Genomic DNA, 144,179 nt, shown 5'->3' with positions numbered 1-144,179 from the left:
AACACAACATTGTAAAGCAATTATAACACAATAAAGTTATTTTTTTTAAAAAAAGGTGAAGAAAAGGATTCTTCCCTAAAACCTTGACATGGAACACACCTTGTTGACACCTTGAATTTTAAAACCTCTGACCTCCAAACCTGTAAGATAAATTTGTGTTGTTTTAAGCTGCTAAATTTGTAGTGATTTGTATAGCAGAAATAGGAACCTAACACAGAATCTAAAGTGGATTATGAAGAGGTTAATTTGCACATTTAATGGATTTCAGCCCTAGACAATGGGAATATGGGCACTATTAATATAGAGCTGGGCTCTGACCACCACCATTCCCCGGCCCAACCGTAGTCTTCCACAACTCTATGCCATGTGCTCATTCTGTTCCCTCGCCCTACTATTCACTTTTGTCCTTTTTCCACTTGTCATATTCCCACTCATCCTTTAAAGCAATTCCAATATTACCACTTTGTTTATAATGGCTTCTTGCATGCCTCCAGGAAGACTTAAGATTTCTGCCTTTGTTCCTATTGGAACTTTGTTTGTACCTCTGCTTTGCCCCTTAGTATAGTCTCTCATTAAATCTATATCTATGCCACCCCTACCTCATCCTCTGCCTTTGTCTTAGTCTTTAAGGGGGTAAATATTAATCCAATCCCCAATTGATAGGCTATCAGGCAATTTGTTGGCAAAAGATCTTCTGTTATTTTTTACAAATATCACTTGCAAATCATTAGTACCACACTGTTCTGATTACTGTAGTTTTGTAATAAGCTTTGAAATCAGGGAGTGTAAGCCCTCTAAATTTGTTCTTTTTTGGTATGGTTTTGGCTATTCAGGGTCCCTTGAGATTCTAGAAACACAATTGATTTTTGTATGTTTATCTTTTATCTGTGATCTTGCTGAACTCACTAGTTCTATGAAGTTTTTGTTGGGTTTTTGGTGTGTGTGTGTGTGTGTGTGTGTGTTTATGTGTCTGTGTGCATACATACCTTTTTTTTTATTCAATCATCTGTTGATGGACACTTAGATTGCTTCCATATCTTGGCTATTGTACGTAATGCTGCAATGAACATAGAGGTACATACATCTTTCAAATTAGTGATTTCATTTTCTTCAGATAAATATCCAGAAATAGAACTGCTGGATCATATGGTATTTCTGATTTTATTTTTTTGAAGAACCTCCATATTGTTTTCCATAGTGACTGGACCAATTTACATTCCCACCAACAGTAGACGAGGGTTCCTTTTCTCCACATCTTTACTAACAGTTGTTGTTACTTTTCTTTCAAATAATAGCCATTCTTACAGGTGTGAGATATCTTGTGAGTTTCTGTTTACATGTCCTTGATGATTATTGAGGTTGAATGCCTTTTCATGTGCCTGTCAGCCATCTGTATATCTTCTTTGGAAAAATGTCTATTCAGATGTTCTGCCCATTTTGTGTTACGTTGGGTTTTTTTTTAATATTGAGTTGTATGAGTTCTTTATATAATTAAAATATAAATCTCTTCTTGGATATATGGTTTACAAATATCTTCTCCCCTTCAGGAGGTTCCCTTTTTACTTTATTGGTGGTCTCCTTCATTGTACAAAAGGGTTTTGGTTTTTTTGTTTGTTTGTTTGTTTGTTTTGGTTTTATATAGTCCCATTTGTTTATTTTTGCTTTTGTTTCCCTTGCCTGAGAAGACATATCTTTAAAAAAAAAATTGCTAAGATTAATGTCACATAGCATACTACCTATTGGACCAAGTAAGAAAGTGTCCAATTTCATTCTTTTGCATGTAGCTGTCTATTTTCTCCACACCATTTATTGAAGAGACTGTTTTTTCCCCACTGCATATTCTTGCTCCTTTGTTGTAAATTAAGTGACCATGTAAGCATGAGTGTATTTCTTGGCTCTCTATTCTGTTTCACTGATCTGTTTTTGTGCCAGTACCATACTGTTTTGAATACTGTAGATTTGTGGTATAGTTTCAAGTCTGTAAACATGAAACCTCCAGCTTTGTTCTTCTTTGTCAAGATTGCTTTGGCTACTCGGGGTCTTCCATGGTTCCATACAAATTTTAGGATTATTTGTTCTAGTTATGTTTAAAATGCCACTGGTGTTTTGATAGAGATTGCATTGAATCTGTAGATCACTTTGGGGAGTATGGACATTTTAACAATATTATTCTTCCATTCTACAAGCACAGTATATCCTTCTATTTATTTGTGTCATCTTCATTTTTTTCTTCAATGTCTTCTAGTTTTCAGAGTACATGTCTTTCACCACATTGGTTAAATTTATTCCAGGGTATTGTATTCTTTTTGATGCAATTGTAAATGGGATTGTTTTCTTCATTTTAATTTCTGATAGTTCTTAATTAGTGTCTAGAAATACAACAGATTTCTACATATTAATTTTGTATCCTGAAACTTTGCTAAATTACTTGATTAATTCTAATACTTTTTTGGTGGCCTCTTTAAGGTTTTTCTATATATAGTATCATGTCATCTGCAAATAGTAACAGTTTTATTTGGATGCCTTTTATTTCTTTTTCTTGTCTGATTTCTGTGGATAAGACTTAAAATACTATGTTTTGTTCCCTTCATCACTTTAAATATATCACGTAACTCCCTTCTGGCCTGCAAAGTTTCTCCTGAAAAATCAGCTGATAGCCTTATGGGGGTTCCCTTGGGTGTGACTCTGTTTTTCTCTTGCTTCTTTTAATATTCTGTCTTCGTCCTTTTGCCATTTTAATTATGATATGTCTTGGTGTAGATGTCTTTGGGTTCATCTTATCTGGGACTTTCTGTGCTTCCTATACTTGTATGTCTGTTACCTTCCCCAGGTTAAGGAAATTTTCAGCCATTATTTCTTTAAATATGTTTTCTGTCCCATCATCTCTCTCTTCTCTTTCTGGGACCCCTATAATGCAAGCGTTAGTATACTTGATGTTGTCCCTGAGGTCCCTTAAGCTCTCCTTAATTTTTAAAATTATTTCTTCTTTTTGCTCTTCTGACTGGGTGATTTTCACTATTCTATCTTCCATCATTTATCTGCTTTTCTGCATCATCTAATCTGCTGTTGATTCCCTCTAGTGTATTTTTCATTTCAGTTATTGTATTCTTCAGCTCTGATTGGTTCTTTCTTATATACTCTAAGTCTTTGGTGAAGTTCTCACCGAGTTCTTCCATTCTTCTTCCAAGTTCAGCGAGCATCCTTATGACCATTTCTTTGAACACTTTAACAGGTAAATACTTTTCTTCATTTTGTTAGGGTTTTTCTTCTGGAGTTTTATTTTGTTTTTTCATTTAGAACATACTCCTGTCACCTCATTTTGTTTGACATTTGGTGTTTGTTTCTATGAATTAAACAATATAGCTACCTCTCCTAGTCTTGAAGGAGTGGGCTTGTGTGGGAGCATCCTCTGTGTAGACTGCTTGAGCCCAGCAGCTTTGGCAGGATGGCTTCAGCTGGAGTGGGCGCAGGTCAAGGATAATCCTAGGGTGTGTGATGCCACAGCTGCCTTGGCAAGGCAGCTGGAGCTGGAGCAGGCATATGCCAGTGTCAGTCCCCAGAAAGAGCCACAGTGAGGTTGCCTTGGTGGGGTGACTGGAGGTGGAGTGGATCCAGGACTGAAGCAATCCCTGGGAACCAAGACACCAAGGCTTCCTTGGCAGGACAGCTGCAGCTGAAGCAGGCACAGGCCAGGGGTAGTCTTGGGGAGGGCCACATTGAGGCCACCTTGGTGGGACAGTTGGCAGTGGAACAGGCACCGGCCTGGGGCAGTCCGAGGGAGCACTACATCAAGGCTGCCTTGGCAGGACAGCTGGAGCTAGAGTGGACACAGGCCAGGAGGAGTCCTGGAGGGATTCAAACAATGGTGTTCTCAGGTACCTCCAACCCCAGAGAGGACTCCAGCAGTTCCCCACTTGTTTGGCAGAAGCTCTAAGTTTAGTAAATGGATTTCTTTTCTGTATGGTCTAGGTTTCCTTTAAACTGCTGGGTTTTTGCTGTGTCCCAGGGCTCCGGTCCCTCAGTAATATCCATCTCTATTGTGGGTCACCACTTCAGGAGTGGGGTTCCATGGACGCTGTTTCTCCATCTTTCCTACCCATTTTTATATGGTCCTTCTATGTAAAGAAGCAGTTCAATAAGCCCTCAGGTCTCCTTCAGGAGGAATTGCTCCATATGTGTAGGTGTAGATTCAGTGTTGTCTGTAGGAGGAGGTGAGCTCAGGGTCTTCCTAAGCTACCATCTTGGACCCTTTCCTGAGTCACTTTTTATATCTTTAACATCTTTGCTTAACAAGTTTGATCTTTCCTCTGGCTTTTTAAGTGTATGAAATATAGTTATAACAACTATTTTAATAGTCACCTACTAATTCTATAGTGTCATTTGGGGATCAGTTTTGATTGATTAAATATCCTCCTCATTATGGCATATATTTTCTTTTCATTACTGGTAATTTTTTATTGGAAGCCAGATATTATGAATTTTACACTGTAATGTACTGGATATTTTGTATTCCTATAAATATTCATGAACTTTGTTCTGGGATGTAATTCAGCTATTTGGAAATAAAGTGATCTTCTTGAGACAATTTTTAAAACTTTTGTTAGGTGAAACCAGAACTGCATTTATTCTAGAGTTACTTTTCCACCCACTGAGGTGAGACTCTTCTTTGAACTCTGACTGATGCCCTGCAGGGTGTGAAACACTCTCACTTTGGCTTTTGGGAACAGACACTATCTCCATCCCTTTGTGAACTTCAAGCATTATTGCCTCTATTACTTTTAGGTTGTTATTTGCTCAGACTTGGGTGGTTTTCTAACAAGTATGTGATGATCAGTACTTAAGTGAAGTCTTGAGTAGACTTTCTGCAGATTTCTGGTGTTCTCTCTCTGTGTAACCCTCTTCTCCGATAACCTGTCCTGTGAACTCTGGTTGTCCTGACCTCCCCAGATTTCCAGCTTTGTCTCCTAAACTCAGGGCTACATCTGGCCTCTGAATGAATCCTGTGCCTTGGCCTAGAAACTTTATCTAGGCAGTAAGATGGCAGCAATATTAGATCTCACCACGTTTGTTTTCTGTTTCTTTTTGGGATCATGGTTTGTTTGCTTGTTTGTTTTTCTGATATCCAATGTCTTGAGAGTTGTTTCATTCATTTGTCCTGCTTTTTAGTTGCCAAGGCAATAGGGTAAATCCAGTCCTTGTTACTTCATCTTGGTTGGAGGTAGAAGTTCTCCTGTGCCACTTTATGCAAAGGTTTTATAAATATTTCCTGGAAAAAGCTTATTTTGTTTAGCAGCTTGCTCTACACAGATTTCTGATAAGCATTTAATACTTTTGTGGATGCATATGACTCCATTTCCATTCATTGTCTTATAGGTTTTCCTGGCATCCAAAGCCCTGGATGGGTTTGTGCAAGTAAGAGTGATTCTTTGAAGGAAGAGAAAACTGAGGCCTAGAGAGTCGAACTGACTCACTCCAATATTTACAATAACTTTAAGAATTGAGACTAGAACCTAGAAATCCAGAATCAGATTCCTGTCATCTTTGTACTACATCAGCCTGCTGTACTGATGTTTGAAGAACATCAGTTTGCAGGTTATTTAGGGAATTTTTTAAATTTCATTCTTTACTTCTTTAGAATATAAAACTTCTGTAGGTGAGATTGAATCCTTAAGTGGGGTCACTTGGTCCTATTCTATGGAGTCATTCGCTTCAGTCTATTCTATTCAGTCATTCATTCATTTACTCAAGAAATATATATGAAGCACGCATCATATGCAAAGATTTGAGAAACTGACAAGCCTGACACAATTTGGAGAAAAATTTATGTCTGTTTATACATCCTGTTTTTCTCTCCCTATTGTCACATTGATGTCTAGAAATAGTTGAAATTTGGGTCTTAGCTAAGACTCCTTTGAAATAATTTTATGCCTTCTTTTTTTTTTTTTAATGTAAGGAAATGAACTTCTGTCTGGCATAAGGAAAGATATGACACCTTAAAAATACTCCTATGGAGCCTATGGAAAAAGTATGAGGATGATTTAGCTTCTACCTTCCCTTGAAGGGATGTAAAGCAGAAGGACAAACAAGTCCTTCTGACACCTTAGGTTCTATTTCTGTCCACTTTGTAATCTATTTTTATGGCTACAATCCAGTTTTGTCTCCCTAGGTTGTATTTAATAGTATCTTGGCTTTGAGTCAGGCAGGATAGAAGAGCCTTGCTGTAGGGTGAGTTAACCTGGCCAAGCACAGACCCCTATGCCACTTAAGAGGCTGTAACAAAGGGCTATCTCACTCTGGTACTGAATATGTTGGGTGCACACATACACACACACACACAGAGTAAATTCTATCTCCAATTGGAGCTCTGGGGCATGTAAACAGCCATAAGAGAATCTCCTAGGCTTACAGGGTGGGGAGAGCTACCCCTCTCCTACGTATTAGCGGAAGTGGCAGATGGCAGCCTTCTTGCCTAATAATCACCAGATGGCATGTAGCTATGCCCTGTGGTACAGCAAGGAAGAAACTGGGTTGATCATGTATTTTCTACACTTAAGCTCTTCTTACTTGATTGAAATTTGCTTATGCTATTAGTCATATGGCTATGTAAGAAGAACTTAAAGAATGTGACCAGAACTTTACTGTGGCTGCAGAAAGCCCTTATCTTAATTTCATGAAGTTTTAGCATATTATACCAGCTAATAATTTTCTAGTCTGCTAAGCAGCTCATAGATTTCTGTTCACTTGTATTCTGAGTCATGATATCTGTTTGTACCATGCTGTGATCCATTTTAAAACCTTTTGCCCAGATGTTTTCAGGAATGATAAAATGTCTAGAGAACTTGTTTAATATTTTGACTAGCAGAATTTTTATTGTAAAATTTCAAAATAAATGTTTCTAAAAACTTTATACACACAACACACATACACATACTCGATTTTATGGAATGGTACACTAAACATAAATTAACTTTTCCTGTTAAAGACATCAGTTATGGTACAAGTACAGTTGATGTGGAAACATATGAGACTAAAAGCAGAATGAACTTTAATCCTAGAGACAATCCTAGAATAAAAGTTCATGACAATTTTAAAAAGAAGCTGTAATAGATATCCTTTTAATTAACAGATTGTAATGACTCAATGGGAATGAAGATCCTAGTATTATAATCAAAACCAAATTATAACAACATTAATCTAACATGTTTCAGTGGGTTCCTTAAATTATTGGGGTCCTGAATGGTAATTAGATATTAAGATGCATATTTTCTTCTCTGCATTTGGCTGTTAGGTTTATCTTTCTTGAATTAGGTATACAGTACCTTTAATGTATAGAGGTGATATATGGCATATTGAGAAGCTTCTCTGTCACTGGCAATAGATTCTAAATTGCTTTTCTGTAGAAACTGACCTTTTATTTTGTGGTTCCATTTACTGCTTTTGCCTCACAGGCTGACCTCAGCCTTTTCTTCTGGATTTTAATGCATAAAGTTTTTTAACATCTTTACTGGAGTATAATTGCTTTACAGTGGTATGTTAGTTTCTGCTGTATAACAAACTGAATCAGCTAGATGTGTACATATATCCCCATATCCCCTCCCTCTGCATCGCCCTCCCATCCTCCCTATCCCACCCTTCTAGGTGGTCACAAAGCACCGAGCTGATCTCCCCGTCCTATGCGGCTGCTTCCCACTGACTATCTATTTCACATTTGGTAGTGTATACATGTCCATGCTACTCTCTCACTTCATCCCAACTTACCCTTCCCCCTCCCTGTGTCCTCAAGTCCGTTCTCTACATCTGTGTCTTTATTCCTGTCCTGCCCCTAGGTTCTTCAGAACCTCTTAGATTCCATATATATGTGTTAGCATACGGTATTTGTTTTTCTCTTTCTGACTTACTTCACTCTGTATGACAGATACTAGGTCCATCCACCTCACTACAAATAACTCAATTTCATTTCTTTTTATGGCTGAGTAATATTCCATTGTATATATGTGCCACATCTTCTTTATCCATTCATCTGTCAATGGACACTTAGGTTGCTTCCATGTCCTGGCTATTGTAAATAGTGCTGCAATGAACATTGTGGTACATGACTCTTTTTGAATTATGGTTTTCTCAGGGTATATGCCCAGTAGTGAGATTGCTGGGTCATATGGTAGTTCTATTTTTCATTTTTTAAGGAACTGCCATACTGTTCTCCATAGTGGCTGTATCAATTTACATTCCCACCAACAGTTTAAGAGGGTTCCCTTTTCTCCACACCCTCTCCAGCATTTATTGTTTGTAGATTTTTTGATGATGGCCAGAGAAAGCATATTTTAGAAATGTGATAGATATTAACAGTTTGTCTTTCAAAAAGGTTGTATCATTTTCTATAATGCATTTCATTACACCCTTGTCAGCCCTGTATATTTTCAACAGTTTTGAGCTTTGCCAGTATGATAGATGAAAAATAGTCTGACAGATTTTGGTTACTTCATTTCTCATAACTTAGAAGAAGCAATAGGAGGATTTGTTACTCTGGACTTGATTCTGATCAACAAGGAAAAACTGGTTAAAACTGGCAGGAATATTGTGAGAAAATAACCCTCCAACCTTGGGATTTATGATGATAAAGAAATGAGACATTAGGTACAGTCAAGCATGTGCCCCAGGTTTTAGGAACAAAATTTCAAGAGGGTTCAAAGAAAAATCCTGGATGTCCTACAAGAAACTCTAAAATAAATGGGTGGTGAATGGGTTCCATTTCATACTCTAATGCCAATCAATTGTCTGCCTGGAGCCCAGTAATGAGAGGGACTATGAGGGAGCATACAGCTCAGTGATTTAAAAAAAAATAAAGACCAACTAGTGATGCCTGCAGTGACTACCATATGGGAGAGTGGTAGTGCTGAAACCATGTAACTCAGATTGGGACTTGAACCCATGGTCTTTTAATTGACATCACGCACCTGGTCTCAGGACTTAATGAAGCTCAGGTTCATGGTGTCTCATGGCAGGAAGAATTCAGTGAGAGACAAAGTGATAGGTAAGAAGTGGATTTATTTAGAGAGAAACACACTCGACAGAGTGTGGGCCGTCTCAAAGGCTAGAGGCCCCAAAATTTGGTGTGGTTAGTTTTTATGGGCTGGGTAATTTCATAGGCTAATGAGTGGGAGGATTATTACAATTATGTGGGGGAAGGGGTGGGGATTTCCAGGAAGTGGGTCACCACCCACTTTTTAACCTTTTATGGTTGGCCTGAGAACTGTCATGGCACTGGTGGGTGTGTCATTTAGATGCTAATGTATTACAATGAGTGTATAATGAGGATCAACGTCTACTGGAAGTGGAATCTTCCACCATCTTTGATCTAGTTAATTCTAACCAGTTTTTGTCATATCCTATGGCTATGTTATTCTTTTAAAAGTTGTGCCCTGCCCCTTTCCCTCCTGTTTCAGTATGTGTACCCCATCTCTTCCATCCTAACTAAAAACAGGCACTGCCATTTTTAAGGATGAAGCAATACTCTAGGAAGTAAAACTCTAACTATTTAATTGTGGAGTAGAAACAAATATTCAGTGCATCTACACTTGGGTTCAGGTTTTGGATTTTTGTTTTTGTTTTGTAACATTTATAGCAGTGGTTTTCAACAGGGAGAAATCTTACCCCCCAGGAGACATTTGGCAATGTTCTGGAGACATTATCGGTTATCACAGGCGTTGCTGCTGGCATCTATTGAATAAAGGCCATAGATGCTGCTAAACATCCTATAATGCATAGGACAGCTGCTACAACAAAGAATTATCTGGCTCAAATGTCAATTGTGTCACTGTGGAGAAACCCTCGTCTATAAAAGGAAGAAGAGGTACTTAATTAGGGAATAAGTTAGAGCCACACACTTGGAAAAATAGTGTCAGCAAAACTGGCCAAGAATCAGATGGGGCTTGTGAACAGTGCTTTAAAAAAAAGTTTTTTGAGTTTTGTTGTTTGGGGTTTTTTTTCCTTAGTTGCCGATGAGAAACTAAGCGAGGATGGAGTAGAATCACTAATTAGGGAAGATGATTCAAAACAGAGAGAACCATGCAATTGAATTCTTATTTTGCAAACCATCTCACCAGGGAGAACGATTTCCAAACTAGAAAGGAGAAAACAAATATTGAGTGGGAAGAACTAAGTCCAACATTAAAGAGAATTAATGTTCTGCCCAGCTATGTAAATGAATCCAACCGCTCAAATCCAGATGAATTACCTTCAGGGCATCTAAAGTGCTTATACCATCAATGATTTGAGAAGTCATGAAGAATGAAAAAGGCTCCTGAAGGTGAGAGAGAGGAAATGTTGTACCAGTTTTCCAAGAGGGACAGGCACAAGGGGAGAGAAAATTTTGGTTTCCAGAAATTATAGACCAGCAAATTTGGTGTCATTGTTTAGCAAATATTCATTTAGAAATTAAAGACTGCATAAGACACCACAACTGGTCATTTATTCATTTAGTCAGTCAGTCATTCATTCATTTACTTAGCAAACACTTTTTTAATGCCTACAAATCACAATGCACTTCTAGGTCCCATATTATTGCAAATCAACATTACTTCCTTTGCTATACAGGCCATAGTTCATCAATATACATCCATCTTTAGAAGGAGAAATATGGATAAAATAGGTAAGGGAGATTCACTGCCAGTTGAAGCTATGGATTACTGTCAAATTAGAACAATCGTTCCCAGTATTGTTGCTGATCAAAATCACAACCCTAGGAAGTGCTTTAAAGATGCATGATTCATGAAAACAGAGTACTTGAAAACAGAATGTCCAAAATCGGGCCTAGGAATTATTTATTTTTAAGTTTCCCAGATATCACTGATATAGCTGATGCAAAGATGTGCATTCATGAAACAGTGCTCTGAAATACAGCGCTTAGTGGTATGTTCCAGGGCTCAGTTGGTGGCCCTCTCTAAGAGTTTATTAGCAGCATGGATGAAGACACAGAAATCATAATTATTATGTCTGCCAATGGCACCAAGTCGACAGTGTTAGTCTATATACTGGAAAGCAAAATCAGGGTTCAGAAAGATGGACCCTGGAAAAATAGGGAATAACAAACAAGGTGAAACTTAAACAGCCAAACTTAAGGTTCTACATCTTGGTTCAAAAAAATTTTTTTGAAAAATATAGGTAACATGTACCTTGAAGTAATTAATGAAGGAGGGGGAAACTACCTCCAAGGAGTTGAGGTAATGAGTGGTTCCATATAAGTCAACAGTATGACATGAATGAATGCTAAAAGCCAGTGAAGTATTTGGTTGCATTTATAACCATCCTTGTTTCTTGCCAAAGATAGATAGTAGTCACATTGTGGTTTTCTGCTCAGGCTTCACAGGGAGTATATATCCAGACAGAGCAAGGTTTCTCAGCTGGCACTATTGACTTTTGGGGCTGGATACTTCTGCATTATAGGGCGCTGGCTTGTGCACTCTAGGATGTTTACCAGCATCCCTTGTCTTTACTCACTAGATGCCCCAAGTATCTGCCCCCAGTCATGACAACCAGAAATGCCTGCAAACATTGCCAATTGTCCCCAGAGAGGCAAAACTGCCCCCAGTTGAGAAGCACTGAGTTACAGGTGCCTCAGCAGACAGCTGCCCTCACTTTCAAAGGGTATTTGGGTATAGTGGCTTAGAGTGTGGAGTAAAGAACTTAAATTCATTCCTAACTCTGACAATTATCTGTGTGGACCTCTGTATGTTGATCTCCTCATCTATAAAGTAGGGATTTTAAAATATCAGAAGAACTTAACTTACTGGATTGTTAAAAGTATTTAATGAGTTAACATATGTGCTAGCACATGGTTGATGTTATAGAATCATTAGCTATTACTATTAATGGAGTTAATCAGTCCACCAGCTTCCTGATGGGAGCCTCAGAAGACATCCCCCAATCCTCCCTTTCCTTTTCCCACCCCCTCACCCTCTCCAGACCAGCACCGTCCCTCCTTAGAATCCTGACTGCCAGCCCAAACAGCAAAGGAAGGAGAGAGGAGCAGACAGAGAAGGAAAAAAGGGAGAAGACAGGGAGGAAAATAAACAATGAAAGCCAATCCTCAGCTTCCCTCAGACCCTGGAAGGAGAGATTTTGGATTAAGAAAAGTGAAATGTTTCAGAACAAAAATAAAACTGTCACACTGAGCTTTAGAATACCTTCATGTAATTTAATAGGTGTAGCACAACCTGGAAAAAGATGTCAAAATTGGAGGGAAACAGCCAGAAGTTCTGGCTGAAGTTGTTGGCCAACTTTGGCTGTGAACCAGTTTATGCCATAGTGCAGTTCCCCATTGTCTCCTGGGCCTGGCATGGGGCCCAGCATGTAATAGGCATTCAAAAATCACTTGATGGATAAATGAATGAATGGTTTATGAGAACTGTCACACAACTACTCTGTTGAGAGAATGGGGGTTGGAGGTGACCTACCTATTCATAGATCTGGCCATTAATACCAGTGAAGGAAGACCTTTAAAACATTTTTTTCCTTAGGTTCCCCAAACAAATCTCTACATAATTTTTGCAAGGGTTCCAACAAAGTGTTGAAAGGTATAACTGAGTCAACTTGCTGTACAGCAGAAATTAACACAATGTTGTAAATCAACTATACTTCAAAAAAATTTAAAATAAAAAGACAGAGGACCTTTTCATGAAGTCTGTTTTGTTCTCCAATTACTCAACAGCATTTGGGGACTGATCTAGGCTTTTCTGGGTATTTCTCACAAATCATGGTTATAACCCCAAAGAATCTTTTCCTCCCAATTTTAACCTTCCTTCTCTTCTCTTTCCCTCAAGTTTTTGTCCCTTCTTATGCCAATCTAAGTGACAAAATATACCTGTGAAGTGGTAAAGTCATTTGTGTTCCTTGGAGGTGAGTAGGAAGGGTGGTAGCTGGGTGGAGAAAGTGGGGTACAGGAAGGCATCGTGCCACCTTATGTCAGTGCAGTGTTTCAGGGGAGAAATTTCAGGCATCACTAAAATGTGGGGGAGAGGGGAGTGGTTAGACCAGAAAGTCTCTATAAACCTTTCAGTCCTCACATTCAGTAAACCTGAGCAAGAGATGTAACAATATTGTAATAAGATTTTTTCCTTGGGCTTGAAACTGTTTCTATGTGCTAGACATGAATATATGTGTCCTCACCCCACGTGCCGCTTCCAGCTGTCAGCTCCTGCAGGGTCTGCTTCAGTTGCAAAGAGCCTCCTTGCCCAAGGTCATGCCACTCTGGGGACAGCCTGCTTCCAGTGACTGAGCAAGGAGGAGTATAAAGTCACAGTCATTGTGGCCTGAAGCAAAACCCTAACAAGCAAGTCTTGCCCCATAGCTGTCTGCCCCAGGTCAGTCAAGTCTTTTTCAGGCCTGCATCACAGTTTAATTTCTCCCTCTACCCAATCCTGCTTTTCCCCATCCCTTCACAGGAGTTGAGCTCTAATAAACATCTGTCACCTCAAACTCTGCTGAAAGTGTCTGCTTCTGGGGAACCCAACCTACGGCATTTTAGATGATGATCCCGAAGAATGAATTCCTAAATTATTTGGAATAAGTAAATGGCCTCCCAAGAGGACTTTCTGAAGAAAAAACAAATGCTCACTGGGAGAGGTAAACCCCATTATGTCAGTTTGGGGTTGGGGGGGGGGGGAATTGCTCCAATACTTTATGCATTTTCATTTTTTAAGAAAGTGATCATGATTCTTTGTTAGGGCAAAGGACAGACTTTGCTGCAGAAAAGGAATTTGTGATTCAGAGATTTAACAAGCTAAACTTGCCCAGAGTTTTTTGTCTTTTTGATGCTGGAAAACAATGGTACGTGGTAGGAGTAAAGAATGAGACAAGTCAATGCAAATCAGTTGACTCATGCAAATTGAAGATGGATCTGCCTGAATCTTGTCAAGAATCAAGGTGAAGCTGCCATTGCTGCCATTGAGATGGCAGCTCAAGGAAATGGAAAGGCTGTTTCCAAGGCAATATATAAGAGCCCGTGAGTGGTCTTTACTGTCTCTTTTCTACAGGAAAATCCACAATGAGAATAGGACAACAAAACAGAAATTACTGAATTCGTTTCCCAAAATCCACCAAGTTGTCCTAGGTCCCAGCCCCGAAAAATTCTCCTCAGAGAGAACCCCTTATAAATATCATGACCTTAATGACAGTGAATTCTGATTTGTTGAAGTAGAAATAAAGCAGAAATTAAAGAGAACTTTGTATTGCACATAATGATAAGCCTCATCTGAAATACACATTTATGTGGTTATTTGGTTATTTTAAATACCCGTTAGAAAGTTTTATTAAGTATAGATGGAGCAATTGTTTATGGTTGATTAATAACAGTATTTATGGCTGTTTTTCTAAAATGATGGCTAGGAAAGTAATTCCATTCTAAACCAGAGTTATAATTTGTAGCAGACAGTGTCAGACCCTCACCTACACTTGCAGAGAACCAAGTGCCTCAGAATTTACTTTCCCTGGGAGCAGCTCTTGAGAGTTACTGACAAATGTTGAGGATAAAAGTCCAGCTCCCTTGCCTGGGAGTGGGAGTGAAAGCTGGTGACCCTCCCACCTGCAGGATGAACTTAACCTCCAGAGTTCCCCTGCAGGATCAGGCTGAAACTTCCCCCTGTGGCACTCTACCTGAAACTGTTCCCTTAATTGCCTCTTGTCCCTTCCTTATCCTTTTTTCCCCCACTCCATATATTTGAGAAAACATGAATAATAAAGGAAACAGAACTAAGAAAAATGCTGTAATATTAAATCTAATTACAAACATGGATATGAACTCATGACTTTTAAAAATATATTCCTATCTCTGTCCACTGAAAAGAGTCAAAAAGCATTCATAGTTCAGTAGGAATGAAGATATCTAGCCCCTAGATCTTGGCTTCTAATTTTCCACTAGTACATATACTGGGGTTCTTTGGGAAAATCAGCTGATTTTAGGTCTTGGGAAGGAAATGTACAAGATTAGCCTAGGGCATCTCATTATGTTAAAAAGCAAGGAAGCACTCGAAGACTAAGAGACCCAGAGCCAGCTTGAAGGGGCTTCCACTGGCCTTTGAAACAAATGTGAGCATCTAAAAGAATAATGACCATAATGAATATAATGTACTGAGTAAACAGCCATCCATGAACCATAATGAAACTCAAGAAAGAGAGCAAAAAAAGGGGAGAAAAAAAAGTTCTTATTTCATAATAAATGTAAAAGTAATAATGGAGATTGGAAAATCACCACATTGCTACCCCTACCTTAAAAATTGATTTAGGCAAGGATCCTCAATGGACAGTAAAACCACTGAGTGAAAAAATGTCCCATGGTACAAAGTCTCTCCCCATAGATTACTTGCAAATTGCAAATCAAAATATATATATACCTTTACAATAGAGCATAAGTAGTTACCTTAACCAAATAGCCAACCTTGAGTTTCTAACAGCAGGACAACCTAACCTTGCATGTGTCATGTGATGCAATTAAAAATATACAATACATGTGAAATATTCTTTCCAAAACGGTTTAACTTGAATCTAATCAAGCCTCCAGACCTACCTTACAATTTACAGACAGTATAGGAAATAGCAGTACAAGTTCAATCACATCATAAACAAGCAATCAAAAAAATCCAAAATTTGGGACATTTTACATGACAACTGGCCTGGACTCTTCATAAATCAATGCCACCAAAACAACAACAACAACAAGAGGGCAGGGGGATGTTCTCAATTAAGAGATCCTAAATATCCATAACAACCAAATGCAATGTGTGAATCTTGATTACATCCTCATTCAAAATATAAAGATTTAAATGACATTCTTGGGACAATTGGAGAAATTGGACTGGATACTAAATATTGGACAGGACATCAAATATTATAGAATAGAGTATTATAGGATGTGGACTGGATATAAACATTATAAAACTATTTTTAATTTAGATAACAGTATTGTGTATATGCAGGAGAATAATCCTATTATTAAAGTGATGCATGCTAATGTATACAGGAGCAAGTTATATCTGCTTCTCACTTTCAAATGGTTCTACCAAAACTTAGATATAGAAAGGGATAAAGAAAATATGGTAAAATGTTAACAATTGTTGAATATAGGTGTATGGTATATAGATATTAACTCTACTCTTCTTTAAACTTTTCTGGTGCTTAAAATTTTTCAGTGGAAAAGAACACATAGGGCTCCATGACAGTAATGAGTCCTTGTCAAGAAGTAATATCAACAATTTCCAGTTGGCCATTTTCCTCCCTTTAGTTTTTATAGAGGTATGCTATACCATTGATAACTAAAAGAATTTACATTTGTAAGGATGCATGCTTTAGGCTTAAGTGTGAAGATTTTAGAAAACCTTTATTTTCTCAAGTGGTCCCCAAAGTCATATCATTCAATAAACATATGGCTTCCTTTAAACTTGAGCCATTTTCAGATATTCCTTTATTCACTGAATTGGCTTAAGCATGTGTTAAAGTTTGAGGCATAACTTGCCTCTTACTAGTATCAAATGAGGTATTGGATTACATGTCTGAGCAATCTGCAGTTTCTATAAATACTTGATAAGATCTACTTTCTCTATTTAAAATGGAAAATCATTTGGACTCTGCTATAAGAGAAAATATTATGTTCAAGTGAGAAACATCTTCCCTGCTTATTCAGTTGTCTGTATTCTACTATTCTTAACATTAAATAAATTCATATAAAGCAAAAGACCCTGAGTATTCCAACTTCACATCTTACCCATAAAAACACAGACTTGCAGAGCTTATATGATTTATACAGGGTCATATAGTCATTAACTAGTGGTAAATCAGAACTGGATCCAAGGTTTTTGACTACTAGTTAAAATATAAACATTCCTACACAATATTGCTCTACTGCTTATTTACTGTGTGATTTTGGGCAAGTTGCTTAACCTCTTGGGGGAGGGATAAAAATGACAGAGTAGAAGATCCTGAGCTCACCTCCTCCCATGGATACACCAAAACTACAACTCTAATATGCTGTTGATTCCTTCTAGTGTATCTTTCATTTAAGTTATTGTATTCTTCAGCCCTGATCTATTCTTCTTATATCTTCTCTCTCTTTGTTGAAGTCTCACTGTGTTCCTACATTCTTCTCTAAATATGGTGAACATATTTATGACCATTCCTTTGAACTCTTTATCAGGCAAATACTTATCTCCATTTCACTAGGGTATTGTGTGTGTGTGTGTGTGTGTGTGTGTGTGTGTGAGAGAGAGAGAGAGTTTTTAATCTTGTTCTTTCATTTGGAACATATTCTGCTGTCTCCTCCTTTTGTTTGACTTTCTGTGCTTGTTTCTATGAATTAGCCAAAACAGTTATTTTTCCCATTCCCATTCCCTGAGAAAAACTTGAAGACTTGCAGAAAAGTTCTTCTACAGTTAAGGATATAAAGAAAAAACAACATTGACATAGGTAGGAGAGGCAGAGGCACAACTGAGTCAGAACCCACACATCTAGCACAGTAACCCATAAGCAGGAGGGGATATCACACATTCAGAGGTCCTCTCTAAGGAGCAAGGGGTTCAAGCCATACATCAGGCACTCCAGCCCTGGAAACCAGCATTGTGAAGATGGGCCCCCATAATATCTGGTTTTGAAAACCAGCAGGACTTATGTCCCAGAGAGCAGGAGAGTTTCAGGAAACTGAGACTCCACTCTTAAAGGACTCATGCACAGACTCACTCACTCTGAGTCCCAGAACAGAGGTAGCAGTTAAAAGTAAATGGCACTCTAGCCAACCTGCCTTGGCTGCTGCAATATGCCCCTAGCATACACCCACTCCAGCTTCAGCCACTCTGCCAAGGTGACCCAGCTCAGTCTAGTATAACCTGGAACACCACCCCCCCAGGCCACATCCACTCCAGCTCCAGCCACACTACCAAGGTGGCCCCAGCCTGGCATGCCCCAGGACACCCCAGCCTATGCCCACTCCAGCCCCTGCCTGCCTGCCAAAGCCACCCAGCAATCACAGTGTACATAGGGGACACACTTACACAAGGCCATAACTTCAAGAATGAGAAAAATAACTGTTTTATCTAATTCATAGAAACAAACACAGAAAGAAACAAAAGCAGGAGACAGCAGAATATGTTCCAAATGAAAGAACAAGATTAAAAACTCATACACACACATACACACACACACACCAAAAAAAAAAAAATCCTAGTGAAATGGAGATAAGTATTTGCCTGATAAAGAGTTCAAAGGAATGGTCATAAATATGCTCACCAAACATGGAGAAGAATGTAGGAACACAGTGAGACTTTAACAAAGAGAAAAAATAGAAGAAGAACCAATCAGGGCTGAAGAATACAATAACTTAAATGAAAAATACACTAGAAGGAATCAACATCATATTAGACAATACAGAAAAACACATAAGTTATCTGGAAGACAAAATAGTGGAAATCACCTAATCAGAACAGCAGAACCAAAAAAAAAAAAACTAAAGAAAATGAGCATAATTTAAGGGACCTCTGGGACAACATCAAGCACAATAACGTTTTCTTAATAGGGGTCCCAGGAGGAGAAGAGAGAGAGAAAAGGGAAGAAAACTTATCTGAATAAATAATGGCTGGAAACTGCCCTAACCTGGGGAAGGAAATAGATATCCAGGAAAAAAAGTACAGGAAGTCCCAAACAAGATGAACCCAAAGGGATACACACCAAGATATATCATAAGTAAAATGGCAAAGGTTAAAGATAAAGACAGAACTTTAAAGGCAGCAAGAGAAAAACGATTAGTCACATACATGGGAACTTCTATAAGGCTATCACATGATTTTTCAGCAGAAACTTTGCAGGCCAGAGAGGGAGGCATGATATATTTAAAGTGCTGAAAGGAAAAAACTTCAAACCAAGAATACTCTAGGGCTTCCCTGGTGACGCAGTGGTTGAGAATCTGCCTGCCAATGCAGGGGACACGGGTTTGAGCCCTGGTCTGGGAAGATCCCACATGCCGCGGAGCAAATAGGCCCGTGAGCCACAATTACTGAGCCTGCGCATCTGGAGCCTGTGCTCCGCAACAAGAGAGGCCGCGATAGTGAGAGGCCTGCGCACCACGATGAAGAGTGGCCCCCGCTTGCCACAACTAGAGAAGGCCCTCGCACAGAAATGAAGACCCAACACGCCATAAATAATAAAAATTTTTTAAATTAAAAAAAAAAAAAGAATACTCTACCTGGCAAGAATATCATTCGGAATTGAAGGAGATATAAAAAGCTTCCCAGATAAGCAAAAACTAAAAGTGTTCATCACCACTAAACCAACCTTACAAGAAATGTTAAAGGGTCTTCTTTAAGCAGAAAAGAAAATCCCATAACTAGAAATAAGAAAATACATGAAAGAAAAAATTTCACTGGTAAAGGCAAATATATAATAAAGGCAGAGGATTAGCTTCTTAAAAGGCTAACATGAAGGTTAAAAGACAAAAGTCATAAAATCAACTATATAACTACAATAAGTATTTAGGGACTACACAAAGAAGAAAGCTATATCCAAAAAATATGTAAAATATGACATCAAAAACATAAAATGTGTGGTGGTGGGGGACAAAGTAAAACTGCTTTTAGAATGTGTTTGAATATAAGCAAATATCAGATTAATATAAACTACTATATATATCAATAGCTATGAACTTCATGATTACTGCAAACTAAAAACCTATAATGGATACACAGAAAATAAAAAGAAACTCAAAGATAACGCTAAAAAATATTATCAAGCCACAAGAAAAGAGACTAAAAGTGGACAAAAGGAACAGAGAAGAACTACAAAAACAACCAGAAAACAATTAATAAAATGGCAATAAGTATATATCTATCAATCATCACTTTAAATGTAAATGTACTAAATGCTCTAATCAAAACACACAGGATGGCTGAATGGACTAAAAACAAAAATGACTTATATATGCTGCCTGCAAGAGACTCACTGCAGAACTGACACACAGAGACTGAAAGTAAAAGATATGGAAAAAAATATTCCATGTAAATAGAAATGGAAAGAAAGCTGGGGTATCAATACTCATATCTGACAAAGTAGACTTTGAGACAAAGACTACAACAAAAAATGAAGAAAGGCATTACATAATGATAGAGGTCAATCAAACAAGATAATACAACATTTGTAAACATTTATGCACCCAACATAGGAGCACCTAATAATATAAAGCAAATATTAACAGAAACAGAAGGAGAAATAGACAGCAATACAATAATAGTAAGGGATGTAATACCTCACTTATACCAGTGGATATATTCATTAAGACAGGAAACCAGTAAGGAAACTCTGGCCTTAAACAACACATTACACCAGATAAACTTAATACATATATACAGAACATTACACCCAATGGCAAAAGAATGAACATTATTTTCAAGTGCACGTGGAACATTCTCCATGGTAGATCACATATTAGGCCACAAAACAAGTCTCAATAAATTTAAGAAGACTGAAATCATATCAAGCATCTTTTCCAACCACAACAGTACAAAACTAGAAATCAGCTACAAGAAAAAAAAAACACAAACAGGTGGATACCAAAAAACATGCTATTAAACAATCAGTGGGTCAATGAAGAAATCAAAGAGAAAATCAAAAACTGCTGTGAAAATGAAAATGGAAAAACAACTCCCCAAAATCTATGAAATGCAGCAAAAGCAGTTTTAAGAAGGAAATTCATAGCAATACATACTGACCTCATGAAACAAGAAAAACCTAAAAGAAATAACCTGTGCATTTAAAGGAACTAGAAAAAGAAGAACAAGCAATGCCCAAAGTTAGTAGAATGAAAGAAATGATAAAAATCTGAGTAGAAATAAATGAAATAGAGACTAAAAAAAAAAAAATAGAAAAGATCAATGGAAATGAGTTAGTTCCATGAAAAGATAGACAAAACTGACAAACCTTTAGCCAAACGTACCAAGAAAAAAGAGAGCCCACATAAATAAAATCAGAAATGAAAGAGGACAAATTACAGTCAATATCACAGAAATACAAAGGATCATAAGAGAATACAATGAACAATTATATGCCAACAAATCTGACAATCTAGAAGAAATGGATAAATTCCTAGAAACATACAATCTCACAAGACAGAATCAAGAAGAAATATACAATATGAACAGACCAATTACTGGTATTGCAATTGGTCATTAATTTTTAAAACTCCCATTAAACAAAAGCCAGGACCAGACAGCTACACAGAGGAATTCTACACAACATTTAATGAAGAGTTAATGCCTATCCTTCTCAAACTATTTCAAAAAACTGAAGAGGAAGGAATGCTTTCAAACTGATTCTACAAGGTCAGCATCACCCTGGTACCAAAACCAGACAACAACAATATTTTAAAAAAAGAAAATTACACGCCAACATCCCTGATGAATACAGTTGTAAAAATCCTCAACAAAATATTAGCAAACTGAATTCAACAGTACATTAAAAGGATCATACACCAGGACCAAGTGGGATTTATCTCAGGAATGCAAGGATGGTTCAATACCTGCAAATCAGTCAATGTGATATATCACATTAACAAACTGAAGAATAAAAATCATATAACTTAGGGACCCAGTATGCAATGGCTGCAGACAGCAGCCTCCTCAGTAATGTATGCAGCCTGTTGCTTGAATGGGTGGCCCTAAGGGACCTTGGAGATAGCTCTTTCCAATTGACATTTAGTCTGACATGATTTCCCCAATCTAACCTCCAGACAAGTATGCTGGGTGCCTTTGAAAAGCCCCATGAAAAGTGGCCAAGGTCCCCACTGGCCAAGTCATCATGTTCATCCACATTAAGCTACAGAACAAGGAGCATAAGATTGAGGCCCTATGCACGACTAAGTTCAAGCTCCTTGCCACCAAAAGATCCACATCTCTAAGAAGTGGACATTTACTAAATTTAATGTGGATGTATTTGAAAACATGGTGGCAGAAAAGTGGATCAGCCCAGATGGCTGTGGGGTCAAATACATCTCTAATCATGAGCCCCTCGACAAATGGTGGGACCTGCATTCATGAGTACCTTGGCACTGTCCCCTCTTTACTCGTGCCCACCAATAAATCCTACTTTCCTGTAAAAAAAAAAAAAAAAAATATATATATATATATATATATATATATATATATATATATATATATATATAAAATCATCTCAATTGATGCAGAAAAAAAGCTTTTGACAAAATCCTACATCCATTTATGATAAAAACTCTCCAGAAAGTGGGTATAGAGGAAACATACCTCAACATAAAAAAGGCCATATACGACAACCTACAGCCAACATCATACTCAACAGTGAAAAGCTGAAAGAATTTCCTCTAAGATCAGGAACAAGACAAGGGTGTTCGTTCTTGTCACTTTTATTTAACATAATATTGAAAGTCCTAGCCACAGCAATCAGACAAGAAAAAGAGATCAAAGAAATCAAATTGGAAAGGAAGAAGTAAAACTGTCAATGTTTTCAGATGACATGATACACTATATAGAAAATCCTAAAGACAACTTCAAAAACCTATTAGAACTAATAAATTAACTTAGTAAAGTTGCAGGATAGAAAATTAATATATAGAAATCTTCTGTGTTTTTGCACACTGGCAACAAACAACCAGGAAGAGAAATTTTAAAAAAAATACTATTTACAATGGCATCAAAAAGAATAAAATACCTAGGAATAAATCTAACCAAGGGGGCAAAATACCTGTACTTGGAAAACTATAAGACACTGATGAAAGAAATTGAAGGAAAAACAAACAAATGGAAAGATATATCATGGTCATGGATTGGAAGAAGGAATATTGTTAAAATGACCATACTACCCAAGGCAATCTACAGATTCAATGAATTCCACATTAAAATACCAATGGCGTTTTTCACAGAACTAAAACAAATAACTCTAAAATTTGTATGGAAATACAAAAGATACCAAATAGCCAAAACAGTCTTGAGAAAGAAGAACAAAAATGGAAGAAACACACTCCCTGATTTCAAACTATATTCTAAAGCTACAGTAATCAAAACAGTATGGTACTGGCACAAAACAAGCATATATATCATGGGAACATAATAGAGAGCCCAGAAATGAACACACACTTACATGGTCAATTAAACTATGACAAAGGAGGCAAGAATATACAATGGGGAAAAGACAGCCTCATATATAAATGGTGTTGGGAAAACTGGACAGCTACATGTAAAAGAATCAAATGGGACTACTCTCACATCATCTATAAAAATTAACTCAAAATGTATTAAAGACTTACATGTAAGACCTAAAACCATAAAAATCCTAGAATAACACATAAGCAGTACACTCTTTGACACTGGTCTTAGCAACGTACTTTTTTTTTTTTTTTTTTTTGCTTCTGTCTCCTCAGGCAAGGAAAACAAAAGCAAAAATAAGCAAATGGGACTAAATCAAACTAAAAAGTTTTTGCATAGTGAAGGAAACTATCAACAAAATGAAAAGGAGACCTACTGAATTGAAGAAGATATTGGCAAATGATACATCTGATATGGGGTTAATATCCAAAATATACAAAGAACTCACACAATTTAACATCAAAAATACAAAAAATCAATACAAAATTGGCAGAGGACCTGAACAGATATTTTTCCAAAGAAGACATACAGATAGCCAACTGGCACATAAAAAGGTGTTCAACATCACTAATTATTAGAGAAATGCAAATCAAAATCACAATGAGATATCACCTTACACCTGTCAGAATGGCTATTACCCAAAAGTCAACAAATAACAAATGTTGGTGAGGATGTGGAAAAAAGGGAGCCCTTGTTCACTAGGAATGTAAATGGTGTAGCCACTACAGAAAACAGTTTGGAAGTTCCTCATGAAATTAAAAAGTAGAACTACCATATTCCACTACTGGATATTTTTCCAAAGAAAACAAAAACACTAATTTGAAAAGATATATGCATCCCTATGTACACAATAGCCAAGATATAGAAGTAACCTAGTAGATAAAGAAGATGTGGTATATATGTACAATGGAATATTACTCAGCCATAAAAAAGAATGAAATCTTGCCATTTGTGACAACATAGATGGACCTAGAGGGTATTATGCTGAGTGAAACAAGTCTGACAAAGAAAGATATGTACCATATGAGTTCACTCATATATGGAATCTAAAAAACAAAAATGAACAAATATAACAAAACAGAAACAGAGCCATAGATACAGAGAACAAACAGGTTGTTGCCAGAGGGGAGGGGAGGGGGGAGGGGGGAGTGAAAAGGTGAGGGAGATTAAGAGGTACAAACTTCCAGGTACAAAATAAATGAGTCATGGGGATGAAATGTACAGCACAGAGAATATAGTCAATAATAATATATTTGTGTGGTGACAGATGGTAACTAGACTTATTGTGTGATCAATTTGTAATGAATAGAAATATCAAATCACTATATTGTACACCAGGAACTAACATAGTGTTGTAGGTCAATTATACTTCAAAAAACAAACAAACTCAGAAAAAAAGACATCAGATTTGTGGTTACAAGAGGTGACAGGTGGCAGGAAGGAGAATTGGATGAAGGTGGTCAAAAGGTACAAACTTCCAGTTATAAGGCTAATAAATACTAGGGATGCAATGTACAGCATGATTAATATAATTAACACTGCTGTATGTTATATGTGAATGTTGTTAAGAGAATAAATCCTAGGCATTCTCATCACAAGGAAAAAAGTTTTGTTCTTTTTCTTTTATTTTGTATCTATATGAGATCATGAATGCTCACTAAGTTTATTATGGTAATCATTTCATGATGTATGTAAGTCAAATCATTATGCTGTACACCTTAAACTTGTATATTGCTATATGCCAATTACAGTCTCAATAAAACTGGAAGAAGAAATTATGGTAAGTACCAAAAACCACTGAATTGTGCACTTTGAATGGTTGAACTGTATGATATGTGAATTATATATCAAGAAAGCCATTTTTTTAAAAAAGAAAGAAACTCTGCACCTTGACCATCTCCTATTTTACTCTTCACTTCTAGTTTTCTCTATACATACTGTGAAGGGAAAAATAGACGATTTTCACATGTATCAAGAGAGAAAGTGATGGGCAGGAGACCAGCATATATGTCCATAACTGAATCATATTTAACACCTTTCTATGATGCTTTTCTCCAAAATTCCCTCCTACCATAAGAAAAAAAGTTGAAACACTGCTATTTTTCCAGAAAGCTGGGCTCTGGAATGCTATTTCAATTTGCACAATTTTAAGCAAGAAGTTATAGAATTGTATGCCAGTACATTTCCACAACAATAAAAAATAGTTCTAGTGGCTGAGATCTATTGGCAAAGGGGAAAGAGAAAGAGGTTTCAGATACTGTATTTATTCAGACTCAGGAATACAAAGTTGACAGAAAGATGAGAAAAGTTTCATAGGTGACAAAAAATAAATGGGAATGTTTAGGATCCTTAAATCTCTGACTTTTGTAGATTTAATTATTTTCAGAGAGACAGAGAGGAGTCCTAACATAGGCAGTCGAATACATCTCCTTTCCTACTCCTGTTGTCACACAGCGGGCTAGGTAGGATGAAAGCATATTAATTAATTCACTTACAAGTCCTCTTCATAATCAAGTGAGAGGCTGAAAAGAATGGACGGGGTGATACTGGGAATTCAGACAGTGTTGTTTATCAGAATAATACAATGAGAGCCCTTGTATCTGACATAATTGAGAGCAATTAGTAAATGAATAAAATAACAGTAGGGAGAGAGAATTATATAAAGTGATGCACTCATTTAAATTTTTGTTTTAACATATAAATCCATTTTCATTCATCAATCTTTTTACGTAGGACCAAAGCCTTTGCTTTTATTATGATAGAAACTACAATGATCTGATCACAATATTTATTAGTGGCTTGCCTTTAGCAAGTCTTTCCAAAACATTCAGTTGAGCTTTCAGAGAAACAATTCTCTTTTCACACTTTGGTTTATATAATATTTAACTAAATTACATAATTACAATATCAAGTACAACTGGTACAAAGAGCTTTGGGAACAAACACAAGTGACTTGTGGGAAGCATGTAACTCAGCTGACATGGCAAGAGCAGAGCATGCAGAGTTGTTTTTGAAACATTAATAGATATCGAAATTTATCAAAAGCTTGTACTGCATTCATCAAGATAACCATGAAAGAGTTCTTGTTTAGACAATTAAGACAGTGAATTGGGATTTCTGAAGTTAAACCATCCTTTTACTTGATCTGATATTTGTCATACACCAATAGACTTAGTTACATAGATTATTTAGGATTTCCACATGCCTTTCTTAAGCAGACCTATAATTATCTTTCCTTGTGCCGTCTTTATTTGGCTTAAGGTCATACTAGCCTAAAAAATGAGTTGGGAGGTTTTCCTCTTTATTTCTAAAATATATATAAAACATTGATTTTCTTTCCTTGAAAATTTGGTAGAACTCTCCCATAAAGCCATCTTTGTCTAGAGCTTTTGGGGATGAGGGTAGGGGTGAGGGTCTTTGATTATTACTTCAAATTCAAATGTTCTCTTTCTTCTGACACCAACTTTGTAATTTCATATTTTTCAAGAAACCTAGCTCATCTAATTTTTCAAAACATTTTTTGAAACAGTTTTCTAAATCACTTTTGTGAGGGGCTTCCCTGGTGGCACAGTGGTTATGAATCCTCCTGCCAATGCAGGACACATGGGTTCGAGCCTTGGTCTGGGAAGATCCCACATGGTGCGGAGCAACTAAGCCCGTGTGCCACAGCTACTGAGCCTTCACTCTAGAGCCCACAAGCCACAACTACTGAGCCCACGTGCTGCAATTACTGAAGCCCACACGCCCTAGAGCCCATGCTCTGCAACAAGAGAAGCCACCGCAATGAGAAGTCTGCGCACCACAACGAAGACTAGCCCCCGCTCACTGCAATTAGAGAAAGCCTGCGCGCAGCAACGAAGACTCAACACAGCCAAAAATAAATTAAATAAATAAATTTAAATCACTTTTGTGAAAGAAGACTCTAGGTTGTGGTCTCCTGGGAAATTCTGATATTATAGTCTGTAACCCTCTAAACACTAACCTTCAAGACCTTCATTCTAGCATACAGTTCTCAAAGTGGAGAAGGGTGCTGAGGAGGAGAGAAGGCTTGAAGACCAGTAGGTCTGCCTGCACCTACTGTAAACTCCCACTGCCCCAACCAGACTCACCTCCATGCTGTTAGATAGCTGTCAGGATGGCTACTGTTTTCCTACTTCATGGTAGCAATGCAGCCAACCACGAGCCACTCAAGTAAAAACCAGGGCAAGGAATCTTACCTAAAGATTCACACCTAAAATCCTCTCCCACCCTGTCTACTGCCTGTAGTGTGCCCATTTATTTTACATTCAACCATTGTGATTGAGCTTGTAGTCATGGCAGGCTCTGTCCAAGGTACCAGGAAACTCAGTAGTGAACAACATATAAAGGAGTCTGCCCTTTTGGAGTTATAGTCTAGTGCAACCCTGTCCAATAGAAATCTAATGCAGCCACATGTGGAATTTTAGATTTTCTAGTAGCCACATTTTTGAAAAATAAAAAGAAACAGGTGAATTTAATTTTAATAATGTTATAGGCTGAATTAGCACCCACCCAGCAATTCATATGTTGAAATCCTAACCTCCAGTACTTCAGAAAGTGGCTGTATTTGGAGTTAGGGCCTTTAAAGAGGTCTTAAATTCAGTTAAAATGAGGTCACTGGAATGGGCCCTACTTCAGTGAGACTGGTGTCCTTATAAAAAGAGGCGATTAGGACACAGAAACACACAGAGGGATGACAATTTGAAGATACAGGGAGAAGACAGCCATCTAAAAGCCAACAAGGAAGGCCTCAGAAGAAACCAACTCTGCTGACACCTAGACCCTGGATTTCTAGCCTCCAGATCTGTGAGAAAATAAATTTCTGTTGTTTAAGCTACCCAATCTATAGTATTGTACTTTGTTACAGCAGCCCTAAAAAACTAATACATATATTTTATTTAGTCCAGTATATCCAAAACATTATCATCGCAACATGTAAGCAACATAAAAATGAATTAGTGACATATTTTACCTTCCCTTTTTTATACTAAGTCTTCAAAATCTGGTGGAGGGTGGGGGAATGAGGTATTTTACACTTGCAGCTCATCTCAATTCAGACTGGCTCCATTGTAAGTGCCCCATAGCCACCTGAGGCTAGTGGCTACCCTATTGGGTAGTAGCAGTCTGGTCCAACCCTCTTCCAAACATGCTGCCATTTCCCACACTCTGTAACCCAGACATGATCTTTGCCTCAGTGTTCCTTAGAGTTTGTTTGTCTGTTTTTATTAGTTTATCAGACCCACTGACTTCCCTCTGGCTTTTGCAATGTTTTAATGTTGGTTACAGAAAGGGAGCCAGGAACCCAGCCTGGGTGAATCATATTATCAGAAGTCAGAAGTTTCCAAACAGGACTGAAAGTAGGGTTTGAACACACACTGTTCCTGGCTAGTCAGTATTCAAATCAAAGAGCATGGTAATGGCTCAGTCATATCCCTGCTCAGCCTTACACAAGTTTGTCCTCTCTAGATAGTTAGGGTTTTCCACAGCTTCGAAAGTGAAGAAATTGAGTAGAATATTCAAAGTTTTCAAATGTGCCCTCAGTGCTATGAGAAGAAATTGTGTAGAACCCCTCCACTTCCAGAGTCCCCGTAGCAAAGCCCCACTTCTGTGAAAGATCCTCCTGAGAGACAGACAAAAGAGATAATCCTTGACCAAGGACAGCTTTATTCCCATCTACTAAAAGGAAGAGCCACTTAGTGCTACACTTCAAACATTCCTTTCCCCTTCATGTTGAACACTGAAGTTTCAGCTTTCAAATTCACTTCTAAAGTTCTGATTCACTAACATCCTTATAAAAATTTATGATAGTTTTTTAAGTAGATGTAAGCCGGATATCAACTGGTGTTGACCTATTTCTTAATATCTAGATAAAGATAGATTAAAATCTCCACGTTATCAATTGTAGAAAAATGCAGTGGCATCCTTGGGATTTCTGCTCATTTCTGTGGCTTAGGAGTAGGGGGGCCCTCTAATGGTTGCCTCTGCCCCTGTGTCTGTTGACTGAATACTGAGATCAGCAATTCTCTCACCATCCACTCCCATCTGGCTCAACCCTGCTCTGCCCTCAGGTGTTCTTGTCCTTAATTTCAACCCGATGCACGCTCCAATCAAGGCATTTTGAGTAAAGAGAAGATATTATTGAAGGTTTTGGAAAGAAAAATCTACATTACTGCAGCAGAAATAATTTAAAATTCAATAATAGATATTTGTATTGCTAAAGGTCGCTTGGCTATTTCCTTGACTTGGGCACCAGCCAGCCTCCATATTGTTGCTTCTCTCTCTCCTCCTTGCCCCTTCTCTTTTGTCTCCCCCTCTACCTTCAGCCCCCTCTAAATCTCTGTTCATTTCTAAGGCACACCGCTTCAGCTATCATGAGTTTGCCTCGGCTCCTGCAGATCCCCATGCCCTACCCTATGATCACATCTTTGCTTCAAGTAGCTTATCAAGGTATTTTTGCTCTTCTAAATGTATCTATCACTATATCTCAAAAGGTCCCAATTGGATCAGTTTCAAGATTTGGATATATATCTCTGTGAAATTAAATAATATCTTTTTTTCTCTTTCCTTCTTCCTTCCCACCACCTTGTACTCTTTCTATTCATTACCTCTCCACTTAGAGTCCTAGATTCCTTTCCTGCCAGCATCCCATTTTAAAAATAAAAATATGATATAATCTTCTGTGTTCTATTTTTGTAGTTCCTTGTTTGCACTCTCTCTGGCTAATAGACAAATGTGAGTTGATACTGCGTTAAAGTGTTTCCTTTTTCACTGGGGTATTTGCATCCTGGTAGAAGAGCTAGGACCTTGCCAAGCTGACCAAAGCAAGGAAAAATAAAGGTGTCCTAATCTTGAGCACAAAACACAGTTATCTAAAACCAAGAGTAATCTCTTTGCCTTCTAGCCTTTGGTGGCCAACATTGGGCATGAGCAGATGGTTAGTCTTTTTATAAAGAAGAAACATGATTTAGAGGAGTCTAAAGCCAGAAGGGAAAGTGGACAGATGATGTAACTTGTTTTTGTCTCTATTACAACCTCAGCATCTTAACCAAAGGACACCTTAATTAGGTGCACACACAACTATCTCGTAACCGAGGAGAATGGTCAATTCAGGAAAGGGCCTGGGGGGAAAGGCTTTGCCCTGAGGTGTCAGAGTGTATGAGTTACCCCCTAGGAAGTGGGGAGTGCTCTTCATAGCACCTCCTCCCCAGCAGGCAGCTATCTTCCCTTCCTCTGAACTCACCCAGCAGGTCTTCATCTATCCCTCCCTTACATCATTTACCTGTTCCACCTTCTGTTACATGAGTTTACCTTTACACCTTTTTTCCTTATTAGAAATGAATTCCCTGAGGGCCTTGGTACTTGTTCTTCCCTCAGATAAATATATCTCTGATCAAATGTCATTTTATCGGAGATGCCTTCCCAAACCAACCTATCCCCCATCACCTCTCTCTTCATTCTCTGCTTCATTTTTATTTATAGGTCTGACTACTACTTGGCATATATTTTTTGTCTGTCTCTCAAATACACACCCAGGAATACAACTCACTGACAAAAGAGATTTCATTTCTAGCTTGCAAAATAGAGCCTGGTACAGAGTAGGCACACAGTAAATATTCATTAAATGGATGAACAAATCAATCATAAAACTTTTTCACTTATCTATATATCTTTGTATCCCCCACAGAACTCAGTACAAGGCTTAGCATTTCTTGAGAACCTAGTAATTATTTGTTGAAGGGAGGAAAGGGAAAAAAAGGGTGGAAGGGAATGAAAGAGGAAAGAAAGGATGGTTGAAAGGAAGGGAGAGGGGAAGGAGGGAAGAAAGAAGCGTTAAATGGCTAAATGAATGAATAAATGAACAGGTTATACATAAGTAACCTGTCACCTTGGGAAATTGTGGGAAAGACTGAAAGTGTCATTAAAACCAACCACCTCAAGGAAGGAGGCCCAGATAGTGGCTCATTTCCTTGGTAGAGACATTTAAGACAGAGAGTCAAGATGCAAGGAAAGTTACCATAGGAGAACTCCATCCTATAGGCTGGCCAAGTGATATATGAGATGAATTCAGGCATTAGCACTGCTTGGCCAAGAGCCACAGAGCTAATTGTTACCTGTTGTTTGAGTCTCTGAAGATGGCACCATTAAAACTTGCACTTTTAATATAATGAATAAATGTCTGTGAGCCCCATAATTAGAGGATGGTCTAGCAAATTAGGGAAATTACTTTTTTAAAAAGAGGAAATTAAGACTTGGAATCAGTCCAAGAAATTATTCAACTGCCTCCATATAAGACCAGTTCATATTTTCTCTCTGCCTCTTTAAATGTCTGTTGGCCATAAAACCACACATCTTCAGCTTCATCTGACTCTTGTCAACCAAATCATGCTGACCATCTTTCATGTTTCAGCTACTCAGCCATTTGGCACAGATGAGCAACAGAAGAGCACGGAAGGTGTCCATGAGAGAGTAAAGCACAGTGACTAAGAGTCTGGGATCAGAAGTCAGTTTTCTGGATCTGTCTTTTAACTGCTGTGTGACAGCTTGGGAAAGCTTTTTAACCTCTTAAGTCTCCATTTTTATCAGCAAAATGTGTGATAATAATAACACATACTTCATAGTATTGTAACAAATATGATGCATGCAAAAATATGGTATACTGTAGGTAGAGTTCCTAGCAAATAATGTTTCTAGTGAATGTTCATTCTTTTCTGTCTTGTTTGTATTTGTCTTTTTTTTTCCTTTGACAGGATAAATTCCTTAAAGGAAGAAACCCTGTTTCTCTTTCCTTGATAATGATTCATTTTAACTAATAAAAATATTCACCAAAAAAGGGTGTACTCACTATTGGTGATTCCATCCATCCCCAATTAGTAATCTTCACTTACATTTTCCTAAAGATAGCATCCAGTTGTGAAGCCATTAGAAAGATGTCATGGGTTTGCAGGTTGTTAATACGCACCTGCATGTTATTTTCAGGTAATATTCTGAGCCCTATTGCTTCTTTTTCTATTTTTCTCTTTCTCTCAATCTTCCAGTTATCTTCTACCTCAATCCCCTATTCCAAAAAGTTACACTGGATATTTGCAATCAAACTCTTGCCACTGGTTTGTTGTATAGTTGTCTAAAACCCAAATCACATTTCTCCATAAAACACAAATGCCTAACTGATGAAGTATAATTTAATTTCCCCAAGGTTGGGGCTGCAGTCGCTCTCCCCTCCTCTACTTCCAGAAGAGTCAAAATGCTGCTCTCCTTATCAGAAGGAATGGAAATAAGCATGGCAGACACCATGCTCTAGAATACTGAAGCCAGAAGGTGAGACAACAGTGCTGACATCTTGACACTGGTCTGCAGTCCTGCTGAGTGACCTTGCCAAGCCAAAGATTCTATCTTACCCCTGTTGAAGCTATAAGAAATCATTCTAATCGCTCCATGAAATTCAGCTCATTAATTTGTCCTGCCTTCATGCCCCAGATCCATCACTAGAGGGATCACACTGCTGTAGCAAGAAAGGATCTACCAGGACTTCCCTGGTGGTGCAGTGGTTAAGAATCCACCTGCCAATGCAGGGGACACAGTTTCAGTCCTGGTCTGGGAAGATCCCACATGCTGCAGAGCAACAAAGCCCACGCACCACAACTACTGAGCCTGCGTGCCCCAACTACTGAAGCCCACGCACCTAGAGCCCATGCTCTACAACAAGAGAAGCCACCACAATGAGAACCCCGCACACCCCAATGAAGAATAGCCCCCGCTCGCTGCAACTAGAGAAAGCCTGCGCTCAGCAACAAAGACCCAACGCAGCCAAAAATTAATTAATTAATTAATTAATTTTTTTTTTTTTAAAAAAAGGAAGGAAGGATCTCCCACTCACCACAGTACCACAGTGCCTATTGGCACTATGACAATTCAGGGACTTCCTGTAGGAGGAGAATCAAGAAAGTTTTTTAAAGGAGAAGAAAGGCTAATGGAAGCCTGCACATGTCCAAAAAATGTTCCTACATCATAGTTTGACAAACACAATACTTTGAAAAAATTATAAATTTGAGGATTCGGAAAAATAAGGGAATAGTTACTTCCTAAAGAATGAAGTCACATTTGGTGATTACTGGGATAATTCCAGTTTCAGTGTATTCTCTGTGGAGGAAAAATCTGGGTTCTTCAAATAGAAATGCTCCCTACATCTAAAGTATGTAAAAACTTGGGTTTGCTTGAACTTTTAAGTTTACTATCTGCCAAAATTTTAAGCCTGTTTTCTCACATAATCAAAACCTGGGTTACAGCTGGTATTAATAATACATCTAGGTTGCCTAAGTGCTGGTGTGGTGATTGACTCAGAACAATCTGAGCTGGAGTGCTGAACAAGGGACCCTCTCCAATTCAGCACACCCCCTCAAAGCCTCCCAGTGGACCTGTGGTGCATATTTTAATCAGTCACTTGAATGAAGACATAGGATGGCAGTGGATGAACAGGCTAACAGTCGTAATGACAAACAGGAATGGTGCTTTTGATCAAATGAAACCAGTCATGTCACTGGCAGGATCTTTGTGCTCTGGCTGGGTGTCAGGCCTGTGCCTCTGAGGTGGGAGAGCCAAGCTCAGGACACTGGTACAGCAGAGAGATCCCAACTCCATGTAATATCAAACAGTGAAAGCCCTCCCAGAGATCTCCATCTCAATGCTAAGACCCAGCTCCACTCAATGACCAGCAAGCTACAGTGCTGGACATCCTATGCCAAACAACTAGCAAGACAGGAACACAACCCCACTCATTAGCAGAGAGGCTGCCTAAAATCATAATAAGGTCAAAGACACCCCAAAACACACCACCGGAGGCAGTCCTGCCCACCAGAAAGAAAAGATCCAGCCTCATCCATCAGAACACAGGCACCAGTCCCCTCCACCAGGAAGCCTACACAAGGCAATGAACCAATCTTAGCCACTAGGGGCAGACACCAAAAACAACGGGAACTACGAACCTGCAACCTGCGAAAAGTAGACCCCAAACACAGTAAGTTAAGCAAAATGAGAAGACAGAGAAACACACAGCAGATGAAGGAGCAAGGCAAAAACTCACCAGACCTAACAAATGAAGAGGAAATAGGCAGTCTACCTGAAAAAGAATTCAGAATAATGATAGTAAAGATGATCCAAAATCTTGGAAATAGAATGAAGAAAATACAAGAAACGTTTAACAAGGACCTAGAAGAACTAAAGAGCAAACAAACAATGATGAACAACACAATAAATGATATTTAAAATTCTCTAGAAGGAATCAACAGCAGAATATCTGAGAAAGAAGAACAGATAAGTGACCTGGAAAATAAAATAGTGGAAATAACTACCACAGAGCAGAATAAAGAAAAAAGAATGAAAAGAATTGAGGAGAGTCTCAGAGACCTCTGGGACAACATTAAATGCAACAACATTCAAATTATAACGGGTCCCAGAAGAAGAAGAGAAAAATAAAGGGACTGAGAAAATATTTGAAGACATTATACTTGAAAACTTCCCTAATATGGGAAAGGAAATAATCAAGTCCAGGAAGCACAGAGAGTCCCATACAAGATAAATCCAAGGAGAAACACACCTAGACACATATTAATCAAACTATCAAAAATTAAATACAAACAAAAAGTATTAAAAGCAGCAAGGGAAAAACAACAAATAACATACAATGGAATCCCCATAAGGTTAACAGCTGATCTTTCAGCAAAAACTCTGCAAGCCAGAAGGGAGTGGCAGGACATAGTTAAAGTAATGAAAGGGAAAAAACTACAACTGAGATTACTCTACCCAGCAAGGATCTCATTCAGATTCAACGGAGAAATTAAAAACTTTACAGACAAGCAAAAGCTATGAGAATTCAGCACCACAAAACCAGCTTTACAACAGATGCTAAAGGACCTTCTCTAGGCAGGAAACATAAGAGAAGGAAAAGACCTACAATAACAAACCCAACACAGTTAAGAAAATGGTAATAGGAACATACATATCGAAAATTACCTTTAATGTAAATGGATTAAATGCTCCAACCAAAAGACATAGACTGGCTGAATGCATACAAAAACAAGACCCATACATATGCTGTCTACAAGAGACCGACTTCAGACCTAGGGACACATACAGACTGAAAGTGAGGGGATGGAAAAAGATATTCCATGCAAATGGAAATCAAAAGAAAGCTGGAGTAGCAATTCTCATATCAGACAAAATACACTTTAAAACAAAGACTATTACAAGAGACAAAGAAGGACACTACATAATGATCAAGGGATCAATCCAAGAAGAAGATATAACAATTGTAAATATTTATGCACCCAACATAGGAGCACCTCAATACACAGGCAAATGCTAACAGCCATATAAGGGGAAATCGACAGTAACACAATCATAGTAGGGGACTTTAACACCCCATTTTCACCAATGGACAGATGATCCAAAATGAAAATAAATAAGGAAACACAAGATTTAAATGATACATTAAACAAGATGGACTTAATTGATATTTATAGGAAATTCCATCCAAAAACAACAGAATACATTTTCTTCTCAATTGCTCATGGAACATTCTCCAGGATAGATCATATCTTGGGTCACAAATGAAGCCTTGGTAAATTTAAGAAAATTGAAATCATATCAAGTATCTTTTCTGAACACAACGCAATGAGACCAGATATCAATTACCGGGAAAACTCTGTAAGAAATACAAACACATGGAGGCTAAACAATACACTCTTAATAACCAAGAGATCACTGAAGAAATCAAACAGGAAATCAAAAAATACCTAGAAACAAATGACAGTGAAAACACGACAACCCAAAACCTGTGGGATGCAGCAAAAGCAGTTCTAAGAGGGAAGTTTATAACAATACAATCCTACCTCAAGAAACAAGAAACATCTCAAATAAACAACCTAACCTTAAACCTAAAGCAATTAGAGACAGAAGAACAAAAAAACCCCAAAGTTAGCAGAAAGAAAGAAATCATAAAGATCAGATCAGAAATAAATGGAAAAGAAATGAAGGAAACAATAGCAAAGATCAATAAAACTAAAAGATAGTTTTTTGAGAAGATGAACAAAATCGATAAACCATTAGCCAGACTCATCAAGAAAAAAAGGGAGAAGACACAAATCAACAGAATTAGAAATGAAAAAGTAGAATTAACAACTGACACTTCAGAAATACAATGGATCATGAGAGATTGCTACAAGCAACTCTATGCCAATAAAATGGACAACCTGGAAGAAATGGACAGATTCTTAGAAATGCACAAACTGCCGAGACTGAACCAGGAAGAAATAGAAAATAAAAAGAGACCAATCACAAGCACTGAAATTGAGACTGTGATTAAAAATCTTCCAACCAACAAAAATCCAGGACCAGATGGCTTCACAGGTGACTTCTATCAAACATTTAGAGAAGGGCTAACACCTATCCTTCTCAAACTCTTCCAAAATATAGCAGACGGAGGACCACTCCCAAACTCATTCTATGAGGCCACCATCATCCTGATACCAAAACCAGACAAAGATGTCACAAAGAAAGAAAACTGCAGGCCAATATCACTGATGAATATAGATGCAAAAATCCTCAACAAAATACTAGCAAACAGAATCCAACAGCACATTAAAAGGATCATATACCATGATCAAGTGGGGTTTATCCCAGGAATGCAAGGACTTTTCAATATACACAAATCAATCAATGTGATACACCATATTAACAAATTGAAGAATAAAAACCATATGATCATGTCAATAGATGTAGGAAAAGCTTTTGACAAAATTCAACTCCCATTTATGATAAAAACCCTCCAGAAAGTAGGCATAGAGGGAACTTACCTCAACATAATAAAGGCCATATATGACAAACTCACAACCAACATCGTTCTCAATGGTGAAAAACTGAAAGCATTTCCTCTAAGATCAGGAACAAGACAAGGTTGTCCACTCTCACCACTATTATTCAACACAGTCTTGGAAGTTTTAGCCACGGCAATCAGAGAAGAAAAAGAAATAAAAGGAATCCAAATCGGAAAAGAAGAAGTAAAGCTGTCACTGTTTGCAGGTGATATGATACTATAAACAGAGAATCCTAAAGATGCTACCAGAAAACTACTAGAGCTAATCAATGAATTTGGTAAAGTAGCAGGATACAAAATTAATGCACAGAAATCTCTTGCATTCCTATACACTAATGATGAAAAATCTGAAAGAGAAATTAAGGAAACACCCCCATTTACCATTGCAACAAAAAGAATAAAATATCTAGGAATAAACCTACCTAAGGAGACAAAAGACCTGTATGCAGAAAACTATAAGACACTGATGAAAGAAATTAAAGATGATACAAACAGATGGAGAGATATACCATGTTCTTGGATTGGAAGAATCAACATTGTGAAAATGACTCTACTACCCAAAGCAATCTACAGATTCAATATAATCCCTATCAAACTACCAGTGGCATTTTTCACAGTACTAGAACAAAAAATCTCACAATTTGTATGGAATCACAAAAGACCCGGAATAGCCAAAGCAATCTTGAGAAAGAAAAATGGAGCTGGAGGAATCAGCCTCCCTGACTTCAGACTATACTACAAAGCTACAGTAATCAAGACAGTATGGTACTGGCACAAAAACAGAAATATAGATCAACGGAACAGGATAGAAAGCCCAGAGAGAAACCCACGCACATATGGTCACCCTATTTTTGATAAAGGAGGCAAGAATATACAATGGAGAAAAGAGAGCCTCTTCAATAAGTGGTGCTGGAAAAACTGGACAGCTACATGTAAAAGAATGAAATTAGAACACTCCCTAACACCATATACAAAAATAGACTCAGAATGGATTAAAGACCTAAATGAAAGACCAGACACTATCAAACTCTTAGAGGAAAACATAGACAGAACACTCTATGACATAAATCACAGCAAGATCCTTTTTGACCCACCTCCTAGAGAAATGGAAATAAAAACAAAAATAAACCAATGGGACCTAATGAAACTTAAAATCTTTTGCACAGCAAAGGAAAACTTAAACAAGATGAAAAGACAACCCTCAGAATGGGAGAAAATATTTGCAAATGAAGCAACTGACAAAGGATTAATCTCCAAAATTTACAAGCAGTTCATGCAACTCAATATCAAAAAAAAAACAAACAACCCAATCCAAAAATGGGCAGAAGACCTAAATAGACATTTCTCCAAAGAAGATATACAGATTGCCAACAAACACATGAAAGAATGCTCAGCATCACTAATCATTAGAGAAATGCAAATCAAAACTACAATGAGGTATCACCTCACACTGGTCAGAATGGTCATCATCAAAAAATCTACAAACAATAAATGCTGGAGAGGGTGTGGAGAAAATGGAACCCTCTTGCACTGTTGGTGGGAATGTAAATTGAAACAGCCACTATGGAGAACAGTATGGAGGTTCTTTAAAAAACTAAAAATAGAACTACCCTATGACCCAGCAATCCCACTACTGGGCATATACCCTGAGAAAACCATAATTCAAAAAGAGTCATGTACCACAATATTCATTGCAGCTCTATTTACAATAGCCTGGACATGGAAGCAACCTAAGCGTACATTGACAGATGAATGGATAAAGAAGATGTGGCACATATATACAATGGAATATTACTCAGCCATAAAAGGAAATGAAATTGAGTTATTTGTAGTGAGGTGGATGGACCTAGAGTCTGTCATACAGAGTGAAGTAAGTCAGAAAGAGAAAAACAAATACCGTATGCTAACACATATATATGGAATCTAAGAAGAAAAAAAAAAAAGGTCATGAAGAACCTAGGGGTAAGATGGGAATAAGGACACAGACCTGCTAGAGAATGGACTTGAGGACACAGGGAGGGGGAAGGGTAAGCTGTGACAAAGTGAGAGAGTGGCATGGACATATATACACTACCAAACGTAAAATAGATAGCTAGTGGGAAGCAGCCGCATAGCACAGGGAGATCAGCTCGGTGGTTTGTGACCACCTAGAGTGGTGGGATGAGGAGGGTGGGAGGGAGGGAGACGCAAGAGGGAAGAGATATGGGAACATATGTATATGTATAACCGATTCACTATGTTGTAAAGCAGAAACTAACACACCATTGTAAAGCAATTATACTCCAATAAAGATGTTAAAAAAAAAAAAGATGTGGCACATATATACAATGGAATATCACTCAGCCATAAAAAGAAACGAAATTGAGTTATTTGTAGTGAGGTGGATGGACCTAGAGACTGTCATACAGAGTGAAGTAAATCAGAAAGGGAGAAATAAATATCATATGTTAACACATATATATGGAATCTAAAAAAAAAAAAAAAAAACGTTTGAAGAACCTAGGGGCAGGACAGGAAAAAAGACGCAGACGTAGAGAATGGACTTGAGGACACGGGGAGGGGGAAGGGCAAGCTGGGACGAAGTTAGAGAGTGGCATGGACATATATATACCACCAAATGTAAAATAGATAGCTAGTGGGAAGCAGCTACATAGCACAGGGATATCAGCTCCGTGCTTTGTGACCACCTAGAAGGGTGGGATAGGGAGAGTGGGAGGGAGATGCAAGAGGGAGGAGATATGGGGATATATTTGTACATATAACTGATTCACTTTGTTTTAAAGCAGAAACTAACACACAATTGTAAAGCAATTATACTCAAAGATGTTGAAAAAAAGATTATTTGCTAAAAAATAATAATAATAATAATACATCTATATTACCAATAATTGCTTCAGGTTTCATTTTGGCATTTTAAGGATAATCATAATCCTTTGAAAAGTCCATTGTTTATTCTGTTTAAAGCTACTGTTAGAGTTAATGCACTTTCATTTTCCTACCTTCCATTCAATTAATCTGAAATCAAATATACATTTCTTTTATTTGTGTCAACTTTTAGCTTTCATTTCATATACCAAAGTAGTATGTTTGAGTGTCTAGCAGATAGGAATACATTTATGTATTTTGGTTACCAAATCCTATAAAAATCCTTAAAATATGCACAATAGTATCACATTTATGCAAAGGTCATATGTAAAATGCCTTCAGCCATCTGGATGGAATCTAAGAACCCACATGTAATTGAAGGTCAACGTCTCTAGCACAAATAGTAGAGGTTGCTTGTTGCTACTGTAGCTGCCCAGCGGTCTCCTACTGCTCCTTTACTGCCAACAGTACTGTCACAGCTGCAACCAGCCAAAGTCTGACACACTCTGCCAGAGGGTAGGGGGTCACCACTGCCAGTACTCCAGAAAGACATGCAACTTTCAGATATCTTCTCACACTACTAGTCTCACATATTTCACTATCATTCTGCCACTCATGACTTCCTGAGAAATGGTGAGAGCTCCTCAAAAGGACTTCTCTGTTCCCACCTTTAGCAGAAGAACTCTTGGCTCTACTCATTTCTGATTGCACTGAAAGGCACCTCTCCCAAGCCTTCAGGAGAAGGAAGACGCCAAACAATGAAGTTATTAGCGTTACTGCCCACACACGACATACTCTTACAAAAATGCCAATGAATGATCCCAACCTCCTCTCCTCCTCCCAGTGTTCAGCTTTCTTAATAGAAGGACTGTTGTCAACTCCATCTAGACTGAAGGTCTCACTTCCAAAACCAAAGCATTTGTCATGTCCTCCAAATCGTCTAAGCTTCTACCAGGAGGGAAATCACTTCTGTTTGATTCCTGTAATCAGCATCCCTCTACCTCTGTCCTACAACTACTCCCCTCAGTGTCCCAGCCTCCCCATGGAATAGGAAGATGGCTTGAGGCCACTGAGCCTGATAGACTCATGTTTTGACTGGGTCAACTCCCCTCCTAGGTCTCTAAACACAACACCTTGCTAAGCGGCTCCAGCACACTGCGTTACCCTGCTTATCCCAACCACACACATCCTAAGACACAAGTCTTGTCGTGGGCCTACTGCATGCAGGGCAACATCCCTCCCATACCATCTATAAACACTAACATCTGCAGCATCCATGGCTGAGACAGGCTGAGGGACCCTGTTGGTAATGCAGCTGGGGGATGCCTCAGGCTTCCCTGTTTCACAGCCAAAGACTAAGGTCACAACAGGCTTTCTATGGCCACCTTTCTACTATGTAGGCCAGACCACACATCAGACTCTGACACAACTGGCACCAGTGGTTATTAGTAAAAATGTGCATCCAAAATAGAATTCTACTGAGAATGAGAATTCAGACTTTAATAGATTACACCACATCTCGATCATACGTAATCCATAGAGTGAGGTCCCCTTTGTGTATCAATCTAACCAACAATGATTTGATTGCCTATAGAATACAGCACTCTGTGAAGTGCAATTAGGGATGTCTTTGAAAATTCATTATAAAACAACCTGTATTAAGGCATTTATTGCTAGAGAGTTGCAACATGTTAGATTTTCAGAGGAAAGTGAAGATGTGCTTTAGAAATGGGGGAAATTTATGAAGATTCCTAAGCTTAATACTACTTTACTCCCTTTACCCATTTCTTACTATCTCAGGAGAAAAGAACAATTTATCTTTCCTTGACTCTCTATATTCGTTTAATGTTGCATAAATTATCTTTCTTAAAATTATTTCACTGGTACACTCTGAGGTAAATTCTCAAAAACAAACAAATCTTACTCTACATTTCTAATTTGCTTTCCCCCGTTCTCCTTCCTTCTTCCTGCTGTTTCCTCTGGGGGTCAAATTTACCGTTTCTTAACCTTCTCTTTTATGTATATTCTCGACATCTTTTCCAGCTGGCGCGCCCTAACCAATACACCTGCCACTAGTTTCACGTGAGTAAATTACCTTATAACCATCCTGGTTTAAGTCACATGACTCTTTTCAAAATAAATCATTCAAGATAAATTATTATCCCTAAAGAGAGTCCAAGGATCTACTGAAGTCATTTTGGTGAGGCTTTACAAAATTTTAATTGTGTCAAAACAGGTGAGATTGGTTTAATTTTAAGTGCAGATTAATTCAGAGGGAAGAGTTTGAGCATTCCCTGTTTAAGAGCACTTTTAAATCGCTATCACAAATTTGAAAGTCCTGAGATAATTACTTTTTTGCTTTTCTTTGATAATATATCTGTGAGTTGTTTTTATGAGATGCTTTAGACCTGTGGCAGTGAAAATCACCTATTTGCCCAGCCAGCTGTGACAGCGATACAGCGATCTGAAGAGAGAAATCTGAAACAATTTCAGAAGACCACAAATACTAGAGGCCTGAAAAATCTAATGGGGAGAGGTGTATGGAGTGAAAAGCGAGAAGAGCTCCCAAGGCTAGAGTAAAGAGGTTTGGCCATGTGCCCATAGCAGTTGCCCTGTGGTAAGGAGCCAAGAGGAACCCCCTGAAGATGCCTTCCAAACTCAGCCAACCCCCACTGACCCGGCTTCCTCCCTCTTCCACCTCCCTCCTAACTTTTTCCAACTGAGGTCTCTGGAGAAAGGAGAGGAGATAAGGCAACAGACAAGAGTCAATCATGGTATCCGAGAATACAAGGGAAGGAACAGCAGAACGTAAGCTTACCAATCAGTTCCCCCAAAGAAGAAACAAACCACCCACTCCAACTTCTGAAGGAAAATAGGAAGGAAGGAAGGAATTCAGCAAGGGAGGGAGGGAGTGAGGGAGAGAGGGAATCAGAATCCCGGAGGGAAACACAAAATGTTCCTTAGAAACCAGATATTGCATCTTCAGCATTTCTTTTATTTCAACTGTCTTCTACAAAGTTATTATTTCCAAAACCACCAATCTTTGGGTAATTTAAGTACTTTACCATGGTCCCCAGGCAAACTGAAATATATCAGGAAAAGGGAGAGTGTGTTAGGTCCTCTAAGCTCTTTGTAATGTATAAACAGCCAATGTTGAAAACTTTCATTGCATAGAATTCAGACCTAAAGATATAGCTGATGAATTTTTCCATCTTCAGTTTTTAAAATTCCACTGTGCTTCTAACAGAATTAGTGAGATAAAAAATGCTGTGTTCATTTACTTCCCCCCACCCTGCCCCCATCTAAAGGCTGGCAAACAGACTTCTCCAGCCCTTCCAAAGTTATCGCAAATAGCCCAGTGCCCTCTATTGGCCTTCCTGACACACTGCTTCTCTATGGCCTCTGCAGCTACCTGGGTTGTTTTTAAACATTCTGCAGCCACAGCTCCACAGATAAATTAGTGGCTTAAGAAAAGTGCTGTTTGGATCGAACACAACTCATTTGACAAACAAAAGAAGAAATAGGTATAATGGACTCTGAAATCAAGCAGTAAAATTAATTACGGCAGGCTCAACAGTTATGTCACTTTCCTCTTTCAAAAAAAAGATTTAATTTGACTTTTCTTAAAAACAGCTTTGTTATATTGCTGAATTACCATTAAGCGTGGCTTTACCTGACTGGCTTCAGAAGCAGACAATGAACTGAATCAAATCTAATCAAAGTGACCCAGCAAGCAGGGGAGTGATGAGAGACCTTCGTGCTAGCCCATAAGGGCTGAGGGAGGAGGGGGGCTAAGTTTCTTCAGGCTTACATCATCTTAGACAAAGTTGGGAATGGGCTTAGGGAGTCAGATGCTATGAGGAGAAGAAGTTCCTTGAGGAGGACAAATTGGGCACGTTCAGAAAGCAACCCTTTCAAACTCCTAGAGAAACATTTCTTGACAGGAACATTTAACCCTACAGTCCTTCATCCAATTGTTGTTTTTTTTTTTTTTTTTTTTTGATGACACCATAGGGTGACCCTTACTGATGGATTTTTCTTTTTTGCATTAGAAGACTTTGCCCTCCATACAAAAGTTTATTTTACCCTCCTGTGTGAAAAAATCAGAACTTCCAAATTTGCTGGAAACAAACAAACAAAAAAACTAGCAAATAAGCCAAGAATAATTTCAGTCTGGGACCTGTGAGGTCTCCGTGTAAAACAGAGAAGGGACATCACCACAGCCCCCAGCTCCATTCTGACTGATCTGTTCCTGAGGCTAGAGACCTCATAGGTGACATTGCCTTGCAACACAAGATAGATATCAGGAAATAGCTACTCTTGCCACTAAAATAGTGAATTATGTTCCTGCCTCAACACTGTTGAATCATTTGTGTGCCAGGCATTGGACAGGGGTTGGAGGAACAGAAATAAATAAAACACAGTCTCTACCCACAAGGATTTCAGTCAAGCAGGATACAAAGACAAGTGAATATTATTAGAACCTAACACTGTAAACTCCGTGATAAAAGTATACACAAAGTGGAAGCAAAAAAGAGTTGGTTCTAGCAGGAAAGATCCATGATTCCAAATCACAGTTTGTATTGCACCCCCAAATGCATCACTTTCATTCAATGAGGACTCAGGAACTGCCTGAATTCTTTCATACCCTTCTGATGCATGGTTGCAAAGGAAAGTTGGTGATAAATATATTAAGTGAAGTATGATTTACTCATATCAGAGAAGCATCAAACATAAACAACAAGCTACTCAAAAACACAGAAGAAACACATTCAAGGAGAGGATGGTAGGCTTGTCCGATAGAGACAAGGTCAAGGAACATTCTGACTGAAAGGATTGCCGGATTTAGCAGCAAAAAGTCACTGGTGAGTTCAAGACGAGCCACTTCAATAGAGTGATGAATACAAGAAGGCAGGCTCAAAGAAAATGTGTTTAAAAAGGAAATAAACACAGTGGGCACAGATACTCTTGTAGGAGCAATTACCTTAAGTGAATGCCGTAGGAGACAGCACAGTGGAACATTTTCCTCAGGGACAAGAGCCTTTCCTGTGGGGGAGAAGATTAGAGTGTTGGCCCTCCAGTCATAGAGACCTGGGTTCAAATTCCAGCTGTGCCACTTAAAGTAATTTGCCACTCCAAACCTCTGTCAGATGGGATCATCAGAGCACCTATCTCATAGAAAAAGTACCTGGCACAGAGTAAACACTCACTGTGGAAAGTGCGAAGGAGTCAGAGAAACCCCCCTATTTCTTGAATTCTAAGACTCATATTTTAACATATCTGAAATCAGCATGCATCAGTTTGTCAGTATTTTCCCTTCTTAGCAGCACATAAAATAATGACTCATCTAACAATCAATGACAACTTGGATTTAATGAGAGAATTAGTCCCTAACCCTGGAGCAGTTGAGTAACTGACCTAGCTTTATGCAAACTGGGTTATGAAGAAATGTTAAAGTGAATATTTCGCTTAAATTCACAAGGGTTTCAAAAAATATTCTGGGTCCTTGCTACTTGTAATATGGCCCCCAAACCAGCAGCGGCAATATCACCTGGGATCTTGTTAGAAATGCAGAATCTCAGCCTCCTCCCCAGACATATCAAATAAGAATCCTTATTTTAACAAGGGCCCTAGGTAATTTATATGTACAGTAAAGTTTTTAAAGCACTGTTCTAGCATTTTTTTAATTTGTTTTAAGTTGGAGCTACTGGTATAATTGGACACTGAATTCACTTCCTTAAATTATTTTCCTTCCTTACTCACCAAAATTTTATTCTCTCATTAAAAATATAATGGCAAATTGGGATTAAGTTGATGCTTTCAAATCTTTCAATATTTCTGATGTATCTGGGGATTAATATAACTGTCCTTGGAAATCAAAATCTCTGAAAATCAGATATAATATTAATACCAAAGTTGGAGAGGTGTGGAATCAAGTTTTTTTTTTTTTTTTTTTTTTTTAAAGGGAGAGAAGGGCACACACCCTCTCTTTTTTTTTTTTTTAATTAATTAATTAATTAATTTATGGCTATGTTGGCTCTTCGTTTCTGTGCAAGGGCTTTCTCTAGTTGTGGCAAGCGGGGGCCACTCTTCATCGCGGTGCGCGGGCCTCTCACTATCGCGGCCTCTCTTGTTGCGGAGCACAGGCTCCAGACGCGCAGGCTCAGTAATTGTGGCTCACGGACCTAGTCGCTCCGCGGCATGTGGGATCTTCCCAGACCAGGGCTCGAACCCGTGTCCCCTGCATTGGCAGGCAGACTCTCAACCACTGCGCCACCAGGAAAGCCCAAGTTTTAATTTAAAAAATAAATCTCTTCTCCTGCAGCATCGCTGAATTTGGCTTTCAGTGATGTTCCAAATTGACATATTTATACTGTTAGTCAAGAGGAATACCAACCAGATTGAATACTTATAATGCATAAGGACTGAACACCTTGGGGCTCCAATTAACCTGTTCTGACCAACATAGGAAAACAATAGGCTGCCAAATATTTGATTGAACATCATATAATTAGAGTTATTGGACTGTTATAAAATTTATTGCTTGGTGACATCTACTCTGGAAAATATAAATCAATATTAAGGACTTTTGTGGTGCCCTGATTGAGGATAATACTAGTATAATCACAACCAGAGGTAGCACAACTTTGATTATCCCATTATTCTCTATGGTGGGTTCAGTAAAAGGGAATGTAAAATCAGGAAGCATAACCCTGAAATGGAATAGTTAGTCCTCCACATAAAGAGTTCTCTGGATTGGCTGACAGAATGCAAATAACTGGAGTGATGCATGTGAAAAGATTAGCAATCCAGAGAAACCCCTGGACGCTGTTACTTTATAGTGCGAATAAATTAGGTTTTCTATAATTCACGTAGGTAGAAGGAATTGGATTTGGCTTTTTTTTTTTTTTTTAATCTTCTTGGTTTTATTACACTGAGTAGGCACACGTGCCTCCTTTCACAGCCCCCAGGAATCTGGTGTCCACTGCCAGCTTCTTGCTGCAGGAGTCCTTTTACTAGCTGACCAGGACCTAGCCAAGCCCACAGAGGCTCTCTCTCTCACCCAAGGCCCATCTCTACTCCATGGGAGACACTCACAGTCACTCTCCTTTGCCCCAGCAAACACTGAGGTGTAGGTTAATCCCTACGCGGTAACCTCTTAGCCGCCCCCATCAGCAAAGCAGTCTGTCTCTCTTTTCTGATTCCCTGGGCAGGAGTCTCATCCCAGTTCTCTATGCCTGGCAGCCACGGTGGACACATAGCAAGCCCTCCAGATAGTGTTGTGAAAGCCCTGTCTTGGCTTGAGTCCCCCCAGAAGCAGGCACTGGGACAAGGGTTCAAGCGCAAGTGGTTTATTTAGGAGAGTCTCTCGGAAAACACTGGCGAGGAGTGGGAAGCCTAGGTCTGGTGGGCTCTGTGATGCATCGCCCAGATCCCCCAAGTAGGAAGGCTGTGCGTGTTACAGCAGAGCCTCAGCTATCGGCCCTCTTTGGAGATCACGTTGGCTGAAGACAACTGCCTCTCCCGAGGTCAGGCCTCCTTCTAGGCACAGCCCACACCCATTGACTAATCACTGTGAGGTTATAAACCTCCAAACTACTCACCTCAACTCGAGACAACCCTGCAGGGCCTCTCCAGCTCCAGAGTTCCCTAAGGGGTCGGCTGAGGCTTCTGTTTGGATTGTGTTGTGGTCCAGCTTCTTCTTCTGTTACTCTGCTTCCATCTCCTCCCTCCCACAGGTGTTGATCCTGAAAGAACTCCCTAATAAACACCCTGCATGCTAATAAGCCCAACCTGCAACAGGTAGGGGAAGGGAGCCAATACAGGGTGTGTTGTCAAGCAGTTTACCACTATGGGTAATTGAGCTCAATCCCACCAGAAAAGTTTAAGAAACAGTATAGAACATGTGTCTTAGAATTATCCCACCCAAGGGGCAAAGGAGCTGAGGTATTCACTGGTTGAGGACATAATTCCTTCCATAAATGGCGTGCCCCATGCACAAGAGGCTGCAGCTGCCAGAGGAAGCCTTCGGGCAGAGTCACGGGGTTGGTGCTTGGAGGCTGGGTGGGAGTGCGCAGAAATGAGAGATGCCAGTGGGATACGGATGGGCTCTGACAGGATCTGCTTCTAGCCACCTGCCCCAACTTAGGCCTGAGGGGAATCATCTTCCTGGACTAACGATGCTGTGGGCCCAGAAGTAAAGAAGCACCAGACATGGAAGAGCACTAGAAATACCTACCCCAATCAGGAAGGGATGTGGGCTTGAAACCCAAAGAGTGGCCATATAGCAAACACTGATGGAGTGAATAATACCTGCCAGACGTTCTATTGGGCTCTTCTCACTCCTGAACTTATTTAATCTTCACAACAGTTCTGTGAGGTATGTCTATTTAACAGTTGAGGAACTGAAGTTTAGAGGAGGGAAACTTTCCCAAGTTAGAAGCGTCATCCCAAATCTAATGCAAAATTCCATATTCTTAACCAGACTATACTATTTCACCTCTCTAGGAGTAAGAAATAGATTTCTCCAAGAAAGGAACATTTTTAGTGAGTCTTGGAAGCCAAAGGCCACTACCCACAAGGCTAAATAAACATGGTTCACTTTTGTGAAAAATGAAGAACGGTGTCCCCCTTTCCCCCTGCAAACAGCTAGCATGGGGGGCAGGGGGGAGAAAATGTAATGTCATAATAAGAATTTAACGGTACTAGGTGAAATTACTTTATGTTTTAAACTGTCAGAGTTTATTTATTTATTCCCTAGCATTAGGCAATCCAACTGCTGAATTGAGATTACGTTTTCAACTTAAAGTGACTATGACCGTGTTATTACCTAAAAGTAACCAGAAGAGTCATGGGTTGGCCAGAATTTTCATCCAATGGCAGGCACAGATTACTCTTCCTCAATAAATTTCATAAGGAAGATGGGAGACAAAAATAAAGTTGTGTCTCAATCACAGGCCACATCCCATGCATCATGCTAGCTCAACTTACCACTTACATACTGACTAACCTACAAAATTCACACTGACAGCCTTCCCAACTTCCATGAACTAGAGAATAACTGCTACTAAAATAATATATAGGGTACCTCAGTTTTGTTTCCAAACCTCACTTTATCTTTGACCTTAAAAAGAGATTTGAAGGACTTCCCTGGTGGTCCAGTGGTTAAGAATCCGCCTTCCAATGCAAGGGATGAGGCTTAGATCCCTGGTCAGGGAACTAAGATCACACATGCCGCAGGGCAACTAAGCCCGCGTGCTCCGGAGCTCACGCGCCACAACTGAAGAGAAGCCCGTGGGCCGCAACGAAGAGCCAGCGTGCTACAGTTAAGACCCAATGCAGCCAAAAAAAAAAAGAGAGAGAGAGAGATTTGAGCTGGCACTTGTCTAAATTGACGGTGCTGTCAACCACTTACTTTAAGATATAGAGAATGACACAGGAGGAAGTGACAGAAAACCAAATCAACTTATAGACTAGCAAGCCAAGGCAAAGAAGAGTCTCTCTCCTTGGCCACAACCTCCAGAATTTAAGATGCATGTGAGGCACTGCAAAGGCTCCAAGAAGAATCTTTTCCTTTACTTCTCCTCAGGCATCAGACTGAAGAAATTCTCTAAATGCTCTCTTATGATATATGGTCAATTGTTAGGGCATTTTCCCAGGACTGAGGTTTGAGGCTCAAAAAAAAAAAGTGAGGGAAAAAGTTTTCCATATGGAACCACAAAACCAGAGGAAAAAGTAGGCACGTCAGATGACAGTGAGTTGGTGAGAACAGAAAGAAGAAAGACACATGAAGAATCAAAAGAAAAAAAGTAAAAGTTTTAAGTGGTGGGAGAGAAAATAAGATAGAAATAAAGGCAGAGGGTTTTGTTTGTTTGTTTGTTGTTGTTTTTTTTAAACACTGGCAGTTTCTTTTTTTTATTTTTTATTTTTATTTATTTATTTATTTATTTATTTTTGGCTCTGTTGGGTCTTCGTTTCTGTGCGAGGGCTTTCTCTAGTTGCGGCAAGCGGGGGCCACTCTTCATCGCGGTGCGCGGGCCTCTCACTGTCGTGGCCTCTCTCGTTGCGGAGCACAAGCTCCAGACGCGCAGGCTCAGTAGTTGTGGCTCACGGGCTTAGTTGCTCCGCGGCATGTGGGATCTTCCCAGACCAGGGCTCGAACCCGTGTCCCCTGCATTGGCAGGCAGATTCTCAACCACTGCGCCACCAGGGAAGCCCTGAGGTGTTTTTTGTTTTTTTTTTTTAAAGAAAAAGACTGTAATTCCAGACTACACGTGAACCACCATGATACCCTGAAAAGATTCTGTTTCTCCTCATTTCCTTTTGGAAAGCTAATTAACTAATAGTTAGCTTATCAGCTGCCCTTTATCCATTTAAAATAATCCAGGAGGAAATGTTTGCTCAAGGCTGTTAACAGCATCCAAACAAATAACATCTCAGAGGCTAATCACCTTGGGAAGGAGTGGGTGAATGCTCCCAACTCCACTATAGAAAAATTGCTCATCTTACAACCCCAGTAATTACTTTGTAAATCATGGAGTGGTTATTGGTTATGGTGGTGGGTAAAACCTCACCATTTATCTACATCTAAATCTGGGACATCTGGCTACCCTAACTTTGTATACTAGACAGAGCATAAGTCACAGGCCAGGGAGCTATGGACAGTGAAACGCACAAAATTATGAAAACTGATGGCCTTACAAACAAAAGCAAGTGACAATTTCTATATACCTGTACTGTTTTATTTTTACATCGTCTTCCAGCTACCTTTGCATCATGGTTTGAATTTAGGGAAAGGCAAGTTTGATACATCTGGTTACTTATACCCAAAACTCATATTTAAAACAGCATTCCAAAAAAGTGATAAAAACCTCAATTGCCCCCAATAGAAAATATTATTTATCAAAGAATTGACCAAATGTAAAATAGATAGCTAGTGGGAAGCAGCCGCATAGCACAGGTAGATCAGCTTGGTGCTTTGTGTCCACCTAGAGGGGTGGGAAGGAGAAGCAAGAGGGAGGAGATATGGGGATATATGTATATGTATAGCTGATTCACTTTGTTATATAGCAGAAACTAACACATCGTTGTAAAGCAATTATACTGCAATAAAGAATGACCACTCCTAACAAGTATACTTCTGTATGCTTGTTTGTTGTTGTTTTTATAAGCATTCATTTATTTTTTGAATTTTTTAAACCAATGAAAATACTTTTTTAAAAAGATCTCCTCCTAAAGCCTTACCAGCATGTGATCTTTAACAGTTTCCTCCCCAGTGGTGAAAACAGGACACCCACACAGTCGGTGAAGAAAATTAGGCGATGTATTTAAAGCATCCAATACCACACTTAGCACAGCAGATGCTGTATGATCAGAGGCTACTGGTTTCTTTGGCTTATGACATTTTCAAACACCCAGAATCCAAAATTAAAATTTATATCAGAGTAATATTGTGGATTGTCATTTATTTTCATGTATGCATGAAAATCATTACAAATCAAATGAAAATTAGGGTTTCCCTGGTGGCGCAGTGGTTGAGAATCTGCCTGCCAATGTAGGGGACACGGGTTCGAGCCCTGGTTTGGGAAGATCCCACATGCCGCGGAGCAACTAGGCCCGTGAGCCACAACTACTGAGCCTGCGCATCTGGAGCCTGTGCTCCGCAACAAGAGCGGCCGCGATAGTGAGAGGCCCGCGCACTGCGGTGAAGAATGGCCCCCGCTTGCCACAACTAGAGAAAGCCCTCGCACAGAAACGAAGACCCAACACAGCCAAGAATAAATATAAAAGTAAATAAATGAATAAAAGATTACTAAAAAAAATGAAAATTAGAATCTTCAGGGGGAAAATTGTTTTAAGTAAAAACAATCTTCCATTATATAATGAACCCCACTAATAACAACTGGGTGTTACAACACTCTAATCCTTTGATATTTATTGAATTTTTACCAACAGATCATTATATAAAATAAAATTTTGGAAACACTCTGCTTCCTGTATCATAAGCCAACTCACGTACAATAAAAAACAATAATAAAAAAAAAAACAATAATATGACAAAGCTCCAACAACTCTAACTTAAAAGATAGCAGAAGACGCAGAGAAGAAAGATGCTATGGACCCAGAAGGAAAGGAGAACTGAACCCAGGTTGAAACATGAGACATGGACTCCACCATCTTCTTGTCCCCACACCTGTGTATGTATCAGTATCTGAACTCAGTTCACCACGCTTCCCTCCACTGCCAGTGGAAGAGTTTTCTTTCTTCCCATATCTTATTCTATCTCTAAGATTGCAACCTAACTTTATAATCTTCTACTTTCCATTTTCCTTCTCCTCCTTAACTCCTTCAAGAGTTTTTTCAAAACTCTCCTTCAGCTGTGTAACTCTCTAAACCTACCCTCCTCTAGCTCTCCTCCACCACTGCCAACTCTCTCAAGAGAATTAAATTATCTCTACTTTCTTATGCCAATTCACTCACCACTGAAGGCTTCAAACACTGCATCCCCAGCACTCCCATGTCGCCTAGCAAAGATCACTGGTGACCTCCATTGTCAAATCCAATGTCCACTCTCCTGATCTTGCTTGAAGTCTGGGTCTCTCTGCTGCACGTGACTCATCAGCCGCTTCACTCTCCTTGAAACTCTTATTCCTTGACTCCTCTATCACAGCTTTCTCCTTTCATCTCCCTGACTGCTACTTGTCAGTTTAATTTGCTGACTCAACTCCTCTGTCTCGGATGGCCCTGGTATGTTGACATATCCTGGGGTTCTGTCATTTGGTTGACAGTGTCAGTGATCCAACAGATTCCTTCTGCAATTTTAATACACTCCCAAGAGTCTGCTCCCACTTCTTTCCGATGGAGAGCTGCTCCAGAGTGCTAGAGTCCACTTTGCTTGTCTGCACTAAGACCTGGAAGTGCTTGGGAATTCACATCACCAAAAGCAGCCACTGGCCAGTGCTGACAGATGAGGAGTATAAATATTCCATCTCTCTTGGCCCCAAATCAGGACATCTCTTAAGTGAGAACTACACTGTCTCCAGAGCTCCCCTTGGGTTTAAAGTAAAGTCATCCTCTGTGGAAGTTTGTTTAATATTGCATCCATTGCTTGACTTCCTTCCTTTTCCTGACCCACTTCCCTACCTCCCTACTTGTCTTGCCTATTAAGTCACTTTTACACGAATCTCCATCACTAGGACTGCTCCTGGGGAGCCCAAACTAAGGCAGACACTGGAAATCTTCCCTCACACTCCTCACTCTCTCTGGGTGATTATATTCATGTTCACAATCTCATCTCCTACCCATAAGCTGATGACTTCTTAATAGTCCTATTAAGCCCTATCCTCTCCCTTGAGCTTAGACCTGTCTACTCAACTGTCTGCTAGGAAATCTCAACCTTCATGTTCCCCAGATAACTCAAACCCAACATATGTACAAGACTGAATTCATGGTCTAGCACCAGTTTCCTCTTTTTGAATTCTCCACTTATGATAGAATAACACAAACATCCGTCCTCCAGCACCAGCCAGGAGCCTGGGACTCACCATCCTCAGGTCTCTCCTTCCTTTACCCTCCACATCTAAGTGGGACCAAATCCTGTCAATTCTATTAATACTTGTCATATCAATCCCCTCATCTCTGTCCCGACTGCTGTTGCCTTAGTCAGGTCCCCATGTGCTGTTTCCTAGACTATTTCAATGAAGAGAGAGCATAGCTTACTACCATATACTACGGTGTGGGATGGCTCAGGTTCTAGAGACACACTGGTAGGTTCAAATCCTGACTCCCTCATGCACTAGCTATGGAATGTTAGGCAAATTATTTATACTCTATGCACCTCAGTGTCTTCTTCAGTAAAAAAGAGAATCACATAATTATCCCCATAAGGTTGTTGTTTGGTCTAAATGTAAATTTATAAAGGTAAGGCACTTAGAAGAATGTCTGGCACTTCCTGTTAAAAAATATACACATATGCATGTTGTTATTATTCTTGTTTTTACTGTGTTTCAACTAGTGTATTGCAGCAAGATTAGTTCATGGCAGCAACTGGTATTTGGGGATGAGATACTCAGTGTATTCCAGACCAAGTCAGGAGAGGCTCAGCGACTTCAACACAGAGAGCATTCATAGCACCCTCCTAACCCTTCAGAGCTACCAGAAGGCTTTTAGGAAATACATGGAATTTCCATTTTTGTAAGTCAAAAACTGTGCAATTACTGCAATATCACATGGTTCAATCTTTTTTTTTTTATCAGTCATCAATTTTATACACATCAGTGTATACATGTCAATCCCAATAGCCCAATTCAGCACACCACCATCCCCACCCCACCACGGTTTTCCCCCCTTGGTGTCCATATGTTTGTTCTCTACATCTGTGTCTAAACTTCTGCCCTGCAAACTGGTTCATCTGTACCACTTTTCTAGGTTCCACATACATGCGTTAATACACGATATTTGTTTTTCTCTTTCTGACTTACTTCACTCTGTATGACAGTCTCTAGGTCCATCCACGTCTCAACAAATGACTCAATTTCGTTCCTTTTTATGGCTGAGTAATATTCCATTATATATATGTACCACAACTTCTTTATCCATTCGTCTGTCAATGGGCATTTAGGTTGCTTCCATGACCTGGCTATTGTAAATAGTGTTGCAATGAACATTGGGGTGCATGTGTCTTTTTGAATTATGGTTTTCTCTGGGTATATGCCCAGTAGTGGGATTGCTGGATCATATGGTAAGTCTATTTTTAGTTTTTTAAGGAAACTCACATGGTTCAATCTTATACTTTAATGTATAGAAATGAAATATGTTTACACAAGAAAAATACTATCTTTAAACATATTTTGTTAAGGACCTTTAAAAAGTAGCCCCTCTTCCATTATGCTAAGTGAAATACGTCAGACAGGGAAAGACAAATACTGTATGATATCACTTATATGCGGAACTTAAAAAATACAACAAACTGATGAATATAACAAAAAAGAAGCCAACTCACAGATATAGAGAACAAACTAGTGTGTGCCAGGGTGGAGGAGGGACAGTATAAGAGTAGGTGAGTAGGAGGTACAAACTATTAGGTGTAAGACAGGCTCAAGGATGTATTGTACATCATGGGGAATAGAGCCAATATTTTGTAATAACTGGTAATGGAAAGTAACCTTTAAAAAATATATTAAAATTTTTTTCAATTTTTAAGTAGCCCCTCTTCTTTAAATAATTTTAAGATTTTTTTTCAAAGCCATATTCCTGTAGCTATATGTCATATCTCATCTTCATCAAGATTAAGACACTCATCATCAGTATCATTAGGCAAGCTCAGGTGTGAGCTTCTGGTTCTCCAGTCTTCACTGAATAGGTTCCTTGGGTCTCTGACATGCTAACTGTGAACTACCAGCTGCTTAATTTTAAACCCTGGATCATAGAGCTTTTAGCTTCTAAATTTGACTTGAACATTAAAGTGTTTAATGGAGATGCCTCTCCCTGCAGATGTTCTAAGAAGCTGGTGACCGCATCTGTTTTCACCCACACAGATATGTCAGCAAATTTTCTGGCCCATTTTGATGTTGTATGGCAATGACGGTGGCAACAGTTGCTTACAGAAGCAGCTCCACCTCACAAAAAGACAAGAATGATCAAAAGCACTTCTAGCTGAGTACGGAAGATGCAGGGTGTTCAAACAACCAGATGTTCTGATTTTGTAAAGGCAGCTTGGTTCTCATCACACATCCTGTGAGTTCTCACCCCAAGTCCAAGTGGTTCGAACTTAGATCATAGCTTCTGGTTAACTGTCAGGGAGGAGGAACATTTTTAAAAGATTTCCTTATCAGCATCACTCATACTCTTCTAATCCAAGTCCCGGGGCACTTGTGGAAGATTATATAAGAAAGAGAAGGCATTTTAGGAAACTGGAAGAGTAAGTCAACGACAGTACAAGGTCTAGGGACTATTCTGACACACTAACAGGTAAAGTAAGATTTTCAGTTCAAGAAATGTTAAAGAAAGAGCTGGAGTAAGGAGGACTCCTTCTGTCTCAAGGTACTGATGAGTTGGGCTGAAAAGACAACCTGCATAGAAAGGATAACATTTAGTATTAGTGGCCTAATTCTAGGGGCCAGACTGACAATAAGGAGATTGGGCAACAGCAACCAAAGAGCTCAGAAGAAGAGGCCAAATGCTGCTCAGAAAAGGAAAAAAGAAACAAACCCTTTGAGGCAAAGCGGCCAAGAAAGGGCTTTGGAAGAGAACAAATAGGTCCAAAGGGGATTTTTTTTAACTGCGTGTGATGAGATATGTGACACAAATCACCTCCTCCACTTTTCCTACGAAATTTTTTACCTCAGTTGTTGATTATTTTATACGATCAGGAAGATGTTTGTTGTTGTTGTCTTGTGTTAACCCAAAAAGATTCTGAGTTTGGCATCTAGGTTGGTCCAGAGATTCATCATGGCAATGCTGAAACTAGACTACAGTCTGGGTGGAGTTAATATCCTTCAGCATTCACAAAGGCCTCACTAAATCTTGAAGCACTCCCCTAACTTCAGAAGAGACTTGGTGGCCCAGGATTTAACTTAACTCAGAAAACACTCTCAGAGATTTCTTACAAAGCAAAGACTTGTTGCTACATTACATTTCCACAACTGCCCCAAACACAGACCCAGCAAAGAACCATTCCCTGAATTGTAATAAATAATATGTTTTTATTTATAAGTAAAACAAAAGGTAAAGGCAATCCAGAGTGATGCACTGAATGAAATAATAGTTTTGCAATTACACCATAGCAAAGCTGCACAAAAGTTGCATGGCAGATCGCTACACCACTCAAGGGAAGCTGGAAAAACATAAACACCCTCCAATGACTAATACAGCAGGGCTTTGGGAAGAGACAACCAGATCTCAATGCAAAGAGGCTTGAGTTCCAACTGAAGCCACTGGTGGCTGGCTGCCTTCCTAGGATCAATACTGCAAGTCGATCCCAGCTGAAAGGACTGTCATCTGAAAAGAAGCAGGAATAGCATCTAAAAGAAGCCAAATAGATGAGACGATTTTTACATTTTCATTTATCAAATATCACACAACTGTGTTTGTAGGAACAATCTGAGTGGATTTAGCTAAAATAATAAATAAAATGTAGCCCTGAAGTATTTATAAAGTACTTCTAGGCAATCCTTAGAGACAGTTATTATCTATCAGTTCTCAGTAGAAGTTGGTCTCTCAGCAAAATCAGTCAGATGGGTAAGAGGTTGAAGAGTAAAAGGCAGTGGTGACATCACCTGACATTTGTGACAATAAGCAAGAGGAAAACAGTTGCAATCCTAGCCTTCTGGAATGCCAGCATCAACCCTGCCCAGCAGGTAGGCCTGTGAAATGAGGGAACTTTCCAGGATGTAGGATGGACTTGCAGAGGGTAGAGAACTGCATGAGAAATGGGTAAGTGGGGACAGTGGAAAGAGACTTCGTTGGATTCTCTTTGGAAGCTGTGATTCACACGAACTCAACCACTGATATCTCCCAATCAGTTCGGGCAGGGGCAGGAGACTCTGTTATGTAACTGATTTACCAAGCCCGCTGGGCTCTCAGAGCTGATTCTTCAAACTAAGAGAGGAAAGAGAGAAGAAAACCTAACTAAATAAATAAAATTCTAAGGCATGAGGTACATTCAGTTGTCAATTTCCTGTTGTGAGGTGTATTAATAAGTATGAGCCAAATATGTACTTGCTAACCTGATGCACCTGTTGGTCTGCCAGTTCTCAGTTTTGAAGATCAAAATTTGAGACAGGGGCTTCCCTGGTGGCGCAGCGGTTGAGAATCTGCCTGCCAATGCAGGGGACACGGGTTCGAGCCCTGGTCTGAGAAGATCCCACATGCCGCGGAGCAACTGGGCCCGTGAGCCGCAGTTACTGAGCCTGCGCGTCTGGAGCCTGTGCTCCGCAACAAGAGAGGCCGTGATAGTGAGAGGCCCGCGCGCCGCAATGAAGAGTGACCCCCACTTGCCGCAACTAGAGAAAGCCCTCACACAGAAATGAAGACCCAACACAGCCATAAATAAAATAAATTTTAAAAAGTCTTAAAAAAAAAAACTTGAGACAGATGGGAGGCTTATAATTTATTATAAGCTGTGGACACTTAGAACTCCCTCTGGGGTACCAGTAATGCACAGCCTCGCCAGCAGGATGTCCCCTGTGCCTGCCAGGGGTGGGGAGGGGGGAGACTGAAAGGAGAACTTCAGGGACATAGCTTTGAACCCCAGGGGAATCCCAGGGAAGCCTGAAATATGAGAGACAGGTTTTTTTAATATACTGTATATAACAACTTCTCTTGGTGCTGATTAATCACTCCTTTTCAAGCATGAATGCTCCAGTCCTAGAGCTCTCTGTTCATATGGAATAGAACAAACAAGGTTGGTTGGTTATTTAAAAGCTCCTCAGATAGAAATTTAAAAGGAACTGTGATGCTGGTAGATCTCAACAAATGCAGAATGGTACCATGTACCAGCTGTCAGGAGTATCGGGAGCTATTTCTGCATCTGCCTCTAACTCTGTGTGACTTCTAGCCCTTGATTTTCCTCATCTGTGAAATGAGGCTGGGATAATAAATATTGTATTTCATCTCGTATGCATGACCTAGTTGACTGTCACTGGGTGCATGGATGGTTGTTTGCGAGGAATATGAGGCTGAGGCTAGGTACAAAGAGAAAGGGGACCGTGAGGTCTGCAATGCACACAAGATTAGAAAGTATTGACGCATGATTCACCATATGTGGAAGTTCTTTTCTGAGGCTGCAGCTCTGTAAGTCTATGATTCATGTACTTCAGATCTTATTGGTGTTCCCTCATACATAAGTTATTTTTCCCTTGATGGTTTCAAGATTTTCTCTTTGTCTGGATTTCGTCATTTCTGCAATGACGTGTCTGGGTGTGAGTCTTTGAGTTTATCCCACTTGGAATTTGTTGAGCTCCTTGGAAATGTAGGTTAATCATTTTCATCAAATTTGGGAATTTTTCAGCCATTATTTCTTTGAATATATTTTCTGCTCCTTTCTCTCTATCCTATCCTTCTGGTACTCTCATTATACATATGTAAGTGTGCTTGGTGTTTTCCCAGATTTTTCTGAGACTCTCTTCATTTTTCCTTATTCTTTTTTCTCTCTGTTCTTCATATTATATAATCTCTATCGAGCTATCTTTAAGTTGGATGATTCTTTCTTCTTCCGGTTCAAAACTACTGTTGAGCACTTCTGGTGAATTTTTCATTTCAGTTGTTGTGCTTTCAACTCCAGAATTTCAATTTGATTCTTTTTTTTTTTTTGGCTGCACCATGGGGCATGCAGGATCTTCCGTTGCATGGGGAGCACAGAGTCTTAACCACTGGACCTCCAGGGAAGTCCTGATTCTTTTTTATAATTCATATCTTTTTATTGATATTCTCTATTTGATGAAACTGTCTTCATACTTTCCTTTACTTCTCTAAGCATGATTTCCTTTAGTTCTTTGAATGTATTTATAATGGCTGATTTGAAGTCTTTGTCTATTAAATCTGATGTCTGAGCCCTCCCACAGGCAGTTTCTATTGCCTACCTTTTTCCCTGTGGATAGGTCACACTGTTTCTTTGCATCTCTCATAATTTTTTGTTGAAAACTGGACATTTTAGAAACTCTGGGTATTGATTTCATCCCCCATCTCTGGGGATTTTTCTTTTTTGTGCATGTTTGCCTTTTTACATGTTTGGACACTTGGATACTATTCTAGTGAAGTCCAATACCTCACCAGAGATGAAGCCTTTTGGATGAAAGTCGTTTTAGCAGAGCTATCTTTGAGAGTCTCTCTGTTAAGATGTCTGCCTCACTTGGTATCACACCCAGTCGTTAGGTTCCACCAGCTCATAGGGCTATTGTTTTCAACAATGCTTTGGGCATAAATTGCTCCACAATCTCATCCAATTAAATTCAGACAGTAGTTATTTTTGAGACCAGTTTTTGAGGTTTGTTCTGACCTGAAGAAGTATCTTCTTAGCGGTCTCTCTCCAGTTCTCACTGCTAAAATAACTTGTCTGTGATTTCGTTTGTTGCTTTTAATTTGTAAGAGCAAATTTTAATTTGTCCTCTTACTTGTTTACCAGCAAAACGTTCATATTTTGGAGAGCATCCCAGGTTTAAACTTCCCCACATTCTTTTTCAAATAAATTCAGTCCCACTGGGGAGAGCTTCAGATATATCTTTTGCCTCTTCTCTTGGGCAAAATTTCTGAGCTCCTACTCCAGGCACTGGGCAGGTGTGGTAGCCTCTGGTCTTCTTGACTTACCTCTCCTGGGTTGGAACCTCTGCTCTGCAAGTGAACCAGGACAGGGAAATTGGGGACAAATATGCTCATCCTGTCCCACCTGGGGTAGATCTGCCCAATGAGTGAGGGCTGGGTGGATGAAGGGAGCCACGTGACTTCTCAGTCTCTCTCACCAGTAAATTAGCCTCCTCAACTCAGAGATTGAGGGGATGAAAAGGGCTGGAGACCTGCCCCTCCTGGTAAATACCACATCCCCTGACCAGAAGCTGAGAGGAGAGGGAGCCCCATCTTCTTAGTCACACCCACCAGAAGTAGTGTTTCCATCAAGCTGATGGTGAGGGGGGCTGGTCATGGCTCAAGTGCCACAGACTCTCACTAATCTTACTCTCTTTCAGACATTTTCTTGAATAAATGAGTCTTCATTTACTGCATGCCCTTTGGAAATTTTCCAGACTTTAAATAGTTTGGCTTTATTTTATGGTTTTCAGTAGGTATGCTTATTTCACTGAGGAATGGGTCCACAGAATTCCTCACACTACTATCCTAGAAGTGGTATCTGACAGCTGCCTTCTTATCTGAAAAAGCAAACTTAAATTTGCTGTAGCTGTATCTTAAAGTTGTCACCTCTATTTTTCATGACTGAATGTCTGATCATCAGGTATTTTCTGTTATCCAGTTAAAATTGATGCATGGATAGAGATCTATGCTTATTTTCCATTCTGAAAAAGAATCTGTGTCACCTGAGGCTCTTAATTTTTGTAGAACCAAATTCTGGCAGAATCAGGGGATTCTTGAAGGAACACTTTCTTGCATACCATATAGATTAATTTTACGTCAACTTGACTAGGCCAAAAGGTGCCCAGACATTTGGTCAAACATTATTCTTGGTATGTCTTTGAGGGCGTTTCTGGATAAGATTACTATTTGAATTGGTAGACTAAATAAAGCAAATTGCCCTCTCTAATGTGGGTGGGGCCTCATCCAATCAAATGAAGACCAGATAAAACAAAAAATTTGAATAAGCAGGAACTCCTCCCTCCTGATTTAATGAGCTGGGACATTGGTCTTTTCCAAACTTCAGGCTCAGACTGGTGTTTCAGGTCGAACCTGCCATCTTTGGGACTGGAACTTCACAGCATCTCCTGTGTCTCCAGTTTGCCAACTGAAGATCTAGGGACTTCTCAGCCTCTATAACTGCATGAGCCAATTCCTTACAATAAATCTCTTTATAGATTAGATAGATAGATGATAGATAGACAGATAGATAGATAGATAGGAGATAAATAGATAGATAGATGTATAAATGTGTAAGTATCTAAATCCATCCTATTGGTTCTGTTTCTCTGGAGAACCTTGACCAATACACATAACAACTCCCTCAACTTTTGTAGGATTTGCTGCTGCAGGTAATTCTCAGATTTGGCTCTCTCCAAAGGATTAACAGGTTTAGCCTCAGGACAAACTTCAGGGAGTCACTCATGGTTTCTTCTACTTTTTTACTCATAAATGTTGATTAAGAAAGTAAGTTGCAAAAGTAAAGCTATTTTTCATCCTTTCCTGCTACATTTGACTCAGAAATAGCATGAGGCCAAACTATTCTGAGAATGCATACAAATCAAACACCACAAGACCAAGATGAAATAGATGAAGTAGCATTAACCAATCTGAGAGAAATATTCAAATGAATTGAGGACAAGAGCAATCAGACCAAGAATTGTGATAAAACTACATGGTACTTTCCACCAATTTCTGTACCATTCAGCAGAGACCACCCCTATTGACCACACAAAACATATTTGGACTATTCCCAAAGGACTTCCAAAATGAGTTTAGACCACTTCTAAATTTAAAGTGGTAGAAGAAATGAAATCTAGTATCAAACCTGCAGTTGTGACAAGGTTACTATCCATACACCACAACTGTAGACCATCCCAGCTCGATGAGCAATAGTCTGAGCTGGTTTGCACCATTGGCAAAATAATTTGGCAGGAAATAACTGAGCCAAAAACAGCAAACACACATTTTAAAGCAACTCTGTTTAATTCTACTAATATGATGCCATGTCTACTTCATTAAACATATTTGAAGAGAAAAGGGGCATTAGGTGTTTCACTGCCTTATGTGATCATTGCAAATCACCACAACTAGCAATCCTATGCCTAGAAGGATTACACAACTGCATCATCACACAGTAATCTTGCTGGCCGCCTCCAGGGCAATTAGCTCTATCAGTTTCTGCTGCACAAGTCAACTTGAATCTGCTTTTAAACCAGTCAAAGACATAATGAAAACCAGCCAGCACAACAGAACCCTACAATCCCCTACAGAACTGATCTGGAAGACAGCCCTTTCCCAGCCAACAATAAAAGCTGATCCTAATTTTTTTCTTTTTTTGGCCGCTCCACACGGCATCTTGGTTTGCTCCACAAGGGATTGAACCCGTGCCCCCTGCAGTGGAAATGTGGAGTCTTAACCACTGGCCCACCAGGAAGTCCCAAAAGCTGATCCTAACTTAAGCCTCCATTGCCAAGCACCATTTCTAGCCTCTCATGAGGCATTAAGTGGGACCCTCTACTTCTTTGGAAGACTATGTATGACCCTGACCAGTAACCATGGGTGTAAATCCTCCAGATTTTGCATGCCCTCGCTCCCTCACTCTGTAACAGACACTGAACCAGATCACGGGATGCAACAGTAAATCAGATACAGGGTCTGTCCTCAAGGGGCACCCAGTCTGAGCATAAAACTAAATAATTATAACTCCACGTTATGAGAGCTGCAAGTGAGACATGTATACATGGAGAATTTGGAACTCAGAAAATGTTAAAATCTCTGGCTGAGGAGAGGGAAAAAGACATCTTCATAGAGAAGAATTATCGAGCCAAGTTCAAATTTGTAAAGACCTGTTTATTCCTGTTCCTCTCTAGCCCCATTATCAGTCACCTTCAATAACCACCCAGCTTCTCACCTCAAAATCAATGGGTGCCCAGCCCTGAAGGCCAGCAGGTGCTCCCACTTCACTCCTATATGGCGTCAAGGGATAGTTTTTCATTGTTTTGTTCCTCAAGACTAAAACGCCAGCACTCAAGTTCCTGACAACACTATCAAACTCAGCTTCCCAAACCTGCCCTGCCGAGCAAATGGCAGTAGAAATTCTATTAATTGACTCCCATTTCACATTTCACCATGTTAACCAGCTGTGTCCATTCTGCCTATAAAACAGAGATGACAAAATGCATACTGAACAGTCACATTATGTGGGCTGGTCAGCCACTCCCTAGTACCCAAACACTTCTGCTCCCACTAATAAGTTCGTTGTATGTTTACTAAGAGTCAGTTGTGTTTGTTCCCGAACCTGTTTATGCCTCTCGTACTTGTAATCTGAATGGGGACTGTGGTAGACAAAATAATACCCCAAAGATGTCCACATCCTAATCCTCAGAATTTGTAAGTATGCTACCTTATGCGGCAACGGGGACTTTGCAAATATGATTAAGGTTAAGGACTTTGAGAAGGGGAGGGGAGAATGAATTACCCAGGTGGAACCAATCTAATCACCTGAACCCTTATAAGGAGAAAGCCTTTCCTGCCTGCGTCAGTCAGCGAGAAGCATGATGGTGGAAAAGCAGTCAGAGCTGTTAGCTTTGAAGATGGAGGACGAGATTTGTGAACCCGGGAGTGAGGACTGTCTCTAGAAGCTGCAAAAAGTAAGAAAACAGACTCTCCTCTAGAGCCTGCAGAAAGGAATGTAGCCCTGCTGATACCTTGACCTTAGTCTAGTGAGACTCGCGTCAGACTTCTGACCTACAGAACTGTAAAATAATATGCTTGTATTGATTTAAGTGTCTAAATTTGTGGTGATTTGCTATAGCAACGATAGAACAATAATACAGAGATTAAAGACCTCATCCTCCCACTATCCGTAATCCTTAGCCTTGTTGCAACTGCTGTGGTTTTCAGTGTGTAATGGGGACTCTGTGCACAGATGGCTTTCTAAGCTGCTCCCAGGGCCATGGCAAGGTTGCCGGAATCCTGCTTGCTTAGAACTCACGTACTCAGGAAAATACGAAGGCCAGTCTCCAGACTGAAGCTTCTATAACAGCTTTACTAGATCAAAGCTTGTGTACATTTCTAAGGTGGGAAATTACAGGACTGAGTAGTTATGAAGAAAGGAAAGCTTAAAAATAAGAGTCATGCTTCAGTCTCACCATACTGACAGCCTATGAATGTACGAAGAATTTAAGGGAGGCATGTAAGGTAGTGAGAAGAGTACAGTCTCTGGAAAGAGGCAGGACTGAGTTCCTCAAACAAACCACTTAACTTTACTGGTGAAATGGGAATAAAAATATCAAATTCACAGAGTTGTAGAGATACCAATGATTCATGTAAATCTCCTGGCACATACATGTTTACTACATTAGTCACCGTTACTGTGACACTGGCAACAGGTGCTGTGTCTTGACTGTTTTTGGCCTCCTATAGAAAGGTAACACCTGCCATGCTCAGGGCTTCAATTGTCCATTTACGTGTGTTGCCTCGTTTGATATTAACAACATCCTTAGAAGCAGGCAGAGTAAGCTTTTTTTTTTTTTTTTTAAACATCTTTACTGAAGTATAATTGCTTCACAATGGTGTGTTAATTTCTGCTTTATAACAAAGTGAATCAGCTACACATATACACACGTTCCCATATCTCCTCCCTCCCGCATCTCCCTCCCTCCCACCCTCCCCATCCCACCCCCACAGACGGTCACAAAACACCGAGCTGATCTCCCTGTGCTATGTGGCTGCTTCCCACTAGCTGTCTATTTTACATTTGGTAGTGTATATATGTCCATGCCATTCTCTCACCCTGTCACGTCTCACCCCTCCCCCTCCCCATATCCTCAAGTCCATTCTTTAGTAGGTCTGTGTCTTTATTCCCATCTTGCCACTAGGTTCTTCATGACCTTTTTTTTTTTCCTTAGATTCCATATATATGTGTTAGCATACTGTATTTGTTTTTCTCTTTCTGACTTACTTCACTCTGTATGACAGACTCTAACTCCATCCACCTCATTACAAATACCTCCATTTCATTTCTTTTTATGGCTGAGTAATATTCCATTGTATATATGTGCCACATCTTCTTTATCCATTCATCCGATGATGGACACTTAGGTTGCTTCCATGTCCTGGCTATTGTAAATAGAGCTGCAATGAATATTTTGGTACATGACCCTTTTTGAATTATGGTTTTCTCAGGGTATATGCCCAGTAGTGGGATTGCTGGGTCGTATGGTAGTTCTATTTTTAGTATTTTAAGGAACCTCCATACTGTTCTCCATAGTGGCTGTATCAATTTACATTCCCACCAACAGTGCAAGAGTGTTCCCTTTTCTCCACACCCTCTCCAGCATTCGTTGTTTCTAGATTTTTTGATGATGGCCATTCTGACCGGTGTGAGGTGATACCTCATTGTAGTTTTGATTTGCATTTCTCTAATGATTAATGATGGTGAGCATTCTTTCATGTGTCTGTTGGCCATCTGTATATCTTCTTTGGAGAAATGTCTATTTAGGTCTTCTGCCCATTTTTGGATTGGGTTGTTTGTTTTTTTGTTACTGAGCTGCATGAGCTGCTTATAAATCTTCAGAGTAAGCTTTATAGAGGTAGGAACTGAGGAAATATGCAGTGATTTGCAGACTGCTACTAAGCAGCAAAAAAAGCCAAGAAGGCAAACAGTCTGGTACACAGTCCGCTATCTCCCCACCTGATGTCTCCTGATCCTATCTCTGGTTCCCATGTGCAGTGCGGTTCTATTTGTGGAGCTTCCCAGCAAGTCCTTCAGTGCTGTTTTGTTTGAGCCAGTGTCGTGATGTTCCTTTTCCCACACTTCTCATGCTGACAGCCTCTCCCCTCCCTGTGCAGTGTCTAACAAGCTGCCTTTCCTTCAGCCATCCACAGCTCAGATCCTCCCACCTATGTTATGCAGCAAAAGCACTATGTCCAGACTGGTGGGCAGGGTCCAGATTTAGAGTTGTATGCTTGCTATAGGTTGACAGTAGTGGTCAGAGCTGATAAGTTTTCAGGATTGTAGGGTCAGCTGCATAAGGAAGTGTGACCACCAGCCCAGTCACTCCAAAGATCTGTAGAATGGTCTGAGGATATATCTATTGTTGCCTCAGTTGCCCAAAGTGGATCACTTTTCAGGATGCCAGTTGAGATGTGGCCCAAAGGCACACAGCAAATGACTTTAGCAGTGTGTTGTATATATGTATAAACACATACATATTCCTAGACGTCTCCAGTTGCAAAGCTTTTGGGTGTTCCTTATGGCTAAACCTCGAATGTTCACCTTCTTAATGTTTATGGCGCTCACAAGAAGTCTGATACTAGGTAAGGGGGTAGAATATGGACCAGAACTTCCACCTGCTCAGTCCCTTGGTTTCCCTGCTTTCACAGCCCACCTTGGGAGAAGGGGAAAGAAGAAAGGGAGGAAGAATGGAGACTAACATCTAGTGAGCCCCAACTATGCCTGGCACGATGCTGCAGGGATTTGTCACATGGCCCAGGGAAATAGGCACTGTTACCACTACAGATGAAGACCCTGAGATTAAATTGCCCAGTGTCACATGGCAAGTAAGTGACAGAACTGGGATCTAAGCTCAGGTTTGGTTGACTCCAAAGCCCATGCTCCTTCAACTCGGTCATGCTCCCAGAAGCATCTAAAGAGTAAACCTAAGGCTGATTATATCACAAACCTACTAGTCATCAACTACAGCTATATTAGCCTATAACAGCGGTTCTCAATCGGGAGCGATTTTGCCCTCTAGGGGATGTTTGGCCATGTCTGGGGACATTTTTCGTTGTCACAGGTGGGGAGGGGTACTACTGGCACGTAGTGGGTACAGGCCAGGGTTGCTGCTAAACATCCTACAATGCACAGGGTATCCCCACAACAAAGAACTATTTAACCCAAAATGTCAATAGTGCCAATATTGAAATTCTGACCTGTAAGAATCAGTCTCAACATTGACAAATCACTGTCCTTACTTCATTTCTTTAACCTCTTTTTTTTTTTTTCCTGCTACCTGTTTCCCTGTTAAGATGCTTTCTGCCACTCTCAGTATATACTCTGTATAATTCGGTTGATCCAGAGGAATACTTCAGGTCCTTGTGACCAATGTCCCCACCAGGTCAACTCATAAGCAGAATACAGACCACTCTGAGAATCAAGCCAAGTAAGAGAAGTCTTTCAAGCTTCTCCAAAAAGTCATGAACCAGGTGAGAAAATCTGAAGCCTAGTTCAGATCAAATGACTGAGGCAGTGAGGGTCCACTCCCTTGCCTGTGTTGTTGGAAGATTAGCTAATGAGAACCAGCTCTTGGTCTTGAGGAAAAGGACAGAGTCATGAATATTGTTTTATCTTAAACACTTCCCCAAGGCCCATGGCAGTGATCACTATAAATAAATGTCCCTTCTTGGATGTGAAACATTGATTGCCCTTATGGCAAATTCGGCCCCTAGCTGAAGACATGAATTTTCAACTCTAAGGTAGCCTTGAAAATGGAAAACAAAATAAGTGCCCTCTGAAAAATAGGAATACTTGCCCTGCCTACTTTCACAGGAAAGAGTACCTAGTGAATATCTTTTGATGCAGAAAATAAATAACAGTAAAGGAAACATAAAAAATTAATTCTAATATAGCTGTCTTTGCCCATTCTCCTTATGTGTACTTATGTTCTGAGTAAATATATTTTTATTTGACTAAAAACCATCATTGCAATATTAGATCCAGAAAATTAATTGGGATTTGATTTGTTCATTTTCTACTTGCTGATATTTTGAGAAACTGTGGTCACTTAAAACTCTCCAAGTATAATTTTTCAGAAATAAGTGTATCCACCAAGAGTTCAGTTGATTCAAGCTATAATTATCCCTGCACAAGGCTGCAACCAAATGGTCTCTCTTTTTACAAAACAAAGATTTTTCAAGAGGCAGTTTTCACCTTCAAGTCAGTTTAAACTGTCCTGTTCTTCCCCTAGGGAAGAAGCAGCAACCACTCTACTCCTACTGTTAGCCCCAAGCTGTTCCTCTAAACACCATAATATGCTGGAATCATCCACCAAGGAAGATCCAGCACATTTTCTGAGCGTCTGAGTCATCTAAGAACTGGTCCAGGTCAAAGCATAACATGTCATTTGCAGGTCGTGCTAAAACAACTAGAGAAAACAGAACAAACAGTACTGAGGGTCCACTTCTAGGCATAGCTCTGCCTTTAACTGGGTATGTGACCTTGAGCAAGTCTGCTGGGCCTTTGTGAGTCTCAGTTTAGTTACCTGTCACAGAGGAATAATATGTGTTCTGCAAACCATACAAGATTGTCATGCACCTCAAGTGAAAGAAGTGTATGAAAATGCTATGAAAAGTTAAGAGCTCTGTACAAATAGCAGATTATCATCTCTGAGTGAAATCTCATGGTAGTGGAGAGACAGTTACTTACTTCCAAAGATTTCCATAACCTAAATCATACTTGCCCCATTTCTAGGTGTATAATCTGAAATTGTTTCTTGATACTTCATTGATGGGAAATATCCCAAATCATCCTTATAAATAGGTTTATTTCACTATTTCCTTTCACATAGTTTTTCCATTCAAATCAATATCTGAGTAATTTTAACCCATGTATGAAAGCCCACTGCCTTTCCCTGATAGAACTAAAAGTAGAGGTGGGAAAAAAGAGGGCAGAAGAAAAAGTAAGCCATTCCTTTTTTATTTCCATTAGAGACCTTGACCAGAATCGATCCTAACCTCCTTAGCTTCTCTTACTGGTAAGAATATTGTCTGTCCAGCTTTCATCACTGCCTTGGACACAGATTGTCCCAACTGGTAGACTGAGCCCATGGTTAACAGTAGCCTCAGCAGCCTCAGAGCTCCACTTGTATTGTCTTCCACATCTGTCCAAATTGGCATGGTAAGATCAGCCAGAGAGATGTGCAGCCTTTCCACCGTACTCATAGCCCTAAGTCATGCCCTCCACTGCCTACCATTCCTCAGCCGGGATCAGGAGCTTTCAGCCCTTATTTTCTGCCCAATACATGCAAGCCCTATTATTTATTCTCTTCTCCAGCAATGGAGCAAATATAAGTTGCCAAATTCAAACATAATTCCTATCCTGCAGTTCAGACCTAAGGAATGTCTAATATTTCCAGTAGAATCTTTCCGCCCCCCACCCATTGAACAAAACATGACTTGAATTGTACTTTTTTTCTTTGGGTTTGGTGGAGGGTTTCCAGCTTTATCGAGATATAACTGACATAATATTGTGCAAGTCTAAGGTGTACAACATGTCAATTTGTTATGTTCGTGTTTAGCCAGATGATTACCACCATAGCATCATGTAATCATTTATTTATTGTTGTGAGAATATTTAAGATTATTCTCTTAGCAAGTATACAATATAAAATTATTATACAATATAAAGTATACAAGTATACTTGTATACAATATAGAATTAAGTATACAATATAAAATTACAATATAAAAGTATACAATATAAAATTAAGTATACAATATAAAATTATTAACTATGATCATCATGCTGTATGTGAGATTCTCCAGAACATATTCATCTTATAACTGGAAGTTGGTACTCTTTGACCAACACCTTCCCATTTTCCCCAGCCCCAGGTAACTATCATTCTGTTTCTCTGAGCTTGGACTTTTAAATTCCACACGTAAGTGATATCATACAGTATTTATCTTTCTATGTCTGACATTTAATTTAGCATAACGCCCTCAAGTTCCATCCATGTTGTCACATACGGCAGGATTTCCTTCTTTCTAATAGCTGAAGTACATTCCATTGTGTTTGTATGTGTGTATGTATATATCACATCTTCATTTATTCATCCATTGATGGACAGGTTTTTCCATATCTTGGCTATTGTCAATAATGCTACAATGGACAGGGAAGTGTAGATATCTTTTTGACCTAATGGTTTCATTTCCTTTTTTTTTTTTTTTTAATTTATTTTATTTTTATTTATTTATGGCTGTGTTGAGTCTTCGTTTCTGTGCAAGGGCTTTCTCTAGTTGCGGCAAGCGGGGGCCACTCTTCATCACGGTGCGCAGGCCTCTCACTATCGCGGCCTCTCTTGTTGCGGAGCACAGGCTCCAGACGCGCAGGCTCAGTAGTTGTGGCTCACGGGCCTAGTTGCTCCGCGGCATGTGGGATCTTCCCAGACCAGGGCTCGAACCCGTGTCCCCTGCATTGGCAGGCAGATTCTCAACCACTGCGCCACCAGGGAAGCCCTCATTTCCTTTTGATATATACCCAGAAGTGGAGTTGCTGGATCGTATAGTAGTTCTATTTTTAATTTTGGGGGGAAACTCCATACTATTTTCTACAGTGGTTGCACCAATTTACATTCCCACCAACTGTGCACAAAGGTTCCCTTTTCTCCACAACCTTGCCGACACTTATTTCTTGTCTTTGGATAATAGCCATTCTGACAGATGTAAGGTGATAGCTCATTGTGATTTTGATTTGCATTTCCCTGATGATTAGTGATGTTGAGCATATTTTCATTTACCGGTTGGTCATCTGTATATCATCTTTGGAAAAATGTCTATTCAGCTTCTCTGCCCATTCTTTCATGGATTGGATTTTTGCTATTCAGTTGTTTAAGTTCTTTACAAATTTTGGATATTAACCCTTTATCCAATACATGATTTGCAAAAATTCTCTCCAGTTTTGTAGGTTGCCTTTTCATTTTGACAATTGTTTATTTTGCTGTGCAGAAGTGTTTAAGTTTGACATACTCTCACTTTTTCTTTTGCTGTTTGTGTTTTTAGTGTCATATCCAAACAGTCTTTACCAAGACTGGTATTGAGGAGCTCCTTCCCTGTTTTCTTTAGGAATTTTATGGTTTCAGGTCTTAAGTTTAATTCTTTGATCCATTTCAAGTTAATTTTTTTTTCTTTTTTCCATACTGTAACAAATCTCACAATTACCAAATAGCACACACGTGAAAGAGGTAGTTCTGCATCAAGACTAAGGTCAAAAATGGAATGCTGGAGTCTTGTTGCTTGCCCTGGATCTTTACCTAACCTCAGGAGCTGTACCAGCAAAATAACCTTACAATCTTTGCCAGGATAGGAGTTGAGAAAGGGAAAAGACAGAGCCCAATTTCTGTTTTATTACTGAGGGTTAGAATCATTTTAGGGATAAGGAAAGGAAATACAACTGGAACAGAATGTGTGTCTATCTTTATTCTTCTGGTCTTCTCCTTCTTTGACCACAGTATATCTTTTTTGCAGCTTCCTTGATGATAGAATATCACTCCCCCTACCTTCCCTTCCTTCCTTATCCATTGTGTTCTTTTAGTAGTTTTTAAACTATTGATATGGTAAAGGAAGGAGGAAAGGAGGGTGGGGGGGAAGAAATGCAGCTTTGGAATTAAACTCTGGGAAACAAAATAAGCAACCCACAGATGACTCATGTAGGGAGGTGCTCGGAGGATGATGTTCATTTTTACCTTTTGATCCCCTTCACCCATTTCTCTCAAGTAAATTTTGAGTGATGTAAGATAAGGTCTAATTTCTGCATTTGGTTATCTAGTTTTCCAACACCATTTGTTGAAGACTATCCTCCCTGCACTGGATGTTCCTTGCTCCTTTATCAAATATTTGTTGGAGTGGGTGGTTAATTCTAGGTGCTCTGTTCTCTTCCATTGGTCTATGTGTCTGTGCCAACCCCATACTTTAATTCCTGTAGCTTTGTAGTGTAGTTTGAAATCAGGATGTGTGATGCCTCTGGTTTGTTCTTTCTCAGGATTGCTTTGGCTATTTGGCATCTTTTTGTGGCTCCATACAAATTTTAAAAGGTTTACTATTTCTGTGAAAAATGTCATTGTAATTATGATAGGGATTGTGTTGAATCTACAGATGGTTTTGGGTAGCATGGACATTTTAACAGTATTAACTCTTACAATCCATGAACATGGGGTGTCCCTTCATTTGTTTGTATCTTTTATTTCTTTCAGCAAAGTCTTGTAGTTTTCACTGTAAGATCTTTCACTTCCTTGGATAAATTTATCCTTAGGTATTTTATTGTTTTTGATGCTAATGTGAATGGGATAGTTTTCTGTCTTTTTCATGACTTGTATATCCATGTCCTTCCTCAGGTTTGGGAAGTTCTCACTATTATTTCTTTAAACTCTCTGCCCCCTTCTCCTTCTCTTTTCTTCTCTTCCAGACTCCAGTTATTCAAATGTTTGCCCTTCTGATGGAAATTGATAGCTCTTGTAGGCCTTCTTCACTCTTTTTAAATCTTAGTAAAGTTAGAAGATGAGAGGGAACTATTTTTATCTTCCTACACTCCAAGTTACTACTGCTTTCTTTCATCTGTTCTGCCCTGCTACAGATGCTCTGTATTGCACTCTTAATCTCATTTATTGAATTTTTCAGCTCCAGAATTCATTTGGTTCTTTTCTATATTTTCATTCTCTTTAGTAAAGAACTCCTATCCATTAATTTTATTCATTATTTCATTGAACTGCCTTTCTGAGTTTTCTTGTAACTTGTTGAATTTCTTCACAACAGCTATTTTGAATTCTTCATCATTTAGAGCACAATATTCCATGCCTTTGAGTATGGTTACAGAAGAATTACTATTTTCTTATTGTGATACTGTATTTCTTTTTGTGATAATATATTTCCTTGGTTTTTCGTATTGTTTGCAGCTATTCACTTCTGCTTTTACCTTCGAAGTAGCAGACACATTAACTAAGCTTTTATACTTTCTTTGGTTCTTAATATTCACCAGGCTGGCCATTTGAAACTTGTCTTTTGTATTCCACAAGGTGGTGCTATAGCTCATTTTTGGCTTCTCCTCTGCCAACCATTCATGACCTGTTTCCTAAGCATTCTCCCTCGCTACTGGAGCTTGCTCTCACAGAGGCATTCAGGAACACACACCAGGATCCAGCAGCAGAGTTAGGGGAGGTATGTGCTTGGCACCTGGGACTTTGGGAGTGCCCTGCCCAAGCCTTTAAGACCAGTTCTTAGTCTTGTGGCTTTTGTGCATACAAGCCCTGTTGGCTTTGAAAACTAGATGTTCTGGGGGCCCAATCTCTCAGCTGCAGGTCTTAAAAGTTGGGGTGGCAATTTCAAACCCTTCACTCCTCAGAGAGAATCTCAGAGTTGTGAGTTCCCTCCTGATTGTGAGTCACTGTGACAGGGGTGGGATTCATGGCAAGATTGTGTCAGTCTCTCCTACCCATTTTGATGTGGGTTTTTTTCTTACTCGCCTGATGTGTAGGAGTTGTTCGGTTACTTTTTGGATTTCGTTCATAGGTAGGGAACTATTCTCTATGTAGCTGTAGATGTGGTGTGTCCATGGCAGCAGGTGAGTTCAGGATCCTCCTACACTGCCATTTTGATCCAGTCCTTTTTACTGTTTTGTTTTTTTTTTTCCTTTTGCTCCTTTGATTGGATATTCTCAATTGATCTATCTTCAAGCTCAATTATTCTTTCCTGCTTTGTCAAGTCTAATGTTGAAGCTTTCTACTGATTTTTCAGTTCAGTCATTATATTCTTCAGCTCCAAAATTTCTATTTGTTTCTTTTTTTATGTTTTCTCTTTGTTGAACTTCTCAGTTTGTTCTTGTACTGTTTTCCTGATATCCTTAAATTACTTGTGTTCTCCTGTAGCTCTCTGAGCATCTTTAGAACAATTATTTTAGAGTCTTTATTAGGAAATTCCTGGATCTCCCTTTGGGGGGTGGGGTCAGCTCTGGAGGTTTACTGTAATCTTTTGGTGGAGTCCTATTTCCCTGGTTCTTTGTGATCCCTGTAGCCTTGTATAGGTGTATGCACATTTGAAGAAGCAGTCACCTCTTCCAGACTTTATGGACTAACTTTGGTATGGGAAGACTTTTACCTGCAGGTAGGGACATGCTGGAGCATGTTGTGACCCCAGGTCCAGTGTGCAGGGTACCACGTGTTGGGGGAGGGGTATAGCAGCACTGGGTCCAGGGGACTGTGATAAATCTTCTACTCAGCCTCCTGGGGTCCAGAGTATCAACAGCCACAGAGTTTGGTGAGCATTGTGGGTGTCCACAGTGGCTGCAAGAGCTATCAGGGTCCTAAGCAGTGCCTCCAAGTCCAGGAGCTAAGGACCAGGACAGGCAGCAGAGGTAGCTGGAGCTGGTGGTGTGCATACGCTCAGCTGCAGGGGCCAGCTGCAAGTGCCTGTGTAGTGTCAGGGGCTGGTCACAGACATACACATGTAGTGGTGGGGGCCAGAGCAGACAGAAAAGGCTGGAGCCAACTATGGGCATGCTGGCAGATGCAGGTGCCCTGGCTATCATTATGCATGCCTTGGCTGCTGCATCCCACTGCTGGTGCAGAGCAGTGGTGGCCAGCTATGGGGGTCAGGCCAAGGCTAGGCAGGTGCACAGCTGGAAGGGCTAGCTGCAGGTGAGTAGAGTGCAAGCGAGTGACAGAAGAAAAGGCCTTCTCCAGGCCCACAAGTGTATTGTGAGTTTTTTGGGGGTTGTGGGAGGGAGGACTATCTCCCATGGCTGGACAGTGTCCCCTTGGGCACATGCACCGCATTGGAGCCCAGTGATGAGTGTAAGGCCAGTACACTGCTGAAGGGGCTCTCCCTGAGTATACACACAGCAGAGGGGATCAGCTGCAAGAATCTAGGCTGATGTCTTGCATTTGTGTAGCCGCACAGGCCTGGGCTGGCTGCCAATACAGATCCTGGGCTCCAGACGGGGCTGGGGGGAGGGGCTGGAAATAGACAAGGACTCAGGCAGCTGGCATCAGTGAATGTGTGAATACCTGTGGGGCAAAAGCTGGTGAAGTCTGCAGGGGGTCCCAGAAAGCTCTGCTGGCCCTTGGTTTCTTTAGTGGGGAGAGCTGCCAGGTTTGTCTGCAGATCAGGTCACTGGGAGACATGATCACTCCTGCTGTGTGGCTACTCCTGGTAGCCCCTGCTTTTCTTCTCTGTTTCCTGCCATCTCTGTACGTCTCAGCTTTGCCAGTTGGAGTGGGGTGAAACTGGTGGAGGACATTCATGCAGTGCCCTGAAAGGCTGGGGAAACTGGTAGCTCATCCCTGCAACTCTTCCAAGGGAGGGGAGCCCTCCCTACCTGGGAAGTTGACTTTTGGTGCTGAGCAGTGCCAGCTTGGGGATGGGATGAGGCACACAAATGATGAAGCTGTCTTCTTTCCCTTTTTGAGCTGTTATTCTCAGGGGTTTTGTTCAACTGTGTTGCTAAAGTTTAAGTGGATTCCAGAGCTCTCTCAGAGCTCTTTTTGTTCATGGATGGCTGTCTAACTGTTCATCTTTGTTGGGGGACAAAGGCTGGGGTCTCCTATGCCACCATTTTTATGACATCACTCCTGAATTGTACTTTTGAATACTGCCCATCAGCTTCATGGTTTCAATTCGGTCTTTTACATCTTGCTCAGTGCCTGGACTGATGGACGACATCTCTAAGGACTAGATCAAGGAGCTTCCTTGTTCCAAGTAGAATCTTTCTGATCTTTAAACAAAAAGTGCAGAATGACTTTGGTTGAAGTCAGTAATTAGCCCTGAGATCACCAACTTCATTTGTCTGTTTTACTCTCAAAACCAAGATGACAGGAGTGTTCTCTGGGCAGTTCGCCAGCCCTTCCAATATCATTGCTCTGTCTTCAGTAAGCATGCAATTTGGGGTTTGAGATGAGAGCCCAGGTGACCCCATAATAACTTTCTGAGGCTGGAATTTCTGATAGCATTTTGGGAAAATTACCCCTTTTTTCCACTGTGGGAAAAAGCTCCAGTGTACCAGATTCTTGGGCAGATAAAAGCTGTCAAAAATGATTTCTGCATCAGCATGTAGGCAAATGTATACCCCTTTCTCTTGATCACTACTTCCCAAAAGAACAGCCTGTCTTTTTAAATAACTATTTTCCATGGCAACTTCCTCCACACTGAGAGTCACAGCAGTCCAAAGCTGGCCCGAGAAAACTCATAACCTTTGTTCCCAAGTTACGTTTTCAAGCAGCCCAGACAATCCCAAGCCATGCCAGCCTTTTCGTCCCATCCATAGTGGGGAAGGGTCTTTGCTGAGGTTAATGAGAACAGCTCATTCAGGTCTTGCGTGATCAGTTTGGGAATATAGATCAAAATATTTTACAAAGCAATAGAATAAGCCATGAAAAATTCTAATACTTGCTCACAAAGCCAATGCAGAAATCTCAGTACTCTGAAAAGTTTCCCTGCCGTAATATTGGCCCACATTTCAGAAGGCTGGAGGGGAAGCACTAAGAAGCAATTTTCTTGGTCAAAGAATAATTTGTCCTTTGGCAGAGCTGAAAGTCTGAGCAGCATTTCATAATAGAGCCCCTTGGGAATGATTTGAAACAGAATAGGCTACAGTCACTCAATGAATGTTGATCATTCAACAAGTATTTACTGAACATTTACTTTGCCAGGCTCTCTGGGGACTCGCTGGGGTTTCCAAAGATGAATCAGCCCTGCATCCTTCACCATAGAAATGTGGCCAGACTGGTCGAAAAGGAAAACAAAAGCATCAGCGGCATCACCATAATAGTTCCTATTTATTAAGCACTAGGAACTGTGCTAGGTAGTCTCATTGCATCTTCGCCACAGCTCTGCCAGGGAGGCACAGATGATAGACGTGCGATTCGGAGGTTCTGGTAAACTAGACCACGTGTGCACAGCTAGCGTGTGGCAGAGTCAAGATGAAAAGCAAGGCCACTCTGACCCCAAAGCCTCTAACTTGATGTACACCATAGGATACACTGGGAGAAAGTACACTGGAAGTGATCTCAGGTGGCCTCGGCCTGCAGCAGCTTGAAGCAGGATTTCGGTTCCCGGCCACATATTGAGGTCGGGCCGCGGTTGTGAGAGCGCTGAATCCTAGCCACTCGACCAGGGGTCAGTGACAAGGCCCTGGCCCTTTGGCTTTGCAGAAATGAATTCCCACAAAGACGGAAAGTAGTGAAACAAGTCAAGTGTTTATTAGGAGGAAAAAGAGTACGTGTGGATAGACACACAGGTGGACTCAGAGAGTCGCGCCCTGATGGTAGGTTAAATCACTTACATGGGGCATTTCTTCCGGGTTTCCTTTGGCCAATCATTTGGTTTTGAGTCCGTATTTGGTATATCTTGGGGTCCTCCCACGTGTGCGTGCATCTCCTAGCCAAGACAGATTCCAGCGAAGAGGCCTATGGGCAGGTTGACATCACCTACTATGGGGTGGCGCCCCCTACCTTTTGAGCTTCAAGGAGCCTTTTCTGTGCATGCATAGTCAGGAAGGTCTCCTTGACTTCAAGAATGAGAAATATGGGGTCTCTATTTATCTGGGCAGGGCTCAGACTCTCCTATTATCCTGCTATTATGGAATATCTGTCCACAGAGGATGAACCCCAGCTGCTCAGCCTGGGGCCCCTCTATCTCCTGCCTCAGAAGTCCTAAAGAGAAATTACATCTCAGCCTTTTTCATTTGGGGGTATCAGAAATCATGTTCACCTAAACTCGGTAGTGTTCCTTTTCGCACATTTAACATAAAACTTTCCTTGGCCTGTGAGTAAGCCCAGCAGCTTACTTCTGTTTCTCATGCCCACTTAAAATTTAGGAAAAGTTACTCATTGGATTATGGATCGTAACATCTTTGGATGGGACCTTTCCTATCCTGACCTGTTTGTCCTGGGGTAGTAAGTCCCACTCACACCTAGGCTGCTATGTGTCCTGTCTGCTTGCTTCCCTGTGTTCCCTTCCTCTTTCCTAGGGGACACCTTTGCCATATGGTTCCCATAGGATTTATCCATATCACCCCCTTTCCCCACGAACCTGATCTAATCCAGGTGGCCAGAATTTTCCATTCCCTGGACTGAGTGATTGGTTCAGATATGGACATGGAATCCAACCAGATCAGTCAGTCTCCCCTGGGACTTTTCTGCTACCGCCAAAGAGTCTTTTGCCCCTGGGTGTTAAGTTGGAAGAGTATGAGTTCAGGAATCCATTTGCCATCTTGCCCAATACAAAGAGCTGAGAAGGCAGAGTGAGGGCTCGCTGACAATATCGTTGTGACCTAGACCTCACATACCTAGGCTAGCAACATAGGCGATCTTTTCAGTAAGTACCCTCTCTCCATAAGCTAGTATGAGTTGGGTTTCGTCCACTAGAAACCACAACTTCTGAATAATACGTTAAGGCAGTTGTCTGCAGAGTTCTGTGATTACATGTACCTCAGCACTAAAAAATTGTGTTCACTCTCAAAATACACATATATGCATGTGTTTATTACATATTTGCGTTGCTGTACTAACATACTATGTAATTAAAGAATACACAAAATATATACATCATAAAAGGATGATTAAAAGCTAAATATAAATAAAAGTTTTAATGTTTTCTTTCTGAACCCCTTTGAATTATCTTGCAAAGTCCCTGAATGGTCACATCCCACTTTAGAGACCACCTATGAATGGAGTTAGGAGGGTGACAGAGGAGGTTGGGCACTACTGAGAAAATCAGAGCTCAGATCTTAGAAAATGGGGCAGTTTCTGCTGGTGATGCACTCTAGGGTGACACTTTGCTGGTAGGTGATGGAGATCATTGGCAGAGATGAAGGACATTGGACCACAGGGGATTGGGGAAACAGGACAGAATGACAAGTACCTCAGTAATGTCCTCTACTTTTCAGCATCATCACTGAAGCCCTCTGCATCCTCCCCATGGAATTCATAATTTTCTCATAACTCAACTTTGACTCCCGTCACATTGTATCATCGGTAGGTGACAAACCTTCTATCTCTCTGACTTAACTGTAAACATTTTAACCATATTTTGCTAAGTTCTGCATCCCTAATGCTTACTTAACACAAGACTTGGAAACTTCTGTGATGAACAAATGCATTCATTACCCCAACTTAGAGCCAGGAAAGGAAATAAATTTAAGGCACTAGCTTGGCAAGAGATAAGATAGTAAGAAATCCAATGTTATCACTTCTCAGCTGAGAGAACTTCATGTTAAGCTTTGTACGGGTCACTTTAAACCTGTGCGTGGTAAGAACTGTAGCCTATATCTACTACTTCAAAAGGGAAGAGACCACTTCTGATGCTTTCCCAATGACTCAAAATATAGTAGCAAACATTCAGTATACGTGACAAGCTCTTAATATGCATCAACTGAAAAAATAAATACTATCATCCTCAATTTACATATGTGAAAACTGAGTCTTACAGAGGTCAAATAACTTGCCTGAGTTCAGAGTGAGGATTCAAACAGCATCATGTGACTTCAAAGCCGTGCTATATCAGAGCTTTCATTTTTTTTAAGCAGCACTCTCTCCTGTAGATGGCCCTGGCTTCAATCCCTCCCAATCAAGATCCAGGATCTAGTCCCTGGATCTATACTGACTGTAGCCCCATTTAACCACTTCACTGACATTCTGCCTTTCTGAGCCTCTCAGTTTATTAGCACAGCACCTTTGCCTGGTGTTACCCTACATGGAATCCTGATTCTCGCAACTCTCTGCTGCCCCCACCTGGCGCCCAGAAGTACAGACTCCATCATTTCAGTCTAATCCCTTGTGAGCGCTATCCGATAGTCATGTCTGTAACTAAATTTTCTAGAGGCCATATTAACAAAGAGAAAAGATGAAATTAATTTTAATAAAATATTTTGTTTAACCTAATATATCTAAAATATTATCATTACAATACCAAAAATGTGTTAATGAGATTTTACATTCTGTTTTTCATCAAAATCTGGTACATATTTTACACTTGGAGTACATCTGAATTTGTACTAGCCACATTTCAGCTGCTCAGGTAACCACATGTGGCTAGTGACTTCAGCATTCTACGTCTTAGCCTTAGACATTAAATCTACTCTTCATGTCTGATTAAATTAGTAAAGTGGTTCCCATCTGGAGATAAAATGGTATTACCAAGTTTTAATACTTAACTAATGGGTTCTACCAAATCTAAGTGAACTATAATAGAAGGATATCACTCGAGAGTCAATTTGATATGGTGGGGAGAGCACAGGCTTTATAGTCAGACGTTCTCAAATTAAAATCTCAGCAAAACGGTAGATAAAAGGATCTTCACTAATTGATTGCTTACAATAGTGAAAAATTAAGCTTTTTTTTTAAACATCTTTATTAGAGTATAATTGCTTTACAATGGTGTGTTAGTTTCTGCTTTAAAAAAATTAAGCATTTGTTTAAATTTCCCTCACTAGGGCAATGCATAACAAATTGTGGTATATTCCCATATATTCCCATGATGGAATATAACACATCATTTAAATGAACAAACTAGATCTACATGTGTGCACGACGCAGATATAACTAAAAAAAGATTAATGATAAAATGTATGATAGGATACCTTCAGTATGAGATCATTTTTTTAAAGTTTATATACATGTAAAATTCTGTAATACATTGTTTGTGGATATACTCTAATGACATGCAGTTATGAAGACGTGCCTGGAAAGATATACATCCACTTTGGAAGAGTGATTCTCTGGCGATGGAAGGAGGGAAATGGGGTGACAGTGTGCAAAGTAAGACTTCAACAGTATTTGGAATGATTTATTGAGGAGAAGGAAAAAATATTTAAGACAAAGACTTAGGCAGTTAACAAATGACTACAGCTCAGGAAGTCCCTTGCCTGAAGAACACTTTGCTCAGCCTCTTAGTAGTTTTGAGGAAGTAAAACCAGCAAGTGCAATTCTTAATCTAGAGACTTTCTAGACAAGCTTCCATCTCAAATCCGTTTTCCAAGGTAGCCCATCTTCCCACAAGGCAAACCCGTACTTCCACAACCCTGGCTTAGAAAAGGTTAGAGAAGATGAGAGGAAAAGCTATAAATACTGAACTTACCACCTAGTCAAGTCTGGAAAGAAATGCCTTTCTGAACAATCTAATGATTTCACTTAATTGAGCATGACAAGACATGCCTTGACAGTTTGCTCAATCTGCAGGATTTCTACTCAGAGCTGTAGACAGCAGAAAACTTAAAGTAATTAATGCAAAGTTAATTATCATGCAGGCATTGGGAATTTAATATAGTGCTTATAGAGGATTTATTCCTGGACATATTTTTTATCAACATCTCCTAACCCATCTGTGCTTCTACAGTAAGGTTTCTAACGCTAAAATCCTATGACTGTTTCCATTTGCTCTACCGTAATTATGCAAAACTGTGTGTTTTGTTCTGCCTGATCCTAGTTCAATTTAAACACTGATTAAATGGGAAATAAATTAATGTGATGCAAGTGTGGATGGAATCATCATAAACTGGTGCTTACCTACAGAAACAAACCATCCACTAATGAGATAATTGTACTCTTTATTTCAGGGAACACATTTGATGAGATCAAATGGAGTGCACACATTCATGGGCCCCAATAAACAGGTATGTTACAAGAATGACAGTAAATTAATTTGAAGAAGCTCTTCTAGCACAGGATATGCAGGCTCTAGTTAGAAAAATGAGGAGTCCAATGAAAGAGAAAACATGTGATCTGCCTTGCCCACTCAACGATGTTTGTCCTACCAAGGTAATGTGACTTTTTTTTTCTACTTTGTTTTATTCACTTCTGTATCTCCAGTGCTCAGAACAGTGCTTGGTACATAGTAGGTGTTCATTATATATTTGTTGAATGAATGGATGAATGTTTTAGGACCAGTAAACTCTCTAGCTGGGCACCAGCACTTCATGGTAGTTCTGTAATTTCTCTCAATACTCCTCCTCAAAATCAAACAGATTACTCAGAAAAACCTCTTAGGCTAAACTCGTTATGATAGTAGAGATGAGATTCATCTAGGGGAACAGCAACTGTAACACATTTTTGCAAAGGGTCCTGGCACTGAAACATTCTGTGGACACTATGATCATCTTCCATTCAACAAATATTTGACAGGTATCTATTATGTGCTTTGGTGTATATAAAAAAGGAAATAAAGAGACCCTGCCTTTCAAGAAGATTGTTTTTAGTAAGATTATTACTATCTATAATACTACATGAGATAAATACCCAAAAAAAGTCATAACAACACATAGCTCTTAGGGTAAAGTGGATGGAGAAAATATTTCCAATAGCAGTAGTCATGAAAAGCTTTATGTAAGAGCAGATATTTGAGATGGGTCTTGAAGCAAAGTTGGGATTTGACAAGTGGAGACAGATACTGGGATACAGAGAAGCTCAAGGTAATGTGACTTTTAATCAAAGAATGGAGACAATTAATTCTCTGATGAATAAAACATGCACATTTAAAGTAATAAAAATCCCAGGTGGTCACCTGAGAATTTCTGCGGAGACCACAGTAGACTTCCACAAACCAGCGTAATGCCACTGGCCCTGGATTCCCTGCAGATAAAATTTGGGGGCTCATTAAAGGTATTTTATGGCTAATCTTTGTAAGCCCATGGTGGCTTAAAAAGTGGTAGCTACAATATTTCAACCAAAAAGGACTTAACTAGACCCCAGCTTTTCAGGAGATAAGCCTGGATTGGACCTGCCAAAGTAGAGTTCTCAGCAGTTGAAGCATTCACTGTGCTCTTTGGTGATGAGGGATGAAACAGTCCTCTGACTTCCTCAGAATAGAACTCATGGATGTCTAAGAACATGATATTCTAAGCATGAACAGATGACTTTCTTGGTGGATGTAGCTCATTACTAAGCAGGCAAGTCCCTCAACCCATGTTATAGCTACTTTATTTATTTATTTATTTATTTTTGGCTGTGTTGGGTCTTCGGTTCGTGCGAGGGCTTTCTCCAGTTGCGGCAAGCGGGGGCCACTCTTCATCGCGGTGCGCGGGCCTTTCACTATCGCGGCCCCTCCCGTTACGGGGCACAGGCTCCAGACGCGCAGGCTCAGTAGTTGTGGCTCACGGGCCCAGCTGCTCCGTGGCATGTGGGATCTTCCCAGACCAGGGCTCGAACCCGTGTCCCCTGCATTGGCAGGCAGATTCTCAACCACTGCACCACCAGGGAAGCCCTCAACCCATGTTATAGGAGTAAACCATGTCCATCAGAGAAATGGAGGCATCACAGATACCGGCAATCAGGTGTGTACAGGCCAGGAGAGCAGTAGGAAAAGACAGAAATACCTGAACTTTTTAAGAAAAAAACATTCCTGGGCTGAGATAATGAGTCCAAGATTTAGCACCACATTTTTAATAGTTTCTTTTTGTTTCTAATTACAAAGTCAATACTTCCTCATTTAAAACAAAATCCAGATAAACACACAAAGAAAAATAACATGAAAAAACATCCATGACCCTATTTATCCAAAATGTATGTTTCCTTTCAATGTTGTATATAATTATTTAAGAGCAGGGTTTCTCAACTTCAGCACTGCTGACATGTTGGACCAAATAATTCTTTGTTGTGGGGGACTGTCCTATCCCTGACCTCTAGTCACGAGATGCACCACCTCAGTGTAGCAGCCAAAAATGTCTCTAAACATTGACAAATGTCCCCTGAAAGGCAAAATAGCATCCAGTTGAAAACCACTGTTTAAGTGAAGTCACATCATGCAATTTCAAAAGCCCCCAAATTTTTTATTGAAGTATAGTTGATTTACAATCTTTTATTGGTTTCAGGTGTACAACACAGTGATTCAATACTTTTATAGATTATACTCCATTTAAAGTTATTACAAAATATTGGCGGTATCTCCCTGTGCTATACAATAGATCCTTGTTGCTTATTTAATTTATACATAGTAGTTTGTAGTTCTTACACCCTTACCCCTATCTTGCACCTCCCCCTTTCCCTCTCCCCACTGGTAACCACTAGTGTGTTCTTTGTAATTGTGAGTATGTTTCTGAAACCCTCAACTTTCACTTAACAATATATTATAAGCATATTTCTGTGTAATAAGAAACAGAAACTTTCTGTGTAATAAGAAACAGAAACTTTCTGTGTAATAAGATTTCTGTGGCATCTTTTTTAATGGCTTCAGAATATTCTACTACATGATGCACTATAATTTAGTAAACTGTCCTTAATTTATTTAACCAGTCCTTGTTTTCAGTGTTGTGCTAAAATATGATGAAGATCTCTGTACATGCATATGCTTGCACAAAATTATTTCTTAGATTATATTTCTTAAGATTTCTGGGTCAAGATGGGGGTTTTTTTTGGGTTTTTTTGGTTTTTTAATGTCCTCTTATTTTAAAACTTTTGACAAACCCTTGCATTATTTTCTTTCTTTTCTTTTTTTAATTTATTTATTTTATTTATTTATTTTTGGCTGTATTGGGTCTCCGTTGCTGCGCGCAGGCTTTCTCTAGTTGCAGCGAGAGGGGGCTACTCTTCGTTGTGGTGCACGGCCTTCTCATTGCGGTGGCTTCTCTCGTTGTGGAGCACGGGCTCTAGGCACACAAGCTTCAGTAGTTATGGCACACAGGCTCAGTAGTTGTGGCACACGGGCTTAGTTGCTCCGCGGCATGTGGGATCTTCCCGGACCAGGGCTTGAACCCGTGTCCCCTGCATTGGCAGGTGGATTCTTAACCACTGCGCCACCAGGGAAGCCCCCTTGCATTATTTTCTGTTTGAGATTGGTGTCAGCCTTTACCTGGGACATTCTCTCCCACAGTGCACCATGAGTTCAGGGATTTATTTCTCTATTTTCTATATGCTGCAATATCCACACATTGTCTAGAGCTGTGCCTGGCACATAGTTGCAGCTCAATATCCATTAAATAGATGAATGGATACGTGAAAGATGGCAGTTAAAATTTCAAACTCCTTGCAAACTGCTAATTTTGAAACTTATCCAAAAAGAGTACATTTACGGTTGATTCTGAAGTAATAAATAGGTTATAAATGTACTTTGACTTCAGAGAAGAAGGAAGGGTATTAAGAGGCAGATTAAAAGTCCAAGACCTGAACACTTCAGTTTCAAGTTTGCATGAAGAGATTTTGGTGGAGGTAGGGAAATGATGAATTATTTAATGAGTCTCCTTAGCTCTGTTGTTTCTTTAGAAGATAATACCTATTCACTGCCTCATGACTTTACAGCTTCCTTACTGAGAAGAAAAGAATAAAAACAGAAAGTGGTGTCTTTGAATATTATTGTAAATCAAGACTAAGAAATTTGGAAGATGCCACTTTGACTAAACGTTTATGTTTTGTGATGGAAACATTCCAAAATGAGTTTGAATAGTTCATTTGTGTTAACACTTTGTACCTGTTTGTATCTAATTAGTGGACCCCGAACCCCAAAGTGATTGAGAAAATACAAATTTGATTATAACAAGGGTATGAGAAAAATGTTTCAAGCAATATTCCATCCTTTGGCTCTGTCCACCTACAGATGGTACAATACATCTCTCTTAAACAAAATCCCCAACTTGTTCCACTGATACATTCTCTTAACCTCTCTTTAAAGGTAGGTAAGTTTTATTTTTTGTGATAAGCTACTTCGTAGAAGAAACACAAGTGGAAGATAAAGAATATGATGAGAGCCTCAGGTAGGATTCAAGGAGTCCTAGCCAGGCCATTCATAATTGTAAGAATTAAAGGGCTTCCCTGGTGGCACAGTGGTTAAGAATCCACCTGCCAATGCAGGGGACACGGGTTCGAGCCCTGGTCCGGGAAGATCCCACATGCTGTGGAGCAACTAAGCCCATGCGCCACAACTACTGAGCCTGTGCTCTAGAGCCTGCGAGCCACAACTATCCAGTTAACTACCATAGTGGAGTCATTAAGTACTTGGAAAATTACATAACTGCTGCTGAATTTATACACACATCATGCTAAAAATGTTTCCATTATTTTGGAAAGCCATTTGATAACATGATGAAACAAATTAGAGTGTTTGGTAAAATTCCTCTTGAAAAGGCACTATTTGAAAACAACTTTGCATTAATTGTCTAAACTAAGAAATTCTAGATGTTATTAATGTTAGTCCTCAACCTTGGGAACACATTAGGATCATCTGATAGCATTTTTCAGCTTTCTTTAGTTAAAATTGATGAATAAAATTATAAGATATTTGAAGTATACAACCTGATGATTTAATCTACATAAACATACATTATGAAGGGATTCCTCACATCAAGTTAATTAACACATCCATTGCCTCACATATTTACCGTTTGTGTGTGTGACTGAGACACTTAAGTTTTACTCTTAGCAAATTTCAATTATACAATACAGTGTTAAGCCACTATAGTCACCATGTTTTACATTAGATCCTCTTATAGTGGAAAGTTTGTCCCCTTCTACCAACCTCTCCCTATTTCCTCCATTCCCCTGCCCCCAGCAATCACTTTCATACTCTGTTTCTATGAGTTTCACCTCTTTTTTCAATTCTACATATAAGTGATACCATGCAGTATTTGTCTATTTGGCTTATTTCATTCAGCATAATGCCCCCAAGGTCCATGCACATTATCACTAAAGGAAAGATTTCCTTCTTTTTGTGGCTGAATAATATTCCTCTTTGTGTGTGTATATGTGTGTGTATTGACATTTTCTTTACACATGTGTGGTCAGCAGACTTAGATTGCTTCTATGTCTTGGCTATTGTAAATAATGTACAACGAACATGGGAGCATAGAGATACCTCCTTGCCATAATGGTTTTGTTTCCTTTTGATATATACCAACAAGTGGGATTGCTGGGTCATGTTACTACATGACCAACATTTCTATTTTTAATTTTTTAATTACAACCAACAGTATACAAATGTTGGATTGTCTCCACAACCAAACCAGAATTTATGTATTATCTATTTTTTTTGCTTTTTTATTGAAGTATAATTTATTTATACTTTAGTTATAATATAACTAATGTTATATTAATTCAGGTGTACAACATAGTGATTAGGTATTTTTTTATAGATTCCATTTAAAGTTGTCAAAAAATATTGGTTATATTCCCTGTGCTGTATATTACTTCCTTATATCTTATTTTATATGTAGTATTTTGTACCTCTCAATCCTCTTCCCCTATCTTGCTGCTCTCCCCACCCCTCTGCCCTCTGATAAACACTCATTTGTTCTATGTATCTGTTTGTTTTGTTACCTTCATTTTTTTATTTTTTAGATTCCACATATAAGTGAAAACATACAGTATTTATCTTTCTCTGTCTGACTTACTTCACTAGTGATAATAACATCCAGATCCATCCATATTGTTACAAGTGGAAAATCTTCATTCTTTTTTATGACTAATATTCCAATGGAGTATTATATGTTATATATATGTAATATATTGTATATATGTTATATGTATAATATATTGTATATATGTTATATGTATAATATATTGTATATATGTTATATGTATAATATATTGTATATATGTTATATGTATAATGTATATATGTTATATGTATAATATTGTATATATGTTATATATATTGTATATATGTTATATATATATATATAGTATATATGTTATATATATATATAGTAGATATGTTGTATATATATAATATCACATCTTCTTTACCCAGTCATCTGTTGATGGACACTTAGGTTGTTTCTGTATCTTGGCTATTATAAATAGTGCTGCTATGAAAATGGGGGAGTGCATACATCTTTTTAAATTAGTGTGTTTTTATTCTTCAGGTATATACCCAGAGTGGAATTGTTAGATCATATGGTAGTTCTATTTTTAATATTTTGAGGAACCTCCATACTGTTTTCCATAGTGGCTATACCAATTTATATTCCCACCAACAGTGAATGAATGTTCCCTTTTCTCCACATCCTTTCCAAAATTTGTTATTTGTGGTCTTGTTGATTTTAGCCTTTCTGACAGGTATGAGGTGATATCTCATTGTGGTTTTGATTTGCATTTCCCTGATTAGTGATGTTGAGCATCTTTTCATGTGCCTCTTGGCCATCTGTACATCTTCTTTGGAAAGATATCTATTCAGATCTTCACCCATTTTTTTAATCAGGTTGTTTTTTGATAGTGAATTGTATGAGCTTCTAAATATATTTTGGTTGTAAACTCCTTATCGGTTATATCATTTGCAAATATCTTCTCTCATTCAGTAGGTTGTTTTTTCATTTTGTTCATGGTTTTCTTTGCTGAGCAAAAGCTTTTAAGTTTAACTAGATCCAATTTGTTTATTTTTGCTTTTGTTTCCCTTGCCTGAGGAGACAGATCAGAAAAATTCTACTAAGAATTATGTCAGAGTGTACCACCTATGTTTCCTTCCAGGTGTTTTATGATTTCTGGTCTTATATTTAGGTCTTTACAATTTGGGGTTTATTTTTGCACATGGTGTGAGAAAACTTTCTAATTTATTCATTTATGTGTGGCTGTCCAATTTTCCCAGCACCATTTATTGAAGAGAGACTGTATTTTCCCCATTGTATATATTTTCCTTTTTGTTGTAGTTTAATTTGCCATATATGTGTGGGTTTAGTTCTGATCTCTCTGTTCTGTTCCATTGATCTATGTGTCTGTTTCTGAGCCAGTACCATAATGTTTTGATTACTGTAGCTTTGTAGTGTAGTCTGAAATCAGGGCACGTGATAACTCCAGCTTTGTTCTTTTTTCTTAAGATTGTTTTGGCTATTTAGGGTATTTTGTAGATAAATAGGAATTTTAGGCTTATTTGTTCTAATTCTGTGAAAAATGTCATGAGTATTTTGACAGGGATTGCATTAAATCTGTAGATTGCTTTGGGTCATATGGACACTTGAACAATATTAATTCTTCCAATCCCTGAACACGTGATATTTTTTCATTACTTTGTATCATCTTCAATTTCCTCCATCAATGTTTTATAGTTTTCAAAGTAAAGGTCTTAACCTCCGTGGTTAAGTTTATTCCAAGTTCTTTTTGATGCAATTTTAAACAGGCTTGTTTTCTTGCTTTCTCTTTCTCATAGTTAATTATTAGTGTAGAGAAGAAAACAGATTACTGTGTATTATGTCCTACAACTCCACTGAATTCATTTATTAGTTCTAATATTTTTTAATGGAGACTTTAGGGTTTTATGCATATAGTGTCATGTCATCTGCAAATTGTGACAGTTTTGCTTTTTCCCTTCCAATCTGAATGCCTTCAATTTCTTTTTCTCATCTGATTGCTGTGGCCAGGACTTCCAATACTATGTGAAATAGAAGAGGCAAGAGTGGACATCCTTGTTTCTGATGTTAAAGGAAAATTTTTCAGTTTTTCACCATTGAGTACGATGTTAGCTGTGGGTTTGTCATAGATGGCCTTTATTACGTTGAGCTATGTTCCCTCTACACTCCCTTTAATTGAGAGTTTTTATCATGAATGGGTGGTGAATTTTGTCAAATGCTTTCTGCATCTATTGAGATGATCATGTGATTTTGATCCTTTGTTTTGTTAATGTGGTGTATCATATTGATTTATTTGTGGATATTGAATCATCCTTGCAACCCTCAAATAAATCCCAATTAATCATGGTGTATGATACTTTTTATGTATTGTTGAATTTGGTTTGCTAATATTTTGTTAAGGATTTTTGCATCTATGTATTCCTCAGATACTGGCTTGTAATTTTCTTTTATTTGTACTGTCTTGGTCTGGTTTTGGTGTCAGGCTAATGGTGGCCTCATAGAATGAATTTGAGAGGGTTCCCCTCTCTTCAATTTTTTGGAATATTTTGAAAAGAATAAGAGTACCTCTTCTTTATATGTTTGATAGAATTCACCTGTGAAGCCATCCAGTCCTGAATGTTTGTTGGGAATTTTTTTCTTACAAATTCAATTTCATTACTGGTATTTGGCCTGTTAATGTTATCCACTTCTTCCTGATTCAGTTTTGAAAGATTGTATGTTTCTGGGAATTTGTCCATTTCTTCTAGTTTGTCCAATATTTGGCATATAACAGTTCATAGTGTTTTCGTCTAAATTTTTTGTATCTCTGTGGTATGAGTTGTAATTTCTCCTCTTTTATATTTTGTTTATTTGGATCCTCTTTTGTTATGAACCTGGCTAAAGGTTTATCAATTTTGTTTACCTTTTTTAAAAAATAGCTCTTTTTGTTTTTGTTCTTGTTCTCATTGTTGTTTTTCTGGTCCCTATTTGATTTAATTCCTCTCTGACCTTTATTATGTCCCTCCTGGTGACTTTGGACTTTGTTCTTGTTTCTCTAATTCCTTAGGTGGTAGGTTAGGTTGATTGTTTGAGATTTTTCTTGTTTTTTGTGGCAGGCCTGTATCACTATAAACTTCCCTCTTAGAACTGCTTCTGTTGCATCCCGTAGAGTTTGGAAAGTTGTGTCTTTATTTTCATGTGTTTCAAGGTATTTTCTGATTTCCTCCTTAATTTCTTCAATGATTTATTGGTTTTTTAGTAGCATGATGTTCAGTCTCCAAGTGTTTGTGTTTTTCCTATTTTTCTTCCTGCAATTGATTACTAGTTTCATACCACTGTGGTCAGAAAACTTGCTTGCTATAATTTCTATCCTTTAAAATTTTGAGACTTGCTTTGTGGCCTAGCAGGTCATCTATCCTGGAGAACTTTCCATGTGCACTTGAAAAGAATGTGTATTCTGCACTTTTTGGATGGACTGTCCTAGGTATCTACTAAGTCCATCTGGTCAAATGTATCATTTAAAGCCAGTGTTTCCTTATTGATTTTCTCTCTGGATGATCTGTCCATTAATGTAACTGGGGTGTTAAAACTCCCTGCTATTGTTGTATTGTCAGTTTCTCCCTTTATGTCTGTTAATATTTGCTTTATGTATTTAGGTGCTTTTATATTATGTGTATATGTGTAGGAACATTATAACCACTTCATGTATTGATCATTTATCATTATGTAATTTACCTCTTTGTCTTATGTTATAGACTTTGTTTTAAAGTCTACTTTGACTGACATGAATATTGATACCCCAGCTTTCTTGTCATTTCAGTATGCCCGGAATACCTTTTTCCATCACCTCACTTTAAGTTTGTGTGTCTTTAGCTCTGAAGCGAGTCTATTGTAGGCAGCATAAGGATGGATCTTGTTTTTTCTTTTTTTCTCAATTACCCAAGCTATATCTTTTTTTAAGTGAAGTATAATTTATTTACAATATTGTGTTAGTTTCAGGTATACAGCAAAGTAATTCAGTTCCATATATACATATACACACACACATACACACACACATACACACACATATCCTTTTTCAGATTCTTTTTCATTATTGGTTATTACAAAATATTGAATATAGTTCCCAGTGCTATACAGTACTTCCTTGTTATCTATTTTGTATATAGTAGTGTATATCTGTTAATCCCATACTCCTAATTTATCCCTCCCCCCTTTTCCCCTTTCCCCTTTGGTAACCATAAGTTTGTATTCCATGTCTCTGAGTCTGTTTCTGTTTTGTAAATAAGTTCATTTGTACTATTTATTTTAGATTCCACATGTAAGTGATACCATATGATACTTGTCTTTCTCTGTCTGACTCACTTAATCTCTAAGTCCATCCATGTTGCTACAAATGGCATTATTTCATTCATTTTTGTGGCTGAGTAATATTCCATTGTATATATGTACCACATCTTCTCTATCCACTCATCTGTCAATGGACATTTAAGTTGCTTCCATGTCCTGGCTATTGTAAATAGTGCTGCTATGAACAGTGGGGTGCATGTATCCTCTTGAGTTAGAGTTTTCATCTTTTCCAAATATATGCCCAGGAATGGGATTGCTGGATCATATGGTAAAACTATTTTTAGTTTTCTAAAGTACCTCTATTATTCTTCATAGTGGCTGCATTAATTTACATTCCCACCAACAGTATAGGAGGGGTCCCTTTTCTCCACACCCTCTCCAGCATTTGTTATTTGTAGACTTTCTGATCATGGCCACTCTGACTGGTGTGAGGTGATACCTCATTATATTTTTGATTTGCATTTCTCTAATAATTAGTAATGTTGAGCATCTTTTCATGTTTCTGTTGGCCATGGCTTCTTTAGAGAAATGTCTATTAAGGTCATCCAACCATTTTTTGATTGGGTGGTTTGTTTTTTTGATATTGAGTTGTAGGAGCTGTTTATATATTTTGGAAATTAAGCCTTTGTCAGTTGCATTGTTTGCAAATATTTTCTCCCATTCCATAGGTTGTCTTTTTGTTTCGTTTATGGTTTCCCTTGCTGTGAAAAAGATTTAAAGTTTGATTAAGTCCCATTTCTTTATTTTTGCTTTTATTTCTATTGCTTTGGGAGACTGACCTAAGAAAATATTGCTACAATTTATGTCAGAGAATATTTCACCTGTGTTCCCTTCTAGGAGTTTTATGGTGTCATGTCTTATATTTAAGTCTTTAAGCCATTTTGAGTTTATTTTTGTGTATGGTGTGAAGGAGTGTTCTAACTTAATTGATTTACAAGCAGCTATCCAGCTTTCCCAACACCATTTGATAAAGATACTGTCTTTTCTAGAGAACAAAAGTATGGACACCAAGGGGAGAAAGCAGGAGGGAGGGTGGGTGGTGGTGGGATGAATTGGGAGATTGGAATTGACATATATACACTAATATATGTAAAATAGATAACTAATAAGAACCTGCTGTATAAAATTTTTTTTAATTTAAAAAATACTACCTTTTCTTCATTGCATATTCTTCCCTCCTTTGTTGAAGATTAATTGATGGTAAGTGTGTGGGTTTATTTCTGGGCTCTCTATTCTGTTCCATTGATCTATATGTCTGTTTTTGTGCTAATACTACACTGTTTTGATTACTATAGCTTTGTAGTATTGTCTGAAGTCTGGGAGGGTTATGCCTCCAGCTTTGTTCTTTTTCCTCAGGATTGCTTGGGCAATTCTGGGTCATTTGTGGTTTCATATAAATTTTAGAATTATTTGTTCTAGTTCTGTGGAAAATGTCATAGGTAATTTGATAGGGATCGCTTTAAATCTGCATATCACTTTGGGTAGTATGGTCATTTTAACAATATTAATGCTTCCAATCCAAGAGAATGGGATATCTTTCCATTTCTTTGAATCATCTTTAATTTCCTTTATCAATGTTTTATAGTTCTCAGCATATAAGTCTTTGACCTCTTTGGTTAGGTTTATTCCTAGGTATTTTTTTTTTGATGCGATTTTAAACAGGATTGATATTTACTTTCCCTTTCTGATACCTTAGTGTAAAGAAATGCAACCGACTTCTGTACGTTAATCTTGTATCCTGCTACCTTTCTGAGTTCATTTATCAGTTCTAGTAGTTTTTATGTGGATTCTTTGGGGTTTTTTATATATAGTATCCTATTATCTGCATATAATGACAATTTTACCTCTTCCCTTCCAGTTTGGATACATTTTACCTCTTTTTCTTGTCTGATTGCTGTGCCTAGGACTTCCAATACTATGTTGAATAGAAGTGGTGAGAGTGGGCATCCTTGTCCGGTTCCACCATTGAGCAGGAAGGCTTTCAGCTTTTCACCATTGAGTATTATGTTGGCTGTGGGTTTGTCATAAATGGCTTTTATTATGTTGAGAGATGTTCTCTGCATACCCACTTTGGTGAAGATTTTTTATCATGAATGGTGGTGAATTTTATCAAATGCTTTTTCTGCATCTATTGAGATGATCATGTGGGTTTTGTCTTTACCTTTGTTGATGTGGTGTATCACACTGATTGATTTGTGTATGTTAAACCATCCTTCTGACCCTGAAATAAATCCAACTTGATCGTGGTGTATGATCCTTTTTATGTGTTATTGGAATTTGTTTGCTAATATTTTCTTAAGGATTTTTGCATCTATATTCATCATAGATATTGGCCTGTAATTTTCTTTTTTGATACTGTCTTTGGTTTTGGTATCAGGGTGATTGTGGCTTTGTAGAATGACTTTGGGAGTGTTCCCTCCTCTTCAATCTTTTGGAAGAGTTTGAGAAGGATCAGTATAAGTTCTCTCTATGTTTGGTAGAATTCCCCAGTGAAGCCATCTGGTCCTGAACTTTGTTTGCAGGGATTTTTTTTTTTATTATTACAGATTCTAGACCACCTCTAGTGAACATTCTGTTCAAATTTTATGTTTCTTCTTGATTCAGTTTTGGCAGGCTGTATGTTTCTAGAAACTTGTCCATATCTAGGTTATCCATTTTGTTGGCATATAAGCGTTCATAGTATTTTCTTATGATTTTTTGTATTTCTGCATTATCAGTTATTTCTCCCCTTTTATTCCTTATTTCTTTTATTTGGGTCCTCTCTCTTTTCTTTTTGGTGAGCCCAGCCAGAGGTTTCTAGATTTTGTAAATCCTTTCAAAAACTACTTTGGTTTTATTAATTTTTTCTATTGTTTTTTAATCTCAATTTTATTTATTTCCTGTCTGATCTTTATTTCCTGCCTTCTGCTGACTTTAGGTTTTGTTTCTTCTTCTTTTTCTAATTCTTTAAGGTGGTAGGCTAGGTTATTTATTTAGGCTTTTTCTTTTTTGAGGAAGACCTGTATTGCTATGAACTTTGCTCTTAGGACTGCTTTTGCTGCATACCATAGATTTTGTATGGTTGTGTTTTCATTGTCCTTTGTCTCAAGGTATTTTTTTAATTTCCTCTTTGATTTCATCATTGACCCATTAGCTTTTTGGGGAGCATGTTGTTTAGTCTCCATGTAATCATTTTTTTTCTCATTTCTCTTTCTGTGGTTGATTTCTAGTTTCATGCTGTTTTGGTCAGAAAAGATACTTGAAATAATTTCTATCTTCTTAAATTTGTTGAGACTTGTTTTCTGTCCTAGTATGAGGTCTATCCTAGAGAATGTTCCTTGAATGCACTTGAAAGGAATGTATATTCTGTTTGGGCTTTTTTTTGGAGAGGGGGCATGTAATGTCCTGTAGATATCAATTAAAATTAACAGTTCTATTTTGTCATTTGGAATCTGTGTTGCCTTACTGATTTTTCTGTCTAGATCTGTCAATTGATGTCAGTGGGAGTTAAAAAGTCTCCTACTATTATTGTTTTCTCATCAATTTCTCCAATTATGTCTGTTAGTATTTGTTTTATGTATTTAGATGCTCCAGTATTGTTTGCATATATGTTAATGAGTGTAATATCCTATTCTTGTATTGATCCTTTTATCCTTATATAGTGTCCTTCTTTGTCTTTCTTTATGGCCTTTGTTTTAAAGTCTATTGTGTCTGATATGACTATTGCTACCTGCACTTTCTGGTCATTTCCATTTGTGTGAAATATTTTTTTCCATCCCCTCACTTTCAATCTGTGTGCATACTTTGCCCTAAAGTAGGTCTCTTGTTGGCAGCATATTGTAGGTTCTTGTTTTCTTATCCAGTGTGCCACTCTGTGTCTTTTGATTGGAGCAGTTACTTCATTGACATTTAAAGTAGTTATTGATAGGTATGTATTTATTGCGATTTTAAACCTTGTTTTCCAGTTGATTTTGTATTTCTTTTTTGTTCCTTTCTTCTTCTTTTTGTTTTTCCTTTTGTTGTTTGATGGTTTTCTCTTGTATTATGCTTTTTAGTTTTTCTGAATCTATTGTATGTTTTTGATTTGTGATCACCCTGATTTTCAAGTATGTTAACCCATAACTATATCTGCTTGCTGTTGACTTGTAGTCATGTAAGGTAAAACACAGTCTTAAAAAATCTACACTTTCTTACTCCCCCAACATTTTGTGATTTTGATGTCCTTTTTTACATTCTCATGTTTATCCTTTTGCTGTTCATTGTAGTTATAATCGCTTTCACAAAGTTTTTTTATTTTTTTAATCAATATATGGGCTTATTTATCTACTATATATATGTATATATATATATATAATCACAATAGGAAAGACCATATTTATATATGGCCTTTCCTATTGTGATTTTCCCTTTACTGTAGATTCTTGCTTCTTTATTTAGAGAAGACCTTTCAGTATTTCTTTTAGTTTTTGCTTGTCTGAGAAATTCTTTATCTCTCCTTCTATTCTAAATGATAATATTGCTGGGTTGAGTATCCTAGGTTGCAGGTTTTTCTGTTTCAGGACTTTGGGTGTTTTTTTTTTTTAATTGAAGTATAGCTGATTTACAATGTTGTGTTAATTTCTGCTGTACAGCAAAATGACTCAGTTATACATATATATTTATATATACATTCTTTTTTTATATTCTTTTCCATTATGGTTTATTCCAAGACATTGAATACAGTTGCCTGTGCTATAAAATAAGACCTTCTTGCCCATGCATTCTATATGTAATCGTTTGTATCTACTAACCCTAAACTCCCAATGTACCCCTCCTCTACTCCCCCTTCCCCTTGGGAACTACAAGTCTGTTCTCTATGTCTGTGAGCCTGTTTCTGTCTTGTAGGTAGGTTCATTTGTGTCATATTTTAGATTCCACATATAAGTGATATCCTATGGCATTTGTCTTTTTCTTTCTGACTTACTTCACTTAGTATGATAATCTCTAGTTGCATCCATGTTGCTGCAAATGGCATTATTTCGGTGTTTTTTATGGCTGAGTAGTATTCCATTGTATATTTATACCACATCTTCTATATCCATTCATCTCTTGATGGGCATTTAGGTTGTTACCATGTCTCGGCTATTGTGAATAGTGCTGCTATGAACATAGGGGTGCATATACCTTTTCAGATTAGAGTTTTGTCTAGATATATGCCCAGGAGTGGGATTGCTGGATCATATGGTAATTCTATTTTCAGTTTTCTGAGGAACCTCCAATACAGTTTTCCATAGTGGCTGCACCAATTTACATTCCCACCAACAGTGTAGGAGGGTTCCCTTTTCTCCACACCCTCTCCAGGATTTGTTATTTGTAGACTTCATTTTTTAAGTGAAAGCAGGTATATTGAGAGAGATATACATTCCATAGGTAGAATATGGTTGTCTCAGAAGGTGAAAGTGGCCCTGGGCTAAGGGGGTGGTTAGTTTTTATGTGCTGGCTAATTTCATGCACTAAAGAGTAGGAGGATTATTCCAACTATTTTGGAGAAGAGTCAGGGACTTCCAGGAGTTGGGCCACCACCCACCTTTTGGCCTTTTTTGGTCAGCCTGGGAACTGTCATGGTATCTGTAGTTGTGTCATTTAGCATGTTAATGTTTATAATGAGCATATAATGAGGCTCAAGGTCTACCAGAAGTTGAATCTTCTGCCATCTTGGGCATAGTTGGTTCTAACCAGTTTATGTCATATCCTCAACGGCTGTGTCATTATTTTCTTTTTTTTTTTTTTTATTGAAGTATAGTTGATTTACAATGCTGTGCCAATCTCTGCTGTACTGCAAAGTGACTGAGTTATACACATATAATCATTCTTTTTTTAAATATTCTTTTCCATTATGGTTTATCACAGGATATTGAATATAAGTTCTCTATGCTATACAGTGGGACCCTGTTGCTTGTCCATCCTATATATAATAGTTTACATCTGCTAATCCCAAACTTCCAATCCATCCCTCCCCCTTGGCAACCACAAGGCTGTTCTCTATGTCTGTGAGTCTGTTTCTGTTTTGTAGATAGGTTCATTTGTGCCATACTTTAGATTCCACATATAAGTGATATCATACGGTATTTGTGTTTCTCTTTCTGACTTACTTCACTTAATGTGATAATCTCTAGTTGCATCCATGTTGCTGCAAATGGCATTATTTTGGGGGGTTTTTTGTGGCTGAGTAGTATTCCATTGTGTGTGTGTTTGTCTGTGTGTATACACCACATCCTGTTTATCCATTCGTCTGTTGATGGACATTTAGGTTGTTTCCATATCTTGGCGATTGTGAATAGTGCTGCTATGAACATAGAGGTGCATGTATCTTTTTGATTTATACCTTTGTCTAGGTATATGCCCAGGAATGGGATTGCTGGATCATATGGTAATTCTATTTTTAGTTTTCTGAGGTACTTTCACACTAATTTCCATAGTGGCTGCACCTGCTTGCATTCTCACCAACAGTGTAGTAGGGTTCCCTTTTCTCCACACCCTCTCCAGTATTTGTTATTTGTAGACTTTTTAATGATGGTCATTCTGACTAGTGTGAGGTGGTACCTCATTAAAGTTTTGATTTGCCTTTCTCTAATAATTAACGATGTTGAGCATCTTTTCGTGTGCCTGTTGGCCATGGCTTCTTTAGAGAAATGTCTATTAAGGTCATCCAACCATTTTTTGATTGGGTTGTTTGTTTCTGTTGTGGTTGAGTTGTATGAGCTGTTTGTATATTTTGGAAATTAAGCCCTTGTCAGTCTCATTGTTTGTAAATATTTTCTCCCATTCCATAGGTTGTCTTTTCATTTTGTTTATGGTTCCTTTGCTGTGCAAAAGCTTTTTAAGTTTGATTATGTCCCATTTGTTTATTTTTGCTTTTATTTATATTGACTTGGGAGGCTGACCTAAGAAAACATTGGTATGATTTATGTCAGAGAATGTTTTGCCTATGTTCTCTTCTAGAAGTTTTATGGTGTCATGTCTTATATTTAAGTCTTTAAGCCATTTTGAGTTTATTTTTGTGCGTGGTGTGAGGGTGTGTTCTAAATTCATTGATTTACATGCAGCTGTCTAACTTGCCAGCACCACTTGCTGAAGAGACTTTTTCCCATTTTATATTCTTGCCTCCTTTGTTGAAGATTAATAGACCATAGATGTGTGGGTTTAGTTTTGGGCTCTCTATTCTGTTCCATTGATCCGTATGTCTGTTTTTGTGCCAATACCATGCCGTTTTGATTACTATAGCTTTGTAGCATTGTCTGAAGTCTGGGAGAGTTATGCCTTCTACTTTGTTCTTTTTCCTCAGGATTGCTTTGGCAATTCTGGGCCTTTTATGGTTCCATATAAATTTTAGAATTATTTGTTCTACTTCTGTAAAAATGTCATGGGTAATTTGATAGGGATCACATTAAATTTGTGTATTGCTTTGGGTAGTATGGCTAAATAGCATACTAATAACAATATTAATTCTTCCAGTCCAAGAGCATGGGATATCTTTCCATTTCTTTGAATCATCTTTAATTTCCTTTTTAATGTTTTATAGTTCTCAGCATATAAGTCTGTCACCTCCTTGGTCAGGTTTATTCCTAAGTTTTGTTTTGGGGTTTTTAAAAAAATTTTTTTGGTGCAATTTAATTTTTTTTTTACATTTCCTTTCTAATATTTCATTGTTAGTGTAAAGAAATGCAACTGATTTCTGTATGTTAATCTTGTATCCTGCTACCTTGCTGAGTTCATTTATCAGTTCTAGTAGTTTTTATGTGGATTCTTTGGGGTTTTCTATATATAGTATCCTATTATCTGCATATAATGACAATTTTACCTCTTCCCTTCCAGTTTAGATACATTTTATTTCTTTTTCTTGTCTGACTGCTGTGCCTAGGACTTCCAATACTATGTTGAATAGAAGTGGTGAGAGTGGGCATCCTTGTCTTGTTCCAGAATTTAGCAGGAAGTCTTTCAGCTTTTCACCATTGAGTGTTATATTGGCTGTGGGTTTGTCATAAACAGCTCTTATTATGTTAAGATATGTTCCCTCTATACCCACTTTGGTGAAGGTTTTTATCATGAATGGATGTTAAATTTTGTCAAATGCTTTTTCTGCATCTATTGAGATGATCATGTGGTTTTTGTCTTTTTTTGTTGATGTGGTATATCACATTTATTGATTTGTGTATGTTGAACCATCCTTGTGAACTTGGGATGAATGCCACTCAGTCATGGTGTATGATCTTTTTTATGTGTTGTTGGATTCGGTTTGCTAATATTTGTTAAGAATTTTTGCATCTGTATTCATCAAAGATATTGGCCTGTAATTTTCTTTTTAGGTGGTCTTTTAGGACTTTGAGTATATTTTGCCACTCCCTTCTGGCCTGCAAAGTTTCTGTAGAGAAATCAGCTTATGGGGGTTCCCTTGTAACTGACTGTTTCTTCTTCTCTTGCTGCCTTTAGAATCTTCTCTTTATCTTTAACTTTTGCCACTTTCATTGATATGTCTTGGTGTAGGTCTTTTTGGGTTCATCTTGTTTGGGACCCTCTGTGCTTCCTGTCCCTGGGTATGTTTCCTTGTTTAGGTTTGGGGAGTTTTCAGCCATAATTTCTTCAAATACATTTTTGATCCCCTTTTCTCTTTCTTCTCCTTCTGGGGTCCCTGTTACATGGAGATTAGCATGCTTTATATTATCCTATACATCTCGTATGTTGCGTTCATTTTTTTTTTCTGATTGTCTTTCTCTCTGATGTTCTGATTGGATGACTTACAGATCACTTGTTCATTCTTCTGCCTTATTTAGTCTGCTACTCATTGACTTTAGCTTGGTTTTTATCTCAGCAATTGAGTTGTGTAATTTTGATTGGCTCCTCTTTACAGTTTCTAGTTCCTTGTTACAGTCATCTGCATTTCTATCAATAATCTTTCTTAATTTCTTTAGTATTTTTATTACCTCATTTTTGGACTTGGGGTCTGGTAGACTGGAGAGGTCTGTTTCATTGTTCATTCAGGGAGTTTCTCTTGTTAGTTGGGAGTAACTCCTCTGCTTTTTCGTTTTACTGATTTCTCTGACTCTATGAATTAAGGAGAAACAGTTATCTACTGTGGTCTTGAAGATCTGTTTTTATGTGGGAGCCTCCCTGTGTAGGCTGCATGAGACAATATTTTTGGTGTGAGGGCTGTTTTTGGTATAGATGCCCGCCACATATTTCCTTAGGGTGTGTTGGCCATTGTTCCCTTAATATGGGGTGTGTTTCATGGGGTCTGCTCCCCAGTTGTTGGAGTAGAAGCCCCCAGATCCAATTCCAAGCTATAATGTGAGTTAGGCAGGACTGGAGTGCTCCCACTGGGAAAGGAGTCACTGTATATTCCTCTCCAGGAGCTATCCACCAGGACATGCAACTCTGATGCCACCTGACACCTGGCATGCATGCCAACAAAGTACTGTTGCTGGTGCTGCCCTGGGACCCACCTCCACTGTGAGAGCACTGGTAATCAGCTTGGACATCCCTCAGGCACTGCACTCACAAAGCCACTGGCAAAAAAATCTGCCAAAGCTATGCCCCCATACCTGCTGTGGGAGCCCCAGTAATTGGATTAGATTTCAGCCCCACCTCCACTTGTGTGTGTGCACCCACAAAGCCCACTGCTGCTGGCAGTGGACCTGTCTCCACTGCAGAAACACCAATGATCAGCTTGGATGTCCCTCCAGTGGTGCATGCATGCTCCCAACCCCTGCTGGTGATTGCACACTCCCAGTGTCTGCAGCAGCTAGAGCCATGCCCTGCTGTGAGTGCACTGACAATGAGACTGCTGGGGCAGCCCCACACCCCTCTCTTCACACGTTGACAATGAGACTCCTATGGCGGACCTACACTCCATCCCACAAGTGGACCAGACCACACTTCAGGCTCTTTGGCCTGTCTCTGTGCATTCAAACCTAGTCCTCTCCCCAGGGCTGTCCACTGTAGCCCAAGTTTCAGCACCCAGCCACTGAGTACACCAGCAGGCACACATCTTGGGCTGGGAAATGCAGTGAGGTGACCAGGACGGTCTATGCTGGTCTCTCTCTACCTTCTTTTCCCACACGCCAGCTCCTGCACTCTCTTCTAGAGCCTCTGAAACTCTTTATCTGTCCCGGCGTACCTCCCAGCTGGTGAAGGAAGTTCCCATGGTGAGGGAACCTTTCCTCTTTCATTTTGTCCTACCCAGTTACATGGGGATCTTTCTTGAAGCTTTGGTTGTATGAGATCTTCTGCCAGCTTTCAGTAGGTATTCTGTGAGAATTGTTCCACATGTAGATGTATTTTTGATGTATTTGTGGGAAAGGTGAGCTCTGGGTCCTTCTACTCTGCCATCTTGATCTGATGGATCCACCCTATGTCTTTTGATTGGAGCATTCAGACCATTGACATTTAAGAGATCGTTGATAGGTAGGTACTTATTGCCATTTTGTTATTTGTTTTTTGGTTGTTTTTCGAGTTCTTCTCTGTTCTTCTTCTTTTAGTCTCTTCCCTTGTGGCTTGATGATTTTCTTTAGTGGTATGTTTGTTTCCTTCCTTTATAGTTTTTGTATAACCATTGTAGATTTTTGATTTGTGGTTACCATGGAGTTCATATACGTTGACCAGTACTATATCAACTGGCTTTATTTAAACTAATAGCCATTTAAGGTTAAACACATTCTAAAAGCTCTACATTTTTTGCTCCCCACCCCAAGTTTTATATTTTTGATATCATATTTTACATCTTCATGTATATCTGTTAACTTTATTTTAGCTATAGTTGATTTTACAATTTTTGTCTTTTAACCATCATACTATCTTATTTAAATGGTTGATCCACTGCCACTAGTATATATTTGCCTTAAACAGTCCGATATTTCCCTTCCTATAATTTCTTATTTCTTATTGTAGCCTTTTCTTTTTCACTTAAAGAAGACCCTTTAACACTTCTTGTAAGGTCTGTTTAGTGGTGATGAATTCTCTTAGTTTTTGTTTGTCTTATAAGCTCTTTGCTTCTCCTTCCATTCTGAATGATAGGCTTGCTGGCTACAGTATCCAAGGTTATAGGTTTTTTTCCTTTCAGCACTTTAAATATACCATGCCTTTCCCTTCTGGCTTGCAAAGTTCTCTTTAAAAAATCAGCTGATAGCCTCATGGGGGTTCCCTTGAATGTTACTCTGTTTTTCTCTTACTGGATTTAGAATTCTCTCTTTTACTTTTGACATTTAATTATGATATATCTTGATGTGAATCTCTTTGGATTCATCTTGTTTGGAAATCTGTGCTTCCTGTACTTGGATTGTTTCCTTCTCCATGTTTGGGAAGCTTTCAGCCATAATTTCATCAAATAATATTCTACACCTTTTCCTCTCCTTCTCCTTCTGGGACCCCTATAACATGAAGGTTAGTATGTTTTATGTTGTCCCAGAGGTCCCTTAAACTGTTCTCATTTTTTAAAATTTGTTTCTTTTTACTGTGCTGATTGGGTGATTTCCATTATTTTATCTTCCAGATTGTTTATGTGCTCTTCTGTATCACCTAATCTTCTGTTAATTCCCTCTAGTGTATTTTTCATTTCAGTTACTGTATTCTTCAGCTCTGAGTGGTTCTTTTTTACATTTTCTAGTTCTTCTTTAAAATTATCATGTGTTCATCTATTCTTTCCCCAGGTCAGTTAGCATTCTCATTACTATTGCTTTGAACTCTATCAGGTAAATTATTTATCTGTTTTCTTAGGGTTTTTTTAGAGGTTATTTCCTTGTTCTTTCATTTGAAACATACTCTTCTGTCTTCTCGTTTTGTTTAACTTTATCTCTATGAAATTATGTGAAAGGGTTACTTCTCCTGGTAGGCATGTCCTTCTGTGAGAGCATGTGTGTGCCATCTGCCTTTGCCTAGTGGCTTGGTGAGAGAGCTAGATCTGAAATGAGCATGAGCTGCATCTTTCACCCCAGCATGTGCTGGCAGCCACTACTTTGGTGGGAGGTGGGGGCTGGAGTTGGAGTGGCTAACACCAGAGCCAGGTGCAAGCTGGGGTTTCTCCTATGCTTGATGGCCATCACCACACTATCAGGGGCAGGGTCGGGGGCCAAGGGGCTGGAGCAGGACCCCTGAGGAAGTTGGGTTTCTTTCAGGGATGATGACAATCTCTGCCTTGATTTGGGATGTGACTGGGGCCTGAGGGCATGGGGTTGTACTTCTGTGCTGGTTTCACTTTTTCCCCATGTTCACACCTTTGTTAGAAGGTGGGTCAGGGGTGGAGGGGTTGGTGCCACACTACTGAGCTTGTTTCACTCCTGTTGGCAACGTTGGTTTCCACCCTGGAGCTAGTTTCACTCCTCAACATGGGCAGAATGCACAAGCTGGAAATGGCTGTCTCCACTCTTGCCAGAGACAGAGCTGTGTCCAAGCTGGCTCCGTTCCCTCTAGGGGTGCTCACTCTTGTGGCAACAGCAGCCTCCACCCTAGTGGAGAGCAGCACCATTGCAAGAGGGGCTGGAGCAAGCGCCAGGTATGGGCTGGGTGGGGGTATGCTGGGGCAGTCTTGGCAAGCCTACCAGAGCCCCAGGCAATTTTCAATCTGATCCCTTCATGCTAAGACCAGGAGTAAGCAAATTAATGCATGTGCTTTTCAAGATCAGAGTCTCAGTTTCATACACCCCTCCAGTAAGCCACACTGATTTTCAAACCAGCAAAGGGGCTCATCTTCCCAGTGTCATATCCCAGGGCTGGGGTGCCTAACAGGTAGCTCAAACCCCTCACTCCCCAGGGAGGATCCCTGAGCCTGTGATAACACTCTCTTCTTCTTTGTCCCCCACTAAGGGTACCAGTCCCACCTATTTTGCATTTCCTCCCTTCCTACCCGAGTACATGTGGATCTTTCTTTACAGCCTTGCTTGTAGAACTGTTCTGCTAGCTCCTGGGTCAATTTCAGTGAGAGTTGCTCTATATGCAGTTGTAGTTTTGATGTGCTCGTGAGAGGAGGTGAGCCCAGCATTCTCCTACTCTGCCATCTTGGTCTCCATCTCTTATGTTTTTGATAATAGCCATTTTAACAGGTGTGAAGTGATATCTCATTGTGATTTTGATTTGCATTTCCAGGACGAGTAGTAATGTTGAGCACCTTTTCATGTCCCCATTGTGCATTTGTATGTTATCTTTAAAGAAATGTCTAGTCAGATCCTCTGCACATTTTTTAATCTGATTATTTAGGTTTTTTCTACTGAGTTGTATGAGTTCTTTATATACTTTGGATGTTAACCCCTTATTGCACATATGTGAAAATATTCTCTGCCATTTGGTAGGTTGCCTTTTCATTTTATTGATGGTTTTCTTTGCTGTGCAGAAGCATTTTAGTTTGATGTAGACCTACTTGTTGATTGTTGCTTTTGCTGCCTTATGATTCTTTGTGTTTGTTGTATCAGTTGTCATGTCTCCTCTTGCAATTATAATTTTAAATCCCATCTTTTCTTAGTCAGTCTAGTTAAAGGTTTGTCTATTTTGTTTATCTTTTTAAAAACCAGGTCTTAGTTTCATTGATCTTTTCTATTGTCTTTTTTTTTTTAAAGCTTTTTTTTTTTCTTTTTAATTTTATTTACTTATTTATTTATTTATTTATGGCTGTGTTGGGTCTTCGTTTCTGTGCGAGGGCTTTCTCTAGTTGCGGCAAGCGGGGGCCACTCTTCATCGCGGTGCGTGGGCCTCTCACTATCGCGGGCTCTCTTGTTGCGGAGCACAGGCTCCAGATGCGCAGGCTCAGTAATTGTGGCTCACGGGCTTAGTTGCTCCGCGGCATGTGTGATCTTCCCAGACCAGGGCTTGAACCCGTGTCCCCTGCATTGACAGGCAGACTCTCAACCACTGCACCACCAGGGAAGCCCTCTATTGTCTTTTTAATCTCTAATTTATTTATTTCCACTCTGAGCTTTGTTATTTCTTCCTTCTAACTTTTGGCTTAGTTTATCCTTTTTCTAATTCCTTTACATGTAAGATTGGGTTGTTTGAGATCTTGCTTTCTCTTAATGCAGGCATTTAATACTATAGTCATCGCTCAGTATCAATGGGATATTGGCTCCAAGACTGAGGATAACAAAATGAGCAGATGCCCAAGTCCCATGGTCAGCCCTCTGTATCTGCATATTCTGCATCCAAGGATTCAACCAACCGTGGGTTGTAAACATAGTACTCAATCCACAGTTAGTTGAGTCCACAAATGTGGACCCCATGGATACAGACAGCCAACAATTTTGGAAGAAAATTGTAGGTATTAAGTGGACCCATGCCATTCAAGCATGTGTTGTTCAAGGGTAAACCGTATAAACTTTCCTCTTTGAACTGCTTTTGCTGCATCTCATAAGTTTTGGTATGTTGTCTTTCCATTTTCATTTGTCTCAAAATATTTTTTGTATTTCCCTTTGATTTCTTCTTTGACCCATTTGTTGTTCTGGAGCATGTTGTTTAATTTCTTTATATTTGTGTGTGGGGGGGTGGTTTCCAGTTTCTTCTTGTAATTGATTCCTAATTTCATACCATTGTGGATGGAAAGGAAGCTTGATATGATTTCTTTTTTTAATTTAATTTTTATTTTATATTGGACTGTAGTTGGTTTACATTGTTGTGTTACTTTCGGGTGTACAGCTAAGTGATTCAGTTATACATATACATGTATCCTTTCTTTTTCAGATTCTTTCCCATATAGGTTATTCCAGAATATTGAGTAGAGTTCCCTGTGCTATAAAGTAGGTCCTTATTGATTGCCTATTTTATCTACAGTAGTGTGTACATGTTAATCTCAGTCTCCTAATTTATCTGTCCCCCCGCCCCATGTTTCCCCTTTGGTAACCATAAGTTTGTTTTCCATGTCTGTGAGTCTGTTTCTGTTTTGTAAATAAGTTCATTTGTATCATTTTTTTTTAGATTCCATATATAAGTGATATCATATGATATTTGTCTTTCTCTGTCTGACTTACTTCCCTTAGTATGATAATCTCTAAGTCCAACCATGTTTGCTGCAAATGGTATTATTTCATTCTATTTTATGGCTGAGTAATATTCCATTGTATATATGTACCTCATCTTCTTTATCCATTCCTCTGTCGATGGACATTTAAGTTGCTTCCATGTCTTGGCTATTGTAAATAGCACTGCATTTAACATTAGAGTGCATGTATCCTTTCAAATTATGGTTTTCTCTGGATATATGCCCAGGATTGCTTTAGTTATTTAAGGAACCTCCATACTGTTCTCCATAGTGATTGTACCAATTTACATTCCCACCAACAGTGTAGGAGGTTTCCCTTTTCTCCACACCCTCTCCAGCATTTATTGTTTTTTTTTTAATATTGGAATATAGTTGATTAACAATGTTGTGTTAGTTTCAGGTGTATAGCAAAGTGATTCAGTTATATATATACATGTATCTATTCTTTTTCAAATTCTTTTCCCATTTGGGTTGTTACATAATATTGAGCAGAGTTCCCTGTGCTATATAGTAGGTCTTTGTTGGTTATCCATTTTTAATATAACAGTGTATACATGTCAATCCCAAACTCCCTAACTATTGCTTCCCCCTACCCTTCCCCCCAGTAACTGTTTCTGTTTTGTAAATAAGTTCATTTGTATCAGGGTTTTTTTAGATTCCACATATAAGTGATATCATATTTCACTTTCTCTGTCTGACTTACTTCACTCAGTATGACAATCTCTAGGACCATCCATGTTTCCAGCATTTATTGTTTGTGGACTTTTTGATGATATCCATTCTGACCAGTGTGAGGTGATACCTCATTGTAGTTTTTGCATTTCTCTAATTATTAGCAATGCTGAGCAGCTTTTCATGTGCTTTTTGGCCATCTGTATGTCTTATTTGGAGGAATGTCTATTTAGATCTTCTGCCCATTTTTTTATTTTTAATTTTTTTATATATATAGGGCTGCATGAGCTGTTTGTATATTTTGGAGATTAATCCATTGTTAGCCACTTAGTTTGCAAATATTTTCTCCCATTCTGTGGATTGTCTTTTCACTTTGTTTATGGTTTCCTTTGCTGTGCAAAAGCTTTTAAGTTTAATTAGTTCCCATTTGTTTATTTTTGTTTTGATTTTCATTACTGTAGGTGGTGGATCAAAGAAGATTTTGCTTCGATTTATGTCAAAGAGTGTTCTGCCTATGTTTTCCTCTAAGAGTTTTATAGCGTCCTGTCTTACATTTAGGTCTTTAATCCATTCTGAGTTTTTTTTTGTATATGGTGTTAGGGAATGTTCTAATTTCATTCTTTTACATGTAGCTGTCCAGTTTTCACAGCACCACTTATTAAAAAGACTGTCTTTTCTCCATTGTATATTCTTGCTTCCTTTGTCATAGATTAATTGACCAAAGGTGTGTGGGTTCATCTCTGGGCTTTCTATCCTGTTCCATTGATCTATATTTCTGTTTTGTGCCATTACTATACTGTTTTGGTTACTATAGCTTTGTAGTATAGACTGAAATCAGGGTATCTGATTCCTCCAGCTCAGTCTGCCATTGGTAATTTGATACGGATTGCATTGAATCTGTAGATTGCCTTGGGTAGTACAGTCGTTTTGACAATATTCATTCTTCCAATCCGATAACATGGTATATCTTTCCATTTGTTTGTGTTGTCTTTGATTTCTTTCATCAATGTCTTATAGTTTTCTTTTGCCTTGTTAGGTAGGTTAGGTAAAATACCTCCCAGGTATTTTATTCTTTATGATGCAATGGTGAATGGGATTGTTTCCTTAATTTCTCTTTCTGAACTTCCATTGTGATTGTATAGGAATGCAAGAGATTTCTGTGTATTAATTTTGTATCCTGAAATCTTACTGAATTCATTGATGAGCTCTAGTAGTTTTCTAATAGCATGTTTAGGATTTTCTATGGATAGTATCATGTCATCTGCAAACAGTGACAATTTTACTTCTTTTCCAATTTGGATTCCTTTTATTTCTTTTTCTTCTTTGATTGCCATGACTAAGACTTCCAAAACTATGTTGAATAAAAGTGGAGAGAATGGACATCCTTGTCTCGTTCCTGATTTTAGAGGAAATGCTTTCAGCTTTTCACCATTAAGAATGATGTTTGCTGTGGGTTTGTCATATATGGCCTTTATTATGTTGAGGTAGGTTCTGTCTATGCCCACTTTCTGGAGAGTTTTTATCATAAAGATGTGTTAAATTTTGTCAAAAGCTTTTTCTGCATCTATTGAGATGATCATATGGCTTTTATTCTTCAATTTGTTGTGTACAACACTGATTGATTTGCGGATATTGAAGAATCCTTGCATCCCTGGGATAAATCCCACTTGATCTTGGTGTATGATCCTTTTAATGTGTTGTTGGATTCGGTTTGCTAGTATTTTGTCGAGGATTTTTGCATCTATGTTCATCACTGATATTAGCCTGTAATTTTCTTATTTTTTAATTAATTTATTTGTTTACTTTTGGCTGCGTTGAGTCTTCTTTGTTGCACGCGGGCTTTCTCTAGTTGCAGCAAGCAGGGGCTACTCTTCATCACGGTGAGTGGGCTTCTCATTGCAGCAGCTTCTCTTGTTGCAGAGCACAGTCTGTAGGTGCGTGGGCTTCAGTAGTTGTGGTGAACAGGCTTAGTTGCTCTGCGGCATGTGGGATCTTCCTGGACCAGGGCTCGAACCCGTGTCCCCGCATTGGCAGGCAGATTCTTAACCACTGCACCACCAGGAAAGTCCTAGCCTGTAATTTTCTTTTTCTGTGCTATTTTTGTCTCCTTTTGGTATCAGGGTGATGGTGACCTCAATAGAATGAGTTTGAGAGTGTTCCTTCCTCTGTAATTTTTTGGAATAGTTTGAGAAGGATGGGTGTTAGCTCTTCTCTAAATGTTTGGTAGAATTCACCTGTGAAGCCATCTGGTTCTGGACTTTTGTTTGTTGGGAGTTTTAAAGTCACAGTTTCAATTTCGGTACTTGTGATTGGTCTGTTCATATTTTCTATTTCCTCCTGGTTCAGTCTTGGAAGGTTGTACCTTTCTAAAAATTTGTCCATTTCTTCTATGTTTTCCATTTTGTTGGCATATAGTTTCTTGTAGGAGTCTCTCATGATCCTGTGTATTTCTGTTGTGTTGTAGCTTCTCCTTTTTTGTTCCTAATTTTATTGATTTGGGCCCTCTCCCTTTTTTTCTTGATGAATCTGGCTAAAGGTTTATCAATTTTGTTTATCTTCTCAAAGAACCAGCTTTTAGTTTCATTGATCTTTTCTATTATTTTCTTCATCTCTATTTCATGTATTTCTGCTCTGATCTTTATGATATCTTTCTTTCTACTAACTTTGGGTTTTGTTCGTTCTTCTTTCTCTAATTGCTTTAGGTGTAAGGTTAGGTTGTTTATTTGAGATATTCTTGTTTCCTGATGTAAGATTGTATTGATATAAACTTCCCTCTTAGAACTGCTTTTGTTGCATCCCATAAGTTTTGGATTGTCATGTTTTCATTGTCATTTGTCTCCAGGTATTTTTTTATTTCCTCTTTGATTTCCTTGGTGATCCATTGGTTGTTTAGTAGCATATTTTTCAGTATCCACGTGTTTGTGCTTTTTAGGGGTTTTTTTCTTATAGTTGATTTCTAATCTCATAGCATTGTGGTTGGAAAAGACCCTTGATATGATTTCAGTTTTCTTAAATTTACTGAGGTTTGCTTTGTGGCCCACCATATGATCAATCCTGGAGAATGTTCCATGTGCACTTGAGAAGAATGTGTATTCTACTCTTTTGGATGGAATGTTTGGTAAATATCAATTAAGTCCATCTGATCTAATGTGTCATTTAAGGACTGTGTTTCCTTATTGATTTTCTTCCTGGATGATCTGTCCATTGATGTAAGTGGGGTGTTAAATTCCCCCACTATTATTGTGTTACTGTCAATGTCCCCTTTTATGGCTGTTAGCATTTGCCTTATATATTGAGGTGCTCCTATGTTGGGTGTATATATGTTTATAATTATTATGTCTTCTTCTTGGATTTACCCTTTGATCATTATGTAGTGTCCTTCCTTGTCTCTTGTAACAGTCTTTATTTCTAAGTCTATTTTGTCTGAGTATTGCTACTCCAGTTTTCTTTGGATTTCCATTTGCATGGAATACCTTTTTCCATCCCCTCACTTTCAGTCTGTATGTGTCCCTAGATCTGAAGTGGGTCTTTTGTGGACAGCATATATATGGGTCTTATTTTTGTATTCATTCAGCCAGTTTATGTCTTTTGGTTGGAGCATTTAATCCATTTACATTTAAGGTAATTATCAACATGTAAGTTCTATTTCTATGTTGTTAATTGTTTGGGGTTTGTTTTTGTGGGTATTTTTTCTTCCTTTCAGCTTCTCTTGTGATTTGATGACTATCTTTGGTGTTGTGTTTGGATTGCTTTTTCTTGTGTGTGTGTATCTATTACATATTTTTGGTTTGCAGTTCCCATGAAGTTTTGATATAGCAGTCTACATATGAACAAGATTGTTTTAAATTGCTGGTCTCTTAATTTCAAATGCATTTCCAATATCCTGCATTTGTACTCTCTTCTTCTCATGATTCCTGGTTTTGATATCATATTTGTGTATGGATGATTTCCTAACTTTACTGTATGTTTGCCTTTACCAGTGACCTTTCCCATTTGTAATTTTCTTTTTTCTACTTGTGGCTTTTTCTTTTCTGCCTAGAAAAGTTCCTTTAGCATGTGTTGTGAAGCTGGTTTTGTGGTACTGAATTCTATTAGCTTTTGCTTGTCTGTAAAGCTTTTGATTCCTTGGTCGAATCTGACCGAGAGCCTTGCTGGGTAGAGTATTCTTGGTTGTAGGTTCTTCCCTTTCATCACTTTAAATATATCATGTGAGTGCATCGTGCATGCTCCAGGAGAGAGGTGGTGTCAGAGCCTAAAGATTTTTGCTGAGTTTCCCTGAGAAGTTTCTGGAAAGTCAGAGCTCAAGGGAAGCTGGGGGATGGAGAGTGCAGGGAAGCAAGTATTTGAGAGAAGGAAAAGCAAAAAATCCAAAGCACACTGCCACTGCCCTGCCTCCATCCATCAAGTCATGACCAAAGCAAAGCCCAAACCCACCAAGACCCTCATGCCTTGGGGAAAAGCATGGGGATGACAGCAGCCGCTCCTTCCTCTGCCTGTGCCCAGACCCCAATGCCCCTCACCACAGGGAGAAGGGAGAGGGCAGGAGGGAACGATGAAAATCCTAAGACACTCACTGGGTGTTTGCATGGTGGAGCGAAAGCTGACATCCACGCTCTAAAGTGCCTGCACGCAGTGGGCCACTGGTGGCTCGTCACTGCTCTCTTGGGTGTGCACTCAGTGCGTTGGAATTCAACATGGCTGCCGAAGGCCTGCTATGGGGCTTTGGCCCCTTTTCCTTAATTTCTCCTCATCAGGGAACTCTTTGATTCCCCTTTCCTATCTTTACTTTGGTGACCTGGAGTTAAGCTGAGAGTGTGGAGACCCTAGGAAACGGGTGCTCCCTCCCCACATCCAACCAAAAGGGTGTCCTCGGCAGACAAGTGTCACCCAGCAGGTGTGCCATGCTCAGTTCTTTCCAGTTTGTACACCCTTAAGTAAGAGCCTCCTGAAGAGGGGGCTGTTTGGAAGGGAAAAGGCAGCCCAGGCACAAAGTTGCCAAGTCTTTTGGACTTGAGAGGGCAGAGGATGGTGCTGCTGGGTGGGGTGGCATGGGAAGGCCAGGGTGTCTCCACGTGGCCACGGAGGTGTGCCTGTGCCCGAGGAGGGCTGGGGCCCCCGACCGCCATCAAGAGGAAGCTCAGGCTTGCATTGCTGCGCTAGTGATGGGGTCCATGGCACCTTTAATTTCTCTGCAGCACCTTTAATTTCCCCACCAGTGCCCACTTGGGGCCTGGCCCAGCTGCCATCTTGTGACGCAGCTGCCATTTTGTGGCATGGCCGCCGTTTTGCCCAGCCATGGGGGCCGTGTGGTGGGGGAAGGGCGCGCTGCCAAAGAGGGGTGGGGCTGGCAACTGGGCACGTGCTGCCCCCAGGAGCAAAGGCGGGCAAGTCCCCTTTGTTCTTCTTCTGGGCTCAGGGCCGGGCTTGGGCTCTGCCACAACCGTCTCCAGACACAGGCCAGGTTCATGCGGTGTGTGAACCTCTAAAAAGGACAGAGAGGCATGCATGGAGTCCCAAATCCTTCTTGCTCTCTAAGCCCTTGAAAAGTGGGATTTCTCATGCCCACGCTTGCAGTGTGATAGGGATTGATTTTATGAGGCTGTGCTCAGAACTTAAGCCTGGGAAGCTGTAATTTCACTCTGAGAGTGAAGGTGCTTTCTGCAGTCCTGTGCTGCTGGGAGTAGTAAGCCCACTGGAATGCCATGCCTTGAACCACAATGGCATTCTGCAAATAAAAGTTAAACTGCGGACCTGGGAGACCCAACAATGGTGCTAAACACCAGTGTAACTGAGAGGTCAGTCTCCTTAAAAAGGAAAAAAAGAAAAGGGTAGTGTCTTTGGAGTGCCATCAACCATAGAAAAAGGGAGATGTTGCTTTTCATTGGCTGGCTTTGAAGCACACACTGTGCAACTATTTTCAGATCATGTTTATTCCATTATTTATATGTGAGCTATAAACTGGAACAATAGATTGGAATATCTTATTTCTGTCTGTTGAGGACATCTTCCATTTAACTTCTTTTTAAAATCCCTTATGAGTATGTAAATAACAAACTGACTCAATAAAATCAGTTATGTGCCAAAAATAAATAAATATCAATATCTATCTATCTATCTATCTATATCATGCCACTCCCCTCTGGCCTATAGAGTCTCTGCTGAAAAATCAGCTGATAACCTTATGGGGATTCCCTTGTATGTTATTTGTTGCTTTTCCCTTGTTGCTTTTAATATTTTCTCTTTGTCTTTAGTTTTTGTGAGTTTGATTAATATGTGTCTCGGCATGTTCCTCCTTGGGTTTATGCTGTATGGGACTCTCTGCACTTCCTGGACTTGAGCAAGTGTTTCCTTTCCCATGTTAGGGACGTTTTCAGCTATAATCCTTACAAATATTTTCTCAGGCACTTTCTCCCTCTCTTCTCCTTCTGGGACCTCTAGAATGCATTGGTACATTCAGTGTTGTCCCAGAGGTCTCTGAGACTGTCCTCATTTCTTTCCATTCTTTTTATTCTGTTCTGCAGCAGTGATTTCCACCACTCTGTCTTCCAGATCACTTATTTGTTCTTCTGCCTCATTTATTCTGCTATTGATTCCTTCTAGTGTATTTTTAATTTGTTATTGTATTGTTCCTCTCTGTTTGTTCCTGTAGCTCTTTGTTAAACATTTCTTATCTTCTCATTCTGTGTCTCCATTCTTTTTCTGAGATCTTAGATATCTTTACTATCATTAGTCTGAATTCTTTTTCAGGTAGATTGTCTATCTCCACTTCACTTAGTTATTCTTCTGGGTTTTTACCTTGTTCCTTCATCTGGAACATGTTTCTCTGCCATCTCATTTTACCTAACTTTCTGTGTTTCTGATCTCCTTTCCACAGGCGGCAGGATCATAGTTCCTCTTGCTTCTGCTGTCTGCCCCCTGGTGGGTGAGGTTGGTCCAGGGGCTTGTGTAAGCTTCCTGGTGGGAGGGACTGGTATGCCTGCCCACTGGTGGGTGGATCTGGGTCTTGTCCCTCTGATGGACAGGGCTATGTCAAGTGATGTGTTTAGAGGTGGCTGTTGGCTAAGTACATCTTTAGGCAGCCTGTCTGATGATGGGTGGGGCTGTGTTCCCCCCCTTCCTTGCTGTTTGGGCTCAGGCATCCCAGCAGTGGAGTCTGCAGACTATTGATTTGGGCCAGGTCTCAGTGCCAAAATGGTGACCTCCAAGAGAGCTCATGATGATTGATATTCCCTGGGGCCAAGCCAGCAGTGTCCTTCCCCCGACAGTGAGCCACAGCCAACCCCTGTCTCCCCAGGAGACCCTCCAAGACACACAGGTATGTCTGGCAGAGGCTCCTATGGAATCACTGCTTTGTGCTGTGTCCCAATGCACATGAAATCTTGTGTGTGCCCTCTGAGAGTGGAGTCTCTGTTTCCCCCAGTCCTGTGGAACTCCTGCATTCAAGCCCCACTGGACTACAAAGCCAAATGGTCTCAGCGTTCCTCCTCCCAATGCCAGATCCTCAGGCTGGGGAGCCTTACATGGGGCTCAGCACTCTCACTCCTGTGGGAGAACATCTGCAATATAATTATTTTCCAGTTTGTGGGTTGCCCACTCGGCAGGTATAGGATTTGATTATATTGCAAAAGCGTCCCCCTACTGTCTCATTGTGACTTCTTCTTTGTCTTTGGATGTAAAATATCTTTGTTGGTAGGTTCCAGTCATTTTTGTTGATGGTTGTTCAGCAGCTAGTTGTGATTTTGGTGTCTTCATAAGAAGAGGTGACCTTAAGTCCTTCTACTCTCCCATCTTGTCCAGAATCAAGGGGCTGCTTTTAGTCTGGATGCTTGCTGCCTCTTTCCTCAGTGTGTGCTGGCCATTGTCCCCTTGATAGGTGGTGTGCAGGTGCGGTGGCCTGTGCGCTCTCCCAGTACGGCAGGGGCAGCGATTGGCACCCACTCACAGGTCTCCCAGCCATGGCAGTGGCCCACGCATTCCCAGGACAGCAGGAGCAGTGCCTGGCACCTGCTCCTTTGTCTCTTAGTGGCGGTGACGGGCCGTACACTCCTGGGATAGCAGAGGCAGCAATTAATGCCTGCTGCTGCTCATGTGTGCTCCTACAGGTCTTTTGCCTCCTTAGGTAGGTTTATACCTAGGTATTTTATTCTTTTTGATGTGATGGTAAATGGGATTGTTTCCTTAATTTCTCTTTCTGATCGTTCGTTGTCAGTGTATATTTATATGATTTCAATCTTAAATTTATTGAGGCTTGCTTTGTGGCCTAACATAATCTATCCTGGAGAACATTCCGTGTGCACTTGAAAAGAATGTGTATTCTGCTGCTGTTTGATGGAATGCTCTATAAATGTCTATTAGATATATCTGACTAATGTGTGGTTTAAAGTGCAGTATTTCTTTATGGATTTTCTGTCTGGATGATGTATCCTTTAATGAAAGTGGGATATTGAACTCCCCTACTATTATTGTACTGCTTATATATTATTCCTTTCATGTATGTTAACACTGAATTTATATATTTAGGTGCTCCTATGTTAGCTGCATAAATATTTACTGATGTTTTGTTCTACTGATAAATTGAACCCTTTATCATTATATGATGACCTTCTTTGTTTCCTGTTAGTCTTTGACTTAAAGTCTGTTTTGTCTAATGTAAATTTAGCTACCTTGCCTTCTTTTGATTTCCATTTGTTTGGAATATCTTTTCCAATCCTTTCACTTTCAGTCTATGTGTATCCTTAAAGCTGAAGTGAGGTTTTGCTTGTTTGTTTTTTGTTGTTTTTGTGTGGGGGGGGGGGTTGTTTTGTTTGTTTGTTTTGGCTGTGCCTCACAGCTTGTGGGATGTTAGTTCCCCAATCAGGGATTGAATCCATGCCCTCAGCAGTGAGAGCATGGCATCCTAACCACTGGACCACCAGGGAATTCCCTGAAGTGAGTTTCTTGTAGGCAGCATATAGTTGGGTCTCGGTTTTTTTCATCTTTTTTTTTTGTTTTTGGTTTTGTTTGTTTGTTTTATCCATTCAGCTACTTTGTCTTTTGATATGAGAATATAGCCCATTTACATGTAATGATTGATAGAAATGGACTTGATATTGCTATTTTGTTGTTTTTCTGGTTGTTCTGCAACTGCTTTTTCTTTTGATCCTCTCTTGATTTCTTCCTTGCGATTTAATGATTTTCTGTAGTGGTATTCTTAAAGTCATTTCTCTTTATCTTTTGTGCATCTACTATAGGTTTTGCTTTGTGATTACCATGATGCTTACATAAAATATAAGTCTATTTTAAGCTGATAACATAACTTTGAAGCTCTACATTTTTACACTCCCCCACCCACATTTTTGTCACAATTTGTCTTTTTATGTTGTGTAACCATTAACAAATTATTGAGGTTATTATTAATACTTTGGTCTTTTAATCCTTATAGTAGAATTATAAGTGACTTACCCATCAATGTTATAACTTTACAGTATTCTGAGTTGAACTATATAGTTACTTTTACCAGTGAGTTTTATGCCTTCTTATGTTTCTCGTTACTAATTAGGATCACCTAATTCCAGCTTGAAGAACATTTCAATATGTCTTGTAAGGCCAGTCCAGTGGTGATAAACTCCTTTAGCTTTTGTTTGTCTGGAAAACTCTCTCTCCAAATCTGACGGATATTTTTGCCAGAGTATTCTCCATTGGCAGCATTTTCTTCCTTTCGTTTCCTTCTTTCTTTCCTTCTTTCTTTCCTTCTTTCTCTTCCTTCCTTCCTTCCTTCCTTTTCTTTCTTCCTTTCTTTCTTTCTTTCTTCTACTTTGAAAATATTCTGCCACTCACTTCTGTCCTGCAAAATCCCTGCTAAAAAATCCATTGATGGTCTTATGGGGGTACATATACAACTTGTTGCATGAAACAAGTTGCTTTTCTCTTGCTGCTTTGAAGATTCTTTCCTTTTCTTTATCCTTTGGCAGTTTAATTATAATGTGCCTTGAATGGGTCTCTCCGAATCCTCTTTATTTGAAACACTCTGACATTCACAGATCTGTAAGTCTGTTCCCTTCCCCGGATCAGGGAAGTTATCAGCCTATATCTTTAAAAATAAGCTTTCTCTCTCTCTCTCTCTCTCTCTCTCTCTCTCTTTCTCCATCTCTCTCTCTCTCTCTCCATTTCTCTCTCTCTCTCTCCCTCTCTCTCTCTTTCTCTCTCTCCCTCTCCCCCTCCCCCTCCCCCCCCCTCCTCCTTCTAGGATCCCTTTAATGAATATAATTGTGCTATGATGGTATCCCATAAGACCCTTATGATATCTTCACCTTCTTCATACTTTTTGGGTTTTGCTTCTCTGGATGAATTCCATCGCCCTGTCTTTAAGTTCACTGATCCTTTCTTCCACTTGCTCTCATCTGCTCTTGAATCCCTCTATTGAATTTTTTAGTTCAATTTATATTTTTCAGCTCTGTGATTTGTTTTGTGCTTTTCTGCATTTTCTCTCCCATTTTTGAAATTATCGTTTTGTTGTGCATTGCTGTCTGACCACAGTTAGCATCTTTATGACTGTTATTTTGAATTCCATCAGGTACTTTACTTTTCTCCATTTCATTAAGACCTTTTTCTAGAGATTATCTTCTTTTGTTCAGAACATACTCCTCTATTTCTTCATTTTCCTTGATTCTTTATGTTGATTTCTGATAAAACAGCCACCTCTCCCAGTCTTGACAGAATGGTCTTGTGTAGGAGATAAACCTCATCTATCAGCCTGACCCCAGCTCCTGGTTCTATCAAACCTCTGTGATCTTCCAAGCTGCCTTCTTTGTTCTGAATGGCTCCCAGTACTTGAGGGTCTACCAAGATCTGCCAATGTCCTAAAGTGGAGGATCTCAGCCAGAACCTAGATACAGACTGATTAGAAGGTAGACCCTTAGGCGGCAGCTGGGAAAGTTTTTAGTAAAGCCCCTTCTAGGGAGAAACTGGGAGATAAGAATTTTTGCCTGCTCCCTCTGCTCTAGGCCCGCATATATAGATGCAGGGGTCAAGGGGTGCTTCTGTGCCCATTAAGAACTGCTTCTTTGTTTGCTACTATCCTGTAGGACTCATGAATGCAAGCCCTGTTAGCTATCAGAGCCAGGCAATCTAAGGGTCCATCCCACAGGCAGCAGCACAAAAGCTGGGCACAGATACGTGTATAAGCTCCTTCCATGGTGACAATGGCAACTTTGAGGGGCTATAGGGAGAGGCTAGAGCAGAGGGGGTGTCCGACAGTTTCCTGTCTCCAGGAAACATAGCTAGTGCCTAGATGTGTCCTAAAGTAGAAGCCTGACCCTAAGGCAGCAGCTTTCAAAGTATGCACATACACTCCTTTCAGAGAAAGATTGGGAAACTGGTGATTTTTGCCCGCTTTTGCCACACAGAGCCCAGGGGGTATAGCCACAGCAAGTACTCACACACCCATTAACAACTGCTCCTTTGTTTGCTATAGTCTTGTGGGTGCAAGCCTGATTGGCTTTCAGAGCTAGGTGTTTTGGAGGACCCACTCCTCAGGTGAGAATCTTTAAAGTTGGGACACCAGATGGGAGGTTCAAACCCTTTACTCCTCAGGGAGAAGCTGGAAGTTGGGAGTTTCTACCTGACTGTATGGTATTGTGCTGGGGGTGGGGGTTATGGTGAGTGTGTCTCAGCCTTCCCTATCCATTTCAATGTGGGTTTTGTTCATTCACCAGTGTATTAAGAGTCATTCAGCTAGTTTCTAAATTTCTTTCAGAGTTGATTGCTCTTCGTGTCCATGGGAGAAGAGTTCAGGTACCTCTTTTGTCACCATCTTTTTTGACCCTAACACCTGATAACTTCTTAAAAATACCAATGCCTGGGCCTCAATCCCAGATTCTCATTTAATTGGTCTAGGGCAGGGACCTAGCACTGATAATTGTAAATTGCCCCAGATGATTATCTTGTGCCATCAGGCTTGTGGCCCCCACTCTGAGTGCTACTGTAGCTAATCCTCAACTGTTTTGATCAAATCTTCCTGGATCCCTAATCTCCAGTGGGGACTTCCCATCAAGGAAAAGGAATACCATTGCTTAGTAGGGCCCACATTATTTCTGAGGTTCCACTTAACTAACAGTGGGAATAAAATATTATCACGTGTGCTTATGCATTGCAAGAACATGATTTTAGACTCTTTTCCACATCAGTTATTAGAAAGACGAATCAAATAGTACACTGGGCATCTTCAAAACCCACCTCTCACCTTAGATGAAACCTGAAGCTTGTCAGCATCAGGACTTTCAGCCCCTGGGACAAAGACGTAACTCTATTGTCAGTAATCCTGACAGTCTTAGAGAGAATTTAAGAATTGGCCCAAGAGCAACAGCTATTAAAGTCCTAAAAAACATCAACTATAGCTAGAGGAATGCACTTTGCAATGATTCAAATTTCTCAAATATAACAGGAATTAACTTGCTAAGTGAGGCAAACAATGCCTCACACATAGCAGACACAAAATAAACATTTAAAATTAATACTGAAGTTGCTCAATTGAAGCAGGTGTTGAATTTCAAAATCTTCTTTGGATAACAAGATTAGCATGCATTGCAGTGCTAAGTGAACACTTGCTCCAATAATTATACTGTAATTACTTGCACTGCTGTACTAATTTTTGAAGTAAATTTCAAAAAACTTCATTTCCCTAAACTTGCTGTCTGAATTATACTCAACCTGGGAGTCCTGGAAGAACTGGGAAGAAAAAGTGTCCATTCTAGAGTCATAGGTTAAACTACTCCATGAAATCTATCCTTTTCTCCTGGATACTTTTTTACTGCTAGATTTTTTTCCTTGAATGAATAAACACATGTATATTGAGCACCAACATGCTAGATGCTGTTTAGGATTTCAGCTAGTGATGGTCAGAGCTTGAATTTAAGCTCTGCTACTTGTTAGTGACAAGTATATGGATGAAGCTATTTTCATATTCTAATGTTCCTCAACTGCAAAATGAGGACTAACTCAAAGCGCTGTGAATATTATGAGATAATATATGCAGTGTACCTGGTTGTAATAATTCCTGTATCACTGAGTTCTCACAACTCTGGGACAAGGTGGTACTACCTCTTGACAGACGTGTGATCAAAGGAACTGAGAGGTTAGGACCTAGATATTTTCCCCTACAGAACTTTTATTTCCATTGTGTATTATCTTCTAGAAATGGGGAAACTGTCTCTACAAAGTCAAAAAGCTACTAGCTCTGGTGTTTTGGCAGCATGAAGAATCTGAGAGTACTGAAGAGAAACTCAGTGGACAACACTGTAGTTTAACACAGTATAAGCACGTTGTATCATTTGCTTTTGATGGGGAATCCTTTTGATCAGCTGGACCGCCTTTAACTACTTGCTCACTGCCTCCATCGTTCCCTATCAGAAGAGTTAATATGTAACAATATCATCAAATGTACACTGGAAAACAGTGTGAGGTAACTCACTGACTAGAATGGCATACTGTTCATTGGTGTTCCTCTTAAGAGTCCAAGGCTTGGTGCCAAACCAAACATATATACACTTTATTGGAATATATTAAACAAATGAAGTATTTAAAATCTGGCATTCCCAAAACAAAGAGTTCCTCAAAATGCTAACGGACCAGTCTCCTGTATTTTTTGGTTGGTTAACATTCCTTTAGAGAAGCAGTACTCTTTTAACAGATTCTTCCCAATTGTCCTTATTTCTATTTTAGACTCTGTGGCTCCTAAAGTAAAGTTCTACTTCCACCAGCAAAGCAAGTTCCAGACAAAACATTAAGAAACCTGCCCAAACCATGGCTCATGCTGTTCTTCCTGGGATTTCTTGACTTGTGAATGCTCCAGCCAGACCCAGAAGCGGAGGTTGGTGTACCACCACTAGACGGTTAGACCTAAGCAGCAAAATCAGTTTTTTGCAACCCAAGGCAAGCACTGTGCTTCAGCAAGTCTTCCCAACAGTGCAGATACGATTAATGTTAAAGTCACAGGCAGGCTGCCTCCTTTCCTAATGCAGTATCTCTCTGCTAATTGATTCTTTATATCTTCCAAGTTACTGGCTATCTTAAAGATAAAGAGGAGTAAACCTAGCAAATGGCTACATTTAGTCACATTTATTGAGCACCTGCCATGCACCAGGTACCTAATATATGTCTGGGATAAGATACAGTCCCTGCAATCTTAATAGATTATGACAGAAATGGGTTGCCTGGACTTGCTGGAGAGGATGGGGATGTCTATCAATCAAGATTTTTGGTTACAAACACTGGCAAAAGGAATTTATTGGCAGGATCAAAGGGAAGCCACAGAATCAATGGGAGCCTAGAGAATCAGTTCAGATAACTGGTACCCCAGGGAAGGTCATGTTGGTAGAAACATCACCTCCAACCCCTGCATGATAGCTTGAATTAAGATACTAAACCTAGGGAGAGTGTTCAAGCAGGAGAGCTTAAGTTAGAGACTCACCCCATGGCACCAGAAACTAGAGACTGTTACATCCAGTATGTCAGGAAAGATGAGAAAAAGGTCACTTCTCCTTTAAAAAGAAATTCAACAACAGACAAAAACGATTCCAATCAACACGAGGCTGATGGATACACTCAGTATAAACACATCAGGGTAAACCATGTGGGTTAACTTTTCCATTCTGCTATGTATCAGTAAAGAATAGACACCTTAGAAAATTCTTCCTATAGCCTTTGAAACTGATTTTTTATATATTTTTCCCCTTAGTTTTTCAACACTCTTAATTCAGCAGGCTGCTAGGTTAATTATTACAAGGTGTAGTGTTCATTCAATATTGGAATTTATATTGAGTGATTAAAGTCTGATGTCTTTTTCCAGATCTCCATTTAAAATGTAAGCTAAAGGACAGAGGAAAAAAATAACTCATATCATGTAAATTAGCCTTAAAACTACGGGCGATGATTCATTTTTTAAACTAATGCTGATGAACCAGAAACGTATTTCCCCCTCCCAATCTTCACAGCAGAGAACGTTTGTGGAATGAGATGCTTTTAATAACTGAACTTGCCAGCTGACATAAAGGCTAAAATTAACATTTTAAACCATACATATCACTTTGTAGACTAAGTACACTGCACTCAATTTAGCACAGCTAGCCCCAAACCCTAAGACCTTCCATCTTTCTCCCAATCAAAGTCCTTTGCTGTTACTGAGTTTGTGTGGTCACACAACCAACCTTAATAGCTAACATTTTAACAGTACCTTACTATAGTTGTGGACTTGAAATGACTATTTTACATGTATTAACTAATTAGATCCTCATAAAACTCCTGAGGTTAGTCATATTATTGTCTCCATTTTTTTTTCAGATGAAGAAACCAAAGTATAGTCAAGTGAGTGTTGCAGCAAACACCTGGACTTGTGAAGATGGGATCTGAGAGGCTCTAGATCAATCCCTTCCATATAAACGCAGGGTAACGCTGGAAACAGACCGGTAAGAACACAAATCCCTGCCTCGTCCATCTTCTGTTCCGTGTGATTAAGGGGCAAGATTTTACACCTGAGATTTGACCATTTATAAAATTAGAAAAATGCTGTCTACTTCATGAGATAATAGGCTAGTCCTTCTCAAACTTTCTTCTACAGGGTAAACATCTTCCTAGGGTTTCCATTTTTAAGAAATGAGATTTTTTTTCATGTGAGAATTTTTTTTCTGCAATCTTACAAGGTTTTTTAAGAGGTACATGTTAAAAAAAATTCTATGACTTCCAGCCCGATCTTAAACAATATTATTGTTTCTTAAACAATAAGAGAATATATTCTGTGTAGTGAGTGTCTGGACAATTTACGCTTTTGTGTTTATGCTAACTGCCCAGCAGAGGTCTCAACCAGACAAGCTATAACAATAGTAGCCTAAAAGCATTGTACCAAGCCACTCTCAGGCAAACTTTAAAGAGACAACTCATCCTCAGTGGTCCAACCAAGCTTAAAAGGCTGTGGGTGGATAAAATCATGGCATTTGCATCCAAATACTTATCTGGCGTCTCACAATAATATGAAATCCTGACAGCTAAGAGAACTGCCTGAATGTTAAACCTGAGACACAATGTCAGCTCTTTGTTTCAGCTCAATTTCCCCAATTAATGCTCTCAAAGCAATAGCTAAGCTGCTCCCTAACTAGCACAGTAGGAAATTTGTTTCTTAATAGTATGTAATTTTAAACAAGTTTATATTAAAACAAACATGAATATAGAATGCGATGAAAACTTCAAGTAATTTTACAAATGTCTTTACATACATATTTCCCCTAAATGTTGCATCAATAATGTTGTTTACAAATGAGCTTTATTTTATCAATAAGAACAAAGCTGGATTCAGGTCTTCTAACACCTGGTCCAGTGATCAGTCCACTTTTTTACTATCTAATACTAAAATAAAAATTTAGCCATTACTATATAATTATATAACCTTAAAACTTGTAATTTATTCTAAATTTTGTCCTAAGAAAAAAAAAAACTGAGTTACTTAATACTCTTAACATACTTACTCGTAAGTAATGTAAAAATAAGAAAACATGAAGTATAAAGTATACATTTCTCTTTAAATGTATCTCCTACTTCTTAGTATGTGTGAGCAAACTTCATACCTTTTGTTTAGTACTTTTAAATAATAAATACATAGGCACTTACTTACTTCAGAAACAATTTTATGTGTAAATAATCTATAATGTGCTACCCATACGTCCAATTTTCCACAATTAAGGAGTTTTTAAAAAGAAAACCACACAAAAAATTTTAATAGGTACTGGACCCCTAGAAAAATAAAGCTTATTCTACTAGGAATCTCAACTTAGAAGTGAGTATTCTCCAAAGTAGAAATTATATAGTGCCATTTCAGGAACAGACTATTCAACTCACCCCCAACATCCACAAATGCCTATCATAATAGTTAAAACCAGGTCAAAATGGTCCAACATAATTAGGCTTCAATATATTAGACCATTATGTTCTTCTAAGAAGCTTATAAACCAAAACCAGAAGTACTAAAATCAAAAGAAATTACTAGAGGCTAATTATCATACAGACTGTTAGTTCCTTGCTGTATCCCTTCTAGAAAAGGAATATTTTACTGCAATGAAAATTTTATTTTATATATTACTCGTCATGAATTTGCATTAATTATTACATAAATGCTGCCTAGTGCCATTAACCAAATGGCATGACCATTTTATGTCCACAATTCACTTCTGTATTTACAAGCATAATTTTCATGACTTATAAAAGTGTATCTATCTCTTAGTGAAGGCTTAACATTGAGATGCAATCTAGCATCCGTATCTGCTGTTCTGCAGATAGCAATGTAGGAGGGAAGTACTTTAATCCCCTTTCATATGAGTGACCTTATATGAAAAAAATAATCAATAATTTACAAGTTCTATGTCTCCAAAGGAGATTTCCAGATGCACTTATAGAAATGGTTACAGACAGTAAGAGTTCTAAGAAACATCTTCCATGTCCACATCCTGTTGTAATTTCTGTACCATTCTGTCTTCCAGCTGCTTTCCTTTGCCTTTATTTAAAAAAAAAAAAAAAAAAAAGGGAAAGAAAGAAATTAAACTCTTGACAAAGAGCTGGGATGTGAACCCTGGCCACCTTGAACCAGGGTCTCTGCTCTTAACACTGTACTACCTACCTCAGAGGGTTACCTAAAAACTTAGATAACAGTGGTTCATTCCTATTGTTTTCTGGGTATCTGTCAGTCCATATCATCTATATGTGAAACAATGCTCCATAATTTTGTCTATTTTTTTAAAATTTGGTACAAAAACAATCTAGCTAGGACTTTTGCATAAATCTACCCAATATGTGGTTATAGGATTTGACTTTACTAAGGTTTAGGCATAGCTAAATCTCACCAAAATTTCTCTCCTTTTAACAGATTGTACTTGGCACCAGCTGAGCAAAAAGTGGTTTCCTAGCATCTCACAAAAGAAATTATGCACACAAGCAACTGCCCAAGTGAGTGCCTAACTGTAAGTTACATAAGCACAAGGAGGGTTTTTAATACAAAACTGTAGTTCTCAAACTGAAGTATCAGACTCACCTGGAGAGCTACTAAAGAACAGAGGTCCAAACTCAAGGGGCTTGGACCTCTATGTTTACATACTAAGTCCCCCAAGTAACTCCCACACCAAATGAAGTTTGAGAGCTACTAATATAAAATATTATCCTTTAATCAAAACAGGTATGAGGCAAAATCATCTATTAAATTATTACTCAAATTGTTTTGATTAACTTGGATTTTGTGGAAGCTAGGATTTTATGAAGGGAGAAAAGAAACACCATATGCAATAAATCGACTGGAACTGGGAAGCACACTGAATAAATTACTTTTATAAATAGTCATATCATAAATGAGGGAGAACATTTACATGAAAAGATTCAACCTTAAAAAGCTGGTTGGCACCCAATCACATGGACCACAACGATCCAGATTCTTCACTTCGCTACTTAAGGCAGAGGACCCTGCATGATGCAGTACTCACCTGCAAGAGGCGCCCGGATAAGATGGATGTTTTGCTTCACTTCTTTAATGTCCTGAACTTTCTGTAGTTCTTTATTTCTCTTCAGCCTAGGATCAAACACATTAAGGCCAAAATTTCAGTTACTAAAACCTCTTTAAAAGACATTAATTCCTAATTTTTAAAAATTGTATTACGTTAGCCACACAAATGAGCAATGGGAACACAATTCATTTCTTGTTCCTAATTAGCTTAAACATGATTCCTGCACTCCCAATGTGTTCATTCACTGTATTCCTAGCACCCAGTCGGGAATAAAACAGGGATGAAAAGATATTTGCTCAGTGCATGAAGGGATGTGATTGAAACAAAGAATTAACAAGTCTCAGAGATTACACAGAGTAAGAATCTCTAATTATTAAAGTGTCTGTGTTCTCTATTTGAGGAGAAAGATTTGTAGTCTCTGTGTTAGCTAATTTTTTAAATCATTCAGTAATTACAAGAGCACAAAACACAAGACATTCAACAGAAAAAGCTAACAGACTAGTTCTCAAGCATTTGGGTCCTTTTTTGTAATGCTTTAAAAAAAAATTTTGTTTAAGCCAGAAAGCTGTTGACGCATGCTTTTCTACGACTTTTATGGTGACTAGATCAAAAGCGATGCCCCTTCTAAAGAAACAGTCAATTCCAAGCTGGGGCAGGGAAAATCTCATTAGCCATAAAGCAAGAAAGGACTCAAAGAATGGTGAGGAACTGTCACAATGACACACAGCCTGCCTCAAGGAATTCTCACTGGCCAACTTGGGGTACTTAGAACATCAAAATAATGACAAAGAATTATAACTCATTGAATACAATAAGAATTAATGAATACACACAGATATGATGTGAATAAATGAATAAAAATAAATTTTGGAACTGGGGAAAAAGGAAAATGCTCTTTCTTAGATAAGAAGGTCAACTAATAAACGGAGAAGAAATGATGAAATCAGAAAAATCACCATTTGGCAACAATCACAGTAGTAAAAGATTCAGGCAGAACTCTAATGGATGCGAAAACCAGTAGGTATCAGTTTGAGGAGTAACAGGCTCTTTGCTGAGTCTCAATGTGTCTCACGAGATGTACTGATTAAAAAGGGGGAAAAACAGTAACTTTCCAGTGGAGAAAACTGGCAGACACTACTTTAACCAAGCAATGAAAGTTAACATCACCAGTAAGGGACAACAGGTACCTCTGCTGGGGTGCTTAAAGGGGACACACTTCTATGATGTTCTGGCCAAAGGGACCTGAATCGCATCACGAAGAAAACATCAAACAAAAACCGGGGAACATTCTATGAAATAACTGACCTGTACTCTTCAAACGTGCCAATGTCATCTGAGACAAAGGTGAGAAACTGTCTGGATTAAAGGAGCTTGAGGAGATATGACCACTAAATGCAATGCATGATCCAGGATTTTCTGCTGCTATGAAGGACATTTATTGGAACAACAGGTAAACCTAGTAAGGTCTATAGTATTTTATCAGTGTTAATTTTCTGATTTAACTATACTGTGGTTATTAAGAGCATGTTCTTATGCTGTACACCTGAAACTAATGTTGTGTGTCAATTATACCTCAATTTTAAAAACCCAGAGAAAAAGAACATACTATTTTTAGGATATATATATATTAAAGCATACTTAGGAGGAAAAGGCATCATGTCTTCAACTTATTACGCACAGAGTTAAAGTAAATTTGGCAAAATGTTAACAGAATATACAAGACTTTTTTATACTATCTTGCCAGTTTTTGAAAGTCTGAAGTTACATAAAAATAAAGATATTTTAAAATATTCATACCTGTTCATTATAAATTTAGCCTGGCGTTTCTGTTTGATCTCTTCAACTCTCTTCATTGCATCAACTACAAAAAAATTCATAAACGTTAACAAATTTATGTGTATTCAAGCAGGATGATTATAACCAACAGGAGCTTTAACAATCACTACTTTACTGTGACTTAGAAGTGGATTAAACTAAACAAAAACTCACTGCAAAAACAATTCCTATTAAAAAACAATTCCTACTACAATAGCTGACAAAGGTATGTACCCTTGGGTGATATCACTGTTGACTCTTTCCCACGTATCATTTCTCTAACTTTTATTTTGCAAAAGCCTTTACTACTACTAAATTTTCCTTGTACTTGAAACCAGTCCAACGCTTTTCAAATTTTATTCTACAGAGAACTTGGATTAATGGCAATTAATCCCATTCTTAGCTTGTCATCTCCGTAAACAGACACTACCTTCCTGGTCATAAAAGCCACTTTTTCTTCAAGTGCCTAGGATATGATGTGCACATGATGAATACTGGTAAAATGAACCAGTCAATCAATTTGCCACATTCTTAACCACTAAAATCCAACTGTTTCAGAAAATGTGTAGGGGAGCCTGGGCTATAAGGGAGTTGAGTCCAACTGCTCTAGAATCTGTATCCGCACTGTCCAATACAAGATAAATCACATATGTAATTTTAAATTTTCTAGTAGCCACATTTTTTTAAAAAAAGTAAAAAGGAACAGTTTGAAATTAAATTTAAGATAACATTTTGTTTAACCCAACATATCCAAAATACTGTCATTTCAACATGTAATTAATATAAAAAATTATTACTGAGATATTTTATGCTTGTTTTCATACTAAGTATTCAAAATCCAGCATGTAATTTATATTTACAGAACATCTCAATTCAGGCTAGTCACATTTTAATTGCTAAGTAGCCCCTGTGGCTAGTGGCTACCATACTAAATAGCACAATTCCCAATCCAGATTCTTAAAGTGTAGTCTGCGGATCTGAGTGGGGCAAATGAATGAGACTCTGTGATAATACCCGAACCAATTACTGTCTAAAAGAAACAATAAAATAGAGTACTCAGTAAAATGCACAGAGATCAGGGACTGTGTATGCCCTGTTCATCTTTGTATGCTAGAGTCAGTGGTTACTGGTAAAGGATACAACATCTTAGCACACAGTATTTCTCAGGAACAACATAAACATCATGATACCAGCACAGAGGATCTTAGTAACTGAAGATCCACAGATGACTAAAATATGTACCTCAGTTTCCATATCAAGCTGAATACCCACCAAATAAAAGTAGTTATAGGTAAAAATGGTCTGGAGCTGCTATCTTCAAGTAGTAACAAAAAAGAAAACAAAGGCCAAAGTGAAATAAAACTCAATGAGGTCCAGAAATGCTTTAGGATCTTCCAATAATGTCCCTGCCAAGAGTACCTTTAGGAATCAATTTAATAGTCCTATGAAAATTAGCTATGTATGGTGTAGATGTTAACCAGACTTATTTTGGTGATCCTTTCACAATATATACAAATATCAAATCATTGTGCTATGCACCTGAAACTAATATATGTCAATTATAATCTCAATTTTAAAAATCCTATTAATCTCTTTAGAAATCCTTGAGTTTGAATCAGTGTTATTTCCTTACTAAATAAACCCAATAAAACCAACTGCTAATCAGAAATTAAATCCTCCTCTAATTACAAAACAGAAGGGAAATACCTTATTTTTTAAAAAGAGAAAAAAACCAAATAAACAAGCACACCAAGGGGCAGAATACTTAGGCAATTCCCAAATGGGACTCTGATTTTTCCACACAGTTCAGGAAGATAAACAAGGCTTTAGAGGGTGTCAAATGCTACTACAAAGGCCCATAACTTTCCAACTCTTCCTCTGAAGTCTTGTGACTAACTGGTGAAAAGGTGTTGAAAAGTATGCCCTGCCAATAATCCATTAGAGACCAATAAAGTTGGTAGAATTCCAAGTCTTAGAGACTTCTAGTTAACAAACTACATTACCTCCACACCCAAGACTAGAAATGGCTAAAGGCTGCATAAGCAGGCATGGGGGAAGGAGAAAAGGCAGGGCCAAGGGCCTCAAACACACATAGAGACATAGTGGAATCTACAAGCTAGCTTAAGGAACTACGTTTTACTACATATGAGACTTTTTTTAAATTAAAGCCTCTGCTTACTTAAATAAGTAAACAAAACAGAGAGATAGGTAGGTAGGTAGATAAGAATTAAACATTACTGCTTTTAGTTTCAGTAGCCTATAGCTTCATTTTTACCCAAGTCAAGCACTTAGAAGTTCTCTTAGAAAATCTGTAATTATCACCTTACATGCTGTACTTTTTAACTTTACAGAATCACTACGTTTTATTAGGTATACAGAAAACAATATTTATATCCCTAAACCAAATTATCTAAACTTGTAAAGTGTGTTAGGTTTTTGTATATTTTAACTATGCCACACTCATCCCCCAAAAGTATTCTACATCTCCATTTTTTTCCCCCAGATATTTGAATGTTTTTATATTTCTGTGTAGGCACTTCAAATAATATCAAATTTAATAATTATGTCATTTTTATAATGGATACATCAGCCAATTCTGAAAAGGATTTGGGATAGCTTATTAAAAAACCCCACAAATACAACAGAGCCATTAAAATAAGGATAAAAGTATAAAAGCTAACTGATTAAAAGAAGAAATTTAATATTTAAACAACCAACTGATATTAAAGTTATGGTAATATCCCAAACCAGTGTCTCCTGAAAATTCCCGGTAGTCCTTGTGACTTACTGGTTTTATTCCATAGCTCTCGCTGGTATCTGACAGGTTCATTTCTACGTTTTTCAAATTCAAATGAATTATCCTGTAAGAAGAGGAGAAATACGGTTTTAAGAGAGGTAGAAAGGAAGCATTTCTTAAAACTTTTTCTCCTTTTCACAAAAGTTCTAAGTGTTTCAAGCTACGGGCACATATTAAGATTTCCCCCGGGGCGATCCCAGAGAATACAAGTTTTCAAACTTTTTCTCCTTTAAACACCACGATGTACAAGACAGCCCTACTGAAAATGTCTCTCTATGTATGAGTGATTCTCAAAGGGAGGGGAGGGGAGAGGATCACCCCCATCCCTCAGAGGGGCCTATAACAATCATGGGGATTATAAACAAACTAAAAAAGCTTCCCTAATTTCCTGTTCCTAGATGAGACTCACAGCCAGAAAACTTTATATTAGATTGAGCCATATGAAATTGCCTTTTCCCATAGATCAAAAAGAGTCAAACACTGAGAACTGCATATGGTTCAACAAAAATACCTAGCATGTTTATATATTTCAATACCTATAAACCTTTGTGTTACAGCAGAGTTGAAACTACATATCCTCAAATAATATGGTACTACTCTGCATGACGTAAGCTTCACCCTGAAATTCTTTAGTCCCCTCCAAATGTAGTTGGTATTTTGACAATTAACAATCCTATTTGTCTCAAAACATGCAAAATAATTTTGGAAAAACTACAGATATTTCTTAGTTTTCAAATCTATCAGACTCAGGCATATGGAACAGCACTAACTCTGCACTTGGCTATTTCACTTATATACACATGCCTCTGTTCAGATCACAGTAACCTCAGCCATGACAAGGTAACTGGTCACCAGCAAATGACTACGACCCGGCATCCTTTCTTCACTCATACAGTTGCCACCTGTATTTGAGACGCTACATATCTATTTGTCCATAGTGAAAATTACTTTTCTGACAATTATGATTTGGCCTTACATGTTGTCAAAAAATATTCTTTATGTTCACTGAAGAACCTCAGGTGCCGAGACGGACAGCAAAGGGCTTTGTAGCAACTACTTAGATACTGCCTTTAAGGAGTGGTGAGGTGGGAAAGAGTCATGGGTTTGGGGGAAGAGGAAGTCTGGCGGGAGGGGACAGTTGAAAGCTCTCCCTCCCTCAAAGGTAGCCTGTGCAGCAGCTGCCCCTCGTCCCTTTTTAAGGCTCGAGTGCAGATAAGCTTCACCAGGTCCTCACACCAACTCAGTTAACAGCAATATGATGGTGGGGGCTCGCCTCATGGAACTCCCTCACCCCTGATTCCTCACTATTCCTCCTTACACTGCCATTATGAACTAAGCTCTCTGCTCTCAGACACAGAGTCCTGCTAAAGAAATCAAGAAACTGATAAATGAGTCCATTACAAACCTCATCTGAGCCCTCACTGCTAGTCAAAAACCTTTTAATCTCTTAACCTCCTTTCAAAATCCCTAAGTAGCAATTTCCAACTTCAATCCATCTAAATAATTCTCCCCTTGTTGCAAGAGCTAAAAATACTTTTTCGAGAATAAGAAAAATCACTTCTACAAACTAGATTAGGAATTTTTTTCCTTTTCAGAATTCTACAGATTTATGGTTTTGGAGATCATGTGAGAATGAGATTACCAAACGCAAATACAAATAAGTCACTCATTAACCATTCTATAGGAAGCCTTGTTAGAGTTAATTAAATCACATCTCCCACCCAAAACTTAAAATTTGGAAACTGTAAAAACTATACTGAGAGCTAACCGTACTCACCACTGTGAGCTCTTTACCAGCTGCTTTCCGGAATGCTTTAGTCCACCTGACCTTGCGAGGATTGCGCTTCTTTTTGAAGTTTTTATGACACTTGGATTTACAGAATCTGAACACCTACAAGAAAAGTGTTAAAATAGTGAAAAGTCAATATTAAAAAATTTTATACCATAGGATGTTATCCTACCAGACAAAATATAAGGTCTGAGAAATAACAATGGTTCTCACTCACAACTGCTTCTACTTACTCACAACACCATTTAGAAATGTGTGAGAAATATCACATAAAATGGAAATTGGACTATTTTTTGACTAATAAACATTATCACAACTAAAGATTGAGAGCCCCAAAAATATGGTTAAAAACAACCATTTCTATAGAATAACAGTAAAACCTTACAAATGATCTTGAATTAAGGGAACAGTTTTAAGGAAAGTCATTTATTTAAATCTCTTTGCAATTCAGAATAATTCTCAAAATTCACTTCCTAAATACCTCAAAGCGGGGAGGGGGTTAAAAGTTTCAAACAACCATTCTGAAACTTCCTTTGGTTCTTTCCACCGTTGCAAAAAATAATTTCAAAAAAGCAACTAAAACTGGCTATAGATTTGTTTTCTAAAGTATTTATTCAGAGATCTACTAGGAAGATTCTTCACTACTTTAATTCTTCACTTTCATCCCAAAAGATGTGATCCTTTAATAGTGTTTACAATTTAATGATGATTTAACGTGCTCCTGAAATGGCTTATTGGGACTCATTTTATAAGTCTAAAATGCATCATTCTGTTACTTTGTCTTAGAACACATTGAAATTTGTGTGTATTACTAGAGGAAATCTGAAGAGAAAAAGTAATTGAGTTTGTAGATCTTGGCAAAGAAAATTAAGTTGAATTATCATACCTAGAATATGTGACCCATTAAAAAAAAAGGTCAAAATAAGGTATCACCATTTCAAGCTAACACACACACACACACACACACACACATATATCACAAACCAAAATACTTTTCATTTTATATACACTTTGTTCTATGGAGACCTTCAAATAGGTCACTAAACACACTAGGACATAGTTTTCTTAGAAATGGTCAATACTAGATCAATCTGATCTAAGCCCTGACCTCATGGAGAGCCCTCTCCTGGGAGACTTGAGTAAAAGCACGTCTACATCCTTGAATTAATTTCAAACCAACTAGAAAGTAGAACTATTGTAGTCTTCTGGAATAACTCACTATAAAATCATTATTGGTAAAATTTCTTTGAGTATTTTCAGCCAAAGTACTATTACCTTTTTTAAGTAAAAGCCTTCAATGTTTAATATCTACTAGATAACTCCTAAACAAATCCCCATTTCTGAGATATACCTAATGAGAGGCCTGAACTTGTCCCAGGTCTCCTCGGTTCCAAAGAGAGCCAATGGGAAGTTACAGGCAAGTCTACTTGAACTCCATATCTAACAGACGTCACCTGAAAAGCACAATGAATTATCTGAAGAGACTGGAGTCATTGAGATGGGATGGGGATTCAATAGCCAAGTAAGGAGCAGCTACTATGTGCTGGATGTTGTACTAGACGCAAGAAATACAAGAACAATTAAAACATGACGCCCTACCTTGAGAAGCTTAGTCTAGCAATGTGGTAAAATCTCATCTTGCAAACAAGAGAGATAAAGAACGGACTAGGATATAAACAATGGGATATAGCTATACACAATAATCAAGTATAAAGTAATATGCAAGTACACATTAAGGAAGTGGTTAAATCTATGGTGGGGTAGGTGGTAAACGATTATGTGTGAGACAAAGCTTCATAGACTCAAATTTCCCTTTTAATCTAGTCCTCTGGCATCATCCTCAGTCTTCAACATGCACACAAATGATCCATCTGAGCCTCAAAGTTCTTCAACACCTTCTTATGCCACTAATTCAACAAACATTGACTAAGCACACCTTAAGAGTATGTATATTTTTCCTGTTTGCAAACTATGAAAATATGGAGCAGTAATACACTAATTCTACTCTTAAGAAACTACCTGAGAAGCATAAGAGGGGAGGTTTCTATGAAAGATGGTCCCAAAAGCTAAGAGCATAAATGCAGAAAGACTAGTTAGGAGGCTACAAAAGTGACAAGTGCCTAATCTGGAACGAGGGCAGGTGCGCAGAAAGAAAGCTAAGACACCACTCTCCTTCGCAAAGGCACAATGGACAGAACCTATAGCTAGATATAAACGGTGAAAGATTCAAAGATGACTCTCAGTTTCTAGCAGAACTGTCTAGGTGGATGACAGTATTAATTCAGAGAGCAAAAAGATTTGAGGTAATAAGGAACACTCTTTCAGCAGGCTCACTGTTAGGTACAAACAGGATTTCCCTGTCAAGCAGAAAATTCAGACCTGGAACTAAGGAGATAAAGATTTCAGAATCATCAACAAAGAAAAAAATGAGGTACGTGTTCTTCATTAGTGCTTCAGGGCCTCTACTTCTTACTTCCCCCATCAACTCTGTTCTGGATACACTGGTCTTCCCTACAGCAAGCTAGCTCCCAGCTAATTCAACACTATCCTTGCTAGCAATATAGACTTCCTCATCAACTTGAACTTCCACTGTGTCTGCCAGATCAACATCCAACTCTAGATAGCTCCCACCATCCCTTCTAATGCCCATACCCAGCTGACAAACACTGATGGACAAAAATCATAGTCATGATGACCAAATCATCCACAAAGCCATAATGCCCACTGTGAATTACACCCCAACCTGACAATCATTTCATTCATTGCTACAAATTCTTTGTCATGTTCCTGAGAGCAGGAATTAAAAATCTTTTACATGCTCTTTCAAGTTTCCAAACATAGCTTTGGTCCCACACTTTTGGCAAGACCCCTTACTCCTAATTTAGTGAGGTCAATATCTTTCATGTAGAATACAGATATAAGGTGATGAAGTAGGAACTGTAGTTCTTTAGCATGTCAAAATCAACTCACTGAATATAGATTCCTAGCTCCTCTTCCTCTCTCCCCAGAGATTCCAATTCAATAGATCTGGTGGAAACCAGGAATCAGTATTTTCTACAAGTGTCCAGTGATTCAGAAGCAAATACAAGAGAGGTCAAATTCTGAGAAACAATATGTTAAACAGAGGAATGAGATCCATTCCGGTATGAAAGGCAAATTCATGTATCATTCATAAAGTCTTTCACAAAGAGGCCTTATACAGACGGTCCCCAACTTATGATCGTTCGACTTCATGTTGATGAAAAAGTGATACACATTCAGTGGAAACCGTACTTCAAATTTCGATCTTTCCCCGCGAGCAATGCGGTACAACTCTCTCTGATGCTGGGCAGTGGCAGCGAACCAAAGCTCCCAGTCAGCCATCAGGTCACCAGGGTGAACAACCCAATACACTTACAATCATTCTGTTTCTCTATTTAAGTAGAGTATTTAATAAATTACATGAGATATTCAACACTTTATTATAAAATAGGCTTTGTGTTAGATGATTTTGCCCAACTATACGCTAACGTTAAGTGTTCTGAGCATGTTTAAGGAAGGCTAGGCTATATATGATATTCAGTAGGTTAGGATTTGCATCTTCACTTACAATAGGTTTATCCAGAAGCAACGCCATCGAAAGTCGAGGAAAATCTGTATCTTTATGTTTATATCTTATGCTTACAAAGGCACCTTTTTTATATAGACTTATACTTGTATTTATAGCCTTACCCCAACCCAAGCCTCTATCACCATCTGCTATCCGTCACTTCCTTAAACAGAGAAGTAACTGCTCCCCTCTGTGCCTTTGCTCAAACTGTTCGTTTTCCTTCCACCTAGACTGCCTTCTCCTCACGTTCTTAAGCAAAACGCAAGATCCAGGATAAATGTCACTTCCTTTCTGTGCCTTTCTACAGACGACCCTCTCCAAAACACCTCCAACAGCTTCATAATACATAACTGTACTATTAAGCCATATGCAACATTTCTATCAACCTCTACAGACTATAGCCGACCCCAAGTCTTATTCATCTGTACAGACGCGGGCCTCAGCAATGATGCCTGACCCGGCATCCGTTCAACAAAGTTTACCGAACTGAAGAACGTGGCCCACGTGCATAAGTGGGCAAACAGACTCCCAGCTTCCCCGTCGGCGCTGGCTGGAATCGCTCCTCAACCTCATCGCAGCCAGCCTCGCCCAAGGGCGGCCTAGTGACCAGCTCCGGTCGCGACGCCGGCAGGAGAAACTTCCCCAAGCGGGAGGTCGAGGTCGGAGTCTTTAGCAAAACCAGCCCCAGGCGCCGAAATCCTAGACCAAACGCCACGCAGGCGCAGAGGAACCCCGCGCCGAGCGGGCGCGGCTTCAGCCCGGCGGGAGCGCAGCGGACCGTCTCACCTTGCAATCGTTGCGAACGAACATCATGCCGTGGCCTGGGTAAATAGGCCCCGAACAGAAGTAACACTTCTCAATCCGCATGTTGAACGCTCGTGGGGACACCCCGGCCAACCGCCGCACTTAAGAGGAAGTGACGTAGCCCCGCCACGGGAAGTGATTCTCTTTCTAGTTCTCCCCCCGGAAAAGGCGGTGTTACTTCGCTCTTTCGGGCCCCTGGAAAGCTAGCCGGACGTGACGGCGCCACCCCGCGGGCGCGCCGGCAAAAGCGCTGCCGTTTGGCGCAGGCGCAGAGTGCGGCCGCCCTCTGGTGAAGTGCGAGGTTCCGCGCAGACTTCTGAACTGGCTGTCCGAGCCCCTGGTTTTCCTCCCTACCGTGTCGTATAACGTCAGCATTTACTCACGTCTTGTATATCTTGTTTCTGGTTTGTGCTTTTCCCCAGACGGCTCTCCACACGTGGCTCGTCTCGAGGAACTCATTTCTCTGCGGCCCGAGCCCCGCCCGTGATTCCGGTCCCAAGCCGACTTGCCTGATGTCCGCGGCGGGAACCTGCTGCCCCGCGCTGCAACCGAAGCAGCTGAGCCTCAGGCTCGGAGCACTTAACCGGCAGTGTTTTAAAGACTTGTAGTGGTGTTCTCCACCTTTATTCCCCCACCCCCGCGCTATTTAATTAATATACATATGTAGTTAAAAAAAAAAATTTTTTTTTTCACGGGAAACTAAAGTTCTCTTCCCAGACCTCCAGTCCTCCTCTCCAGTAGCAGTCACTTCCTTTTATTACCTACCAGAGGTTTTCTGTGCATAGACAAGCATTTGTGTGTACGTGTCTCCACTTCCTCTTCTTGATAACACTGATGAGCATCCTGTTCACCCTTTTCTGCATCTTGCTGTCATCTGCCTCCCCTCAATGGGATGTGAGCTCCATGAGGGCAGGGATTTTCGTCGTTGCGTTTACAGCTATACTCCCAGTACCTAGAACAGTTCCTGGCACGTAATTAAGCATCCAATACACATTTTATTATCAGTGAATACTTCCCATTCTCTTCCACAGTTACATAAACGCAATTGTAGGAGGGTATCATCTTAATTGGTCGCCTGTGGATGGACATTTGTTTCGTATCTTGTCTCCTATCTTTAGGAGATAATAAGCATCCTCACTAATAATAAGCATCCTTAACTAATTTTTTTTTCAAAAGATAGTTTATTGGTATAGAGTTGTTGGGCCTATAACACTTTTAAAATTTGGGAGATAATACTAAATGCCTTCCGAAAGGTTTTACCAATTAACACTCAACAAGAACAAATAAGATGCCTATTTCACGACGTCTTTGTCGAAGGTGATCTTTGCCAATCTGAGATTTAAAATTTTTTTTATTATTATTTTAACTGGCATTTATTTGATTATGAATGGAGTTAGGAATCTTTACAAATGTTTGAAATCTATTTTTTTCTGTGAATTGCCTGTTTATGTCCTTCACACAGTTTTCTACTGTTGTTGATTTTTAACAGCATTTTACATATTAAGAAAGTTAGAGCTTTGCTCTAACTTTCAGAAATTGTTTCCCAATTTATCAGTATTTTAAATATTGCTTATAGCATTTCTCTGTGCAGAAATGTCTTATTTGTATGTATCCAAATTAATCTTTACTTCTGTGGTTTTGGATTTGGTGTTTTGCTTGAAACTGCATTTCCCTCTTCAAAATTGTTTTTCAAAGATTTTTCTCTATTATTTTTATAGTATCATTTTTCACATTTGAATTTTCAACTAATCTGGAATTTGCTTAAGTATAAATAATAACATAGGATTCCAGTGCGTTTTTTTTTTCCCCCCAGTACCATAGGTTGAATAAGGGCATTGCTTCCTCCACTAATTCAAAGTATCACTTTTCCATGGGTCTATCTACTTTGTTCAACTGATTTATCTATTTATGTGCCAGTTCCAAAATGTTTAAAGTATTGTAATTTTTTAAATAACTGGGTTTACCAGCAGTCCTCCTCTTCCTTCCTTGGCCTTCTTATTCCTTGTTTCTCTAGCTATTCCTTAAAGTTTTTTTTTTCTTTTTTAACTTTAGAATCAGTTTGTCTAGTTATAATCTGTGAATACATGTGTTTTCCTTTTATCTGATACTTGCATTTATTTTTCTTTGCTAATCACTTGACATGCAATTCCAGAACAATATTAATAACAAAGGCACACATCAGAAATTTTAGTAATAAACATTTGCCCAACACTTCATTGGCAACCAAGATACTGAAAATTATTTTACTTTTGTTTGATCTTCTCCCTCTCTCATCCCCCTCAATAATTATAGAAGAGCCTCATCAGTCTTCCCAAGCTCTTTACACAGTTCCTTCCCAACTCTCTCAGTTTTATCCCTTTACTTCAACAAGAAATTTCCTGCCTTTCTCACCAACGTGATAACCCAGCTTCACTTCTTACCTTCAGTGTCAGGGGCCCTGTCCCTTATCTGTGTTCTTAATCCCACACCTTAAGGCTTCATTTGAGACTCTGTTCCCTTCAGCCTATGAGCATACTCAGTGCTTCGCTCTAGGTTGAATAGGTGAGTAGCCAGTCTTAGAAAATGTTTTTCTTTCCAATTATTATAATGGAATACAGAAGAAGGGGTTAACAACAACAACAAACATGTATTTCACGTCCAACAGACTGAACTGAAATCTTGGAAATACTATTCCTTTTTGTTTAGCTTGCTTGAAACTTAATGATTCCTGAATCTGAAGGTGTACGTCTGTCACCATTACTGAAAAATTCTCAGCTATTTTCTTTTCATATATTTCCTCTTCCTCTATGTTCTCCCATTTCTCCTTCTAGAATTCCTATTAGACATAAGTTGGAGCCTTAATCTTTCCTCTATCTCTCTTAACCTCCCTCATACCTTATCCCTGTCTGCTGAATTCTGTATAATTTCCTCCAGTCTATCTTCTAGTTCACCAATTTTCTCTTCAACTGTCAAACTTGCCACTTAACTTCTGACCATTACATTTTGAATATCAATGGCCACATTTTTCCATATATGGAAGTCTTTTTCTAAAATTCAAACCAGTCTTGTATCTTTAATAAAGTCTTCTTCTCCCAGATGTTTCCATTCCTTTTATGTTTGTAAGTATTTTAAACATCTTTACTTTATGGTCTCCATCCGATAAGTATATTATTTGAAGTTCTTAAGTGCCATATTGCTGAATTTTGGTTCACTGGCCCTTGCTCATGTTTGGGGCTGAAGGGGGTGAGGAAGGAATGGGTTTTCATTTTAAATAGTGAGCTCACTCTTAGTAGGGTATTTTCTGTAAAAATCCTGTAAGTTCTGGGTGAAAATGTTTTCTCTGAAGAGATTCTACTTTGCTTCTCCCAAGAAATCCAGAGGTATTACCAACCACAAATCACTTTATGTTAGTTTATGTACATTTTTTGGCTTAGACATTCCCAGAAAAAAAAAGGGGGGCGCTAATGTAAACTTGAACCTCAAACCTGTGTAAAAGCATACTTATGGTTATAAATGCTCAGGGAAGATTAAGACATAGACCAGACCCTGGCTTTGTGTGTGTTTGGAGGTAGGGGCCCTCCATCCCAGTGTCCTACCTCCAACAGATCCAAGGCTTTCTTCCATGATGGCATGTAGCCATTAAAACCAAGCACCTAGATTACTGATACTGGCAAAAACCAAACCAAAAGCAAACCACACTCAGTATCAGTTTGTTGTAAGTTCCCTCTGTTGCTGCCATTGTTGTTGCTGCTGTTGTTGTCTGTTTTGTGGAAAAAGAGGGATGATCTCAAGGTATTTCCCTTACTTTCTTAAGAGATCAACAGTCCATTTAAAAAAATGTTCATTATATTTTATCCAGCATTATCAAGTGTTTTATATTGGGAGAGTCTTCCAGTTCTATACTCACCCATATTGCCAAAAATAGAAGACCTGGAAATACCATATAGAGTTTTCCAGCTTATAAAAAGCCAAGCAAAACATTCTTTAGTGTGCAAAAATAAACAAATGGGACCTAATCAAACTTACAGGCTTTTGCACAGCAAAGGAAACCATAAACAAAATGAAAAGACAACCTACAGAATGGGAGAAAATATTTGTAAATGATGTGACCAACAAGGGATTAATTTCTAAAATATACAGACAGCTCCTACAACTCAATATCAAAAAACCCAAATAACCCAATCCAAAAATGGGCAGAAGATCAGAGGAGACATTTATCTAAAGAAGACATACAGATGGCCAACAGGCACATGAAAAGATGTTCAACATCACTAATTATTAGAGAAATGCAAATCAGAACTACAATGAGTTATCACCTCACACCAGTCAGAATGGCCATCATCAAAAAGTCTACAAATAACAAATGCTGGAGAGGGTGTGGAGAAAAAAATAACCCTCCTACACTGTTGGTAGGAATGTAAATTAGTGCAGCCACTATGGAGAACAGTATGGAGGTTCCTTTAAAAGCTAAAAATAGAGCTACCATATGACCCAGCAATCCCACTCCTGGGCATATATCCAGAAAAGACAAAAACTCTAATTCGAAAAGACACTTGCACTCCACTGTTCATTGCAGCATTGTTTACAATAGCCAAGACATGGAAGCAACCTAAGTCTCCATTGACAGATAAATGGATAAAGAAGATGTGGTAATATGTATACAATGGAATATTACTCAGCCATAAAAAAGAAAGAAATAATGCCATTTGCAGCAACATGGATGGACCTAGAGATTATCATACTAAGGGAAGTAAGCCAGGCAAAGACAAATACTATATGACTTAAATATGGAATCTAAAAAATAACACAAATGAACTTATTTGTAAAACAGAAACAGACTCTCAGACATAGAAAACAAACTTATGGTTACCAAAGGGGAAAGGAGGGAGGAGAAATATATTAGGAGTATGTGATTAACAGATACACACTGCTATATATAAAATAAACAATGAGGACCTACTATATAGCACAGGGAACTATATTCCATATCTTGTAATAACCTATAATGGAAGAGAATCTGAAAAAGAATATACATATGTATATTATATATATACATATATAACGTATGCATAATGTTAGCAAAGAATTACTTTGCTAACACATATTGTAAATCAACTACAGTTCAATTAAAAAAAACCAAAACTCCATATTGGGAATTCCCTGGCGGTCCAGTGGTTAGGACTCCGTGCCTCCACTGTGGGGGGCATGGGTTTGATCCCTGGTCAGGGAACTGAGATCCTGCATGCAACGTGGAGCGGCCAAAACAGAAAGTCCTCGTTGAACATTTCTTCAATAGATTGTTAGCTATCTTGACATCAACTTCAAAACATCAGAATATACTTCTCAGATTTCCTAATTTCTCATAATAAACCAATATGGATTTATTATATGAGAGCATTTCTAAACATTTTTGAAGTGGTTACTTTCAAATTCTATTCCTGTCTTTGAACATTAATAGTGACTCCTGTTTTGAAAACTCTTTCACTTGACCCTGCTGCATCTCAAGTCCTTTATTCAGTCCACCAATAACCATTTGAGTACCTACTGTGTACCAGGCCTTTTCCAGGTAGTGGCAACACAATTTTGAAGAAAACTTCCCAAGCCCCTGTCCTCATGGAGCTTATATCTTAGTGGATGGAGACAAACATACAAATATATTGAGTGGTGATAAGTGACATGTACAGAACCAGAGCAGGATAACAAGGCAGTAGGTGACAATCTGGTTGGGGCCATGAGGGGGATTGACTGCTATTTTATATAAGGTGATCAGTAAAGTCCTTTTGGACAACGTGACATTTGAACTGTCTTAAAGGATGGGAGAGGGAGCCATGCAGATGTATGGAAGACTAGCGTTCCAGGCAGAGGGAACAGCAAATATTCCTGAGGCAGGAACACACTTGACCACTCCAGGGAGGCCAGTATGCCCGCAGAGGAGTGAGTGGGGTGAACAGTGTGGTAGGAAATAAGGTAAGAGTGTCCATCTCCCCACATATTCCCTCCTCATCCAATCAAGTACTACACCACTGCCAGTGCCTCTTGCACCCATCTCTCAGCCCCAGTCTTAGTGCACGCCCTTACCATCCTTGCTTTGTTCACCTGAGGACAGCTAGTACAACATTTCCTGCACTGTAGATGCTCCATAAACGTTCGAGGACAACGTATTTGAATTATCTTCTCCAGAATATGTTGTCTTGGCTGGTCCCTCATCACGTACCTAATGGAATTTGTGTCTCTGAATGTGGTTTCCTGTAGCATTATGACTTCTGGTTGAAACTTTATTGTGATGGGAAATGAAGTTATGTTCACATCCAAACTTGACAGGTTAAACCACTGTTTTATTATAAGCTTAATTGGCACAAAGTTCACTGAAGATACACTTCACTTTTACAGAAGCCTGTCAATAGGAAAATACATTGACGCACAAAAAAATTTATATTGGTACTTCGATATAAATGTAAACAAATGATTTCCAGAGAGAATACAGGTTATTTACGTCAATAATTAAAGATGGCTCTTGCGTGTGCCAATATCATGTATATATTTAATTGTGTGTTATGTTTAAGGCCGATGGAATCTGTAGCTAACTTCTCAGTTGGTTCCTAAATAGGCTGGAACATACTGATATTGTCTTCTTTTTAACTATACAAATGAATCATATAAAATGTTCCCTGATACGTAGCTACAAAATTATTATTTACTCCACTTAAGTCTTATGGCAACTTTAGAAGGCACTGCCTGTGATGATGACCCTGCCCTTGAAATGTCTGGATCTTTTTCTCACCAGGATACACAATTCAAACGCATAGGACTCAATGACTCCTTAGTATTTAAAGAGGTCCTCATTTCAAGGATAGAAATATATAAGATCTTAGTAAACACAGCTAAGTTTCTTAAGGGGATGGTGGGAGGGCAGTGGCAAAGAAAACAGGACAGATGCTCAACAAAAAGCCGTTTGAAAATTATCATAAAAGTAATTACTTTCCATCATAGCTGTATTTTTCTAATCACTGTCATGCCAAACATTTGCCACCACAAAATACATTTATTTTTATTCTTTATTTAAATTATAACGAGTGGTGTTTCTTCCTAAATAGCCATTAAGCTCGTTGGAAATTTTAATCTACTTTACTTAAACTACTTTAATAAATAAGAATTTTCCCCTTTGATTTTTATAAGCAACTGCCACGAAGCGTATTTTGAAACCACCTTTAAATTTGGTGAAAAGACACTTTGGCAATGTGGAAGAGTACATGACCTTGGAAAGACCCAGCAAGTACGGTAAATGCCCATGATCTCAAGGATAACTACAGGCTACAGAACACTCTGTTTTTCTTATACTGAGCTAGAGTACAAATGTAACTGCTTAAACACAAACATCCATCTTCCACCAAATAGTAAACAGATATTTTATGTAATTATAAGCTAATTCCTTCAATTCCACCAATGTAAAAATAAAACAAGTTGCAAAGATCAACAATATAGAGACTGAGGGTGAAAACAAGATGAGTTGCTCACAAGCTAATTGAAACTGCAGCCTGAGGATGCCAGACCAACATTATAAATATGAAGAAAGAGAAGCTAAATGTTTACTTATCACAAATAACTTCAGCATAAGCACTAGCTATGTTCAGATGGGGCCAGCACACAGGCCAAGTATAAA

At 38.9% G+C, this 144,179-nt stretch overlaps 1 protein-coding gene, 1 long non-coding RNA gene and 1 pseudogene across 4 annotated transcripts; 2 read left to right on the top strand and 1 right to left on the bottom strand.

Moving 5' to 3' along the window:
- Window positions 1–21,581: 21,581 nt before the first annotated feature.
- LOC132361363 (small nucleolar RNA SNORA70) lies at window positions 21,582–21,704 on the top strand (annotated as a pseudogene).
- Window positions 21,705–63,778: 42,074 nt separating this feature from the next.
- Window positions 63,779–127,461, top strand: LOC132359373 (uncharacterized). Of its 3 annotated transcripts, none has more exons than XR_009500829.1 (7): window positions 63,779–63,881; window positions 78,887–78,974; window positions 81,554–81,610; window positions 120,933–121,080; window positions 122,550–122,674; window positions 125,119–125,198; window positions 125,425–127,461. It is a non-coding gene; the product is annotated as an uncharacterized LOC132359373 (long non-coding RNA). The 3 variants fall into 3 exon arrangements; XR_009500828.1 differs by adding an exon at window positions 118,969–119,006 and having other exon boundaries at window positions 125,119–127,461; XR_009500827.1 differs by having other exon boundaries at window positions 125,119–127,461.
- Window positions 120,736–136,659, bottom strand: RSL24D1 (ribosomal L24 domain containing 1). Its single transcript, XM_059913259.1, has 6 exons — window positions 136,523–136,659; window positions 132,136–132,249; window positions 130,350–130,422; window positions 127,544–127,607; window positions 125,726–125,811; window positions 120,736–124,749 (listed from the first exon to the last, which is right to left on the bottom strand). Exons 1-6 carry the CDS (start codon window positions 136,601–136,603, stop codon window positions 124,676–124,678), a joined length of 492 nt encoding a protein of 163 aa, XP_059769242.1. The 5' UTR covers window positions 136,604–136,659; the 3' UTR covers window positions 120,736–124,675.
- Between the last annotated feature and the right edge of the window lie 7,520 nt (window positions 136,660–144,179).

This window comes from Balaenoptera ricei, chromosome 2, assembly GCF_028023285.1.
Source record: "Balaenoptera ricei isolate mBalRic1 chromosome 2, mBalRic1.hap2, whole genome shotgun sequence".
Classification (NCBI taxonomy): Eukaryota; Metazoa; Chordata; class Mammalia; order Artiodactyla; family Balaenopteridae; genus Balaenoptera; species Balaenoptera ricei.
This window is presented reverse-complemented; position numbering and strand designations above follow the sequence as displayed.

What these genes read in the sequence shown, in the direction of transcription:
- RSL24D1 (XM_059913259.1), bottom strand. Translation starts at nt 136,603, where the DNA reads ATGCGGATTGAGAAGTGTTACTTCTGTTCGGGGCCTATTTACCCAGGC. An exon ending in AGAGCTATGGAATAAAACCA is followed by an intron (nt 127,608 to 130,349) that starts GTAAGTCACAAG and finishes ATTTTTTTGTAG; the next exon opens with TTGATGCAATGAAGAGAGTT. An exon ending in GCTAAATTTATAATGAACAG is followed by an intron (nt 125,812 to 127,543) that starts GTATGAATATTT and finishes GTTTGATCCTAG; the next exon opens with GCTGAAGAGAAATAAAGAAC.